This window comes from Plecotus auritus (assembly GCF_963455305.1).
Source record: "Plecotus auritus genome assembly, chromosome: 2".
NCBI classification, from domain to species: domain Eukaryota; kingdom Metazoa; phylum Chordata; class Mammalia; order Chiroptera; family Vespertilionidae; genus Plecotus; species Plecotus auritus.
The window spans coordinates 163,109,044-163,253,222 of record NC_137771.1 but is presented as its reverse complement, the minus strand read 5'-3'; the positions used below and the strand labels follow the sequence as shown (position 1 = coordinate 163,253,222).

General features: G+C 39.8%; 1 protein-coding gene across 1 annotated transcript; it reads right to left on the bottom strand.

The window, feature by feature from the left end:
- Positions 1 to 24,171: 24,171 nt before the first annotated feature.
- Positions 24,172 to 125,843, bottom strand: GAP43 (growth associated protein 43). Its single transcript, XM_080658016.1, has 3 exons — positions 125,634 to 125,843; positions 67,953 to 68,562; positions 24,172 to 24,793 (listed from the first exon to the last, which is right to left on the bottom strand). Exons 1-3 carry the CDS (start codon positions 125,661 to 125,663, stop codon positions 24,705 to 24,707), a joined length of 729 nt encoding a protein of 242 aa, XP_080514142.1. The 5' UTR covers positions 125,664 to 125,843; the 3' UTR covers positions 24,172 to 24,704.
- Between the last annotated feature and the right edge of the window lie 18,336 nt (positions 125,844 to 144,179).

The window sequence follows — 144,179 nt, the reverse complement described above, 5'->3', positions numbered from 1 at the left end:
CTAATATGCAAATTGTCCCCTTGGGAGTTTGATCAGGAGAATGGGAGTTCAATCGCTTGCTATGATGTGTGTGGGAGCAAGGGAAGGAGAAGGCTGGGAGGCAAGGAGGTGGGGAACTTGATTGGCCGTGATCGCCAGCCAGGCCTACAGACCCTACCCATGCACAAATTTTGTGCACTGGGCCTCTAGTATTAGTATATAGACAGGCTGCTGATAAATTATGTCAACTGAGCTACAAGGCTTCCTAAAGAGTAGGTAATTTGGATCATCACAATGATCACACCACAAACACCTGTTGTTTGATTTTTTTTTTCCCCCTTCGTTTTACTGGAAATGGTGCTGCACAGCAAAATTTAGAGCTGTGGTTCTCAATCTTGACTGCACATTAGAACCAGCTGGGGGTGTTTTAAAAATCCCAATGTCCAAGCCATACCATATACTAATTAAACTAGATTTCCTGGGGATTGGACTCAAGCTCAGTAGTTCCTAAGGCTCCCCAGTTGATTCCAATGTTCAATCTAGCTTGAGATTTAGAACCAGGGCCTTGGAACCTTGGCAGCCGACCTTGCCAAAATCTGATGCATGAATTTTTATGTTAAAGGTATGTGTTTGTCAAATATTGCAAAGTTTTTCCTTCCTAATATAATGAAAAGGTACAATATTTTTTAATTTGAAGGTCTATGTTCTACAACCCTAGCTAGCTAGAGATGAATTTATTCAGTGTGGTCAGTGGTCAGCAAACTGCGGCTCACAAGCCACATGCAGCTCACAAGCCACAGTTTGCCGCTCTGTTGACTAATGAGTTTGCCGACCACTGACCTAGACTCTCAATTCCAATAATTACAGGCTGTTGTTGTTCCTTGTGATTAAGCCCCTATCCCAGTGGTCAGCAAACTCATTAGTCAACAGAGCGGCAAACCGTGGCTCGTGAGCCGCATATGGCTCGCAAGCCGCAGTTTGCCGACCACTGGCTTAGATAATTGGCTCTTACTGATAATTAAGAATAAATAAGAGGAGCTTGTGAAACATGCAAATTCCAGGTCCCTTTACTCATAATTTCTGATTTAAGCCTGAAAAAAGTCCCCAGTATGTGCATTTTATAACGTCCCAGCCCAGTTGTGGTGTTGGGACATTATAAAGTTACAGAAATCTGGGCTCCACCCCTGGATCCTCTGGTCCAGAGAATAGAGTTGTAAAGTTTAATGTATCAGTAAGCTCTTGCTTCATAACAAATCCTCCCAAATCTTAATGGCTTGAAACAATTTTATTGTTGCTCAGAAGTCTTTGGGAGCTTCTGGTCTCAACTGGCTTTAATCAGTCATCTAGGGTCTTCTGGGTATTGGCTTTGCTGAAGTTGGCTGGATTCCCTCACAAGTTGGGGGCTGGCTGGCTGTTGGCAGTCTGTTGCTTGGTTTAGGACAGCCTTGGTTCTTCCCATGTTTCTCTTACATCCCTCTAGCAGGCTGGCTCCGGCTTATTCATGGCAAAGGAAGTAGAGCAATAGAGAAAGCAAAAGCCTACAAAACACACCATCTCCTCTGCCACATTCTATTGGTCAAAGCAAGTAAAAGTTCAGTCCAGATTGGGAAATAGATTCTACCTCTTAAGGGGAGAAGCTCCAAAGTCATATTACAAAGGATATGGACACAAGAAGAGGTCAAAAACTGCAGCCATTTTTGCAATAGACTGACCACACCCATGCATCTATTTCTTTAACATTTTAACATGTTTTATTTCCTGTACTTGTCAGGGTAATTGATGCAGTATGTATTATTAGCTACATTTTAATACTGCAGATATCCCAGAGGATGATAAAACAGTTGCAAATGATGAGTAGGGACAGACTTCATGTACAATTTTCAGATATGTATTTTAACTTACATGAGCAACAGAAGATGAAGTCATTATCAGTTTGGCAGTGAGCGTGTATTAAATTGTAAATGTGCTGATTTTGTGAGGTGGATGTATTTTATGAAAGAAGATGGCACCCCAATTCTGATTTACTTCATCTGATTCTGACGCAGTGGGGCATATGTCAGTGATGCCTAATGCTTCTGTTCAGCTCCATCTCAGGCCTTCGAGATGGGGAACTGAAGGATTATATTCATTTGACCTTTGGGGAGAAATTGCTTGGTGATCTAATAATTGAGGTTGCAAGGATGACTATCAAACCTTTATCCCTGGTGGAATGACTGTGTAATATCATTTTGTGATTTAAAGCCTCTGTAAGAAAAGTTAACTTTTGCAAAGGAGAAAAAAAATACATAGCAATGAAAAACAGGAGCTCTGTTTTGGGCCCTGCACCAGCCCCATTTAACCTGCTGTGTCATTTCTCATCCTGCTTTTCTTATCTCTGCAGTTAAAGCCGGAGTCCTTCCCCTCCTTAAGGAACTAAGGGGGAAAGCTCTATTTTTATATGGCCAGGCAGATGTGCCTTTTCAGCATATCATAGCAAGTGAGCCAAATAGTTTCTCAGATAAAATCAGAGCTCATTTTAGACCTAATGCCAGGTTTTGCTTTTCTACCTGAGGAGGTGTGTTATAGGAGAATGGTTTAAAATAATTTAATGCTCTTTTATACTTATTTGACATCTCTTACACAATTAATTCTGTAGTGATTCAACTTTGGTTTCTTATTGGGGAATAAATTTACTTTGTTTCTGACTTCACTGAGATATCAACAGAGCACTGTATATTTGGGGGGCTTGGGTCAGAGGTCATAGGTGGTAGGCCTGATCCCAGGCTTTATTTCCTACCAGACTGAGAGATCCTCAGGAGAGTACAGCACATACCTTCTTCATCTTGCAGCTTAATTTGGTGCCTGACAGTGAGAAGTATCATAGGATTGTGGATCCAAGATTAGGATCTGAAAACAGACTTCCTACACAAGATACATCTGAGCATATGGGGTAAATGTTAGGAGATGTGTCTTTTGTAGTATGGAAATGGACTTTCTGAGTTTGACTTCTGTTTGTGCCATGTGCTGAGTGACCTTGGGCAAATTACATAACTGTTCTGTGCCTTGGTGTTCTCACCAGTAAATGGGAATAAAAATAATGTCTACTTCTTAATATTGTGAAGATTAAGTATGGCAAATATATAAAATAGTTATATCAGGGCCAATTAATACTTAATAAATTAGTTCTTGTTGCTTAATAAATATATGTTCAGTAATATAATGTATGATATTATATTATATTAATATCATATAATCTGACTATAGATTATGTTAAATGGAAGAATTCCTAAGGGAAAGGAGGACTATTTTTAGAACTTAAAGAAACAGAATTAATAAATAATCTATTTATTAACAATCTATTTTCTAGACACTGTTTGGCTATCTTGCTTGTTTATTGTATCTCTGTTTTATCTAGCTTTTCCTTTGAGCACATAAATGCAGTTCCATAGTTCCTTCCCATAGGCATTCTTCCATTTAACATGATTTATAGTCTGATTACATAATCCTATCTAATAAAGAGGGAATATGCTAATTAACCATCACACGGTCACAAAGATGGCTACACCCACAGCTGAGGCCAAGTTCCCATAAGGAGCCTTAACGAGCAATCAGCAGGTACCTGAGGCTATGCCCTCCCCCACCCCTGTGGGCCTTGACAGGGGACCTCAGGTCATGTCCCCCACCCGGCAGGGCTTGACAGGGGACCTCAAGGTGCGCTTCCTATCCTGGTGCTGGGCTAGGGGACCTCAGACTGCACCCCCCGCCTGGCAGGACTTGATAGGGGACCTCAGGCCATGCCTCCCGCCTTGGCACCAGGCTGGGGGACCTGAAGCCACACCCCCCACCTGGCAGGGCTTGATGGGGGACCTCAAGGTGTGCTTCCCGTCCTGGTGATAGGCCAGGGGACCTCAGGCTGCTCCCCCCACCCCAGCGCCAGGCTGGGGACCTCAGGCTGTGCTCCCCACCAGTTGGGGCTTGACAGGGGACTTCAGGCCACACCCCCCACCCCAGCACCCAGCACCGGGCCAGGGGACCTGAGGCTGCGCCCTCCTGCCTGGTGGGGCTTGACAGGGGATCTGAGGCTATGCCCCCCTCCTGATGCCGGGCTGGGGGATCTGAGGCTGCGCAACCTGCCTGGCGGGGCTTCATGAGGGACCTCAGGCCATGGCCCCCACCCAGCGGGGCTTGACAGGGGACCTCAGGCCATATCCCCCACCTGGCAGGGCTTGACGGGAGACCTCAAGGCATGCCCCCCGCCCTGGTCTGGGGAACCTCAGGCCACGCCCACCATTCTGGTGCCAGGCCAGGGAACTTGAGGCTACATCCCCTGCCCGGTGGGGCTTGACAAGGGTGGGAATGTCCGGGTCTGGATCTCACACAATTTTGAGGCACATGTGGGTGAGCGGAGACTTGACTCTGGGTCCCGTGGTGTGCCCCAGACTCTGACAGGAGGAATGTTTTTATATACATTTTACTAATTTTCTTTCATCTCTGACACTTCTATTATAGAGAAAGGGCAAATAGCAATATTAAATTATTTCCTCTAATTAATCCCCTTTTAATGTGCACGAATTTTGTGCACCGGGCCACTAGTCCTATATAATAAAGAGGGAATATGCAAATTGACCATCCCACCATCACATAAGATGGCCGCCCCCATGTGGTCACAAGATGGCTGGCAGGGTAGGGCAGTTGGGAGCGATCGGGCCAGCAGGGGAGCAGTTAGGCTTCTATCGGGCTGGCAGGGGAGTGGTTGGGGGTGATCAGGCTGGCAGGCAGAAGTGGTTAGGGGCAATCAGGCAGGCAGGCAGGTGAGTGGTTAGGAGCCAGCAGTCCCGGATTGTGAGAGGGAGGTCCGACTACTGGTTTAGGCCCTGTGGGATTGGGCCTAAACCAGCAGTCAGACCTCCCCCAAGGGGTCCCAGTTTGGAGAGGGTGCAGGCTGGGCTGAGGGACACCCCCCAGTGCATGAATTTCATGCACCAGGCCTCTAGTATTTATATAAGTTTATAATGAACAATTATTATGGTTTTTATTTAATTTATGCTCTTAATTTATTTTGACATATTCATTTAATTGGGATTATTCATAGATCCCCCAAGCTTAAAATGAGAGTTTCTATATTTTACCTGAAAAACATTTTTGTTGTTTATTTTTAAAAATGATATTAAGTGTATGAAGTCTCAAACTACCATTAGCAAGAGAAAAAGGAAGAAGGCTTGGACTTTGGAATTAGAGTAGGGTTGAAATCTCAGCTCTTCTAAGAGAAGCTTAAAGTTATCTGATTTCCCTGAGACTCAATTTCCTCTCTAAAAGATGATTGTACTTACTGGACAAGATTGTTATGGTGCCTGGCACACAATAGGTACTCTGTGAAGGATAGCTGGTAAAAGAGCTAAACTTGGCTCTAGAAAGGGTTTCATGGTGGATACATAGGCAATAGTTGTTAAATGAAGGCACACAATACACACACAATATATACAGTGTGTGTGTGTGTGTGTGTGTGTGTGTGTGTGTGTGTGTGTATATATATATATATATATATATATATATATATATATATATATATATGAGAGGCCCGGTGCATGAAATTTGTGCATGGGGGAGGGGGGTGTCCCTCAGCCCAGCCTGCACCCTCTCCAATCTGGGACCCCTCGAGGGATGTCTGACTGCCTGTTTAAGCCCGATCCCACTGGGCTTAAACGGGCAGTCAGACATCCCTCTCACAATCCAGGACTGCTGGCTTCCAACTGCTCCCCAGCCTGCCTTCCTGATTGCCCCTAACCACTTCTGCCTGCCAGCCTGATCACCCCCTAACTACTCCCCTGCCAGCCTGATTGATGCCTAACTGCTCCCCTGCCAGCCTGTTTGCCCCTAACTGCCCTCCCCTGCAGGTCTGGTCACCCCTAACTGCCCTCTCCTGCAGGCCTGGTCACCCCTAACTGCCCTCCCCTGCAGGCCTGGTCCTCCCCAACTGCTCTCCTTTGCAGGCCTGGGTCCCCCCCAACTGCCTCCCCTGCAGGCCTGGTCGCCCCCAACTTCCCTCCTCTGCCGGCTTGGTCACCCCCAACTGCCCTCCCTTGCAGGCCTGGTCCCTCCCAACTGCCCTTCCCTGCTGGCCTGACCACCCCCAACTGCCCTCCCTTGCAGGCCTGGCCCCTCCCAACTGCCCTCCCTTGCTGGCCATCTTGTGGTGGCCAGCTTATGTGTTGGAGTGATGGTCAATCTGCATATTACTCTTTTATTAGATAGGATAGAGGCCTGGTCCACGGGTGGGGGCCAGCTGGTTTGCCCTGAAGAGTGTCCTGGATCAGGGTGGGGGTTCCCTTGGGGCGTGAGGCAGCCTGGGTGAGGGGCCTGTGGTGGTTTGCAGGCCGGCCACACTCCCTGGCGACCCAATAGGAGGCCCTGGTATCTGGGGTTTATTTATCTTCTACAATTGAAACTTTGTAGCCTGGAGCGGAGCCAAGCCTTCTGCTTGCTCCATGGCGGCAGCCATTTTATTGGGGATTTATGTATCTTCTATAATTGAAACTTTGTAGCCTTAAGCGGAGGCCTGGGCCGGCCAGGGTGTGTGGAAAGCATGGGTTCCTCCATTACCAGGGGCAACACTAGCCTCCTGCTCTTTCCAGCTCTGTGGCTGCCGCCATTTCTGTTTGGATTTATGTATCTTCTATCATTGAAACTTTGTAGCCTTGAATGGAGGCCTAGGCCGGCAAGGGCAAGCAGAAAGCTTGGCTTCCTCCATTGCCAGGGAAACCCAAGCCTCCCTCCTGCTCTCTGTGGCTGTAGCCATCTTGGTTGGGTTTATTTACATATTCACTCCTGATTGGCTGGTGGGCGTGGCTTGTGGGTATAGTGGAGTAGTGGTTAATTTGCATATTATCCTTTCATTATATAGGATATATATATATATATATATATATATATATATACTAGTAGCCCGTCGTGCAATATTGTGCACAATAGGCTGCCTGCCACTTCCACGGGAGCTGGTGGGAACCACAGCATGCCACCAGGAGCCGTGCTGCTTCCACGGGAGGCAGGAAGGACCCACGTTCATTCTGCGGGAGGTGGGAGGGAGCCACGAGAGGCAGGCCTACCATCTCCTCTCTGGGTCTGTGCTCGGCCTTGGAGGCTGTGGGCCAGCCCCCCTGTCTCTATCTGTGTCCTCTCCAGCTCCAGGGGGCTGGCCTGAGCCAGGTGCGGCAACAAAGCAAGCATTCCGCCAGGCTGCTCACATTGCCTGCTCTCAGTGGCCGCCCCCCAGAACTGGGGGACTCTGGCAGGGCTGAGAGGACTGGGCACTGCCATTTTGTGGTTATGGGTGCCGCCATCTTTGTGATGGAGTGACGGTTAATTTGCAAATTAACCTTTTATTAGATAGGCTATATATATATATATTTTTTTTTTCTCCCCGTGGTTTACTCCAGTAAACCAAGATGAAAATCATGGAGGGGCCCTGCTATACTACTATGTGATTGCAAGTTACTCTTCTGATTGAGCGGGACCAGTGAACGATAGCAGAGAAAGAAGGTGGGTGAGTGGGTCTGAAAGTGGAGAAGGGGCCCAATCACAGCAATGTCAAGATGCTCTTTGAGAAGTGTGTGTCATTTCATGCTTTATTTTATTTGCTGATCCTTCACCAAGCCTTCCATGAAGGGCAATGTCTCACTATTCTTTTGAGCCTTGGTAGACACTTATATAGGGGAGAGGGCAGACATAGGGAGAGAAGTGGCAGGGCCAAACCCCTTTCCCCAGAATGTGATATTTCTACTCTCCTTCCCTTTTAGATCTGGGGAAGGCTGGCTGGCTCCCCAGGGGGATGAGCACTTTCTTTCCCCTCCTGGAGCTGGGAGTGAGCACCTGTCACACACCAACACATCTCTTCCTGCATAGCTTCCTCTCCTTCAGCTCCTCCAAGGCTCTCCTCTAATGGAGGAGAAGGTGAGCATAAAAGGAACTGCTAAAGGCCCATAAATGCTTCAAATGGAAAAGCCAAGGGACTCCATTAAACCCTGTATAGTCTTCTGTCAATGGAGAAAGAGGCTGAATAATGAAATGCTCAGAGATACTAAAGCGATATCAGAGCCAACCAAGCAGATCTAAAATAAAACGCTTCTCACCAAGACAAAATCCCCATTTCCTCTGTAGCCTGCAATCTTGGCCATTTCTTTGTAGACCTCCGACATCCTTGTGCCTATCACTACAAAAAGGCAGAGGAGACCACATAACCCAATGGTTAAGAACAAGCCTTTCTAGTCTAAGAATCCTGGTTGGAATCTGGTTTCTCAGATTGACCATGGAAGGGAAGATTTTTGTCTTTTTTTTTAATGTTTCCACTTTAATATGCTAAATGAGCCAACTTAATGTGGGAAGAAATGAAAAAAGTATAAGTATAGAATATTAATATATATTTATAGGATTCTGGATTTATGCTTTGCTGATTTTCTTAACTATTCAACTTGGTCACACCAATCAGAATATGTTCTTTTCTTTCCCCAGGGGTCAGCATTATAAATGTTATCACTAGCAGGATATCTGGCTATCCTTTCTTTCACTTATGATAAAGTATGAAATTAGGATGAAGCAATTAGAATAATCTGGAAATTTTGTCAGTGACACATAATTCAACTTACTATTACTTTGTGTAACTTGAAAATGCTCTCAGGTAAGGAAGATTTAGCTGGCATGATTCCAAAGGCATGGAAGGAGGTGCCATGTTGAAGGTAGCGTTATATTTACTGAAGTTTTCTAAGCAATTTCATTTTAAGTGAATATAATTATAATAAACCTAAAAGATGGCCTCTAAATTAGATGGGAAGGTTCTCCAGTATGAGACTAGGCCAAGAACAGTAACAATACTGAATCTACATAGAAAATGAGAGGAAAAAAGGTCCTTTCTAATACATTTAAAGAAGATTTATGGAGTAACTGTTGACCAGGGGCTCCCTGATAGGACAGTGACAATCTGGACAACTTGGAAATTGCCAGGGACATCTATAATAATAAAAGCATAATATGCTAATTAGACTGGATATCCTTCCAGATGACCTTCTGGACAAAGCCAGGGCTGCGAGGGAAGCTTGGGTCCCTGGTGCCAGAGGGAAGCTGGTGCCAGCAGCTGGGGAAAGGAAGACCTACTTTTGCATGAATTTCATGCATCAGGCTTCTAGTCTTATATATTTCCTGAATCCCTAAAGGGTGCATTTTTCATGTTAATCTTTCTAAACTGAGATTTATCATCAACAATGTATATACCTAATGTGATAATGGTCCCTTTTTGTAAGTTATTTTTTTTCAATAATAGGCTATTATTTAGAACTATTTTATTTAGAACTATTTTATTGGTTAACATCTTTTGGCCAGTGTTTAATTGGGTCATTTTTTCCTCTAACTATTGAGTTGTAAGAGTTCTTTGATATATTCTGGATATAACTACTTATTAAATTATATATGTGGATTCAAAATATATTAAAGAATTCTTATAACTCAATAGTAAGAGCATATATCTGCATGTATATGTAACATATTTCCTATCAATCTGTAGCTTGTCTATTTATAATGTCCTTAAAAGATCAGAAGTTTATGAATTAGGAGGTCACAGTTCAATTCCCAGTCAAGGCATATGCCTGGTTGCAGGCTTAATCCCCAGTGTGGGGCATAAAGGAGGCAGCTGATCAATGATTCTCTCTCATCATTGATGTTTCTATCTCCTTCTCCATTCCTCTCAGAAATAAATAAAGATATATTTTTAAAACTTACATCCTCTAAAAAAAAAAGATCAGAAGTTTTAGATTTTAATGACATCCATTTCATCAGTTTTTTATAAATTATGTTTTTGTGTTCTATATAAGAAATTTTTCCTATATCAAGATTATAAAGATTTTCTTCTATATTTTTAGAAGTTTTATAGTTTTAGCTTTTACATTTAAATCTATGATCTAGTTTGAATTAATTTGGTATATGATTTGATGTAAGAGTTGAGATTTATTTTATTCCATACAGATATCCATTGTTCTCATGTTTTTATTGAAACAACTATCTTATCCCCATTGATTACCTTGGCTCTTTATAAAAAATCAATTGAGCATATAACTATGGGTCTGTTTCCAAACTCTGTATTTTGTTCCTTTGACATATGGCAATGCCATATTGTCCTGATTACTGTAGCTACATAGTAAGTTTTAAAATCAGGTAGCAAAACATGTTGCCTAGTGGTCTTCTGAATTTCCAAATAATTTCAAATTCAGTTTGTCAATTTTTCCTAAAAAAATCTGGCTGGGATTTTGATCATTAATCATCATTGAAAGGCAACTTAAAAGCACAAGATGCCTCTACGTACACATTAAAATGGCTAAAATTATAAAGACTGACAATATCAGGTATCGGTGAGTGAGGCTTTGCAGCAAGTGGAACTCTGCTACTAATTAAAATGAGATATTGTATAACCACTTTAAAACACAGTTAGTGATCTTCTTCAAAAATTAAATATTCACTCACTACATAATCCAGCAATTTTACTCTCAGTTATTTACCCAAGAGAAATACGAACATGTTAACACAAAAACTTGTACATAAATGTTAATAGCAATTTAATTCACAATAACCTTAAACTGGAAACAACCCAAATATCTAATAGCAGTGAGTGAATAAGCAAATTATAGCATATCTAGACAATAGAATCATATTCAGCAATAGAAACGCATGAGCCACTGGTACATTAAACAACATAAATAAGTCCCAAAAATAAGCTGCTTGAAAGAAACCACACACAAAAAGGTATCCTATATAATAAAAGCCTAGGTGGCGTCACACCCTTGTGCAATGTCATCACAAGATGGCCGCCACAAGATGGGCAGCAGGGGAGGGCAGTTGGGGGCGATCAGGCTGGCAGGGGAGCAGTTAGCTGTCAATCAGGCTGGGAAGGGAGCAGTTAGGGGTAATCAGGCAGGCAGGCAGGCGAATGGTTAGGAGCCAGCAGTCCTGGATTGTGAGAGGGATGTCCCAGATTGGAGAGGGTGCAGGCCAACCTGACGGCCCCCCACCATGTACAAATTTCATGCACCAGGCCTCTAGTGTGTGTGTGTGTGTGTGTGTGTGTGTGTGTGTGTGTGTGTATCCCTAAGCAACTAGTCAACCATTTGCCGTTTGACCTGTCTACTGTTTGGTCACTATGATGCGCACTGACCACAAGGGGCATATGCTTAATGCAGGAGCTGCTCCCTGATGGTCAGTGTACTCCAACAGTGGGAGTGCTACTCAGCTGACCTACAGGCACCAGACACTGGGCTCACGGCTGGTGAACACAGCTGTGGTGGTGCAAGCATCTCTTGCCTCTGGGGCAGCTTTACTGAGTAGTGGCGGCAGGTGCAGCAGGGCTGGGATAAGTGGGAGCGGCGTGGCATCTGGTTGAGGTTGGGCTCCTCCCTGGCCGCCTGCAACTTTGCGTACTACTATATCCTTCAGGGGATGTTGCACTGCTGGTTTCAGCCGATACCCACAGTGGTGGGATCAGGCCAAAACCAGCAGTCTTACATCCCCCGAGGGGTCCCAAATTGCAAGAGGACACAAGCCAGGCTGAGGGACCCCAGTGGTGCATGAATCTATGCACCAGGCCTCTAGTATATCATATGATTTGTTTATATGAATATCTGGAAAAGACAATTAATATATATATATAGTTATTGCAAGAGAACCAGTGATTGCTGGGGAGTCAGGGTAGGTTTGGAAATGGACTGGGAAAGAGCAAAAAAAAAACACAACTTTTTGGGGAAATGGAAATATTCCATATCTTGATTATGATGAGGGTTACAATTTTGAGGTGTGCACGGGTGGGCAGGGACTTGACTCTGGGTCCTGTGGCATGCCCCAGACTCTGACAGGAGGGAGATTTTCATATGCATTTTACTAATTTTCTTTCATCTCTGACACTTCTATTATAGAGAAAAGGCAAGTAGCGATATTAAAATATTTCCTCTAATTAATTCCCTTTTAATGTACACAAATTTCATGCACCGGGCCACTAGTTATCCTATATAATAAAAACCTAATATTCAAATCAACCGAACGGTGGAATGACTGGTCCCTATGATGCGCACTGACCACCAGGGGGCAGACAGTCAACGCTGCAGCTGTCCCCCTGGTGGTCAGTGCACTCCCACAGAGAGAGCGCCACTCAACCAGAAGCCAGGCTTCCAGCTGGCGAGACTGTGAGAGGGATCCGGACTGTGAGAGGGATGTCTGCCTGCCGGGTTAGGCCTGATCTGAATGCCAGGCTGAGGCCTCCCCCCCCAGTGCACAAATTTCATGCACCAGGCCTCTAGCATATCAATAAAGTAGATTTTATATTTAATATAATTGACCCCTATTTCTTTCAGGGCAGACCTTGGGTGTTGGATAATCATCTCTATTTCACATGACACCCTGGCAAAATCTCTACCTCCTAATTCCTTTGGAAAATATCCAGGATAGACACATGTGACAATTGATTCTGTGGGTGTTACAGCTATTTAGGTGAGGCTCCAGTGTTTTTATTTTTATTTTGAATTCAATTCTTTATTTTTTTATCTCATTTTCGACTTCTTATCAAAATACTTTTATCTCATTTCAACTTCTTATCAAAACACACACACACACACATACATATTAAATGCATATAGATAAGTATATATTGTTTTCTTACTCTAGGCAAAAAAGCTTTTCTAATTTTTATTAAATAAACATCCACTCTATTGTAGTATAACAGTAATATACTCAGAGTAAATATTTTTAAATATTTGTTCAACATGGTTTGCTAATAGGAATGGATTCATGTTCATTAAGATGTATAATTACTTTCATACCATATGCTGTTCTGTTGTAAAATAAGGTTCAATTTTTGAAGGAGTCACCTAAGATTTTTAAGATTAAATCATATCCACTGTCTTGTTCATCTAAGCATAAGATGTGTTTTATGACTTCTACTCAGAGCTTGGGATGGGGGCAGTGTCATCAGCATCATTGAACCTCACTTCTAACCTCAGCTATATATCATCATGCTTTCCTTCTCTGTAGACAAAATGGTATTATCTCTAATAATTTTCACTTTGTGCATTAAATCTTGAAAATATCTGATCAACCTGTGGGGCAAAATGATATCCTATCTAATAAAAGAGCAATATGCAAATTGACCATCACTCCAACACACAAGATGGCCACCCTCATGTGGTCAAAGATGGCTGCCCCCATGTGGACACAAGATGGCCACCACAAGATGGCCAGCAGGGGAGGGCAGTTATGGGCAATCAGGCCAGCAGAGGAGGGCAGTTGGGAGGGACCAGGCCTGTAAGGGAGGGCAGTTGGGGGCGATTAGGCCTGCAGGGGAGGGCAGTTGGGGGAGATTAGGCCTGCAGGGGAGGGCAGTTAGGGCAACCAGGCCAGCAAGGAAGGGCAGTTAGGGCAACCAGGCTGGCAAGGGAGGGTAGTTAGGGGTAACCAGGCCAGCAAGGGAGGGCAGTTGGTGGCAACCAGGCTGGCAAGGGAGGGCAATTAGGGGTGACCAGGCCAGCAGGGAAGGGCAGTTGGGGGCGACCAGGCCTGCAGGGGAGGACATTTAGGGCAATCAGGTCAGCAGGGGAGGGCAGTTAGGGCAACCAGGCTGGCAAGGGAGGGCAGTTAAGGGTGACCAGGCCAGCAGGGGAGGACAGTTAGGGGCAATCAGGCAGGCAGGGGAGCAGTTAAGTGTCAGTCAGGCTTGCAGGGGAGTGGTTAGGGGGTGATCAGGCAGAAGCAGTTAGGAGGCAATCAAGCAGGCAGGTAGGTGAGCAGTTGGGAGCCAGCAGTCCTGGATTGTGAGAGGGATGTCCAACCATCCGTTTAGGCCCAATCCCCTAAACAGGAGGTCAGACATCCCTCAAGAAATCCCAGATTGGAGAGGGTGCAGGCTGAGCTGAGGGACACAGCCCCTGTGCATGAATTTCATGCACTGGGCCTCTAGTGTTATATATATATATATATTGGACAACAAATTACCATGCTTATCACAGACACTCTAAAAATGTCCAGGGTCCAGGAAACCAAGACTAACTGGGTGAAACCATCACTCAAGAGGTTATTTATGTGTAGGGGTTACCAGGGCTGGGTTGCATGGAGGATCTAAAATGTCAGGGATCTTTTAAGTTGTACATGGCCAAATTACAATTTAAATAAGCTTATGCAAAAAAGAAAATGGGTATTAACACACATAATTGAAAAGTCCAAGAACAGTACTTGCTTCAGGAATTGTAGAACTAGAAGACCAAATAATGTTATCAGGACTCTGTCTCTTTCCATTTCTTGGGCAGGCTCTCTCCACTGGGTAAGAAAACAGCCATTATCTGTGGAACACTTTCAATCACTTGTCTAGAAATCTTACTAGGAAGAAAATTTTATCCTGCCTGCTTTGGTAGAAAATCCCAGGGGAGGACCTGGCTTTAGTCACATGCCCATGCTTAAGCTAATCACTGCAGCCAGAAGATGTTATGGTCTGATTGGCCAGGCCTGGTTCTTATATACATTCTATGTTGAGCATGAGAGGAAAAGATTATGAGTCAGTTCCATTTAAACTTAAAGGAATAGGTTCAACATAGAAAAGAGGTTGTCTGTTACTAGAGAAATGTAAGAAGATGCTGAGTGGGCAAGAACAATGGATGTCTATTGCTAGGTAATGTTATAGAACAGTGACTCATGGATAAATACTATAGTAGAAGGAACCAGTTTTTAAAACGAGCACTAGATTCAAGGAACAATTAAAAGACTTAAAGTACAATTTGAGTTGTAATTTTGAAAGAAATTAATTTGCCATTTTGAGATCATAGGCAGTATCTTAAGAGCTAGAGACAGAAGCAAAACAGGGAAAGTTCTTGCCTTTATGAAGCTTATATTCTAGTGATAGAAGACATGCAAATAAAATAATTGAGTTAAAGTATTTTAAATAGAGACAAGTTTTATCTCTATTTGAAGTACTTTCACAAGAAAGGGTGATAGGAAATATGGAGTGAGCTGGTCATGGAAGGCTTTGATGAGAAGGTGACATTAATCAAAGAACTGAAAGAGCCATGTGCATACCTGGAAGGAGAGCATTTCAAGCAGAGAGAACCATGAGACCAAAGGTGGCAATAAAGTCTTAGAGATCCACTCGGGCAAAGTCAGAACTGGGGCAAGCAGGGACTATTAGGAGGCCAAGTGGCTGGAATCTTTCAGCTGCCATTTAGTGGTTGACTCAAAACTTGTCAGACTCATGTGGACAATTGGTCCCCCAAGTTCACCATCAGGTATATCTAAGTTCTCAGGAAAATACTTCTCCTTGTTGGATGAGTTGTAACTGATGCTGCTGTGGGAATGTGAAAAGCCAAAGGAAGGGAAAAGGAGGTAGATACTGACAGGCCAGAATTAAAGTCCATTCATTCATTCTCTCACTCATCCATTCATGCATTCATTTATTTAATATCTGTTATATTCAGACACCAAGGAAACAGAGTACAAAATGAAACAGGACAAAAATCCCATGCTTAAGCACTTTATTGTCTAGCAGGAGTTGTCTGCACAGACAGGGTGGGCTACATCCAGTGGAGGAAGGCAGGAGTCATAGGTTTAGGCTGGCAGGTGAGAAAGTCGGTAAGGGCAGCACTGCAGGGCACTGTTGATGACCTCCCATGCTGAGGCAAAGGCTGCCTTTCCCTCCCCAGGTGGAGGGGATGCTTAGAGCCTTCAATGACTCTTGCAGTTGTAGAACCTGGGACACAGGTGTTGCTCCTCCACATCTCCCATGGCTTAATGAACACTCCAGGGTCTCCAGGTTCTTCCCTTACTCTATTTACTGAAGGAAGAAGGGGAAAGACTATGTAGAGAAACAAAGAAAGACAGAAAAGTTCCTCCTTTGGTTTCTACGCTGAATCTCTTTTCCCAAAAAAGAGATGGTAGAAGAGAAATTTAAGCAGTATAATTTTTCCTCCCATGCTTTAAAAACATTTCCAAGAGAGAGCGATAAATTCTTTTTACTCAGTGTATAAAATGAAATATCCATCTTCTTAAATACCGTGTAAACATAAATTTGCATTTAGGATGAGTTAATAAATGAGCACTCAATTCTCACAACATTTAGTAATAATTACAGTCTATAAGAGGCCCTAGTTAATAAGCTTTTCATGAACACAAGTTGATGTTTTATTTTTTTAACTAGAGGCCTAGTGCATGAAATTAGTGCACTCTGGGGGGGAGGGTCCCTCAGCCCGGCCTGCACCCTCTCGCAGTGCGGGAGCCCTCAGGGGATGTCCGACTGCCATGGAGCAGGGAGAGGCTCCCACCACTGCCAATGTGCTCACCAGTTGTGAACCCGGCTTCTGGCTGAGCGGTGCTCCACCCCATGGGAGTGCACTGACCACCAGGGGGCAGCTCATGCAGTGAGCATCTGTCCCCTGATGGTCAGTGCGAGAGGGTGCAGGCTGGGCTGAGGGACACTCCCCCCCAGAGTGCACTAAAAAGTAGAGTGTGGCACTAGTCATTCTGCAGTTAGGTGGATTTGTGTATTAGCCTTTTGCTATATAGGATATATTTTTATTAATTTCAGAGAGGAAGGGGAAGGGAGAGAGATAGAAACATCAATGATGAGAGAATCATTGATCGGCTGCCTCCTGCACACCCCACATTGGATCAAGCCCTAAACCCCGAGCATGTGCCCTGACCTGGAATCAAACTGTGACCTCTTGGTCATAGGTTGACGCTCAACCACTGAGCCATGCTGCGGGCATGAACACGAGTTATCAAGTGATGCAAATCTAGTTTTATAAGTATAATCTTCACAGACAAACACTGCAGTGGAGGATGGTGAAAGCCCACCAGGCATTGCAAACTGGTGATTTGGTTTGGCAGGACCAGTGGTATTCTTGTTTGTTTTTTAATTTATTTTCAGAGTGTTTAGGTAGGTCATGAATTCTTTAGCTCACCATAAACCTGACCGGCTTGGAACCAGTCCATCTATATATATAAAAGCCTAAGCAACCATTCGACCAGTAGCTATGATGTGCACTGACCACCAGGGGGCAGATGCTCCAACCAATAGGTAAGCTTGCTGCTGGGGTCCAGCCTATTAAGACTGGGTGAGATGGGCCAGACACGCCCTGGAGCCCTCCTGCAGTTCCTCCCTGGCCCTGATCATGCATCGGTGGGGTCCTTCAGCCTGGCGTGTGCCCTCTCGCAATCTGGGACCCCTTGGGGGATGTTGGAGAGCAGGTTTCAGCCTGATCCCTGCAGGCCAGGCCAAGGGACCCACAGGTGCACGAATCTAGTGTTTTCTATATGCAGCTATTTCATAGTCTATACCTTCTTTAGAAAGCAAGGAAACTTCTTAAAGTAATTGTATTAGCTTTCTAGGAATATAAGACATTCAATTCCCCAGTTCTCATGGGCCAACCTATGTTCAAGCCTCACAGTTCCTGGATAATCACTAAGACCTCCTATAATCATTGAAAAATTGTCTAGAAAACAAGGACCCTAGCATTCCCTTTGGGAGCCTCAGGGAAAAAGTAGAGTGTGGCACTAGTCTCAAGGGCAAAATTGAAGATCACATCAAAACAATAGTAATCAAGGTAATATTTCAATGCAATATTTTAAAAATCAAAATTAATACAAAAATACCTAGGATAAACAAAATATGAAAATGTCAATTAAAGATAGGTTGCTGATTGCTTGTTTCACCACCCTGCATTATTGCACAATGGTATCTGTCTTTTCCAATCAACCCTCAGTTCCCTGGCCTAGCAAGGCAATGCAGCCCATATCCCTAGCAAGTAGGTTTATGAGGGTTGACAACAGCATGCCAACAGATTGGGCAATGTAGACCTTTCTATGTAGCCATGTTTTTGTTTTTGTTTTTATTGTAGAGCTTTTATTAATCTTTCTACTTGATTCAAAAAATTGGGTATTTTAATAGGTTGTATATAGCATTGCATATTTTTCTTTTTGTCTCAGACTTTAATAAGGCACCCGGAAACAATGAGAATCTTGAGTTGTACAGTCCTTTGTCTCCATTTTGTCAATCTATTTAAAAATACCTGCAATGTGTTAAGCAGTTTTCAATATAATATATAAAGCATGAGCCCATTGATGTCTTAAATATACATATCTACCCGTGTTTCCCCGAAAATAAAACATCCTCCAAAAATAAGACCTACTTACAGGTTTCCTTCTGAGTGAAATATAAGGCATCCCCCGAAAATAAGGCCCCCAGGCTCTGTCTCAGAATGAAAATTAATTTACCGTAAACTGGTCACTGGCGTCTAGCAACCAGTGACGTTACGCGGAGTCCTGACATCACTGCTGTCAGGACGGAGTGAGCGGTGAGCTCGGGGCGGGAGAGAGGAGGAGACTTTTGCAGATGTGTGTAGAAGAACAGGAGGATTAGAGCGGATGGGACGCGGCGAAGGTAGTGAGTGCTGGTCTGTCTCTGGTGACACTACCTGATGCTTGCGGCCACCTTCATGATGACTGAAGGTTCTCAGTCAGTGGCAGACCCTGCTCCAGCCCAGATCCAGGCCCCAGCAAGCCCAGTGACAGTCCCCAGGCAGGCCCCAGGGGGTAAATGTCTGATAAAGGGGTAGGGGAGATACTGGTGAAGGTGTTCAGTGGCACAGGGGTGGGGGGAGGGGGATCACTTAAAATGACACAGGAGGATCAGAGGGGGCAATCAAAATGACACAGGAGGATCAAAAGGGGTTACTAAAATGGTAATCCCCCCTCTGATTCTCCTGTGCCATTTTGATTCCCCCCTCTGATCCCCCCTGTGTCATTTTGAGTGATCCCCCTCCCCCCACCTTGATACCCCAATTCCTTTTTATTTACCCCTAGAAATGAGTGCAAAAAGAAAAAGCTACTCCATGGAGTACAAGAAAGGAATCGTGGAAGACTCTTGGGGCCAAAATCTTACTACTTTCTGCAAAGAGAAGATGTTGAGTATCCGATTGGTCTGAAAATGGCGAGCAGAGTATGGTAACCTCATTGAACAAGTGGACAAGAGAAATGCTAAAAAGCGCAAGTGTGGATCAGGTCAGCAACCATTATTTTCCGAGCTGGAAGACCTGATCTGTGAATGGGTTGTTGACAGGAGAGCAAAGGCTTTGGTTGTGAATAGGGCTCAGATTCAAAAATTTGCCCTTGTAATGGCACCACAGTTTGACATAGCCCCCGAAGACTTCAAAGCATCACAACACTGGCTGGATAATTTCCTTCAGCGAAGTGAACTGTCTTTAAGAAGATCTACAACATTGTTTAGGTTGGAAGATACTCAAGTTATTAAGCGAGCACTTGCATTCAAGTCCTTTATTGATGATGCTGACTTCTCTAAATACAGTCTTTCCAACATGATTGCTATGGATAAAACTGCAGTGTTTATGGGCCAATCATCTCAAACAACAATAGAACAGCGGGGTGCCTCCTTAGCGTACATTCCTTCCACTGCTTACGAAAGTGCACATGTTTCCTGTATTTTGGCAATTCATCTGGATGGCACTGAAATCCCACCTTTAATCATTTCTAAGGGCAAGAAGGAAAAGATTGAACGTGTTTTGGGCATTTTTATTCTTGAAACTGAAAAAGCCTGGGCCACACAAGCAGTTATAAGGAAGTGGGTCGATTTAATGCTGCCACTTGTTATGCGAGGGAGCCAAAGAGGTCTGCTAGTCTGGGATGCAGCCAGCACTCACCGCGCTAAAGACATGAAGACATTTCTTCACGAAAGAAAAATAGATCAGATAATGATTCCCGCAGGAATGATGGCCTATCTCCAGACTCTTGATATTGCAATAAACAAGCCATTCAAAGACAATTTGCGCATGGAAATTAATGATTACATTGAAAATAGAATGGAGAGAAATCAGCGTGGAAACTTTGTGAAACCTAAACTGCAAGAAGTTGTGACTTGGGTGAAGAATTCATGGGAGAAAATCACTGACAGTTGCATTGCAAATGCACTGCGAGCAGGCTACCTTGACAAGAAGTACTCATTTAAAGACAGTGCTATTGCTAAACATGAGAGATTTGGTCCACTGATTCTGAAAGAAATGAAGTCACAAGGAATTCACCAGGAAATTCAGGAATTGGATTGTTATGATGATGTTCCAGAAGATGATGACATGATTGTCATTGAATAAATGAGTAAATTCTTGATACTGTAGGATTCACAGTTTGTCTGGTTTGTGTTGACAACTACCGTACTACTGTACCATATACAGGTAATAAATTTCCTTTATTTTCATTTAACAATAAATGTGTACCGTATTCTTCTTCATGGAAAAATAAGACATCCCCTGAAAATAAGACCTAGCGTGTCTTTGGGGGCAAAAATTAATATAAGACACTGTCTTATTTTCGGGGAAACACAGTATATATGCATGTGATTATAGATAATTAGATAAGTGGATAATATGCAAGAAGAGAGGGAGACAGACAAACAGGCAGACAGACTATGTAACACTACATCTCTAAACGTTAAAATGCTCAAATCTGGGTATAAACTGTGAAATGATTTTATCTTCTTTCTTACTTGTATTTTCTGCCTTTCCAATACTATTATTTGGGTGGTTAAACAATAGAATTATTTTAAGATTCTTATGACAATCCCATGTGCCCTCATAGCTGATTATGTGTGATGCAGGGTTAACCAGGAACATGTTTTTTGTATGGAGGCATCTCACTTCATCAAAAATGTACTTAGTAAGGTACCATCTGTGATACTAAATATGCTGTAATTACCAACAATGACATGTACCTGTAAAGAAAAAAAAATCAGGTAGTCAATTTGCTGGAAGATGTGCATTCAAAATGTCCTTGCCACTTTCTTTAATAGAATTCTCCAAGAGCATTTAATGACTCATCATTCTCATTGCTATAATCTTGTCTTCATTCACAGTGACTGAAGTTCTTTCCAGGAAGAAAGAACAAAAGCACAATTATATAGGAGTAAATATGTGACTAAAAGAGGTTGTTGGTGTGGGTGCAGGCCTTGCCTACCCAATAGACAGGCATGAGTTGTAATCTCTTAAGGGGAAAAAATTGAGTTTTGTTTTTTGTTGTTGTTTGGCTTTTGAAATGAAAAAAAAACCCACATTTCTATGCTCATTAGCTAACATTTAGCTAGAAGCTTCACCAATCATTAAATTAATTTTATAACCAGTTTAGCAGAAGCTGTTTCCATGACAACAGACAATGTATGAGAAGGTTAAAAAAAAGTTAATAGAATTTGTAGCGATCTTAATAATGCTTTATGGAAATCTTTCATTAATTTGATTTTCCTATTTCTCAGGCTTCCATGACAACTGCATAACTGGTTGACATTGGGAATAATGCATTTTGAGAGCCACGAAGTGTTTTTGCCCTAGCATAGGGGATTGAGACAGAGATTTGGCAATCCCTCCCCACTCTCCCCTATGAGGTGAATATGGGAAGGAACCATTGTAAAAGACCCTCAGATTACCTCAGACTGACCAAGGAAAGTCAGCCTTCAGAAGGTTTGGTCAGAGCAGCAGGCACAGTGTATCCTTATTTTCTTCTGGAATCCACATCAATAAATTTGCTCATGAATTAAATGTTATGTGAAATAAAAAGAGGAATCATGCTGCTTCCAAGGTTTCTGAACTAAGCCACAGGGTAGCTGATGGTGAAAAAGATTGAAGGATGAGCAATGGGTAAATAGAGTATGGAAATAAAGGGTTCTATTCTAGAAATACCTTCATCTTCAAAAAAACTCAAATTGTCTTACATCATGATTGAACATTTTAGGCCCAAATAAAACAGTTCAGTCAAGAGACTATTTCATGAAGACATGGCCATGATTTTTGTCAATTGACTATTGGGTCTGTACCCAGAATATGATCTTATTATCATTTGAAAGAACCACTTACCAATGTTGAGGGCTTTTTTTTAAACTTATTCTCAACCTAGTTTTTATTTATTGAAAAGTAAATCAGATGTAGATATTTCATAATCAACAAATTGTGTTGCTCTCTGAACAGATTTGGAATCTATTTGTTTTTGTATTTTGAATGATCTGTTTCCCAGGATCACCTGATTTTGTGTGTATTGTAAACAAGTTTGAATCACATTGTTTTGTATCAGTGTGAGGTTGCAGTTATTCTTGGTACACATTTTAAAATTATTATGAGCCTCCCTGAGGTGTCTTCCCCACCTTTAAAATTCTATTAAAGAGCCAAGACTTTATCAAAGATATTCATAAGTAAAAAACAAAACCCAAAAGCTGAGAAAATTAGTAAGTGCACTAAACAATGAATATTAACATAGACTTAAAAACATATGCTATTGTTTTCAGTATGACTATGGATTCAGTGGAATTTAGAATTAAATTTTGAAGGAAAAGTTAAACTGTTTCAAGTCATAGAAATGTTCCTTTCAAGCATAAACTTGGGGAAGATATTAAATAATTTATTCTACCATAAAAACTTAGAGATAAAATAGAATTCCTAATCCAATATATTGCCAATATGGTTGTATCCCACTGATGACCTTTTCTAAAACCTTATCTCACATCTGATGAAATCCTAACAGGTAACAACTGAGTCCAAGGTACTTGCTTCCTAGTCTTTTTTGAAAATCACACCAAGACCCAACAAATTTAAAAATCTTAAATTATTTTGATATATTATTAATGTTTTCTGACCTTTTTTTCTTTATGATTGCTTCTCTCAATGAAAATTCTACTTAATGTCAGTGACAAGGATTGGTCCCTTGATCTAGGGAGGACTAATCCTTCAAGCAACACTAGCTTTCTTCAAAGCATTAACCAGACATCATCTCCACACAGAGCTGAGTAGAGCTACCAAGGTGTACGTTGTACCTCCTAAGATCACTTATTTACATGATCTTTATTATTTGAAGGTTTTGAAACAATTTTCTTTTCCTTGCTAAAAAATTACATGTGCAGATGAGTGTAGGAAGCTGAAGAGGGTCCATTTTCCATGCTTGTCCATGGGAGGGAACTCAGGATCAGATAGAATATGACTTGTTAGGAATTTGCACCAGGATTGATTTAGGAAATTTAGAGAGAAACAAGAACAGCATCAGATACTTCAAGATTTAGGGACATTGATGTTTCTCATGGGAACTGTTTACTTTCTAATAGAGGGTACGTAGAAAACAGGAACTGGAAGGAAATTTGAAGAGTATGGATATGCGAAATGAACACCATTTCTTTATCTACTACACCACCCACAAGAACAATGATGATAACCTAATCAAGAATTCGACAGTTGCCTTGTGTGGGGATAAGGCCAACAGAAGTTAATTAGCAGCAACATATAGAATGGGCTGTGTCAATAATTGGGTTAAAATAAATCATTTAAACAAAATCCTGGAGGTTTCTAAAAGTAGTGCATGCTTCTATATTTAACTTGGCAAAATCTACAATAACCTTCCATTGGAGACTTCTCCTGAAGGATGAAAGTACCCTATGGTGACTGTAGTAAAAGTAAGTCTTAGGAAGATACCATTTGTGACACTAAATATGTTGTAATTACCAACAATGACACATACCTGTAAATTGTACCCCTTCTTCCCAAATTCATATGCTGAAATCCTAACTTCTAATACCTCTGAGTATGATCTTATTTGGAGATAGGGTTTTGACAGAGGTAATAAAGTTAAGATGAGATCATTACAGTGGGACCTAATCAAATTTGACTGATGTCCTTACAAAAATAGTAATTTAGACATAGAAATACCCATAGAAAATTAGTAGGGTAAAGAGAAGATGGCCATTTATGTGCCAAAGACAGAGGCCTAGAACAGATCCCATCCTCATGGCCCTCAGAAGGAGCCAATACTACCAATACCTTGATTTCAGAATTCAACCTTGCAGAACTATGAGAAAATATTCTGTTGCTTAAGCCACTAAGTCTGTGGCACTTTGCAATAGCAGCCTAGCGAACTAATACAGCCCCCAACCATCCGATTAAGGACCAAAGCCATTGGTCCTGGCCAGAGCCTTATGCTGCATCGTCTTTTCTTTGTCAGGGTTGTTGGTGTAAGGATGGGAAACTAGAAAGAAGATAAAATGTAAGATCCCAGTTAGAGGATGTGTCAAGCCAACTAGTGATAAGGTGGAACAGAAATACACAGCCATTGGAGTTTGATTACTCTCATGGTTTATTAATATTCAGATTGAAAAAGGAGCCTTAGAGCCGCAAGTAATGCTAATTGGCACATTTGCTTTATTTATTTTCAAAACAAACTGGGTTTTTAATTTTTTTTCCTTTTGTTCATTCCATCACATTGAAAAGGAAGAAAAGAAAAATGGTTTTGAATTCACTTGATATTTTGGACTCCTCAGATGAACAGAACATTGCACACACACTTGGAACAGAGAGAGATAGAGAGGAAAGTGGACTCCCACAGGGCCACACGCACCAATTCAAAAAACTTGGATACAGTGCAAGAATTTCCCAAAATGATTGGATCATCATTACCAAAAACTCGCCATAACAACACCAAGAAACAAAAAATGTTTAAGCCACACTGTTTGACTTGGGATCTTTCCTGCTTATTTTTTTTTAAATGTTTGCCACATAGAGAGAAAGAGGGCTAGTGGGTAGGAGAGGACGGACTCACAGATGTGAGCAGGACAGGAAGGGCAACTTCAGAGTGGAGCTGAGAAGAGGGTGGGGAGATACAGGGTCCAGGAGAGGGGAGGGTGGGGACGTGGAAAGCCATTTCTTAAGAGTTCAGGCATGTTCTTGGTCCGCCTCGAGTTCTTCTCCTTTACCCTCATCCTGCCGGGCACTTTCCTTAGGTTTGGTTTCATCTGCAGCTTCTGAGGAAGAAAACAAGATGGGAGGGTTGGGGAGGGGGAGAAGAATTAGTATTTTTTTATCACCTGTTCACATGATAATGCAATCCATTTCTTTTTTCAAACCATTTCACAAGAGCTTTAAGATGAAATGAGATTGCTGTCTTAGTAATATAATTTCCAAGTTCAGAAGAGTTACTTCCAGAAGATTGTTCAGTGACACATATGAAGAGCTCAGGAGCTATGATATTGGGAGCAAGGAGCCCACACAGAAATTACCATTGTCTTCAATCTCTCAGCCTTACAATCAAAGTATTCACGTATAGGCTCTTAACATTGGGAATCAACAATAATCTTGTATATTTTTTCATTAGTGTCAGACTAATTGTGACAAGTACTTTATGTGGATCATTGAACAGTCATCCCAACTCTCTCATCCATTATTTCTAGTATTATAAAAGCTGGAAAATGAAATACTTGAATTTCCAGTTCCCCTTAAAGCTAAAGCTGTCAAAGCACACTTGCCTTATGATTAAGTGTATTCAATGGGAATGTTTGGAGTGTTTGTAGCAGACTGTAAGCTATTTCCTAATTGCAGTCATTTTAGTAAGACTATCTACTACTACTCATAAATATTTTTAAAGGCCAAAATCTTCCAAAATGACCATTATTAACCATTAAAGACCCAACATACCAATCATATTTTCCAGCAAAAATTTTTTGATGAAACTAACTAAATTCTGATCATCATAATACTTTATGTACCAGCAGTATTCCTCATGGATTACAGAAATTTAGTATGCTAATGTATCATTTAATGTTCTGCCAAAAGAAAGTTTCAGATTTATTTTAGTGAGGGCCTTCTATAGCAATTTGAAATATTTTTAGAGAATTTAGTTAGCTCCCAAGACTTGCCCAATGTATTTAGTGCCCTCTTCAAATTACAAAAGAATAGAATATTGATTTGAACTGTTTAGAAGGATTAACTCTAGGAGCAAAATAATACTTCAAAACTCCTTCCTAAAATAAAATCTTAGGAGCTAGTATGTATGATTTGAGGGAGATTAAAACATTCAAAATAAAAGGTGGACATAGGTTTGGTAAGGTGACAAGAATTATATATTTGTGGAATTAAGGGAACAGAATTCAAAAGAGGAAAACAAAACAACAAGGATTTAGGTAACCTGAGAAGCACTCATACTTTCTGTCCCCCACTGGTGTGCAATCAGGTTAATTCTTCCCCAACCCACCCACTTTCTATTGACATTTTTGCCTGGGCCTAGGGGAAAAGGTGACACTTGACATGCATCTGTTAATTGAAGTCACTGTTATTTGCTATTAAAAGAGCTTCAATATCTATATATTCTCTCCTCAAATGCTTCAAAGTATTTTAAATATAATTATTTATTTATTCAATAAGTTTGTATCAATCACCTGCAATGTGCCAAGCATTTTTATAAGTATTGAGAAGAAGCAGTGAAGAAACAATAAATATCCTTGCTCTTGTTTAAGCCTTTCATAATAAACTTTTAATGAACAATGAAATCTATAATCATAATATATCAATACTGAGAAGGACCTTTAAGATCATCCATCAGTCATTAAACCATAACTCTTCAAGGGCAATAAAAATATCTATTTTTGCTTAACTTTGAACAACTAGCTCCTAACCCCCGCCTAGAGCAGGGAAGGCCCTCAATTAATATTTATTGAATGCAAGAATGAATGAACATCCTTATTTCACAGATGATGAAACTAAAGTCCAGTAACAGGAAGAGATCTTCCTTAAATCATAAGATTTGTTCATGACCAGGTTTTCCCATTATATCAGGTTGCCATACTCAACCAGTGGGGGTTCAGCTCAAATCCGTTTTATCAATTTAGCACTGGAAACTAAGTACCTAGGGTTCACAGGTTTTGAGTGACCTACAAAACTTCCATGATTAAAAACAAATTGTTGTTCCAAATGTAAAATAAAAGTCATATAATTAAAATGGATAAAGTTCAGTTAGATGACTACAAAAGGTAACATGTCAGTTAGTTAGCTGGGATTCAAGTCAACTGAACACACACGATAATATATATATATATCTCCTATCTAATAAAAGAGTAATATGCAAATTAACCACCACTCCACTACACCCACAACCCACGCCCACCAGCCAATCAGGAGCGAGTATGCAAATTAATCCAACCAAGATGGCTGCAGCCAAGGAGCAAGCAGGAGGCTTGGGTTTTCCCGGCAATGGAGGAAGCCAAGCTTCCTGCACACCCTGGCCTGCCTTAGCCTCTGCTCAAGGCTACAAAGTTTCAATTAGAGAAGATAAATAAATCCCAGATACCAGGGCCTCCACTTGGGTTGCCAGGGGGCGTGGCTGGCCTGCAAACCACCACAGGCCCCTCGCCCAGGCCACCCCCCAAGGGAACCCCCACCCTGATCTGGGACACCCTTCAGGGCAAACCAGCTGGCCCCCACCTGTGCACCAGGACTCTATCCTATCTAATAAAAGAGTAATATGCAAATTGACCATCACTCCAACACACAAGATGGCTGCCCTTATGTGGTCAAAGATCCTGGCCCCATGTGGACACAAGATGGCCACCACAAGATGGCCAGCAGGGGAGGGACCAGGTCTGCAAGGGAGGGCAGTTGTGGGCAATCAAGCCTGCAGGGGAGGGCAGTTAAGGGTGACCAGGCCAGCAGAGGAGGGAAGTTGGGGGCAACCGGGCCTGCAGGGAAGGGCAGTTGGGGGGGACCCAGGCCTGCAGGGGAGGGCAGTTAGGGGTGACCAGGCCTGCAGGGGAGAACAGTTAGGGGTGACCAGGCCTGCAGGGGAGGGCAGTTAGGAGCAAACAGGCTGGCAGGGGAGCAGTTAGGCATCAATCAGGCTGGCAGAGAGTGGTTAGGGGATGATCAGGCTGGCAGGTAGAAGCAGTTAGGGGCAATCAGGAAGGCAGGCAGGGGAGCAGTTGGGAGCCAGCAGTCCTTGACTGTGAGAGGAATGTCCGACTGCCCATTTAGGCCCAATCCTACTGGGATCGGGCCTAAACAGGCAGTCAGACATCCCTCGAGGGGTCCCAGATTGGAGAGGGTGCAGGTTGGGCTGAGGGACACACACACCCCTGTGCACAAATTTCATGCATCGGGCCTTCAATATATATATATTATATGAGATGAAAGTGATTTTATACTTGTTTGATGTTATTGAATATTAAACAAAGGGGTTATTTTTGTATTAGATTAAGGGACAACTAATTAGTAAAAATAGAATGTGTCAAATCATGGGATTCAATGAAATTCTTATAGGTCACAGGAAATTATGGGGAGAAGAAAATCTAAAATAATAATGTTTTATAACCACAAAAGCGAGGTAAGATAAGAACTCATAGCGATATTTATTTTAAAAAGTAAACCTACATGCAAATGAAGGAAACAGGCAATCAGATGTGAACCATATGCCTGCTCTAGTTAGAACCACTTTAATGGGAGACTGCACATGAGTTTGATAAAGGTTTGAACCTCAGACAAAGGGAAATTTATTGTGAACAGAATCTGAGATATAGATAAATAGGTCCATTTGAGCCTGAATGTCAGCAAGGACTTCTGGAAATTGCTAACTTGCTCTTTCTCTCACTGATGCTAACTCTAGACAAGTCATTGTAGTTAATAAATCATGTTGACCATATGGTTGTATATCTATATTTTCTTACCTGTTCTATTCAGCAGCCTCTCCGCCTAGAAAGAACCGTGACTTATGACTTCCCAGGCTCCTGAAGCACTTAGCTATAGCTAACATATTTGACCCTGACTCTATGCTCAGAACATTCTAAGTATTCCATTCTATGTCATTTTGTTTAATTCTCACAGGTACCTTAATCATCCAATTTTATAGGTGGGAAACTGAGGCACAGTAAGATGAAGTAACTTACCCAAGACCACACTGTTTATGAATGGCAACAAGGAATTCTAACCTAGGACAGAGCCATCTAGGCAGCTTCTACTTTAGATTGCTCTTTCTGCCTTTAACTTTGCCCAAGAAGAGTGGGTTTTCCCAGAGTGGGAGCTAGAGGAGGGAGTCCACAGGTATGTAAGCCTGGGGCCTATAAACTCTAAAAACAGATCTTGGTAAAAGCAGCTCAGAATGGAGGGAAGAATTCTGATTACTTTTGTCTATCTATATAATAAAAGCCTAAGTGACCATTACGGCAGAATGACCAGAAGGACTGGTCGCTATGATGCGCACTGACCACCAGGGTGCAGACGCTCAATGCTGCATCCATTTGCATGGGTGCAGGCAGATCTGGATCTCACGGGATTTTGAGGCACATGCAAGTGGGCAGAGACTTGACTCTGGGTCTCCCAACGCAGGCAGACTTGACACTGTGTCCCTGTGGGAGCCAGCCCAGACTCTGACAGCAGGGAGGAGGGAGTCCCATCCCCCACAAAATCAACCAGAATTAGCCATTGGTCAGGCAGCTCTCAGTGGCCTGACAGCCAGGACTCTCATTCACCTGCATCCCAGACCCTGACAGCAGGGAGGTGGGAATATGTCTAACGTGCAACTATTGACACAACATAGTTCTGCAGCCGAAAGAAGGCGGCAGCAACGACAGAATATGTCTGAAGAACAGCCACCAACAAGTACTACCAATACTGGTAGGAACTGCCTTCTCAGCGAAAATGGAGTACATGAGGATGCAATTCTCGAACATAGTCATGGTGGAATGACTGTTAGATGTCAATTTTGACTATCACTAAATTTCTCTGATGAAAAACCATCTGATGGAAAATTTACTCGATGTTGTAGCAAAGGTAAAGTTTGTCCAAATGATACACATTTTCCAGGATACCATGCATATTTAAAAAGATTAATGACAAACCAAGATTCTGACAGTAAAAATTTCATGGAAAATATTTGTTCCATAAATAGTTCTTTTGCTTTTGCTTCAATGGGTGCAAATATTGCATTGCCATCAGAATATGGGCCACACTGTTTTAGAATACACGGACAAGTTTATCACCGTACTGGGACTTTACATCCTTCGGATGGTGTTTCTCGGAAGTTTGCTCAACTCTATATTTTAGATACAGCCGAAGCGACGAGTAAAAGATTAGCAATGCCAGAAAACCGGGGCTGCTCAGAAAGACTCATGATCAACATCAACAACCTCATGCATGAAATAAATGAGTTAACAAAATCGTACAAGATGCTACATGAGGTAGAAAAGGAAGCCCAATCTGAAGCAGCAGCAAAAAGTATTGCTCCCCTGGAAGTAACAATGGCGATTAAATATGATCGTAACAGTGACCCAGGTAGATATAATTCTCCCCGTGTAACCGAGGTTGCTGTCATATTCAGAAATGAAGATGGAGAACCTCCTTTAGAAAGGGACTTGCTCATTCATTGTAAACCAGATCCCAATAATCTGAATGCCACTAAAATGAAACAAATCAGTATCCTGTTTCCCACATTAGATTCAATGACATGTCCTATTCTTTTTCCACATGGTGAAAAAGGCTGGGGAACAGATATTGCATTAAGACTCAGAGACAACAGTGTACTCAACAATAATACTAGACAAAATGTAAGGACACTAGTCACACAAATGCAGTATTATGGATTTCATCTCTCTGTGCGGGACACGTTCAATCCTATTTTAAATACAGGAAAATTAACTCAACAGTTTATTGTGGACTTGTATTAAAAAATGGAGGCCAATCGGATAAATTTCATTAAAGCAAACCAACCTAAGTTGATAGTTGAAAAATATAGTGGTTTGCTGGATATCTCACATCTAGATCTGAAAATGACAATGTGCCAATTGGTAAAATGATAATACTTCCATCATCTTTTGAGGGTAGTCCCAGAAATATGCAGCAGCAATATCAGGATGCTATGGTGATTGTAACAAAGTATGGCAAGCCTGATTTATTCATTACCATGACATGCAACCCCAAATGGACAGATATTACAAACAATTTACAACACTGGCAAAAAGTTGAAAACAGACCTGACTTGGTAGCCAGAGTTTTTAATATTAAACTGAATGCTCTTTTAAATGATATATGTAAATTCCATTTATTTGGCAAAGTAATAGTTAAAATTTATGTCACAATTTCAGAAATGTGGACTGCCTCACTCTCACATATTATTGATATTAGTGATCCAAATTATGAACAGAAGATGACACTGACTAGTTGTTAAGGCAGAAATTCTGGATGAAAACCAGTGTCTTCGACTTTTTCAAATTGTAAAATCAAATATGGTACATGGACCATGTGGAATACAAAATCCAAATAGTCCATGTAGTCGGATATCCCCCGAGGGGTCCCAGATTGGAGAGGGTGCAGGTCAGGCTGAGCGACACCCCTTCCATGCACAAATTTTGTGCACCAGGCCACTAGTATAATATAAAATCTTGTTTTGGTACATTCTGGTGCTATTGTATAATTTTCAAATGCTAGAAATTAGTTAATATGTACAGTAATCTTTAGTATTTTGTGTAAAAACTATGATCATCATGATGAGTGGCAAAGGAAGATGAATGGCTGAGGCCAGTTGGTCACTCCAATTATCATGATCCAATTAGGGTAATTAGTCACATTTCCCATCTAGAGGATCAGCCTCCCACTGAGATAGTCATTGCTTAAGAAGGGGCTATAGAAGCTAAAATTTACATGACATTTTTAATACCAAGTGACATAGAACAAGTGAGTGAAAGTACAAGGTCTGAAGCTGGCAAATGAGGAAAACCTGCAATTGCTGCTATGACAGCTGAAATCCATCAAGTTCAAGAGTAGAAAACACTTTTTGTTTTTCAGTTTAGCTCTGAATATACTTTTGTTTATATTAAACATAAAAACCTAATGCTAACGAAGTTCAATTAGGTGTTTATCTAATAATGATATTGTAATTTTGGTTAAGACATTACATGAAAAGAGCAAGATTAAATTAATCATAGAACATATCTATCTATCTATCTATCTATCTATCTATCTATCTATCAATCATCTATCATCTATCTACATACCTCCCTATTTATCATCTTAAGTGGCCAGTGAATTTATCCTCTAGAAGAGTCATTAATATTCAACCTAGTGATGGCTTCTCTCCACAATTCAGTCTTCACCAGGGGAAATCAACCCTCAAATCCAGTTTTATTATGAGAAGGAGTATGTCAAAGAAAAAAACAAATGATGATGCATTTTAGTGGTTTGGTCTAAAAGGGGTGAAAAAGTTGTTTTGTGTGTTTTTTTACAGAATTGGACAGTTTGATAATGTTTATATTAAATAATATTTAAATTCTCAAAAATTACGGTCTGTCAGTTTTTACAGACCATGTTAGAATCTGGTAAAGAGCTATAAACTTCTCCAGCCTTGACATTTTAACCCTGACAAAAACATTACTTTTTCCAGGCCCAAAGACCTCTTAGAAATCACCATGTTCTCTAGCAGTCTCCATGTATTCGATAATTTTCTGTGTTAACTTCAAAAGAGAGAGTGCACATCATACACAGTAAAGCCATATATTATTAATGTCTTAGAGTTGAAGGATGCTTCAAAAGAGAAGAAAAATGTGTAAATTTACTTATTTATTCATTTGGTAAAAGGTTCTGGGCCATAGTTACTATGTGCCATGCATTGTTCTAAGCACTGCAAACACAGCGGCGGTGATACAGCAATGAAAACACCAAGCAATGATTTCAGCCTTCTTAGAATTCATATGCTAGTGTTTACTGGCATGTGTATTGCTTGTTGGAGAAGGAGGCATAAAAGAAAACATAGTAGCTAGGTAAGAAGACAGCTCAAAGGGGCATACTTTCTCCTGGGATTTGCAAAGTTGAGTATCTTGAATGAATCTCATAAGTTTTGAAATAGGAAAAACCCTAGTAGGTATCACATTCTGGATTCATAATAACTATTCCTAAAAAAAGATCAAGACCACGTTAAGATGGCAATAAAGATGGAAGTCATTTCTATGCCCCTTGGAAACTGCGGTGGTAGCCTTGAAAGAGTAAGGGGATCCATGGAAGCCTTCACAGTGGTCCTGGAAAAATGTACACCACACTGGCTCTCTGATCCTTGCTGAAATAGATTCTGGAAACTGCTCTTTCCTTTATGCATTCCATTCATTTCCTCAAAAGGGTGAGAATAGCACGTCTGCACATTCTGTTGGTGAACAAATACCAGGAGCATATGCAGCAGCGGCTGCTTGTGCGTCAGCCAGGCAGCCGGCTGCAATGCTGCTGAAGGGATGGCGGTGTTCCCAGCTGCCATCGCCTACACTGAGCTCTAATGGCCCTGTTTACTGGCTCTGGTCCAGGCCCCTCCGCAGCCCTACATTACTGAAATTAGGTTGAGTGGATTTCCTAGTAAAACATTACCTCTTGGGACCTGCCCAGCTCTCCCCAGCCTTGTCAACATTGATTAAATTGAAGCTGCTATCATCTTGGGGCCATGCCCACAATTACTCTACCAGTCACCACTGGGCTGGGGTGTTTGCTCCATTTCCTTTTTTTATTTTTATCATTCTTGAGTATTAAGTATCATCATCTCGAAGTCTCAACGGAAAGCGGTAAAAAAGCATTTTGCAGCTAACTCACATATGTCCCTCTTATTACTTACATGGTCTTCCTCTTGAGCTGTGTACCAGATGTTGATCTGCAGCCTGATCATGGCTTTTGGTGGTTACTGGGATCCACATTTTATGCTTTTCATGACCATATTTTACATTTCAAGTTCCTTTGAAAGCACTGAACCAGTATACACTATTTTGATGTCAACGGAATGGTGCAAATATCACCTATGTCCCCTCCTTGCTCTCTGTGCCTTGGAAAGAGAGTATAACCCTATTGCTTACAATACTATTCACTTTAGGATTTCAAAGAAGAAAAAGGAAGAATTTAACCAAGGAGAAGACTCAGAGGCAACATGGCAGGTCCCCAGTGATACCTGAAATGTACTCCTTCTCTCAGAAGTTGAGGCCTAGGATCAAGCTGACTTATGTTCTAGCCTTAACTATGCAACCAATTAGTCCTGTGACCTTCCTTTCTTTGCCTCAGTTTCCGAATCTATGAAAAAAATATGGATAATAATGCCCACCCCACCTTATTGCAGGTTGCTTGGAGGTCAAAAAAAGGTATTTGAAAGGACTTTATAAAATTTAAAATACAGTATGTAATATGTCAAGATTTTAATCCAACTTGTGGGATTTAGGTAAAAACGAAAACAAAAAAACAAAACAAAACAATACCTATCAAGTTTAACATTTTTATCCCAGGAAATAAAATAGCAATCCCTACCCACAAACCCCCAAAATCTTCTTCCCAGATAAATGGCTAAGATAATTTCTCCCCTAGATTGTTCCTGTAAAGTTTCTACCTCTAATTAGAAAATAAGAATATAAGTGATTTATTAAATAGAGCTGCTCATTATAGAATCTAGGATTTTTAACTGATAGAACAAAAGTTAGTGTTTTTTTTCTGAAAGGAGAAAAGACCCAGAGATTTTAAAAAGTTAAAACAAAACTTAAAGGAAGTACAGCTTGATCTTGAAAACTTCTTAAATGTTCTCTATATAAAATGTCTACCAAGCCATCAAAAATTAGGTGTTTGACCTTCTTTCCCCATTAGATAAGAGAGCTGGTTCTAGAGCCAGACTATATGCATTTAAATTCTTTCTCTGCAGACTGGTGCAGCCATGGTAGAAAACAGTATGGAGTTTCCTCAAAAAATTAAAAATAGAACTGCCTTTTCCCACTTTGTCCACCTCCAACTCCTCCTCACCCCTTTCCCCTCTGGCTATCACCATACTGTTATCTGTGTCTATACACTTTATGGGGTGATCCCCTTCTGGCAATATATCCAAAGAAACCTGAAACACTAATTCAAAATAATATATGCACCCTTGTGTTCATTGCAGTGTAATTTACAATAGCCAATATCTGGAAATAGCCCAAGTGCCCATGGAGAGATGAGTGGATAAAAAAGCTGTGGTACATTTGCACAATGGAATACTATGCAGCTGTAAAAAAGAAGGATCTCTCACCCTTTGCAACAGCATGGAAGGTCCTGGAGAGTATTATGCTAAGTGAAATAAGCCAGCCAGAGAAAGACCAGTATCACATGATCTCAGTTATATATGGAATTTAATGAACAAAATAAACTGATGAACAAAATAGAAACAGAGGCATGGATGCATGGAACAGACTGACAGCTGTCTGTTACATATTTTCATATGTATTTATATTTATAAATATAAATTTTATACATATAGATTTTATATCTATATAATGTATAGAGACAGATAACAGTATGGTGATAGCCAGAGGGGAAAAGGGTGAGGAGGATTTGGAGGTGGACAAAGTGGGGAAAAGGAAGACAGAAAGAGACTTTGCTTGAGGCGATGGGTGTACAATGCAGTGTGAAGATGATGTTTTATTGAGTTGTACAATTGTATGTTTTGTGAACCAATGTTACTCCAATAAAATAAATAAATAAATAAAAATTCTCTCTTTGACATTTGCCATGATTTTGAGTAAGTTATTTAACCTCTTATTGCCTCATTTTCCTTATCTGTAATTTATCTGTAATTGGTGATATTATGGGTACCTGCCTCCTGGGCTTTTTATGATATTTCAATGTGTTAATTATTTAAAGTACTTAATAATGAATGGTGTGTTTCAGTAAGTGCTCAATAAGTGTTGAGTATTATTATGTGACTTAAAGGGAGCTAACATTGGTTTAATTTTTACTATGTGCCAATCATTGTTCTAAGGGGTTTCACACATAAGTATTCAATATACATCTTGCCTGCTTCCCCATTTCTTCATCAGTAAAGTGGGAATAATAATATCTACCTCATAGATTTGTGATGAGCGTTAAATGAGAGAATAAAGAACTTAATACAGTGCCACTACCTTGCTCACCTATGTGCCTAATGAATGAATTATCTTCTTCCTGTCTCCACATTTATGCTCATCTAATTTTAGCCCACAATCAAGAGGAAAGTTTCTTCAAATATCCAAAGAAAGGTGTTAGAAATGCTCTCAACAATGTCGCAGGAATGAGACAAACACTCGAAACTGGGTCGGCAAGGCAAATTTACTTCTGTGCAGAAGGGTGCTCCTGCCAGCTGAAAATCATGGGCACAAGCACACCAAAAGGGAAGTCTGTTCGGGTTTTATTTCCTGACATGGGGTCTGCCCTGCCCCTCACTCTGAACTCTGACCTGATTGGCCAGGGTTCAGAGCTCAGATTCCCATTATTGCACGATTGGCTAATTCAGAGGACAGGGAAGGTAAGGCAGAACTTAAGATGGCAGCCCCCCCTGAGAGCCTGAAGGTCATACCAAGATTGCAGAACCTAAGATGGTGGCCCCCAGAAGAATCGGAAGGTCATATCAAAATGGCGGGACCTAAGATGGTAGCGAGCTCCTTTCTTTGACAGAAAAGATTGCTGGTTCACTCTCCCAATGGGAAAGAAGAGTTTGTGCCTTATGAAGTTTTTGCTTGTAGAATGAAAATGAAATTAAAAACAACAACAAAAAAAGGCTTTGATGTCAATGGTCAAGGTCCAGAAATGACTGCGAGGGTAAAAATGGGCAGGGGTCAAACTTGAAGGGCATGATTTTGTGATGCAAGAATCAAAGCTGCTAAACAATAATGTCTCAAATGCAATCACCTCTGATACTGCCTCTATTAAGAACAGAACAATTTCTCTATTTCATACCTGGAGAATAGCAGCCAATTGATTTTAAAAAGAAACAACTTACCCTCAGCCTTAGCTCTATATGATTCCCTAAATTTTGTAGCAAAAATTTACCATACCGAATGAGCAAGAACCCTGTCTCTGGATATGTAGTAAATCTTGCATCTAGCAGGCAATTTATAGAGGATGACAAATCTCCAGGTTTAAGATACCTATCTAATTTTAAGAAAAATTCCCATACTCAATAATTACCAAATTCAAAACTTGAAAAAGGCCTAAAACTTCTTGTCCCTTAACCTTACAGAAAATAATCAAATACAGTGAAAATTTTCAATTTCATGATGAGAAAGACCTTTTTATTTCCAAGAAGCTTTGTAGTTATCTGGGGACAGGGCATGTGTTGGGGGAGACATTGGTGTTCTGATGGGATAATTCTTTCTACCTATGCACAACTCTTTCTCTTTTCTGGGCCTTCTGAAGGAAGGAACTACAGCAGATTTTGAAGAATAAAGAGAGAACAGATGGAGTAGTAAGAAACCATTCTCTTAAAAGAAATCCAGGCACAGAAATACCCTACTTTTGGGGGAATTTAATAAAAACATGATCCCTCTCCCACTCTACTCCAAGGATAATCTCTAATTCCTCCTGCTGCATTTTGGAGGAAATTAGTAATTTTCAAAAGGTTCAGAACTCAGGTATTTGATGTTAATTATTTAGATCCATACTTAGGAGTTGAGGAAAAATATAACTGTTATCATCATAATTAGCTAGTTAATCTATACTAATAAAAGAGAAACATTCAAATTGACCATACCTCTGCTACACCCACAAGCCAATCAGGAGCGAGTATGCAAATTAACCCAACCAAGATGGCTGGGGCCACGGAGTGAGCAGGAGGTTTGGGTTTCCCTGGCGATGGAGGAAGCCAAGCTTCCTGGCAGGCCCTGGCCTCCTCTCAAGGCTACAAACTTTCAATTATAGGAGCTAAATAAATCCCAGATACCAGGGCCTCCACTTGGGTTGCCGGGGGGCATGGCCAGCCTGCAAACCACCACAAGCCCCTCGCCCAGGCTGCTCCATGCCCCAAGGGAACCCCCACCCTGATCCGGGACACCCTTCAGGGCAAACCAGCTGGCCCCCACCCATGCACCAGGCCTCTATCCTATCTAATAAAAGAGTAATATGCAAATTGGCCATCACTCCAACACACAAGATGGCTGCCCCTATGTGGTCAAAGATCCTGGCCCCATGTGGACACAAGATGGCCACCACAAGATGGCCAGCAGGGGAGGGCAGTTGGGAGGGACCAGGCCTGCAAGGGAGGGCAGTTAGAGGTGACCAGGCTGGCAGGGGAGGGCAGTTAGGGATGACCAGGCTGGCAGGGGAGGGCAGTTAGGGGCAATCAGGCTGACAGGGGAGCAGTTAGGCATCAATCAGGCTGGCAGGGGAGTGGTTAGGGGGTGATCAGGCTGGCAGGCAGAAGCGGTTAGGGGCAACCAAGAAGGCAGGCAGGTGAGCAGTTGGGAGCCAGCAGTCCTGGATTGTGAGAGGGATGTCCTACTGCCCGTTTAGGCCCAATCCTGGTAGGATTGGAGAGGGTGCAGGCTGGGCTGAGGTACACCCCCCCCCCCTGTGCACGAATTTCATGCACCAGGCCTCTAGTAATATTAATAATAGGAAGAGAGCAAAGTGGGGGGAGGGGCAAACATTATAAGCATGGTCATCTGGGCAGCTTCACCAGGAAGCTACAACTTCACACTCCCCAGGGAACCCTGGGTCCATTCCCAGTGATCTGAGGGAAGGAATTAAACAAAGGAGGAGATGGACACATGGGCAATGAAGTCTGGGTAAGTTAGGGAAGGTGCTTGTCTGTCAGTCTAGCCTGAGGAAAAGGATCATTGGCTAGGAGGGTGAAGCCAGGCAGGCATGTGAATTCTTCAAGGGTTAATTGGTTAAGCTCCTGGTTATAATCCCCAAACAAAGAGCTTCCTCTCTCTTAAGCAGCCACATAGCCCATGGCCATGCAGACATCCCACACAATGGACTGCAGCTGGGAACTCAGCTAAGCTAGCCAGATGCTGGACTGGACTGGACTGTGCTTTAATGGGGAACAGAGACACTTGGCAGTGCCCATAATTCTAGCCCTGCTGAAGCAAGATTGGATTTTTTCCATGGCAGAATAGACAGAAATGGGACATTGGAAACCCAGGAGTTTAATTTCTTGGAAATAAAGATTACTCATCCTCCTGTTCAAGTCTCAGTAAATTCCTTTCCTTATGACATCACAAAAACTCCACTTCCACTGGTAATGACTGGGGGTACAGAGGGCACCCCATCTATAACAAAACAGGCTAATCATGTTTCTTTGTCATTGAATTTATTCTTAGTTTTAATTCCTAGCACCTTTTCACATTTATTGAAACCGGCTGCTTAAGCATCATACTAGACATCATACATCATTTGTTTGTTTTTCCTTAGGTATCTCTATTATTCTTATTGTTTTCAATATTGTTTTCAACAATGAGCTACCCTAGATCTTATCTAGTGATCAGTTACAAAAACATAGTCATCATTTGTGTCTGTCAGACCTTGAAAAAGTTAATGAACAATCTGGGTTATACTGGTTTGCATTTTAAAATTCAACTATTTATAATGTTTTAACATATAATGAGTTAATATGCCTTCTTACAAAGTTTGCATTTTTAATATTTGTCTTTAAAAACAAAAACAGATCTAGGTTTTTCAAATTCCACAATCTGATATGTGATTAAATTACTTCTCTGACTCCAAGGTTAAAATACAGAAATCAAAAATAGACATAATTCTAACGCCTTAAGAGTCACTCCAATAGCTATGCAGCTACCTAAAAACTTTTCCTATGTATGAATAACTATTGCTTGGGCAACATTTAAATTTTAAAATAAAAGCACTACATCTGTGAGTTATATTCAGCTCAGGCATTGCTATGACTCACCTTGATGTGTTTGATTGTATTTGCAATACACCAGAAAATTATTTATCTTTGTTGTTTAATTTTCCCTTATGGCTGTATCTACACAGCACAAACAAAACTAAAGACTTGGCAGTTGTCTTGCTAATTTTATCAATGCAAATGGATAAACCACACAATTCAGGATAAAAATTTGAAATCTCTATACATTGTCACAGAGTAGGCTTGTAATTGCTCGTAAAATTACAGAATAGTGGATGCTGAAGGGGATCTTAGAGATTATCTGACTTCAGCCCCTCATTCTCTCTGAAGATGGAGAGTTTCTGTGACTTGTCTAAAGTTACACAGCTAATTACAATTCAGCAAATCCTCCCATAATACTATAACGCCTCTCACAACTTTGGGGGATGAGTGGATTCTACTACTTGATTTTAATTTACCTGTCTCTCCAGTAGTCCTAAATATACTATATACATCTATTCCTCCCCCCCTTTCCTCTTTACTATCCTCCTCCCCTTTTCCCTCTCTCTCTCACTTCACTCTCTACTTTCTTCCTCCCTCCTTCCATTTATTTTCTCTGCTGTGTAAAAGAAGGTAAGTTCAGTATAATTTTGCTATAAGGGCTGCACGAAGTAATTTTATTATTTTTAAAAAATTAATTTTGAGGGAGAGAAACATTGATCTGTTACCTCCTGCACATGGCCTGACCGGAGATCGAACCTGCAACCTGGTTATGTGCCCTGACCAGGAATCGAACCCACCACCCTTTGGTGTACAGGAACCAACTGAGCCACATCGGCCAGGGTCAGAAGCAATGTTAGGCAGCCCGGAGGCTTGCAGAACCACGGGGCTGAGGATTATTGTTGTATCAAACTTCAACATTTTAAGTACAGATTGTGAGAAATGAAGTGGATATTTTATGCAGAGAGGAAAAGAAATGGGGACTTCTAAAACTGTAATTTAGATGGAATAGTCATCATTGCTTTGGGAAAGCTTTATAAATTGAATGACTAAAGAGTTATTAGGCACTGAAAGTCCAGAATTATTGATAATTACTACAAATACTGTCATATCTAGGATTCTATATGAGATCATGATTAGGTCATGAAGAAGAGGAAATAAAAGTGCATATCATTCCCCCATCTACCACTCCCTCCACTTCCCAATGAAAGCTGAGTGTTAAAATACCAACTGAGAAGGTTTAACTCAATTTTGAAATTAATTTAAAGAAACATTATTGTAACAAAAAAGTCCTACAGAAGGTATTTGTGCTCTATGCTTGCACGTAGATAAATAAATGCAATCTACACCTCTTACTGTGAGAATTCATTTTGCACTCATTGTGAGCTTTGGCTTCCTGGGGCCTGTCAAATTGTGGCACTGCCTGTGAGTGAAAAATTGTTTTCAGAATCAATAGCACTTACTGGAATACAACCATAACTATATCAAAAAAGTAATATTTTTATTTGTATTAATTTTTCTCTTTTTAGTCAAAGATGCCAAAGTTCTTTACTTATATTTAGTGGCAAAGAATGTAATAGCTTTGGCTATTTGGGGACATTGAGACAATAGCAGTTAAAGAATAAAGACTTGCCTGGCTGGTGTGGCTCAGTGGTTGAGCATCGCCTCATAAACCAAGGTCACTGGTTTGATTCCTGGTCAGGACACATGCCTGGGTTTCCGGCTTGATCCCCAGTAGGAGGCATGCAGGAGGCAGCCTACCAAGGATGTTTCTCTCTCATGAATGTTTCTATCTCTCTCTCTCCCTCTCACTCCTCTCCCTCTAAACATCAATAAAAACATAGTTTGTTTGTTTGTTTTGAAAAAAGAATAAAGGCTCATGGTGAGTCTTAGCTTATCTGAGATAGAACTCAGGAATCTAGTATGACTGCCCATCATAAAATATTGAAAAATCATTCCATTCTCTCCTTTCTCCACCCATTTTTGTTTTTGGCATCTTCTTAAAATATTCCTTTTTTCTTAATTTCAGTGAAGACTATGTTCTGGATTTTTTTTCCTTCTATTTTCTAGCTTTTATTTTTCCATTCTGTGTCTAGATTTTCGTCCCTGTACCCTAACATGTCCACAAACCAAGATTCAATTATAAATTCTCTTTGTAGACTCTGCATCAGAAAACTCATTTTCTCTAGTGACTTAAACCCTGACCCCATAATCAGGTAACCATCAAATTTATATTATCACTGCCATATTGTGTGATACATCCCTATAAACATATTACTTCCTTTATCAAAAAAACTTTACTGATTCCTGACTACATATACATTAAATTCCAATATTTCTCCACATCCTTGACTCTACTCCTGACTCTAATCTTATATCTCAGTCTGTACTGGACATCACATGATCACTGTCACTGCAAATATCACCAGATTAGCCTTATCATTCTCTCAGTGATCCAAGTTTAAAATTCTCTCTCTCCATATGCATCTATCTTTTGGTTCTTCTTTCTCAATGACAGATCTCTACTTGAGGGCATGAAATGGAAAAAAAAAATAACTGTACTGATGAAAATTATGCCAGACTCAAAGGCAATAGAAACTAATCATACTACTGCTTCGAAACCAGCAGTAAGCAATGGAAGGAAGTGCAAGTGGGTAAAGATAACACAATATCTGAAGTACATGTTTAAGGAAAATAGTCAAATAGGAGGTCAACAGCAGGGAAAGTCAAGTATTAGAGGCTAGAGGAACATAGAACTAGAGAGAGGCCAGTACAAATAGACCATGGACATGTCAGGGAATCTTTCAGCCAGCAATAGGGCCCCCCAATCATGGGAGTAAGAACAAGATTCCTATCTCTAAGGGTATGATGATAATAAGGCAGGACCTTAGTCTCAGAGAGACCATAGTACAAATGAGATGAATGAGACAGGGACTCAGATAAAGCAAACCAAGCAGAAGTCTAGTTAGTGGAACTGTTTAAAGTAAAAGACCAATTACTAGTGTTTAGGTGCAAGCAGACTTGATGCTGAGCCAATTGTGTGTAGGGCCCTTTAAATTTCTCCAGCCTAGGAATGAGAATGACATCAATTTCAGAACCAAGCATAGAATTCAACCTGAAAGAGGAATTGTGAATGACCTCATCAGTGGCACTTACAGGGATAAATGGCAATACCAGACTAGAATTTCAGGGGGTGGTGGAAACACTAAAGTCTGAACCAATGCAGTCATATCCTAATAAATCTTCCTGTTTCCAAGGTAGCCCTCCTGAAGACTTCTCTGTCATGGATAGTAGCAGCTAAAATAGTTATTTAAAGCCAACAGACGATAATGTGAAAAGGGAGAGGAGATGGTTGCTGTCCCAACAAATTCTCTGATACCATTGAGTCAGAAACAAGGGACACCACTTTCCTTGTCATTTAAATTAAAGTGTACTAAAAACATTTTTTTGTCATGATCTCACTATAATTTCCCTTGGACCTGCTTGATGTCAGCTGTCTGTTTGGCCCACACGTCTTTGCCATCACTGCTGACTCAGGTCAGAGAAGTCCCAATGAGGAGCACAATGGCTTTTAAGCTCTTCCAGGGGCCTAGGCCATCTTGTCTAATTGTTGAGATCAAAAATAAGAAAATGCTATAGAAAAAAATAATTAAAAGTTAGTTTTGTTTTTCAAGTTAGATTTTTTATGAGATCTTGGAAGGAGAATTAATGAATTAAAGGAGATGTAGTAATAAATTTAGGGATAAAGATAGTATTGAAAATATTCAGAAGTTGTAGGGGAAAGTAAGAAAAAGATATTTTACTGAAGTTAACTTGAGTATAGATTATAATAGGATGAAAATCTACAGTGTCAACATTTTCTAGCCAAAGACTCTGAGTAACACACCTGTAGTTGAATACAGTGGAGTTTGGTGACATGTAGTAGGGAGAACCCACACTGTGGGGAACCATAAGGCATCAGAGTGTCAGGGGGTTAGAAAGGACTATTTGGGCATGTGCTAGGAGATTTGGATTCAAGGAGGCAGAGTTTTGCTCTGGATTAAATGCTGTCATGAAGCAGGGGTCATTTTATGATTGTAAATCTCAACAAATATTATCTAAAAGGAAGGAGGAATGAGGCAAGTATCATTATCATCCATATTAGGCAGGTTTGGGAAATACTTGGACATTTTATTGTTTAGACCATGGCCATATTTAGGCTGTGCTCAGACATGATTATGGTGGTTTGTTTGTCTTGAACCATCATACAAAATCTGATGTTGGTGTTCTGTGAAATTGTTTGTGTTAGCAGGAGAATTAAGGCCTGTCTATGAGCACCAGACCAGCTCCTGGCTGTTAGGGCCTTCTTTTCTCTTTCTCAGGAGAAATAAGGAAGATTCAACTTGACTTTCCATATCTGACGTGCCATCATTAAGAACTGTCATTACATCTACCTGTGTCCCACTCTGAAGTTTTCCATCTAGTAATAGTAATGGACATGTGATTCCCTTGAGCATCATAAAAGAGAAATGACATTGATTGCACAGAGACAGCAAAAAGATTCCACCTGAACCAGCACCATCAGCTGAAGCCCTATCCTGAAATGCTTTTACTGGCTCTTAAAGATGCTTATGGCTCCCAAGGGACTAGTGGCACTGTTTTCTAATTTAAAATATCTTAATTAAATAAAATCCTTCATGAGGAAGAAAGAACGGGCCAGATTGGGGTCTGTCACCTCAGTTGTTTTCTCATTTCATTGATATGACAAGACAGCATGTTTGGGCTTTTCTGCCTCTCTCTTCCCCTCCTCCCTTTAATGACCTGTCAAAAGGAAATTCCATCCTGTGTTGGCATTAATGCCTGCTGTAAATAAAGAGGAAATGGAGGAAAGAGGAGGAGGAAAAAGAGGGCGTGTGTGGTAGAAGCTAGCTCTGCAGCTCAATTGTAAGGCATCTCTCAGTGTCTAGACACCAGCTGCCTGGTAACCATGGGAACCCACTAACTTTGGCTGATGGGCTGAGGAGTAATGACTCTCAGGAGATCTGGGTGGGAGCATAGTGGTGGGGGCACAGGATGAAAGGTTGGGAGAGATGGCACAGAGAGTATTAGAGCAATATGGGGAAGGGCAAAGACAAAACAAAACTCCCTTTATGAAAGGGCAGCATTAACCTTGTTACCATTTTTTCTCATGCACATTACACACGTGGTGACAATGTACAAACCTGCTATACTCTGCAGGTGTCAGGGCACAGGTTGCTGAAGATGAATAGCAGAGCTGGAATGATTATATTCCCATCAACCTCCTGCCAGTGCCAAATAACATCCTCAGTAAACCAAAGCTTTCCATAGTAAACAGACAGGATCAACAATTGTCTGAAGTCTCTGGCGTAGGCAATTCCGGTCCCTAAGATTGCTGTCACTTTTACAAGCACTCAGCAATGGAGATTAATCACAGCTCTTTATACCTACAGTGTCCTCCCTTCCTGCTGCTCCCATTTCCCCTTGTCATGCAAGGGTTGGGCGCTGTTAAATAAAGGAGGATGGTGGTGGGAATGGTGAGGAAAGGAGTGAGAAATGAAGAGTTACCAGTTCAGGGCCAATTCATCAATCATACAAACATATTTTGTTCTCTTATTCAAATATAGAATTCTATCATCAGAGGTTTCCAATCCATTGATTTTGCAGTTTGACAGTTGCTTGCGGTCACCCTGTCCCCTTCACATCACACGTTCCTTTTCATTGTGATTTTTAGGTAGCACTGGCACCCCTACCTTACCCCTCTCACCACTAATGGTGTGCCGATTTCCACCCCTACCCACATCTCTCCACCCCATTTCCTTGACTAAGTACCATCACATACAAACATACCCCCGTGGACCTCCAGGCTCTTTGGTAATGCCCAAGTTGGTCTACAGCTACAGAGACTAGATTTATTATCTGTCTCAATGTTTTACCTTTACTCAGGCAACCTTATCCACCACAGTTAGGATCCAATAAAAGACCTGCTGGTTTTACTGGAGTTATCTGGGTCACAAAACTGTTTTTCAATTGTGCAAAGCTAACAAATGATACAAACATTAATCCTTGGATTCTGATAAAAGCCAACAGAGATGCCTGAATATAGATATATACAGAGTGGAGCAAAAGTTTTTTACAGTTGTTTGTATGGAACAAATACAATAATTAATATATAATAACACAAGAATGAACTCTGTGTTTTGCTTATTCACAACGGTAAACCTATTTTTGCTCCACTTTGTGTGTGTGTGTGTGTGTGTGTATACTGTTTTATTCAATGGTTCCTCTGAAGAAAATGCTCTTATGTGAAAAAGTGTTGCAGTCATATTGAACTATAATCAACATGTAAGCAAATTTAACATACTAAAAAAGGGCTACTAATAGGTAAATGCTCATTTAACTATAATTTATGATAAGTGGAACATTTTAATGCACCAGAGACTATTAGACATTAAAGCTTGCCTAATTTTGACTTGATGATTTAACATGAAAGAAAGGCAACTTGTTCCTAAGCAAAGGTATGTTTTTGCCATCTATTTCCAGTCAGTGCAGAATCCCCAGTGGCTTTGATTTGCTGAAATGGTTTTCTGCTTTAGAGATGAATCTTTTGCATGGAGAGATGAAACCGATTTTCTCCCTATGACCTGGCTCCCTGCAGGGTGTGACTGAGAAGCTCTGAGACTAGAAGCTCTGGTCCACAGGTGCCAGTGACACAGCCCATTTATAGTCACTGTCAAGTTGCCAACATCTTCTAGTCATTAAGAGGCAGAGTGTAACTTGTGAGAACTCGATAAGTCACCAAAGAATTTTCAGGGGCAAAGGAAGATGGGGGAACATCTGCCCAGGTGGCAAAGGGGGTGAGAGGTAAACCAATGAAATGTGAGGGTGATTTGGGGTCACTGTTGTCACCTATGCATTGACCATAAGAATTGACTCAGCTACTCTGACTAAATAACTATTTTCTTTATCACTTGCTAAATCAACTATATCTATTGAGTATTCACTAACTGTTCTATCTATTTTCAGGAAATACAGCAGTGTACAAAACAATAATAAGACTAAGAACAGCCTGTTCTTGTGGAGCTTATATTGTACTATTAGAGGCCAGCGCACGATTAAATCACGTGTGTGTACAGTCCCCTAGGCCTAGCCTGCCATCAAGGCCATGTCCGCCGCCCTGCAATGCCTGGCACACTCAAGGACGCTGCCAGCGCCCCACTCTGCCTGCCACGAAAGCCGCTGCTTGTTTTGTTGTGACACTGTTACGGCATCATGACCACAGGCTTTTTATGATATAGACTAGTGGCCCGGTGCATGAAATTCGTGCACATTAAAAGGGGATTAATTAGAGGAAATAATTTAATATTGCTATTTGCCCTTTCTCTATAATAGAAGTGTCAGAGATGAAAGAAAATTAGTAAAATGTATATGAAAACCTTCTTCCTGTCAGAGTCTGGGGTGCACCACTGGACCCAGAGTCAAGTCCCCGCCCACCCACATGCGCCTCAAAATCACGTGAGACCCAGACCCAGCCACCCCCACCCCCATTGGCCAGTCCCACCCTTGTCAAGCCCGGCCGGGCAGGGGACATAGCTTCAGGTCCCCTGGCCCGGTGCCAGGACGGGGAGCATGGCCTGAGGTCCCCCAGCCCAGACTGGGGCAGGGGGCATGCCTTGAGGTCCCCCGTCAAGCCCTGCCAGGTGGGGGACATGCCTTGAGATCCCCTGTCAAGCCATGCTGGGTGGGGAGCATGGCCTGAGGTCCCCCGTCAAGCCCTGCCGGGGGGGGGGGGGGCGCAGCCTCAGGTCCCTCGGCCCAGCAACAGGAGGGGGGTGGAGCCTCAGGTCCCCCATCAAGCTCTGCTGGGCGGGGGGAGTGGCCTGAGTTCCCCCGACCCAGCACTGGGGGTGCACCTTGAGGTCCCCCGTCAAGCCCCCCTGGGTGGGGAGCATAGCCTGAGGTCCTCTGTCAAGCCCTGCCAGGCAGGGGGGTGCAGTCTCAGGTCCCCTGGCCTGGTGCTGGGGTGGGGGGTGTGGTCTGAGGTCCCCTGGCCTGGTGCCAGGGTGGGGGGCATGGCCTGAAGTCCCCTGTCAAGTCCCACCTGGTGGGGGGTGCAGCCTGAAGTCCCCCGGCCTGGCGCTGGGGCAGCGGGAGCAGCCTGAGGCCCCCTAGCCCAGCACCAGGATGGGAAGTGCACCTTGAGGTCCCCTGTCAAGCCCCGCACGGCAGGGGGGGGGGGTGGCCTCAGGTCCCCTGGCCTGGTGCCGGGGCGGGGGTCATGGCCTGAAGTCCCCTGGTCTGGTGCCAGGGCAGGGGGCGAGGCCTGAGGTCCCCTGTCAAGCCCTGCATAGCCTCAGGTCCCTGATGATTGCTTGTTAAGGCTCCTTATGGGAACTTGGCTTCAGCTGTGGGTGCAGCCATCTTTGTGACTGAGTGATGGTCAATTAGCATATTCCCTCTTTATTAGATAGGATAATAAAAAAATTAAAATATATAGCATGTTAGGTGGTGGTAAGAGCTATGAAAACAATATTGGAAAGGAGAATGGAGAGTGCTGGGATGAGGGTATAGTGACAGTATTAAACAGAAAGCCTCCTTGAGAGGGGATATGTGGACAGAGAGCTGAAGGTTAGAGAGGGAACTCTTTGAGTATGTAGAAGAGAGAGGTTTCTGGGTGGAGGAAATACTAAATGCAAATGTGAACACACATGATTGTTGGAGATGTAGCAAGGAAATCAATCTTGCTATCATGGAACTAGAAAGGGACAGTAAAGAAAGATGACATCCAAGTGGTGATCTGGTGGGGAGGATGTTAATCATGAAGGAATCTGACCATTTTAAGGAACTGGCTTTTATCCAAGTGAAATAGGTGCTAGAGAGAAAGTGATATGTGCTCAGATTTTACATATATTTTGAAGGTGGAGGAAACAAGATTGCCTGACAGATTTAATGTTGTTAAAGAAAAAAGAGTCGGGGATAATTCCAAGATACACAGCCTGAGCCTCAGGAGAAGACAGACTTGCCATCTTCTGATATTGCGAAAACTTGAGAAGGAGTAGGTTCAGGGAGCAGAGACAGAAGTTTGGTCTTTAAAATCTTTCATTGGAGGTGTCCATTCGATATACAAGTTGAGGTGTAGAGTAAGCAGCTGTTTAAAATGGGGAGAGAGGTTTGAGCTACAGATGGAAAATTAAGATTTATTAGGTCGTAGACAGTATGTGATGCCATGAACTGGAAGCGATCACCAAGGGAGTAAATGTAAATGGAGAAGAGAAAAGAGGAGCTACAAGTTGAAGCCATGTGGGTACTCCAACATAGAAACCAGGAGATGAAGAAGTAAAGCAAAGGAAAGTGAAAGAGAATAGCCACTGTATTAGGAGCAAAATCAGGAACAGTTAATATGCTGGATGAGCAGTAGCAAAAGTATTTCAAAGGGAAGAGAGTGATCAACAATCCAATGCTATTGGTAGGTCAAAGAAATTGAGGTCTTTGACTTGACCATTGGATTTTAGCAACATGGAGTTCACTTATAACTTTGGCAAAAGTTATTTTAGTGTAGGGTGGGAGGGTAGGTGTGAGTGTTGTGGATTCAAGAAAAAATAGAAATGTTAATTGGAGACACTGAGCATAGACAACTCTGGTTAAGATTACAAACTCGGTGGCTATACTGCTTGAGTGTGAATCTGGAGCCCTCCAATTCCCAGATGTGATTCGTTGGGCAAGTTATGTAACTTCCCTGTGCCTTGATTTCTCCACCTATAAAATGGGGACATAGTATTTACCTTACAGGGTTGCTGTAAAGTATGATATATATAAAATGCTTAAGTGATATGCTCAGTAATTGTTAACTAAAACAGTCCTTACTATCACTTCTCTTAATCTGTAAAAAGATAAAGCCTTTGTGAACAAGTTCTATTATCAGTTCTGGAGACTAAAATAACAAAAACTGTTGTTTGAGCAACTATGATGAAAATGCTGCCAACCTTGACCTACTCTCAAATGGCTTTATGACAGATTTGGATTGAACCACCTCAGGGGAGTGTCATGTTTCATTTTCCACATCATGTGAGGTCCTGGTGTAATAAAAACTCTAGTGATCCAGAATACTTAATGAATTTAAGGTTTTCCACACACTAATGTTCTTTAACTCTGAAAGACTGACCCCAAAAGATTTTTTTTTCTGATCCCATTGAGTTTCAATGGTATTCACATAAAGTACTTTGAAATGTATAAATTCAAAGTGTTAAGGCATTGATATTTCTATGCCACAAAACAGTTCGTTCATCTGGCATTCTGTCAAACAGACATCTTTGTCAACTAACATTTCTGCAATACAATAAAAATTGACATTTGAGTAATGGTCTTAAAGCATTTCATGATTATGATTACTATACTTCTAATGTTGTGTATATTTTATTACATCCCATTTGGAAATTCAATAACAACATAGATGGCAATAATTAATCAAAACACTTCATTAAAAGAGTAACCAGAATATTCCACTTCCCAATCACATTGGAGAATATAGACTTTACTGTAAATGTGTTGCTCCTGTTTTTATCTTGAGGACATCCAAGCTAAGTAATAAGAGAAAAATAAAAATAGTTATATAGAGAAAGCAGAAATGAGGTGCTGATATAGTCACACTCACTAGCTATGTGGCCTAAGATAAGTTGTTTGAGTTCTCTTGCTTCTGTTTCCTCATCTGTGAAAAAGGATCATAGGATCATTGTGAGTTTTAAACAAGAAACTCCATGCAGAGAATTTAGCAGAGAGCCTGGTAGAAGACAAGTAAATGTTATACACATTATCATCATTGGTATTATTGCTGCCATTGCATTTATTCTATGGTGAGGACCTAATAAGAGAACACTAGACCAAAGACTGAGTAATTCAAAGCTATCAAATATGCATTAGGTTGGCCTCACGTGTTAATTAAGGCTTGAGTTAATATAGAAATTTGGATTCGCTATTGTCTTTGTGAGGAAGTCTCAATTAATTATAGGAGCTCAACAAACATACATGGCATGTGGTATATTGTTATGGATTTATTCCAGATAGATGGCTTTTGGGGTGGGGCTGGAAAAAACAATCTCCACTTCCATGAAGAGGCTCCTGCACCAGCAGCCACAGCCACTATAGGCTTCCAGAGACATTCACACAGCTTCCTAAATGACTGCACCCTCCTCAAGTGACAGGGGGACAAATGGCTGTATAATCTCACTACACCTCTCCCCTTCCCATCTTCTCCACCCTCCCAGCAGCCCAGCAGGCATGTGCCTGCAATGAGCTGCCTGCCTCACTGGGATCTTCGGCTCCATTAATAAGCCCTGCAAGGCTGATAATTGGGGATTTGTGGAGCCTGCAGTCTTTCAATAAGCCAGGTTGTTATGGAAACCAGAGGCAGACCTCCATGTCTATAGTATTGATCCTAAAAAAATAAAATAAAATAAAATAAAAGTGGGTGTTGGAAAGGATCATTTTAATCCATCCTCTCCACTTCCCCCATCATTTTATTTTAGAAGCTCACCTCCAATTTGCACACATGAGAATTCACAACTCTTCTCTGTCTTGGTTTTCCCACTCAGCACTCCCTTACTCCTTTCTTAATTACAACTGAATGATTTTTCAGCTCCAGCAAAGAAAATGAGTTGAGCAGGGCACTATAGGAACACCAGAGTAGACACTCTAAATCTAATTTAATACCATGGCATTAATTCTGATTATTTGAGCCAAGAATTTAGCAATGAATATCAATGTGTTTTCCCCACCATTAAAATAACAATAATGGAACAGGATTGAAAAAAGGCCTCAGAATCTCTTACCAGCCTCTCAAGAGGTATTGTTCTATAGCAAGATGGCCACCACCCACGATGAGTCACGGTATTGTGTTCAATGAAAGGAGTGTCCAGCTTTCAAACTGGCAGAGTAAAGGGGACAGTTTTCTTGGAGTGCTTTAAAAAATTAAGTGACAACGCCGTCCTTACAATGAAAATCCAATTACTCCATCTGGTTAATAAAGCCAGGCATGAAGGCAGAGCATAGCTGGCTGGGAGGCTTATAAACAGCACTAAATGATTCCAGCCTAGAGGCTCTGTGGGCCCAGAAACACAGGACTGAGCCCCTGCACTGCAGACCAGGACACCATTGTTTCCTGCAAAACTTCCCATCTCTTTCCAGTAGAGGGCACCAGCGTAATTCCATTCCCAGCTGTGGAGCCTGGGTGGAAGGCTAAGTCAGGAAGAAATGACTCCAGGCAAGTGATAAGAGTGGTGACAGGGAAAAAACAACCTATTGTGATGGGGTCCTACTTTCAAGCTTTCCTGAAATTAATTTTTATTTTTCAGGTCTTCCAAAATGACTAAACACTGAGCCACAATACTGTTTATTGAAGCTGCTTTATTGAATAATCTAATACTATTGTAAGTCTTTGAGCTGAATTAGTTAGTGTGGATTGTGCTGTGTATACTCCTTGTAGAGACATCAGAGTCATTCTTGGAGCAAGAATCTATATTAATAAAAGGGTAATATGCTAATTAGACCAGACATCTTCCAGATGACCATCTGAACGTCCTTCCTGACAAAGCCAGGCCTAGGGGGAAGCCGCCCACCCTGCGTTCCCGGTTGCCTGCACCTGCAGCTGCAGCCTGGGTGAAGCCGCCTGCCCACAGTCCTTTGCAGCTGCAGCTGGCCTGGGCGAAGCCAGCTCAGGGCCCCGGGTACCTGCGGCCGGCCAGAGGGAGGGAAGCCTGGGTCCCAGGTGCCTGTGGCCAGCTTGAGGAGGGAATCCTGGGTCCCGGGTGTGGGGCCAAGGCAGAGGCAGTTAGGGGCGATCAGGCCAGCAGGGGAGCAGTTAGGGGCAAACAGGCAGGCAGGCAAGGTAGTTAGGGGTAATCAGGCAGGCAGAGGTGGTTAGGGGCGATCAGGAAGGCAGAGGTGGTTTGGGGCAATCAGGCAGGCAGGTGAGCAGTTAGAAGCCAGCAATCCTGGATTGCAAGAGGCATATCTGACTGCAGGTTTAGGCCCGATCTCTGTGGGCCTAAACTGGCATTTGGACATCCCCCATGGGGTCCCGGATTGGAGAGGGTGCAGGCTGGTCTGAGGGACCCCCCCCCCACACACACACACATGCATGAATTTTGTGCACCAGGCCTCTAGTAATTTAATAAAGTAAAAACTTCAACCTACCTCTATTCACTACTGTAGTAAGAGTGAAGTCCTCTGATCACTTCAAGGCTTTTAGTGAGAGGATCCAGGATATCCCACCTTCCCCACACTAACACCTATTACTAGGGCCAGTCTCCTCACCAACACTCCAATGTGATGCTCATTGCCTTCCTTTGGACCTTACCCTCCATCCATCTGAATTCCTTCTCTGCAATTATAGACTACAGCTTACAAGTAGGCATGCACTTACATTGTTCCTTACTTTACTGGTCCTGGATTTTTTTTTAAAACTTTTGTTTCTTTCCCTCAACTAGATTGTAACTTCCAGGACCTCAGATATTCACTTTTATACTTCTATATCCTTCACAGTGCCTAGTGCAGAATGAAAATGATATATACTAATAAATAAATTAATTGGGTGGCAAGGAAATACAGTGGTTGGGACATTTGGGTTTATCTCCTCTATTCTGATAGTAACTCATTGTGCAACCATGAACAGAACATGCAACCTGAACCTCTGAGTATGTCTCATCTTTCATTAAAACCCACAACTACACAACTCTCCTAGAGATTGTTCGAGTACAGTGGAGCTTATTCTATTTGTGTCACGATCCCAGCTGAGTATCTGATGAAATACAAGGACATGAGAATGTCATCCGTATATACACACAGTATAACACATTGCAAAAGATTTTAGGTACTAAAGGACCCCCCTGAAGCCCACTCAGTGCCCAAGTCTAGGTGATTTTTAAGTTTTGTTTTAGGTTTGAGACTGTAAGATGGAACCACGATAGGACAGTTGATAGCTGATATCTACCTAGAAAGAGCTTATTAGCTATTTTCCTTAGGGAACCCACATATTTTCTACCGAATCCCTAGATCGCAGTTTCTGAGGGACCAATTACCTGGAGCCTAAATTAATCTTACCTTCACTACCTGGTGGCTTTGGCTGACTTCCAGACTCAATCATTACTGATAATGGAAGAACTTGGTAGTCTTGCTGAACTACAAGGTAAGCCAAATAGAATAGTCTCTAACTCCCAGAAGAGACTGTGTATCATTATGTCTTTCTTGCTGACCATAAAGCACATCCTATCTGCACATTAATTTCCTTTATAAAATCAGAAGTAGTATTGCCAAGGGAAAGAAAAATGTTTCCCAAGAGCTTCAGTTGAAAGGAACAAGAAGCAAGGGTGACTTTCTATTAGGCACTTGCTATGTGTTCAATAAAACACAACAGTAGGCACTTTACATGTGACCTAGTTAATCCTAACCCACCACCACCAAGTTCAGCCATAAGGATATTATGTTATGACAAACCTGATAGCATAGAGCTGGTTAAGGAGTGGACCTCTGATTCAAACAAAGGCAGGTTCAGTTCCAACACCTGTGATGCTTCCTTGCACTGCAGGCCTCCAAGGAAGAGAGTTAGCTAAATTGATGGCTGCTGCAATTCTCTGTCTACTGTTGCAGTATCCATTAAGTAATGCACTTTTCTTTTGTAGTACTTTATACTCTTTGAAATACTTCACTTTGGACCACCAAAATTTTAGAAAAACAAAAAGGTTCTCATTATTTACTGGATGGAAGATTCTCTTCCACTATTTTACCTATGGCAAAGTGACAGACTGTCCTTGCTTTAACTATCTCCAATTTTAAGATCTGCCCAGAGGGTCTCCATATCGGGAGAGGACTACTTACTTCAGGTTATCAGAAGAAAAGTAAAGCAAAATGATGTTCATTGAGAACCTACACTGTACCTGGTTGTTTAAATATGTTACATTATTAAATTCTGACAACTGTTTGAGGGTAGCATTATTATTTCCAAATTATGAATGAAGATCTTGGGGGTTCAACAAATCATGAAAGCCACACAGGGAGAAGCCTGAAATTGAACTCAAGGACTGTCCAGTTTCAATACTGCTTCCACATGAGGTGTTCTAATTAAAAAAAAAAAAAAGCTTCTGAACTGTGCCTTGAATTCATAACCTATCTGCATGAAAACAGACCTACATTTAAACTCCTGGGATAATGAAGATCAACTTTTCTTTTTCTGCCTGGAAGCAAGCAGAGGCAGAGTCTCATCTCTTGGTTTGTGGAGGCAGCGCTGACTGAGGATTATGCTGCAGAGGGCTTTAACAATAGTGAGCCTGGTGTGTGTGTGTGTGGAGCGGGGGGGGGGGGGGGGGGGTGTCTCTCCTTGGGGAGCCAGGACCCATCTGCCACTTAGACCTGCTCAGAGACAGAAAATCTATTTGCCAGGGAGCCCTTTAGAGCCTGCTATTTGTGAAGTCAAGAACAGACAGTGCTAGAGATGGAAGACACCTAAAAAACCATATCCTTTTACCAGAGAGGGAGGTAAATTTGTCCTTCCCAGACCACACATTGTGTTAGCAGCGGAGCTGCAGGGAACCCACTTGATGCCCAGCACAGTGCTTTTCCTGTGCTCTGCACGGGTCCCCCAAAGTCCTGCTTCTCCTATGCTTTCTCCTCTAACTCCCTTCTGTCTCTTTTCTACCTTCTTGTCTTTCTCTACTTCCTTCCTTATTCTTTCAGCCTCCTCTATTACTTCCATTTCTGACCCCCTTTTACTTTTCATCTCCCTCTATTTTCTCCCATTTTCTTCCCCACTCTTTTTTTTTCTACTTCCCCTTTCCTCTTCCTTCATTGAAGAGTCCTCACCCACATCCCACCTGATTCTTGCTGGGGGCCCAAACTTCTTTTGACTCTCTGTCTAGTTTTCTTTTGAACCAAACATCCACACCCAGACTCAGAGTGTCTGGGTGCCAGGGTGATTTCAGAAGCAGGTCCTGGAGAAGAGGTTGCTAATTTGTAAAGCCTAGAAGAGTTAGGCTATAAGCAATAAAAATGAACAGTTGCCTGAAAAATTCTTAGCTCCATTTATGGGCTTTAAATTGGAAAAAATAAAATGCTTTTTTCCCTTTATCAAACTGCTTATAAAGAAAAAATCTCTCCATAGGTGAAATTTGTATTATTAGTCAATTAGTGGACGTTCACTGAGGTCTGTGTGATGGGCTCCATTCTGAGCACTGCGTATGTTTGCTGTGCTAAAGGATACCAAGCCTCTACTTAAAAAAAAAAAAAAAATTTCATTTTTAGAGAGAGAAGAAGGGAGAGAGAGAGAGACATTGATGGGTTGCCTCCTGTGTGCCCCCTACTGGGGATCAAGCCTGAAACCTGGGAATGTGCTGTGAACAGGAACCTAATCAGGAACCTCTCAGTGCATGGGATAATGCACAACCACTGAGCATACTGGCAAGGGCCCAAGCCCCTGCTTTTAAGGAGTGGAAAGTCAAGTGAGAAATAAATAAGTCATTTTAGGTAGATAAATACGGTCATTTTAGGCACTGAGAGTGATATAAATAAAAAACATGTCAAACTGATAGGGTTGGGAGGGGCGGCGCCATTCTGCATAATGGTAAGGGAAATCTTCTGTGAGCAAGTGACATCCAAATGGAGATCTAAGTGCTAAGAGGCAGCTGTGGGACAATCAAAGGTGAAAGTAAATGCAAAGGCCCTAAGGTAGGAACAAGCTGAGTGTGTTCAAGAGACTTTAAGAAAGAGTATGGCTAGAGAAGAGTAAAGAAGGTCAGAGCAGAAGGACATAGGATCAGAGAGAAAGCAGAAGTCAGATCAGATGCAGCCTTGTGGCCATGGTAATAATTTCAGATTTCATTGGTGGTAAAAAATAAGCATTGGGAAGTTTAATGTAAGGTATTTATTTGGAGAGACATGACTGTGTAGCTTTGCAAGAGTGGTCTTCAGAGTAGTCGATTAGAAATTAAAAGAATTAGTGGCAGCCTCTTAAACCCTAAGCCTAAGATTACAAATGAGATTATTGGATCTACTTCTTTTACCTCAATGGGCTGCTTCACGTGATATTCATCATTCAAGTGACATTTTAGATGTTAATAACTGGAGTTAAGGAAGACCTGGCCCCATTGCCCATGGGTGTTTTCCTTTCAGGCATCATTTAGACAGGAACAAACAGCTTTCACCCACTGGGGCTGAAGACTGGGAGAAAGAAAGGGGACAGAGTTTTTGGAATTCTTGAGACAGATTTTGGGCATTAACTTTCTAGAAGTCTTTTTTCTGTGGATATTTCAAAATTACATTGATGGAATTGCTTAAGTGGTATCTCATCAGAGAGAATCTTTTGTTTATTCAATTATGTTGCAAATTGGAGTCGAACTAAACAATATTATAGCATTATTAGTGCTTCTTTTTCCTAATGACTCAGAAGCCATAGATGTAGTAATTTTACTTAGCTTTGATTAGTAACCCCAAATGAGTCACTTAACTTCCATTTATTTATAATTTGTATTCTAAGAAAATTCCTTGAATTTGGATAATTCCTATAATATTACTGGGAGGATTATCTCTTTGAAAAGAATAAACAATTCCAGCTAAGTATACAGTGCACACCTGAATGAAAATATGAGTTCTGAGTTATCTTCAGTTAAGTTTTAATCATGCCAAAATTCAAGGATTTTTGAAAATGGCCATAACTTACTTAAGAAAATTACTTAAGAACAGTAATTTTCAATAATTATTCATTAAAATGTCAAAGTTTTACCAAGATTTAGAAATAGTCATGGGGAGAACAGAGGATTGTGTGAGTGTGGAGGACCGGATCTCATCCAGCCTGGCCTCTGCAAACAACCCAATACCCATAAGCCACTTCTGAGGCTCCTGGAATGCCAGGGCTCCAAGGAACATAATTCAAAATTCACTGACTTGGGGGTTTAAAACAAGGCTTTAGAAAGTAAAATGTCCTTGGTAGTCTATATAATAAAAGCCTAATATGCAAATAAACTGAACAGCAGACTGACTGGCAGAATGACCAGTCACTATGACATGCACTGACCACCAGGGGACAGACACTCAACACAGGAGCTGCCCCCAGTCTGCAGGCCTCAGGCCAGCCAAGGCGGGTGTGAAGGGAGGCCCTCGATCGCACTGCTGGTCACCCCACAGATTGGCCCTGATCACCGGCCAGGCCTAGGAACCCTACTTGTGCACAAATTTCATGCACCAGGCCTCTAGTTATAGTTATAAAAGTTTTTCATATAATAAATTTTTCATGTCTTTAATATTGTATGGAACCAAAATAAAATAGAACATTGTTAATGGACCTAACACCATGGTTAGCAGTTACTCAGACCACTATCTGTGACTAAACTACTGGACTATAATATGGGGAGAGGGGGATCTGTCAACCTTTGAAATGATACATATCATCTACTTTAATCAATATGACTGCAGTGAGTTCTCCATACTCACTGTGAAGACCAGCTGCAGTGAATGCAAGGGACAGATTTGGACCTGGCGGTGAGTATTTGCTGGCCATGTGTAGAAAGTCATTAACAGAAAAATTGCTTACATTTTCTTTTCAAACTGTACTTCACAGCCCAGAGTAAGGGAGAGATAGAAACAGAGAAGAGGGAGCTCTGGGCCTCTCTAGTCATCTCCATTTCCCCCTGGCATTCTCAACCAGATCAGCTCTCTTTTGGAGGTTAGTATATATACAGGGGTGAGCAAAAGTAGGTTAAATTACCAGCCATCATTACCTAAAAGATAAACCATAAGTAAGGATGCAAAATAATAGCAACAATAACAATAATAATAAGATAAATAATACTATAATTAATAAATAATAATACAAGAATAAACTTTCACATAGTCACAACTGTAAACCTACTTTTTCCCATCCCTGTCCAAATATTTGAAAGTCATTTTTTGAACAAATGGTACCCAGGCTGAGAATTATAAAAACTTTTTATCCCACCCTCTCTGAATTCACTGTTTCTTGATGCTCCTCCTAGAAACAAAAGCATTATTCTTGCTAAAAATAATTAGGATGAAAGAGTCAGCCCTTCCTCTACATTAGAGGTTTACAAAGTCAGCCATGCTCACAATTCAATCCAACCCTGAATTCATCTCTGAAAAGATAAAAAAGCCTCCTTGAAAAGATGCAGCTCAGATCACACTTTTAAGTACAATATATTCATCCCTTTAGGGGCAATTATTTTCCTAATTGAATAGCAGGTAAAATTCCAAATTTTACCCTTTTCCTTAACTTTTAATAAATGTCTAATGCATAACAGAAATCACTCTACATGTTAAAACTAGTTTTCAAGGTTTCACGTGCATATATCTCTAAGTGAGTGTAATAAATAGATAGCTATGTGCTTCTATACTGATATATTGTTTAGGAGCTGATAATTACTGTTCTAGTATTTTAATTACCAAAAATAAAGTTTATTAGATTATTACACTATATTGATTTGGGGTATGATGAGCTGGCTCCCATTGGCTACTGAGAACAAGTTGTCTGTGTGTTCAGTGACAACTCACAGTTAGTGTGAAATCAGCCATGGAATACCTATACCATAAAGATTGACAAACATTATAAACCAGAGCTTTTTGAGTTTTAGGTTTGTTTTTCTGGAGAGCCAATTTACCAGCACACCATTACAGATATCTGATAAAACCATCAATCATAATGATTTATTATTTTTATATTGTAACATATATCCATGTGCAATCATCATGAACCTCAGAGCAGATGGCCAGACAATTACTAAAATGAATACAGGGAGAGGCTAGGGGCGAGAAATATTATTCTATACTACTTAAAATGTGATAAATGCTCATTCTAACTCATATTTCAAGCTAACTCCTGATGTGATAAACATGAAACCAGAGTCACAGCCTAAACTTGAACATGTAAAATAATTTCTTCATTTGTTGATTGCTACTCTTGCAAAAACTTGTTTCATTGGCATATTAGGAAAATAGGGAAGAGTTTCTCCTCACAGAAGTATAAAAGCAATATGTAATTTGACAACTGCACCAACCTTGTATCCAGATCATAATCAATGTCCTACAAATACAGTGGTACATTTTTATTATTATCATTATTTGTTGTTCCATTTATTTATGCAGTCATTGGTTGATTCTTGTATGTGCCTTGACCAGGGATTGAACCTGCAACCCTGACACATCAGGACGATGCTCCAACCAACCGAGCTACCAGGTCAGGGCTTAAATGTCTGCTTTTCTGCTGGAGTGAAAAGCATAAATGTTGATTAGGAAGTGGCAGGGTTTTGCTTCATTTTTTACTTTCTGTTTTTCCTCTTTATTTTTAAATATTGGCAAGAAAAGGATACTGACTTGTACCTTCCAATGAAAGCCAGGTTCTCCTATCAACCTCCTATTATTAAATCATTCATATTAAAGAAGTAGGAGAAAGAGAAACAGAAATATTTCTCTGCTGCTCTTCTTTCTAAAAGGATCTGATTATAACATGGGGGAGAATGCTGTAGCCACATTGCTGAATTCTGGCTTTCTTAGTCATTACATTGGACTGTAGACAGTTTCACAAAGTGGGGACCTATCTATCTTTTTATCAAATACATGATAAGTTGCTTCAATTTATAGTTTATATGTGGGGAAAATACCTGTTCAACCTCCCACTGCAATGTCCTCTACAGTCTGTAATCTGAATGGCTCACAAACTGTACACAAATTATGTTTCTACCGCCGTGGGAAAGGAGAAAGAGGCAACAGAAACAGGAAAGCCTATTTTCTGGTCTCTGTCCCAACACTGTTGGCCTGGAAACATATTAACAATTCATCCTATAGTTGGGCACAGCAGGTTCAGGAGACTCTTACAACCTTGTAAGGATTACTTAAACATGTCAGATGAGGAAAAAGAGCCAAGGAACCTGGCAGATCCTTCCTTCCCTGGGTGTACCTGTCGCACACTGGCAAGAGCCACACACACAGGTCATTCATGGAGCTGGAATGAAATTAATCACCTGCTTTCAGAAGGGAGCAGCCTTGGTTTCCTCTCGTTTTCAATATGTTTCTCAACATAATGCAAAATGCTCACATTGGTCTATGAGGCTTTAAGTGGTTGGAAATCTGGCTACCTCAAGCATGACAAATACCCCTGAGCAACCACAACACTTTCCAGTGAGCTTCTGTACTCAGCTTCTGAAATAGCAGAAAGGTGGACAGCAGCAAAATTTTCTGTTTGAGCAAGTGTCTGCCTCCCCTCATCATTCAGAATCTGCAATTAAAGGTAGAAGGTGTCATAACATTGGCATTGTTGAGATTCTTTGTCCAGCATTTAACTCAAAGAACTCAAGGGATTTGCCTGTCCAAAGTTTAAAGGCTAGAATCTAATCTCTTGAACTTTCTCTACTGTAATAACATTGTTCATTCTTTCTTAACTCATTTATCAGGTATTTACTATCTCCAATTTCCCACTCATTGCTATAGGTGTAAGGATTCAACAATAAACAAAATATAGCATGGAGCTACTTTTTTTTGAGCGAGGGTTAATCTTCAATGGCTGCTGCTGAATTGTGATTAATTAAGTTATTTGTATATTAATTTGAATTTTTTTATTTTAGTAAGAGGTATTCATTTTCATTAGATACATCTTGTCCTTCAAGACTCAGTTCAGATAATCTCTACACCAAAAATTCTTCCTGTACCATTTTCCATTAATTAGCCTAAGCAGGGTTTTAATTTTTAGACACTGTAAATTTCATCATAGATAACTTTAGTCTCAATTTCTAATGCTCCCCATCTCACTGTAGATTTACAAACAAAGCTGGCCTGAAATCATCATCAGAATCTGAATAAGAGCCTAAGTTTCTTAATTTTAAGTGGTGTTTAGTCTTCTATGCTGAAAATACAGAGCGTTTGCATTATAAGCATCCTGTAAGATGTTGGGTCTATTAAAAGCATGATACTATTCATTATCCTTATGAAAACAATTTATGGGCAATTCTTTTTAAGAAGCCCAGAAGTAAATTATTTGCTTACAGAGCCAAGTTTCATTGCTGTTAGATCAATGACTAGCTAAAGCTTTTTGAAAGAAGGAAGGGATTTACATTTTCTTGATTATATGAACTGGTTTGAGGTTCAACATCTAATTCAGTCATTTTTTTATGGCGCAAAATTTATACATGACTAAGAGAGCTGGCAAAACTTACACATCCTTTCAAACCTTCCTCTCCTGTGCATGCTGTAAAATGTATAATCTTGGGAGCTCTTCAAGGGCTCAGGTCTTGTAGCTTTATTTTTTTATTTTTTTTTTAAATATATTTTATTGATTTTTTACAGAGAGGAAGGGAGAGGGATAGAGAGCTAGAAACATCGATGAGAGAGAAACATCGATCAGCTGCCTCCTGCACACCTCCTACTGGGGATGTGCCCGCAACCACGGTACATGCCCTTGACCGGAATCGAACCCGGGACCCTTCAGTCCGCAGGCCGACGCTCTATCCACTGAGCCAAACCGGTTTCGGCAGGTCTTGTAGCTTTAAACAACATCATTGGCTTCCTTCTTTCCTTCTTATTATGTATGGTTATAGAAAGCTTTTCATTCTTTATTTAATGAAGCTATCATTACCTGAACAAAATAAAAGTGATGACCACTCAATGCTTTTAGTCCATTAGATTGAGTGTTCTGCTTTCTCTCCATGTTTAGCCAAATGGACTGACTGTGTAACAGTTGCTGCTCTTAGTTCTTTCTCCTCCTCCTTTTAATCCTTGTGGGATTGTGTGTGTGTGTACGTGTGTGGAGAGAAAAAAAACATTTTTGATGAGTATGTATTAGTATCTGAAACATATTCTGCATTTTAAGAAATATTGTTTGATTTTCAGTTCTAAATATACTTTTCTCACTTTAAAATTGGAGGGGTTGCTTCCATGTCTTCCTGTTTACTTTCTTCTTTATAAGATAATAGTAGTTATTTAATATGAGCTTTGAAAGAAATGGATCAAAGGCCTCACTATATGATTTCTTAATTCTAAAATACATCTCCTCTAATCTTTTGTCTCCTCACCATTTCTTAATTTGAGACAGAGATTGCTCTTAATCTGCCCTACTAAGTTCATTATATCATTTTAGTTATAAATATAAAGGTGTCAGGGTCATTTGCAAATGCACTTGCAAAGAAGGGAGGAGGGATATGAACAAGAATTTTACAAGATAATAATTCCTTTAAGCCAAATTTAGGGTAGGTATCACCTCAAATACATGAAATTACTTTCAACCAACCGATTGAGACCTAAAAATTTCAATTTCTAGTTTTCAGTTGTCCCAGCATATTTAATGGAGTCAGTAGTACTCTTCTGAAGAACCACGAATTTCAACTGATCTCTACAGCTTTCTCAGGCCTAACAAAATAGTACCTGAAGGATTTCCAAACTAAGAACCCATGACTCAGAACTTGTTTAATAGTCCCAATCATTTTGGGGTGATGGGGCTTTGAGGGCATTATGACCAGGAACTATGTTTAGATATTGTAAATGTGAGTCTTTAGTATCCAATTATACAAATGAGGGAATGTTCTTAGAACACTATGTTGGGGTTCGTAGAGAACTCTTGTCTTTGTTTCTTCCAGAATAGTACTTACGGTATCATAATTCAATGATTGCCTCTGTACTCAGGCTGTCAGGCCTTAGCTCCTGGTTCAGCTACTTGCTAGCTATTGACAATGATTAGGAGCTACCATCTCGCTAAACCTCAGATCCCCCATCTGTGAAAAGTGATGGGGAAATTATAGTACTTATAGTCTTATACCATAGAGTGGTTATGATAGTTAAATGGGATAATCCCCACATAGCACTTAGCACAGGGCCTGACACTTAATAAATGCTCATTAAGGACCACCAATTATAGAAACTTTGTATTTTAAATTAAACCTTGAAAAAAACTTGAAAATCAAACTATTCTAGCCCCTCTTCTTGAAGATGAGACAACTGAGGATCAGACAGAAGCAGTGACTTACCTAAGATCCCACAGCTGGGTGGAAATACTAAGGTCTCCTAATTCTAGTCCAAGGTTTCTTTCCTCTGCATTATCTTACTGTGCATGCAGGACAGAGAATGCCTGAGGAAAGGCCTGATTGATATCTCCCAACAACAAAATGCAGGGATTGAAATGAAAACATAACACCTTAAAAGAGAGGTAAAGAACTGCAGGGCTGAAGTTAAGGAGAGGATTTAGAGGTCTACCAATTTGACCCTTGTTTTGTTTGACTGTGCTTGTGGGCAAAATACCCATTTCATTTGCCCCTATTCTCAGAATGTAAAAATAGAAAGGAAAATATTATCAAAGGCACTGAATTATTGCCAAGAAAAGCCAATAAAAATGATTACTCTAGCAATATAACAGTGTGCCATAAAAGCCTAATAATCAACAGTATTTAAGCACCATGCCACTGAGCATCTGACAGAGTGCCCATGTTTTATAGACAGCATTTATGGACTTTTCACAATCTAGATTTTTGCTCTTTATGAGTGGTGTATAAATTTGGGAAGTGGTTGAAACCACATTTCAAATCAAAACCGCCTATGAGGCACCTTGCCAAATAAGTGTAAATATCTTTGGGAAAGCTAATATCTAACACAGAGCTTGGTGCAAGAGGATCTAGCTTTTGGAGAGATAAAAATATTATCATTGGTTACCTTAGGTCTTAGAAAAACATTCTGGGCAACATAAAGAATTTCCCCAAATACAGAATTATGGGCTGAATATTTCATTTTCTTACAGATAATTATCATTCCAGAAACTATACATTTTGCATTCATTCCTTTGGCTATTAATTTAGCTATAGAGACACATATTATGTAGAAATTTTTATAACATATATCAAACTGCAAGAAGCACCATCTCATTCCTATTATTTCCCACAGTGCCTTGGCATAAAAAGGCACTCCATACCTATTTGCAGAATGTAATTGAGTTGAAATTAGTACTGTAAACATATTCAGCATCGCTCCTTGAACTTTATCCCAACCCCACTACCAAATGAGGACTCTTTAAGATCAGCCCTATCTTACTCATCTTTATGACCCCAAGCCCTAGCACAGTAAAAAGTTAATATACATGGAAGAAAAAAAAAGAAGGAAGAAGGGGAGAGAAAAAGAGAAGGAGGAAGGGAAGGATGAAGAAAGCAAACAAGGAAGGAGAATGAGAGGTAGGAACACACTAAAGTAATTTTTCTATTCAGATAATAGCAAATACCATTGTAAAACTATGCTCTTCTCCAGATAATGATTAGTGATCCCAATTAGAAACAGGTAATGGAAAAAAGAAAGAAAGGGGTAAAGAGATCATGAAAATAAAATACAACCAAGATCAACACAGAAAAGCTAGGACAACTCGGGTTACACTTCCTACCAGAATCAGTCAAGTACCCCTTGGTAGCCACCCAGTCAGCATCTCTGATTTCTGGCCACTGAGATGTGTTATCTTGGTAATACTATGGCACTGAATATGCCACAGCAGAAAATTTGGAATTTTCTACGGGAGAAAGTCAATAGGTTACCATGGTTAGAAGAAACATGACAGAATTCCCTCACTGAGAGCCCAATGGGCACACTGCACTGTTCAGGAGACACCAATGACATAATCACCGAAGGAGGCTTGCTGGTTATCTTCCTCATGGCTGCAGGAGGGCAGTGTCTCTGAGATGCCTTGAACACTCCTCCTCCTACTAAGGAATAATCATCAGGAACACACTGAAACCTTGTGGACATAAGTATGTTGAGAAATGGACAGGCAGAGTACCAAAGCAAAGAGAGGGAGATATAGTTGAAGGATTAAAAGAAACCCAACTCCGAAGGTCCTAATGCAAATGACATCCACCTGTAACAAACTCATAAAAATTTTTTTAAAGGCAGTAAAATAAACTACATATTTATAACTTACAAAGCATTTCCTTATATATTAAAGCAGTGATCAGATTTGGTGTAAAAGTTTTGACCAAATTACTGTCTTGCATTATTTCTTTTTACTTGTTTTGCCCCAACCCCACTCACTTTCTCAGATTATTTCTCTACACCTCTCCAGACAACCCAAAGTAGGCATCCATTTTCAAACAGGAGAGACCAATTGGAAATATTGTTATTTTAACCTAGATTGCAAAACAATCCAAAGGAAGATAGAATAAAATGATGTGCAGGGCCCATGGGAATTTGGGTCCAAGATGCTGTGATAGATCTCCTTGTCACCTCTAGTTTCTGTGATTCCATGAAACTCACTACGTCTGGGTAATCTGTGCTTGTCACATACAGCAGACAAGACTAATAGATACATCAGTCCAAAGAAAACTACAGGCAGCATTTCAGGATCTAATCCAGAGGACACTACTTAGCCGCAGCTCAGAAACAATGATAAATTTGTTTAATTACCCTCAAGTTGAACTTTACCTATACCTTCAATTACTTCTCAATGCACATAATAAAATCAGACCAACTGAGATATTCTTCAGCCAGAACTTATAAAATTTAGGGCAGAGGATGATTTCTATTTGTTTTTTACTGACCAGACTCACTTTTAATCAAATATACATGTAGAATAAGCAAGGTTGCAGGAAGATTATATGGATGAGTGAACTAATTATCTAAAATTTAAGTCTAGTCACTTCTCATTTATTCAATATCTGACATTTACTGAGCATGTACTACATAAAATACTTTACTAATTCATTCGGATTATCATAACTTGAAAAAATAATACATCTAAATATTCTTAAGATATATTATATTTTAGACTTTTCATTGATCCAAGCAGTCATTCTATTAATCCACATCATGATCATATACCTAAAAATCACATCATGTCTTTCTGTCTATGCTCACAATTTTAGAAATCCCTGTTTAAAAATATGGTCTGAGCAATGTCAACTATTTTCTATATTTTAAAAGCATGATTAATTTCTAAAATGTTTGAAAATACATAATAAGCAGTCTGTCATATGCAAAATAATTTCAGCCATCATAACTGAGGCTAAACTCTTCAACCTAAAGAAAAGTAGTTAACATTGGTTTGTTTTTATGGGTAAACTAAAACCAACACCATATTCTTTACCACATGCCTTACCTTGTCCAGGAAAAAAAAAATCCTCATCTTCTTAACCCCAAAGTCTGGCCCCTGGGGCAGGTATGTATTTAGAATAAATATTTAAAATGAATCACTGATAGAAAGAAGCATGTGATATAATAACAATAATAATATAATCTGGCTTCTTACAGAATTTTGGGGCAAGATAAAAGAGGCAGAACTGAAAATATTTAGAATAATCATCTGCCATCCTCCAATATCTAATTTGGAAGAATGGAAATAAAGGCAAATTTCCAATAATTACTTTTTCAATCCAATGGGCAGATGCCAAACATTTCCCAGGGCGTTCTCATGGAGTAGGTCCTTTTCCAAGGGCACAGTGTGGTCCATCTAAATTTGGGTCCTTGGACACACCATGGGTTAAGTCTATGAAGTTCTAAAGGAATAAACCCGATTTTTTAAACTGGCACAGAAACAAGTTAACCTGTAAGGTCTTTGGGGCTGAAAGGTGTTAATGAGTCATACTTGGCTGCAGAAAGACCATGGAGGCTGTTGGCCTCCTTCAGCACTGTGGGTGGGTGGGGTGAGGGACAGGTCTTAGTCTCCAGGGGTGAAAATCTGTTAAATTTATCTTGCTTTGGAAATGCTCTATTTCCATTCTGCACAGTCTCTTTGGCAATAATGGTGAAAACACTCCAATTTTCAAGTAAGAGCTTCAAACCAAGAAAATCCAGAACATCTTTGTAATCACAGTCAACACTCAATTATTTATGCAAATGGCAGAAAGTAGCATCTTCTATACTAAAATGATAATTTATGTTTAACTTCACAACATGTTCTATATTGGGGTTTTTTTCTTTTGTTTTTGGCAACATTAACAGACTTATTTTCCTAATTAGTTTGACCCCGATTACTGTTATAATTAGCATTCTCCTAGCATACGAACACTACTCATCAATTGCTGGTGGCGAGAATGCCCAGTAACATATTGTGGGATAAGGGAAAGGTGGTCTGAGATTATGTTTTTGCTGCCGGCAATTCAGAAACTAGATCATCTGAATCAATAAGGAGTTGGCTGTACTCATAATGGGCACTTCCTAAAGCCAAATAATCACATTAGTTAATTCCTGTCCATAAAATATATGTGGCCTCGGTAATTAATTAAACTAAGTCTATCTTGCACATAGAATGTATATTTTTTAAAACTAAGATTACCTAGCTTTCCTGTTTATGCCAATCCTATTAATAAGGTAATTGCCACATCTTCCTAGTCCTGGCTGCTACCTGCCAGAGTTCTCCCTCATGATTGGAGACATTTGGGAATATAAGTGGCCAGAGTTAGTTCTTAGTCCTGCCTCTTTGGGGAATTAAGCACAGCTTTCCTTAATTTCTTGAAAACACCTTCTAGACATTCCCCTCTCCCTTGATGGCCCAGGTGGCCTGGCTTTCTGAAAGGCCCCGGTGGGCTACCCACCCATGGCCTCTGACCCTCCCAGTAGCTCACCTATCTTGTCCTCGGCTTGGCTGCCCTCCGAAGCCTCCGTGGAAGGCTGGGTTGTTGCCTTGGTGGCAGCATCCTCTGCAGCAGGGGTGGTGGCAGCAGCAGCAGTGACAGCAGCAGGCACATCGGCTTGTTTAGGCTCCTCCTTGGCTGGGGCGTCTTCCGCCTTGGAGGACGGCGAGTTGTCAGTGGAAGCTTTAGTGGCACTTTCTGTCTCAGCAGAGCCGGCCTTCTCCTCTGAGGGGGCAGGAGCCTGAGGGGCTGCCTGCTCGGCTGCAGCATCAGAGGCACCCTCCCCCTTCTTCTCCTCGGAGGGAGCTTCTCCTGCTTTACCGGCCTCCTCAGGCTTGGGGCCAGTGGCCGGGGCCGCTTCAGTGGTAGTGGGACCTTCTCCCTCCTTCTTCTCGGCGCCATCAGCAATAGGGGCGTCATCCTTCTTCTCATTCATTTCGGCCTCAGCAGCTTGAGCATCGCCCTTCTTCTCTCCTTTGAGCTTTTTCCTTGTTATGTGTCCACGGAAGCTAGCCTGAATTTTGGTCGCGGCCTTATGAGCTTTATCTTCTGGTTTGATGCCATCTTGTTCGATCTTTTGGTCTTCATCATTTTTTTCAACCTTTGTGGAGAAAAGGGGCGGGGGGAAAGAGAGATGGAATTATGCTTTTTCCCTTTATATCATGGCATTTAACAAATATTTATTGAATGATTTGTATTGTGCCAAGCACAGACATCAACAATACTGTGGAAATTCAAATTAAGCATCCTCTCTCTTCATGGTGGAGAATTGAGTAGAAAACACATTATTTTATGGGAAAATACATCCTTTTGGCCTTGCAGAATCACTGGCATGGATTTAGATGTATTTCCTTCCCCAGCTCCATGTCTCTGCATTGCCAAACTTCAACCAGCCGTTCCATAGATGTACCTTGGCTGTTCAGATCCCATCCACTCTACGTTTTAATCAAAGAGCTCTGAAACATATTGTTTTTTCAGGGTTTCTGAGAGGAACTCTGTACAAAACTTCACATTTAAAAATATTATGGAAAAGTCTGTGTTGTTGTTTTTTTTCCTCCCAGGATTTCAAGTCTGGTCAAGAAATCAATAGATTCAGGGCAAAGAGTATGGTAAAGGTTTAGACAACAAATTCTCTCAAAACTGCCTGGTACTGGCACAAGAACAGACATATAGATCAGTGGAAAAGAATAGAGAACCCAGAAATTGACCCAAACCACTATGCTCAATTAATATCTGACAAAGGAGGCAAGAGCATACAATGGAGTCAAGACAGTCTCTTCAATAAATGGTGTTGGGAAAATTGGACAGATACATGTAAAAAATGAAACTAGACCACCAACTTATACCATACACAAAAATAAACTCAAAATGGATAAAGGACTTAAACATAAGACAGGAAACCACAAAAATACTAGAGGAATCCACAGGCAGCAAAATCTCAGACATATTCCAAAGCAATTTCTTCACCCGATACAGCTCCTAGAGCAATGGAAACTAAAGAGAAAATAAACAAATGGAACTACATCAAAATAAAAAGCTTTTGCACAGCAGAAGAAACAATCAACAAAACAACAAGAAGGCCCACTGCATGGGAGAACATATTTGCCCATGTTATCACCAATAAGGGTTTAATCTCCAACATTTACAGGGAACTCATACAACTTAACAAAAGGAAGATAAACAATCCAATCAAAAAATGGGCAATGGACTAAATAGACACTTTTCTAAAGAAGACATAAGGAAGACCAAGAGACATATGAAAACATGCTCAAAGTCACTAATTATCCAAGAGATGCAAATCAAAACGACGATGCGTTACCATCTCAACCTGTCAGAATGGCTATCATCAACAAATCAACAGATGACAAGCACTGGTGTGGATACGGAGAAAAAGGAACCCTTGTGCACTGCTGGTGGCTGGTGCAGCCACTGTGGAAGATAGTACAGAGTTTCCTCAAAAAACTAAAAATGGAACTCCCATTTGACCCACTGATCCCACTTCTAGGAATATAGCCCAAGAAATCAGAAACACCAATCAGAAAGGATATATGCACCTCTTTGTTCATAGTGGCACAATTTACCATAGCTAAAATTTGGAAGCTGCCTAAGTGCCCATTGGCAGATGAGTGGATTACAAAACAGTGGTACATCTACACAATGGAATACTACGCTGTGGTAAAAAAGAAGGAATTCTTACCATTTGCAACAGCATGGATGGAACTGGGGAGCATTATGCTAAGCAAAATAAGCCAGTCAGAAAACGAGAAATATCACATGATCTCACTCACTTATGGAAAATAATGAACAACATAAACTGATGAACAAAAACAGATCCAGAGACAGAGAAGCATTGATCAGACCATTAAACCTCAGAGGGAAGGTAGGGGAGGGGGGGTAAGGGGGAGAGATCAACCAAAGGACTTGTATGCATGCATATAAGCCTAACCAATGGACACAGAAAACAGGGGGTGAGGGCATGAGTGGAGGGAGGGGTTGGGGGGCAATGGGGAGATAAGGACACATATGTAATACCTTAATCAATAAAATAAAATAAATTATATCAGGGTTTTGTACAACTGCAAAGGAGTCTAGGGCTTTGGGGCTTTTGCTTAAAATGTGACAATTCAGAATACTGGTAACAAAATGATGTCTAATTTCACCTATGTGTGGTCCAACATTAGTAGTCAACACACTAGATCTTCGCAATTTGAAGACAGAAAGTGGCCGTTATTCTTGTTTAAAAAAAAATGAAAAACACCATTTCCACTTTTGAAAAAGTGGTATATATTCACCAAATCACAATTTCTTTTTTTTTTAAATATATTTTATTGATTTTTTACAGAGAGGAAGGGAGAGGGATAGAGAGTTAGAAACATCGATGAGAGAGAAACATCGACCAGCTGTCTCCTGCACACCTCCCACTGGGGATGTGCCCACAACCAAGGTACATGCCCTTGACCGGAATCGAACCTGGGACCTTTCAGTCCGCAGGCCGACGCTCTATCCACTGAGCCAAACCGGTTTCGGCCAAATCACAATTTCTTATTCCCAAAGCAATTTAAACCTAAAATTAGTTTTATGTTATTACCGATAGTCATTCTAGTACTGAAAGCAAGAGACTAAAACACAAAATTTTTATCATTTGATGCAACATTTACAGTATAATATGCTGCATATAACTTTTTTCCACAAGGAAATTAAATCAGATGATAGGCATAGAAGGTATATTCATGGAAATAAATATACAGTATGGGCAAGTACCCAAATTCCATATAGTTGCATTGCTCACCATGGTGCCCCAATGGGGTTGCTTATAGTCTCCGTGCATTCCTTCCTTTAACTCTGGAGCACTGGGGAAATACAACAGTGAACAATGCAACAGCTTTCCTTAAAAAACCAATAATAGCCCTGGTTTGGCTCAGTGGATTGAGTGGAACGACAGGTCTCAGGTTTGATTCTGGTCAAGGGCATGTACCTCAGTTGCAGGCTCAATCTCCAGCCTGGTTGGGGTGGGTATGGGAGGCAACCAATTGATGTCTTTCTCATATCCATATTTCTCTCTATCTCTCCTCATCGGTTCACTTTCTCTAAAGATCAATGGAAAAAATATACTTGGGTGTGGATTAACAACAACAACAACAACAACAACAAAAAGAGTGCTTATTATGTACTGAGTCCTATGGTTGGCTTCAATCTTGACTTTGGCCTGACCGTGGCCTTTGCTCCAGTTTAAGAGTAAGCTACAGCAGGCCAACACAGTGGTACGTTTTCCACCTGTCGTACCAGCTCTGCCCCAGTGACCTAGATCCAGCTAATCATGACGTAGGCCTGTCTAACATAATTTGGACAAACATATGAGCCTGTTGTTAGGTAAGTTCATCAATGTGCAGTGGCTATACAAAAGTATTTTTTAAAATAAACTATATATAACTGTAAAAGCAGGACTGACAATTTTCTAGTAAAATCCAAGACTACTTCCTCTTCTTCCTCAGGTAACTGTGTGTATATCCACACAAAGAAAGAAGGGCTAACTGAAAAGCACTTTGCACAGGCCCGGCCTGCTCCCTCCTCCAGGGACCATGATGCTGCACTGCTCAGTTCTCTGATGCACTGCCGCCTTCCCACTCTCCTGCTGATCCTGGGACACACGGCACAATCTGGAGCATGGGAGCAGCTGTCCCTGCCAGGCACTCTCTGCTTGGAGATGGAAGCATAACCCTGTTAAATTAACAGTTGTGAATGGAGCATGGAGCCGAGATGCTGTTAATTTATTTTACTCTATCTTGAGTTTTCTGAATGAGGCCCCATCTTATATGACAGGACATCTGCACTTGGGCATTGATGCCAAGTGGTTCTTTAATACAAATACTGCTCCTTGGGAAGTAGACAAACCAATTATCTCAGAGAGGGCAGGTGTGCAGTAAAGACCCTCCAGTGATTCAAGAAAGCTACAGTTTTAGAGCCCTCTCCTTTTTTCAGAACATAAAGTGAAGGAGATTAAATTATTAGAAAGCTGAAAAACAATAAAATAAGGAAGTTGGGTATCTGCATGATATAAAGAAAGAAACTTTATGTGGATAAAGGAAAAGCTCCACTCAATCCTTCTGTTCCCATTTCAATTTTTCTGATCATCTGCCACTTTACCTTTCCAAATTATTAGTGTTTAAGCTTCTGTACACAGCTTCTATATTGAAATGATTGTTTAGAAAGGCACAGAGTAGATTTGGGTGCCAAGATTGTGGGACCAGGTTCACCTGAACAATCCAGGAGTCTAAGAAACACAAGAGTGAAAGGGGTAGGCAGGAAGGAAGAGAATTATAAAGATTGAGTTAGAAGTGAGAGGTAAAGATTATTCTGTAAAAGGTAGGTGTCCAAATGGGTTGATACACCCAAAGAGGTGCTCAAAGTCCTCCATGGGCATGTAGCTCTACCTGGAGGAACAGGCTGGACCATTTGATGTCATTAGAAATTTAGGGAAACTGGATTTTAGAGATTGGTTGGAAAAAGACAACTATAACAAATATTTTAGATAGAGGGAGACAAGGATAGAAAGAGAAGGGGGAAGGAAGGGAGGAGAAGGAAAGGAAGGACAGAAGAGGAGAGAAGAGAGGACAGAAGGAGGAGGGAAATGGAGGGAAGAGATCAGCCGACGAGGTCAGACTTAAGTGATTGAACAGAGGCATCTAGAAACAAAAATATTTTAAATAAAAACTGGGTCATAAGCTAGACAGTGCCAGATTATGTGTGTGTGTTTGTGTGTGTCTTTAAAAAAAAACACTGTAATTGATTCTATTAATATAGCTTAAACTAGAGGTTATTTTCTGGCTTAATTCATTGCACAGTACTAGAAGTATTTGGACTGAGAGCATATTTTGTAGAGAGATGAAGGAAGAAGAGAATCTTTCCTAAGACTAGCTGTGGGGGCAACCCCAAGATGTCAGGCCAAATTGAGCTTTCTCAATAAGAAACAGAAACCCCGGCTAGTGTGGTTCAGTTGTCCTGTGCACCAAAATGTTGCTGGTTCAATTCCTGGTCAGGGCACATGCCAGGTTGTGGACACATGCCAGTACGGGGCATGCAGGAGGCAGCTGATAGATGTTTCATTCTCACATTGATGTTTCCCTCTCTCTCCTCTTCCTTATTCTCTCTCTAAAAATCAATAAAAACATATTTTTAACAAAAGAAACAGAAGACTATATCTAAGACAAAGGACTTTTGAGCCCCGGGAAACCAGAGATCAGTCAGTACATTTAGCACAACCCTTTCAGTTTCTAAAAAAATAAAAATAAAAAAGCCATCCTGGCCCTGAAAAGTTACCTGCCTCAATTCAGAGTATGTGAGTGGCTCAACTCAGGTCCTCTCCTCGCCCACCCAACCCAAATCCAATTTTATTGCTTCAGTGACCTGGAATAGCTTGGTCTTTCTTGTAGCAGACAATCCATTAAGCACCCTTGTAACATTCTCATTTATCTACTTATTTAACAATACCAAGTGCCTATACAAGGCACTATAGACACTCTACTGAGATTAATAGTGTATCTACCCACACAGGAAACATAGGATTCCTTTTTAAATGTTATTTGTTAAAATAAGTTCATAGTTCTTTAACAATTAATAATTTACCAGGAATTCACAGAAGACACCTGATCTTCTAACCATCTTGTGGAGTAAGGCATCCTATATAATAAAAGCCTAATATGCAAATTATACATCCTATATAATAAAAGCCTAATATGCAGGTGGTCGTTCAACCCACAGTTTGACCTGGAAACTGGGAGTTTGACTGCTCGCTATGATGTGTGCTGACTACCAGGGGGTGGTGCAGAACATGGCGGGCAACAGCTATGTGAAGCTGGCAGTGGGTAGCAGTGGAGGCACTGCCAGCCCCGATGGGCCCCGATGAGAGCGGAACCGTGGGGGGATGGTGGAGCAGGTGAGCGGGCAGCACCAGGCCAAGGTGGGTGTGAGCGGGGGCCTGATCGCCCTGCCAATTACCCCATAAAGGGCAACCAGTGGCTGCAGTAGGGGGCAGGGCTACCACCTGACTCCCAAGTGCTGAGGGAGCTGGGTGGGGGGCCCGGCCCTGACCAATTGCCCCTCAAACAGCAACCAACAGCTGGCAGGCCCTGATTGCCCTGGGACAGGGGACTGGGGTGGGTGGCCGCGACTAACCTCCTGTGGCACCCAGGATCTCTCACTGGCTACCTGGGGGCAGGGGTAATGGGGATGGAGGTGCGGTGAGAATACAGGGTGTTCACTGAGCTCGCTCTCACTCCCTCTGCTACCCTCCCCCGGGATGCCAGGGCTCGCACACTGGGGAAGCCCCCATGCTCATGTGACAGGAACCCGTGAGGAGCCCACCCCACACCCGTGCAGCCTCTTCCAGGTGAACCAGGTCACAGGTGCTGGGACTGCAGGGGCCAGTCAGGCTCCCCGTGGCTTCACACAGGAGCCGGTCTGTGAGGCCCACTGGTAGAGACTGTGCTGCCTGCCTAGCTTCCAAGCAGTGCTGCTGGGCGACCCAGAGGCCCATTCTGTGCCCTGGCCTGCAGCATCCAGCTGCACTCACCACATCTCCATGTGGGGACTCAAGCACCGTGCACGAATTTTGTGGACTGAGCCTCTAGTATAGAATAAACATGTGAGTAATAGATGGAGGAGGGCCATAAAAAGAGTATACTGGTATTTAGTGGTTAAAGAGTCAGTTCATAAGTCTCATTAAAATAGGTTTATTTATTTATTTATTTATTTTGTACTCAGCCTTGCCACAAATAAGCTTTGTACTGAGCTCTGATGTCTTCTGAGGGAATTTAAAAATTATTTTGTTTTTACATATAATTGTTGCTGAATGTGAATTCACTGAAGAGGACATTCCAGTGCAGTGTATTACAAGTAGGAAGAGTACCATTATGAGTTGTAATAACTTCTTCAGGAATATTCATGGTTGTAGCTTAGTACTTTTACTAACCAATATATTTGGGAGTTCTGTCATTTATAAAGTCTTAGAGAAAACCATGTTATCTGAAATCTTTACTTTTCAACCAAGACTAAAATCTTGGATGAATGTTGGTATGAAGAAGATGAAGGGTACCATTACACTCATTTGTTGGGTCCTAGTCAAATTTCTACATCCTTTAGATGAAAGGGCAATAATTTTCATAAATATTTAAGAATTACAGATAAGAAAGCAAAAAAAAAAGTAGTAGGTATTTAATATCCAACTTTGTTACTTTAGTTCATAGTTTATTTTCTCTCTGGGGTAAGGAGAAATGGACAACTTAGGATTTATTCTAAGATGTCCAAACATTTGCATTCTTTATGTTACAAAAGAAATTTGGGCAAAAATCCATGAAAGCTGACTTTTAGAACTAAAATAACACCATCCATTTAACTGGGACACCTCAATTCATTTAACGTTTTCCAATTATCATAGGAATGCCTCAACCTTCAGAGCACTGAAAAAAAAAAAAAAAAACTTGGCCCTGTATCTACTGCTGCCAGCTATAAATAATACTTTTATAATACCTCAAAGTTTCTCTTAAGCAGGATTGAATTTAAATGCTTTAGAAAGTCATTGATGTAATACCAATTCTTCTAATAATATTTTTAGTGAACCAAAATATTTTCAACTTGATTGAACAAAAGATATTTCTGAGAAGCAAAATTGAAGGGACATAAATATTCTAAGCAAAGTTTTCTTTAGCACAGTATAGTTTTCATACCTATGAGGATCTTATTAACCCATAGGAAAACAGAATAAAGTGTTGATGGATATATATAAAATCTGGAAGATATTCACTTATGACTCATTCTATTTTTAATTAATAATTTATTGAGGTGACACAAACATAAGAAAATTTCACTATATTTTAAGCGTAGTTGATTTTAAGCATAGTTGATTTTAAGCATAGTTGATAGCACATACTTTAGGGGAAATATCTAAATATTAAAGGAGTTCACAGTGGAGTTTCTGTGCTTTCTTTGAACCCAGTCAAAGTTCAGAAATACAGTGAAATGCCCTTATGGGGGAGGGAAAGGAAGATGGGCCAGTCTCCTCCAGTTATGTAGATAAATTGCCTTCAGGTTTCTGGGCAGTTGTAGAAAAGAAGAAGGTATTTAAAAGATGAATAGGTGCTCCCAGAATACATAGGGTTCCTTCAACAGTCAATCTGGCTTTAAAATCTAACTATGGTGTGAGGAGTTGGGGAGCAGGATGTAGGTAGGAACAATGAAACTGTTGTGATTTTGCCAAGAAATATCACTTTTTGAAACCTCTGGTTTTCAGTCCAGTGAAAAGTCTTTTTTTAGTTCCTGGGCAGGTGAGAGCACAAATATATGATAACTAAGAAATTCTCCAGGGGAATGTGAGATATCAAGAGTGATCTTTCAAATCCTGGGGTGGGTAGTAGTAAGGGAATTTGTTTTTTCCCTTCAATTGAAGGGTGCAGCATACTGTTGCAGCTCCAGATAGTTATGAGTAGACAATAAATGCTCATTGATTGACTCACTATGTAAGAAAACCAAATATCCTATATTGGACATTGGAATAGTAATGTTAGCTTTTCAGATAATAGCTGGTGATCAAGATATAGGTCTTCAGCTCAATTTCATATATTATTTATTCAACTTGTACAGCCCACCTGCTTCCAATAGAATATGAGGTGGCATGTTCAACACAGTATGAGGTAATACTGGAGAACTCAGTGTCCAATCAAAAGAGTTATCTTTTATTTTATTTTGTATATTGGTAATTCTATTTGTCCCACAAAGACAGATAGAGAAGAGGCAAAGGACACATTAAATTAGTGCCTTCTAACAGACAAGCATACTAAAGACATTGTCTGTTTTGTTTAAAGCTAAATCTCCAGTTTCTAAAATAGCATCTGATATATAGTAGATGCTCATTAATATTTGTTGAATAAATCTAAATTTAAACATCGCAGTGCCACTTCAGAAAGATGACGATAGGCAAAGAAGAGCATCTGGCTAAGACAAGTATGTTTCCCCAACACCTAACTGAATAACTGACTTCATATGGTGAAGTTGAACACAAAAACCAATTATAAAAATGAATGTGCAAGGGTCAGACAAGGAGAGAAGTCACAAAACTATAGAAATGACATTATAATAAAAATAATTTTAAAAGCTCCTAGAAATGTCAATAAGTCTAAGATAAAAAATGACATTCATCTTATCTATGGATTGCCTACAGTCATATCAATCAAATTATTTTTAAATATATATTTCTGCTTTTCCATTAGTAAAACAGGTGAAAATATTCATGGGGGATTATTAGAGATGCTCCCCTTCTCTCTATTTATACTTATCAGTATAATGAGCCTCTGGGCCTAAAGTTGTAGGATGGGATGACTATTCCTTGGTCATTTAAGGAAGGAAGGCCCCATTTCTTAAACTGGGAGTGGGAGGAGCCCAGGTTTGAGATGAGGCACTTACTTATGTTGATCTATCAGAGCACATGCTGAGCAGAATAATTTGCCTAAACTCTTTCAGAAAAACCCTTGATATGGCAGACAAAGGTATAAGTAACCTGACTGAATCAAGGTCAAAGTCACTGATGCCCAGGTAAATACCTGCTGAGAGTCAGCTCTGGGAGGAAGGGGCTCCACTCTTGAGCAGCAGGAGAAGATCCTTTGATAAGGATTGCCTGTTTACTATCTCTACCAGTGTCTACTACCTCTATCAGTGTTCACTACCTCTACAAGTGTTCCCTATCTCTATAAGTGTTCGTTACCTCTACAAGTATTTACTACCTCTACGATTGGCATGCTCAAAGAAGGGAAAGGTGGGCAGACACTACACCCTGTTCTTGGAGAGAGGTGTCTGTGCCTATAGAGACCACAACAGATAAGAGTCAGCATACTAAAGACAGCATACTAGAGCTAGGAACAAAAAGGGAGGGACTCCCCCATCAAGCCATTGAAAAGGCTGAAATCACACACCAGGACATAAGAGGGACTGTGAGACTTCTGCTAACAACTGGAGAAAAAGGGAGAACAGCAGGCAGCCAATGCATCTGGAAAAAGACAGAAAAGCAGCCTACTAACAGACAGCCCCTTGTATCACTATCACAGATGAATTCTTCTCAGATGAGAGTTCGTAAGAGTGAGCTACTGGAGAAGGTACTCAGAGCCAACCAGCAGAAAGAGAAGCACGAGCCCAGGAACCTAGCAGAGAACTATCTTCCTTCCAGGAAAGGCACTGTGAAATGACTCCTGCTAAACACTCAGGAATAAAGGACAAGATAAGTACTTATTTAAAAACTAGAGGCCCGGTGCACAGATTTGTGCACTGGTGGGGTCCCTCAGCCTTTCCTGTGCTCTCTCGCAATTCGGGACCTCTTGGGGGGTGTTGGATAGCCAGTTTTGGCCTGATCCCCGCAGGCCCGATCCAGACAGGAGGGAGCCCAATCCCCACAGACACAATCCATAGAGAAGGGATCTTGATCCTGTGCATTGAGAGTCTGTCCCCTAGTGGTCAGTGTGCATCACAGCAACCAGTCGTTCAGTTGTTCGGTCGCCTAGGCTTTTATATATATAGATTACTATATTCTTCCTACTATACCAAATAGTGATTAATTCATTTTTTAATTAAACTTCTTTCATGAATTACATTCTAAGTCAGTAGTCCTTGGTAAGTTTTGTTCCATGAATAAGTGAATGAAAAAGATCTTCCTCATGCACTCTAATATGTATCTTTGCCCCAAAACTATCACTTTTGGTCTACTTACCTTGCTTTTCCTTCTTTGTGCTCAGAATCACTGACATCTATTTTCATTTCATTATTAAGTGAAACTTGCCTTGGACTGTAAATTTTCTGAGAGCAGAACCTTGTCAGTTTTGTACAATTCTCAAAGTCTTGGTAGTTAAGGTAGTGTTGGCACATGGTTGTTGCTCCAAAATATTTATTTGCAGTTAAGTGACTACAAGTCAGACTCTGTTAGTGATCAGAGAGCACATAAATGGGCAGCACCCAGCTCACTGGCTGTGTATCTTTGCTTTGCTCTGGGAACTAATGCTTGGGGGCTTCAACAAGCCACTCTTCTGCAGTCAGATTCCTCTGTCCTCTACGTTTATGACTGTACAGCATATACAGTTAGAATATCAATACAGTCCTCATCAGAACCACATGAAGAACACAACACAATTGAGACCATTTAGAAAACATAAAGGGGTCCAGCTTCTAAATGCCAGAGCCCACCCTCAATCCTACTTCCCATCCAGTGCTTTTTAAAATGGAATGTGGGAAGCCAATATTCCCTGGTGCGTAAGAACATGGGCTGCAGAGTTATAGGTGTGTAGGCTTGAATCTTGATTCTGCCACTTAATTATCAACTCTTAATCTTGGGAAAGTCAGTTTTGGTGTTCTTTTGTGTAAGATCAGAAATATCAGGGCTATCTCCATTGGGTTGTTGTAAGGATTAAATGAGTTAATGTATATAAAGTTCTTAGCAGAGTCCTTGACATATTGTACATACTCAAAAAGGAGTAGCTGCTACTATTTTTTTCATCATAATCATTCCCATCATCATGAGTAATTTCATCTCAGAGTAATTTCTACATTGTCATGAAAATAAGTCAAGACATGTTAATAAGATAAATACCAAAGGAGGTTTGGTTGTGAGATGTATTCATCTCCATGATTGCTGATATTCCCCACCCAGGGAGGATAGAGTCCAGTTCCTTAATGCTGCAGTACTAGTAAGCTATCTATCCTCAAAGAAATAAGCAGGATACAGTCCAAAATGTGCCACAATCCTCAATCCAGTTATTTCCTAGCCTTGGGAAGGAGGCAGATCTTTTTGCATTGTCCATGATAAATCACAATCCTACTCCCGTACCTCCTAATACACACTAATTCTATCTTTATTCATTATATATATAGATTACTATTCATTCCTAAACCTCCATATGGTTCAGCATCTTGATGATAGAAATACACTTAAACTAGAAGTCTATTCATTCTCAGAGTATATGCCCTTCACCTGACAACGCCTCTTCCCCCCAAAAATCTCATTTAGCTCTTATTTTATATATCTATGACACTGACCTAGCCATATCCCTTACACATCCAGAAAAACAATTGCCTGTGCAGGTTCTGAGATGTAGTCTATTTACTCATGTTTGCTAAAAGCTCTGGATGCAGCTGCGAGACATTTTGTGGGGGATTAGCTTAGGAGCATCTGGTCCTGAGGAGAGAGGAGCATCATGATTTGGTATTTCCAACTCTATCCAATGCAGTCCCATTGGATAGTTAGTAAAGCTCTTCTGAATGTCATTGTACCTAATATCTAGTGAGGGTCATAATATGTCATCAGAGTTCATGTCATTATAAAGCCTAGTTCAGTGGTCGGCAAACTGCGGCTCGTGAGCCGCCGCAGTTTGCCGCTCTGTTGACTAATGAGTTTGCCAACCACTGGCCTAGTTGAATGGAAAAGAACTTGGAAATACCATTTGAAAAAAAAAAAGGACAGCAGCTTGAATTTTTTTTTATATTACAGGTTATAAAGTATTCAACTTCATAAAATTGTTCCTCAAGAAATTACAATAAAATAGGCTAAGCACATGTGCTATCCCCTTTATAAAATTAAAAAAACAGATTGGTGGAAAGCCCCCCAGTGATAGAATGGGTCTTAAACATAGGCCTCCAATCTCCTACATTTTAAAAAATCAAACAGAGAATTCAACCTAAGAATTCAACACGTAATACTCAGAAAGTGTCATTGAATAAATAACAATGCTAATATCAGCAGTAAGACAATTTGAAGTACTTTTTAATTAACAGAATTGCTCTACATTTTAGGTCTTATGACGGAGGTGGCTACAGAATTTCTATGTGGGGTGGACTAGGGGCAGGAACATGTTTGGAGGGGGAGCTAGGAGATTTTTCTTGAAGCTGCACTTGCAGAGCAAACATACTGCTCTTTACAGTGTGCTTGTTTATATGATGTAGCGTAGCAAGTGGGATGATTTGCAGGGACACTGCTATCTATCAACATTAAGTTACACATGCCTTAATGACCTATATCAATCATTAGGTATGTGACTGCCCATTTACAATAGTACTTGAAAAAAATCTAAAAATAAGTACAAGTATGTTTTCTCTCTAATTCTAGGAGATATGCTGTATTCTTCCATGTGTGGGAAAAATTAAATTTTTTTTTGTTGGAGGGTAAAGCGGGTGCTGGGTAAAAGACACACAGTTTGAGGACAGACTCCCATTTTAACTGGATTCTTATCCCTGAGCTGCTAAACACTTTAAAGGCAAATACACAAGACACTAGAAAATTCTGTAAATCATAACCGAGTCTACATTTGCTCATGATGTTATTGTCCTATTCATTCTTCCTTTCTTGCCTCTCCTTCGATTTTGGCATCCAGTATTCTCTTGGTCATCAGTCACTGACACTGACACATGATGTTCCCTGGTCTGGTTTGGGGATCAAATGATTTGAGTTCAAATCCTGGCTAAGCTGCTGCTTAAATGTACGACCTGAGGTAAACTACTTAATTTCTTTAGAATTCAGTTTCTTCATCCCTCATATTGTAATACTGTGCAGAACTTTCTTGATGATGAAAAATAGTATTGGTAAAGTGCTTCATGCAGGCGGGCAGGGAGAGGTCAAGGGGGGAAAAGGAGACATATGTAATACTTTAAACAATAAAGAATTTAAATTAAAAAAAGAGAAAGGACTCAATAACTAATTGACTGAAAGAAGACAATATAAATAAATTGAAAATTGCTACTATTTTGGAGACTAGGGATTAGGTGCCTTTTTTTGATAAATATTGTATGATTTTTCTCTCTTTGATAGCTCATGAAAGAATTTTTTAGGGCTTACATACTTCATAAAAATAATAAATGCCCCCTCTCCAAAATAAAAACAAAAATTCTTTAAAAGTAAATACTATAAAATACATTCAGATCCTTGGAGAAAATAATACTAATAATCTTAAAAAACTATTATTATATAGTAGTATGTGCAAATACTCTTCTAAGTACATTATTATGTTATTTTTTAATTTTTTTATTGATTCAGAGAGGAAGGGAGAGGGAAAGAGAGATAGAAACATCAATGATGAGAGATAATCATTGACCAGCTGCCTCCTGCATGCCCCTCACTGGGATTCGAGCCCACAACCCAGGCATGTGCCTCCGACCGGAATTGAACCTGGGACCCTTCAGTCCACAGTTCGACGCTCTATCCACTGAGCCAAACCAACCAGGGCGATTATTATGTTCTTTATGTATACACACAAATATATATTTATTAAATATATTACATATACTGGCATTAACTAATTTAGTTCTGACAAAGCTGTGCAATGGGTACTGTTTTTAAACCTTAGAATATGGGACTAATTAATGGCGGGCAATGGTGGTAGGGGGTGTGCAGGGAACACCTAGACAAAGATTCTCCTTTTATCAAAAGTCTGAAATTCCTCCTTGGAGCATTAGTCCCTTATTCTGAGGTTTAAAAACAGACACATTCAATTTAAATCCATTTTACAGATGAAGGGACTGAGGCACAGGGACATTAACTTGCTCAGAATCACACAGCTAGTAACTGGCTGAGCCAGATTTGAACTCAAAATACTTGTACAAGTTGCACGTGAGATAAAAATCACCCTAGGAAGAGAGGGCCCATCTACTCTCTGCAGGTTTCCCCTCCAGGCTCCCAGGCAAGGTGAAAAGCGGACTGGAGGGTAGAAAAATCCAGAGCCAGACTTTGTCGTGGCCAGTGCCAGTCAATCCTGGGCTAGTTCTCAGTGACTAAAGGTCCAGGCTTCAGACCTGTCACTGAAATTTCATCCTCCCCTTTTCAAAATCTCTGTACAATAGAAAAGTACAAACAAAATTTCAAAGCAAGGGCTTTGGTATCATGACCTCATCCCCAGGTGATGCCAGACTCATTTTCTTTATGAAGATTTTTTTGACAGGGAGGAGTCACACTTGAGATGTTGAGAATAGTTTAGAGACCAGATTTCCTATTAATTCTGAAAGTAGGTGAGAGAATATATCAGAGGGCAGAGAAAGCAATACTGGAGGAAGTGGGAGGAACAGGTCAAGAATTATGGCTATTTAATTAAATGGGAAAAGTCAATGAATAAACTAGAGTCACCCTCATATACATTCTCATCAGAAGGAAGGGGTTGAGCAAGTGGTAAAGAGCAGGCTCTATCATTTATTCCCATGTCTGAGAATTTAAATCCAGCCAGAGTTCCTGAATTGCCTTTTCCTTGAACCAACTATTTCTGTTATTTTCCTGACAATTGTAGTGAGGCAGATAGAGAAATCCATCTAGAACTATTCCATGGACATCATACTTCTTGCTCTGCTTATATTCTCATAAAATGTCATGCCACATAGCTCACTGGAGAAACTTAGGGACAGTGTTCATCATGGCACAGAGAACTAGCCCAGCTCCCACTTTGTGGTTTGAGGGGGGGCGGGGAGGAGAACTGCACCCTCTGTGGCCCTCAAAGAGAAAAACTACCTCTAATCCATTTTTAAAACCAGGCAGGCAAATTCTACAACTTCTGAATCAGTCCATATGAACCTGCCATCCAGTGATTTATTATAACCTAATCTCTGAGCCAGAATATTAAGCTGAATTGAGTCTGATTCTGAGGTCCTGAGATCAATGAAAATTACTTTCTTCCTGATTTCTAGACAGCTATGCATTGTGCCACAACCCTCTCATCAGTGATGTTGCATAGCCCAGAGACATGGCACCAGGTCTGTGCCCGGCACTGGGAAACTGCAGGAAGTGAGGATCTTTTGTGTCATCACAGGGAGACTTGAGTTCAAGACTTCCAGGAAGGTAGGGTGATGTAACCACTCTTCCCACATTTCTGCTTGACTCACCAGAAGTCGATGATGCTCCCTATTCCTGTGTCAGATCAGGACTAGACCCAAGACTCGGAATAAAAGATTCCCGGGGCAATCCAACACCCATCTTTCCCTGCAGTTGGGGTAACTCAACAGCTCCAGGCTAGAATAATTCCCTAGTTTTAAAAGTCACATCAAAGCCCAATGAGCTTAACAAAATGAAACTGCCTGATACCTGTGCAGCCTCTGTGGGTGCACAGCAGTCCAGCTCTGCCATGGTATAGAAGCACCCATAAACATACCACAGAAGATTTAAACCACTGTGTAGAATCAAGGTAATAATGGCGGTGGCTGGCAACAGTGGTAGCGGGTGTGCAGGGAACACCTAGACAAAGATTTTCCTTTTATCAAAAGTCTGAAATTCCTTCTTGGAGCATTAGTCCCTTATTCTAAGGTTTAAAACAGACACTGAAAGTGAACACTATAGAAGCTGTCTTAATTGGTCTGTCTTCCACTCTATGCTACACATTTAATCAGATTGAACTAATTCTATTAAAACTAGAGGCCTGGTGAATGAAATTCGTGCACAGGGAGGGGGTGTCCCTCAGCTCAGCCTGCACCCTCTCCAATCTGGGACCCCTCGAGGGATGTCCAACTGCCAAACAGGCGGTCGGACATCCCTCTCACAATCCAGGACTGCTGGCTCCCAACTGCTCGCCTGCCTCTGCCTAATTGCCCCTAACCACTTCTGCCTGCCAGCCTGATCGCCCCCTAACCACTCTGCTGCCAACCTGATCAACACTTAACTGCTCCCTGGCCAGACCGATTGTCCCTAACTGCCCTCCCCTGCTGGCCTGGTCACTCCCAACTGCCCTCCACTGCAGGCCTGGTTGCCCCCAACTACCCCCCCTACAGGACTGGTCCCCCCCCAACTGCCCTCCCCTGTAGGCCTGGGTTCCCCCCAACTGCCATCCCATGCTGGCCTGGTCTCCCCCAACTTCCCTCCTCTTCTGGCCTGGTCACCCCTAACTGCCCACAACTGCCCTCCCCTGTCAGCCATCTTGTGGTGGCCATCTTGTGTCTACATGGGGGCAGCCATCTTTGGCCACATGGGGCCAGCCATCTTGTGTCTTGGAGTGATGGTCCATTTGCATATTACTCTTTTATTAGATAGGATTATGGTTTTATAACATGCTTATTCCCAACCACTCCAACCCTGCTCTCCCCAAACCCTTTAAATATTCCCATTGCTTATCAAGCTAAGAAGTTACGATTTATTTTAGCATTTGGTCAATTTATGGAATGGTTCCAGTCTGTCCTTCCCACTTCTCTCATGAACATACTCTTTACTTTAGCCGAGTAAATCCACATGCTGCTCATTGAACATGCTCCTCACTTTCTGAGTTCTCTGACTTCATTTAGGATGTGAGCCCCCTCAAACATTTCTCTTTCATACCCTTCACAACTCATCCAATTCTCACCTCCTTGGTTGGAGAGTTTTCTTACATTGTCTTAAATGGACAGTCCAGGGGTCAGCAAACTTTTTCTGCAAAGGGCCAGATAGTAAATATTTAGGTTTTCTAAGCCATATATAGGGTGGGCAAAAGTATATTAATATTAATTTAAAATAATAAGTACAATAAATAATAAATAAATTATAATACAAGACTAAACTGTGTTTTGTGCACTCACAACTGTAAACCTACTTTTGCCAACCCCCTGTATCTGGTCTGTGTTGCAACTACTCAACTCTGTCATTGTCATGGGAAATCACTATAGATGCTACATAAATGAATGAGCATGGTTGTGTTCCATAAAACTTTATTTCGGAATACTAAATTTGAATTTTTTATAATTTTAATGTATCACAAAATAACATTACTCTTGATTTTCTGTCAACCATTTTATGGTTATAAAAACTCAGCCCACAGGCTATAGTGGGCAGGGGCTACCTTTATATTAAGCTGCCATCGCATCTTTGGGGACTTTTTGTTTCTATTTTTTGCACTGTAGTTATTAGTGTACTTATTCCCCAAACTCTTTTTTAAAAATTGTATTTATTTTTTTTATTGTTTAAAGTTTTACATATGTCTTCTTTTTCTCCAATTGAACCCCCTCCCAGACATTCCCACCCCGGGCAAGCCCCACCACCCCAGTGTCCATGTCCATTGGTTATGCTAATATGCAGGCATACAAGTCCTTTGGTTGCTCTCTAACCTCCCCCCACCCCATTTGTCTCTGGATCTATTCTTATTTATCAAATTATGTTGATCATTATATTCCACATATGAGTGAGATCATGTGATATTTGTCTTTCTCCGACTGGCTTATTTCACTTAGCTTGATGGTCTTCAGTTCCATCCATGCTGTTGCAAATGATAAAAGTTCCTTCTTTTTTATAGTGGCATAGTATTCCATAGTGTAGATGTACCACAGGTTTTTAATCCACTCATCTACTGATGGGCACTTAGGCTGTTTCCAAATCTTAGCTATTGTAAATTGTGTTGCTATGAACATAGGGGTGCATATATCCTTTCTGATTGGTGTTTCTGGTTTCTTGGGATATACATGTCGTAGCAACATCTTTATAGACACAGCTCCTAGGGCAATGGAGACTAAGAAGAAAATAAGCAAATGGGACTACATCAAAATAAAAAGCTTCTGCACTGCAAAAGAAACCTTAAAAAAAAAAACAAGAAGAAAGCCCACAGCATGGGAGAACATATTTGCCAATGATATTTCTGATAGGAGTTTAATCTTCAAAATTTACAGAGAACTCCTACAACTTAACAAAAGGAAGATAAATAATCCAATAAAAAATGGGCAAAGGATCTAAATAGACACTTCTCGAAAGAGGACATACAGAAGGCCCAGTGACATTTGAAAACATGCTCAAAGTCAGTAATCATCAGAGAGATGCAAATCAAAATGACAATGCGGTACCACTTCACACCTGTCAGAATGGCTATCATCAACAAATCAACAAATGACAAGTGCTGGTGAGGATGTGGAGAAAAAGGAACCCTCGTGCACTGCTGGTGGGAATGCAGACTAGTGCAGCCACTGTGGAAGACAGTATGGAGTTTCCTCAAAAAGTTAAAAATGGAGCTCCCATTTGACCCAGTGATCCCACTTCTAGGACTATATCCCAAGAAATCAGAAACACCAATCCCCAAACTCTTAATTACTATGTAAACTCTTTGAGGACAGAAATATTGTTTTATTAATAGTAAAATCTGTGCTATTGGCACTTATATTAAGAAAATCATATTTGGTCTTTGTCTCCATTTCTGGCATAAAGGTCCCAAAACGCTAGGAATTTCCAGTGATGATAACTGTAAAGGTATCTTTTGTTATGTTAATAAGATCATTTTTAGACCCCCACCTAAGGAGAATATACCTGGGCTTAGAGGGTTGGAACTTCCACTTTCTCGTTTGACCTCTTGGAAGCAGAGAGGGGCTGAAAGTTTAATCAAATACCAATGGCTAATAATTTAATCAATCGCTCCTATGTAATAAAGCCTTCATAAAATCCCAAAAGGACAGGGTTTGAAGAGCTACCAGCTTGGTGAACAAGTGGGGATGCAGGCAGAGTGGCAGGCTCAGAGAGGGCATGGAAGCTCCTCCCCCAATTCCCATGCCTGGCCCTATGCAGCTCTTTCATCTCATATATATGTATATATATATATATATGTATATATATATATTAAACCAGTAATCTAGTGAGTAAACAGATTAGTTCTGTGAGCTTCTCTAGCAAATTGACTGAACCCAAGAAGTGCATTGTGGGAACCTCTGATTTACAGCCAGTCAGTCAGAATTATAGGTAACAACCTGGACTTGCAATTGGCATTGTGAGTTGGAGGGTGTCATGGGAACCTCCAATTTGTGACTGGTCATCAGAAGCAAAGAGACTTGCTGAGCCCCAGCTGAAAGGCCACCCTATGAGCTAAGCAACATGCCAGCTGCACTCCCAGAAGGCGAGAGGCTGCAGCTGCGAAGCCTCTTGTGTGAGAAAGAAAAGAGACTTTTTTTACCATCAGATTTGAGCAAGTTGCTTATGTGTGAAAGGTTTTGTGGAATCAAGTTAGATGGTGCTAACTCACAAGACAAAAAGATCATACCCTTCAGCTCAAGATACCTGTCTCTAGGGACTGTTTCTAACAGTCTCAGGTCTGGGTGAGGACAGCCAGTGAAAGACATCTAGATTAGCTGAGGAAGCAAAATGACCTGGTAAGAGAAGGAAGCAAAAAAAAAAAAGGGTGGGGGGGCGGACTCTAAATTCCCAGAGCTACTCTCTTAGTGAGAAAGGACAGGCAAAGAGGAAAGGTGATGCTCACAATTTTGCTGTTCAGAATATGGAGCAGCAGCATCTGTACAGCCAAGAGCTGGGTGGCAGTGCACTGTAACCTCGCCCCAGATCTACTCACCAGGAGCTGCATTTTAATAAATCTTTTGCACATCACAATGTGAAATGTACTGACCTATAACACCTGTCCTGGTAAATCCATAGTTCCTCTTGAATGTCTCTCTAAACCAAAATTCAGAGAAATAAGAGCCAGCAGGTAAAGCAGCAAAAGCCCTGGGTTAGAAACCAGAGACCAGGGATGTACATCTGACAGTTTCAACCTGACTACAACCTCATGCAAGTCTCTTCACTTCTCTAGGCCTCAGTTACGGTGTCTGCGCATTGAGGGAGTTCACAAGGAGATTTAAGATGCAAACATTCAAACTACCAAAGTCCTAATTGTATGCAAATTTCAGTTCTGTATGGTTTGTTTTCCAATTTCCCTAAAAAAAAAGAAAGCATCAGAGAAATGACTGTGATCTAATCCTGTTCTGGCGTGGACAGCCCCTCCCCCCACAACACTTTGGCCGCTAATGTCACTTATCTTCTAAAATTAATTATATACATTGAACATGAGATTCAGATCTTTCTAAAATGTGCCACTCCCTGGAGAAGATCACCAATCGATCTAGCACGGAATTTGTCCCAGAATTTGTCCCAGAATCTGCCTGTCAGCCAGCCTCAGCACCCCATGTGCTCAGAGTCCTGACTCTGCACAGTGCAGGATGACTTCTCTCACATGCTTCTGTGGACTAGCAAAGGACCCACCTCATCAGGGAAAAAGACACCACCTTCCTTAGGCACCTAATTCCAACCCTCTTGGCATGCAGAAACACACCATTCATCAGTCAGCAAAAAGCTGCGCCTTCCCCACCTTCTCCAAAGCATTCACAGGAGACAATGAAGCATTCTAAAGGAATGCTTTGCCTCACAATTTTTTAAAGCCAAATCATCAATCTGTGAGAAAAATCTGAATGAAATCTACTGTCCTAGTTGAAGGAAAAAACCAAGACTGCTAAAAATAAGTAAATAAGATGTGCAAATCACTCATCCTCTGACACAGTTGGTTTCAACCTATTTAAGTAAAAAAAAGAGGTCAGAATACAGGGAAAGAAAGCTCGAACTCCCAGCAGCTTCCTACCCTCAGCACTTGCCCATCTGCAGCTCCTTCATTCTCCCAGGTGTCTTCCAAGTCACCCCACCCCAGGGCTGGGGACCCACCCAGGCCCTAAGTAGTTCAATGCCTGACACCTGGGCTCTCTCCCTCTCTTCCTTTCAGCTTTCTTCCCACGTGGACCTGAGGTCATTTTACAGCTGGAAACAAAGTCCATCACAGGGTAAGTGTTCAATACATACTGTGAAAATAAATTTCTAGGCCGCTCCTCCCCAGGGATGCCATGTCAGCAAACCAAAACTTAAATAATTTTTATGTCCTTGTAAGTGCTCCACTTGATCATAAATGCAGTATATCCACTTACGGTCCCCAAATGCCAAGCCAACTCTGGGCTCTACACTTATTTCCTTGTTTCTGTGGACAAAAAAAGAAGCCACATACTAAACCTGACAAGCTCTGGTGGGCCTTACAAACACAGAGACTGAAAGTAACATAGGATAGTTTGAACACAAAATTCCTAACTAAAAGCAGTTCTTGTTGGTAGTCATGTCCCAGGCCTGTAGCTTCCTTGACAAAGGAAGTGAGCCTGCCTGCTGCCTTTTTGCATTTAAGATAACATATTCTTGAAATGTCAGAGTAATCTTTTCCAGACCCCCCAGAGCACAAGTGCTGGCACCAGAGCATGAGACCACAGAACCCCTCATCATTATCTTGTCTTCCTAATATCATCTCTAGGTGCTGTAAATGTTAATATCCTGTACCCACCCACGTAAAAGCAATATGTGTCTCTCCAATTTCTTTTTAGCCACTCCCAGAGATTTCCCTACTCTGTTTTCTCCTGCCCCCATAATCCACTACTAATAAATTTCATGCAACTCTCATTATTGTAATGTATAAAATAAGGTGCAAATCTGCCATCCTCTAGAGCATCTTCTCAGTCCATAAAGATTTTGCTTCCTGGCAATTGTCAGTTTGGTTAGAATAAACACATAAAAATATCTTTATAGGTTTGGATGTTTCTTACCTTGACATTTCCTATTTTTTTTTCTAAATATGTTTTTATTGATTTTTTAGAGACAGATGAGAGAGAGAGACAGAGAGAGAAAGAGAGAGAGAATAACATTGATTGGCTGCTTCCTGCACACCCCCTACTCGAGATCAGCCCACAATCCTGGCATGTGCCCAACCAAATAGAACTGACTACCTCTAGGGATGCAAGGGACCAGGCACAACCAATTGAGCCACACCAGCCAGCGCAGCATTTCCTATTCTTTATCTTATAATAACTTCCTGCCTTCCACCCATTTTGCAGTTCCCTGGGCCCTTGGGAATAGAGACTGCCACTCATGAAGTGTTCAAGTTTGTTTGTATCACCTAAAATGTCTCTTCAATCATTTTTTTAAAAAACAATACTACTGAATGAATGAATATGCACTGGTACCATGTGTTTACAGGCTAAGAGAAATCTCACACCAAGTCTAAATTTGGCCACACTTACATAAGTCATCTCACTTCTTCCCACCTGCTCAATTTACCTACCCCGCCCCCACAAAGAAACTCATTTGCAATGGTCTCTGGAGCCTGAATGTTATCCTGGGAAACACAAAGCTCACATGAAGAAGACTATATATTTTTTATTTTTCCTAATAATGCAGAATCATTGTCTCTGGGCTCCGACCTTAGTTTTCTCATCTCTGCTATATTCTAATGACAAGGAAGCAGGGAGAGGTGCTGGCCCACTACAGGCCAGCGAAGGACTGAGGAGGGAGCCCGCATGGCCCCTATTGCTTCCACATCAAGGCCCGGCCTGGCGCGCGGGCTGGGGCGTTTGTTGTCCCAGCCACTGAAAGAGGCAATTATCTCCCAAATAAGAATCTGTGGCGTTTCCTTAAGATAATATAAAACTCCGCACTCTTCTGGGGAAGAAAGAAGCATCTTCCGAGATTTGGGGGCGTTGGAGGAGGAGCTCCGCTAGTGGCTCTCGGAGCTGCAGGCAGAGGCCACGCCCCGCGCTGGGTCCCAGCCACACCCTGCGGTCCTGCGGTCCCTCTGGCCCCAGAGGCCACGCCCCTCCCGACACCCAGCAGCCGGGCCCCAGCCCGGATAAGGGGGCGCAGGGAGCGGCTGACTGGTGGTAGCAGTGGAGAAACAAAGGGATGAGGTCACCCTGAAGAGAGACCAGAGGGAACGCCTTAAGGAGGCAGAGAAAGAGTGGAGTAGAGAGGCGGTGGGACTGAAACCGAGTCTAAATGAAGGGGGAGGGTGCGGGGAGACAAAGGCAGAGGAAAATGCAGACTTGGGAAGGGAGAACAAGTAGACAGTTGCCTGCGCTAGGAGAGAAACAGTGGGCAGAGACACCTGGCAGAACCAGCCCTGCGTAGGAAAAATTAAAGTTTGCTTAAAGCCTCTCCCCTGCTCCCCATCATGTTCCATACATCTAACCATTTGGGTCGGTACTTTGAATTATACAATTTTAAAAATAGATATATGCGGTGATCTAAGGGTGTCCCTGAATCTGAAACAGTATGTACTGTAGTTCGTTGGTATGTATTATGTTTATATAATTATTTTCCTATAAATTGTCTATAGCTTTTCTAACGTCAGAGCTGTCCATTACCCCAAAAAGGTTAAATGTTACTAGTCTCTGATATGGTGGGGTGACAAACAATACCACCTAAAATGCATATGATACCAGAAGTAAGGATGTAATACCTCTACTTTTTGATTACTCATGTTAATAACAGTCATCTAGACAAGATAAACATTTTATAGGTAAGATGCCAACGATTAGTACATTTTTATTTGAGAGAAGACCGATGGCAGGATTCTGAAAGACCAAGAAGTAGGGTGCAGAGGTGTGGGAAGCACAGCAAAGGAGGTGTAAGCAGGTCCATGGAGAAAACTACTGGGTCTGTCTTTTGGTTTTGTCCGGGCTGACATTGAGGCAAGTCACCAAAGGAACAAACCTGTACCTCATTACTTACGAAGAATGTTTACCAGCATACTAGGGCCACTCTACCCGACTGTAATGTAAGTTCACTGAGGGCAGGGACTTTGTCCCATTGGCCATTTCAATATCAGTTCCTAGCATAGTTCATGGAACATAGTGGGGACTCAATTAATATTTGTGGAGTAAATGAATGAATTGCCAAGTGATACATATATTTTCCCCTCTTTCCTATAAACTGACCAGTTCCCAAGAGGCCTTGGGTTAATTTTGCCATCTGGTGGTAAATTTGGGTAATGGACAAAATCTCTTATCCAGTGTTCCTTTCTTCTGCCTGGAAGTGAACATATAAACACCCAATACCTTTTTTTCCTTAGACCTAAGCAATTCATCTCTCCTACACTTTCACTTCAGAACATCACCTGCTCACATAAACCACTCATTTCCTCTTTAATCCTTTTCCTCTTTCCATATTTTCTCCCTGCCCTGATTTCAAACATCCTTACCCACCCCTCCTTTCCAACTTTTGCCCACTCACCATTGGAAATTTCCTTTTGATCTATTCCTCTTTTCATTTATTTTATTATGACCCAAAGGGACCTAATAAACACAAGTTTTTCTATAATTTTCATTCTCACTAGTATTGAATGGGGTCAGCATACATAACACCTGATCAGAAAAGGGAAGTTGTGTGCATGCACATGTGTGTGTGTGTGTGCATGCTTGTGCATGAGTATTTTTTTTTTCAAATGAAGTTAGATATAAAGAGCTGGTTCTATTACTTTCTAATATCCAATAACATTACTGCTTTCTTCTATGTTTCCATTGCAAATGTACAGAAAATCAGCTATCTGTTGAATCAACTTAAATTTTATAGATAAGTCCAAAAATCTTAAGACTATTTTACATTATTTCTATGGGGAAAGCATTTTAAGTTTCAAGTGTAACAACTGTATTTTTGAAATACAGTTCATTTGTAACTAGGAAATTGCTTGCTTTTCTAAGAAGCTGTTTTCAAAAAGGCTATTCCACTAACACTGGGAAATGAGGAAGGACACATAAGGTTTCCATTATTACAAAAATGAGGTTTAGAGTAGGTTAAATGATTTTTTTCCCCCAACACAATTTTGGACCTGCTGAAAAAGTGCTCTTTCATCTACATTAGTAGTTTCCATGCCTCAGCACATATATTTACTACCAGGGGTGCTGGTGTAAGTCAGGTTCATGGCCTCTCCTCCTATGAGACTGAGTGTGAGAGTTTGGTGTAGAGCGGTAGAGCACTGGAAATGCATTTTAATAAGTACTCTAGTGAGCGTGGACCACAATGAAGCCTGAGCCACACTCCAGTTTGGAAATATCTTCCTTGATTTTATTGAAAATGTCTACATCAAACAACAAAATTTTCTATTTCTAGCCCATTGCCTCCTGATTTTCAAGAACTTGGTGCTATCCCACATATATGACCTACATTTTAAATTTCAGCATGCATAGACTCACTGAACAAAGTCATAAGCCTTAGAAGAGATTGTCAAACCATGTAATTTCATAGCCATGGAAAGCGAGGGTTAGACAGTGAGGCAATCAGTGATAGAGCTGGGGTTAGCCTTCATCTCCTCCTGTGTTTTCCTTTGAGTCCTCTGGCCACAGATAATGGGAGGTTGAATCTGGGACAAAGTAGATAGTTAATTGGACCATTAGCATCAAAAGGCATGCTTTGGCCTAAGGCAATTGGCAGGTTTCTTTATTATCCTTCCATTCTGGCCTGAAAGATCCAGATTAGCAGATTAAATTTTTCTTCTGTTACATTTCAATCATAGAGATGTGGTTTGGTGATGCTGGGTAGTTTGTTTGGAATCATGAAAGCAAGAGAAGCATAGCCTGAAAAAAAGAAGATTATGCTTTTCTGCCCCAGAAGCAAAATTCCCAAGTTAGGCATAATGTCATTGCATATTGTAGTATGCAATGTAAATGCAAATTAACTTCCAATGTTTTATCCCATTTACTAAGTTATAGGATACACATTGGTCTTCTGCACAGTTTGGTGCATGTAAAGGTATAGATAGTCCCGATCCAGGAGAAATCTTATCCTTACGGTACACTAGATCACTGTATAACATTCACACACAATATTTAACATAGTTTAAGAGGACAAGAGAATTCATCCAGAGAGGAGGTAGTGAAGTTTATTGTGATATTCAATTTGTGATAACAAACCTGTCAAGTTATTTGAAGATAATAAGCTTACCTTGTTTGGTTAGTGTTGTTTTTGTTTTAATTTAGAGATAATACTGATTTCCACATAGTCACTTAAATATACATCCTGAGGGAAAGCAAGTAATTTTAATACAATAAATGCATTAGTAGAAATGATTTCACCAAATACTTCTCATTACATCCAAGGTAACATATGTTTTTAAGGTAAGGAACCTTTGAATTCTAGTTTTCAGGAAAGGACCTGGAGCTACCTGATCCCTGCCAGACCATGCAGTGGTCAGTTTAGTGGTCAGGTATTCACATGTCAAAAGTCTGATCACTTTGATACAATCTCGCCTCACTGAAGTATTGTTTATGTCTACAATGCACAGACCTCAGAGGTGTATGAAGCACCAGAGGTTTCCTAATTCAATTCTCTACTCAATACATAATTCTTGCCTGGAAAACCTTAAAATCAGAGATTTGTTATTACCTTCTTTGGATATAAAATTTGTCCAGTAACACTTGGAATTTTTAAATACACCAAACTGAATCATTTTCTAGGAGCCCTTGGACTTGCCTGCTAGGTGGCCTGCTGAACTTCCATATTCTTTCAATGTGACACGTTCAACTATAGACACAAAAGAGACCTTGGCACAGAATGTTACAGCTGCACCGCACTGTGTACATTTCTGGAAAGTGGACTTGGTATTATTTTCCCCCCAAGAAGCCACCAATTTACACATCTGTTCTTTGCAGCAATGGATATAATTACCACTATGCTGTTTGTAGGCACATGACCCTCCGAAGGGGCACTGGTTAAACATCTGTAAACAGGGATAAACATCATATTGTATCTCTTTCTCAAGCAATTTGAACAATTTTTTCCTGGATGAGAAAACAAAAACATCTTTTGTCCAGGCAATGTTCAGCAGTATCTGCCTTTGTAAGACTGTGACTGTGTGAGATTGCTTTTACCCCTAGGAAGGCAGATTTTACTGAAGCACTCTTTTGGCTCAGAACAGGAGTGTTTAGATAAAATAGGGCTTTTTAAAAAGACTGTGAGAGAGGTGTGCTGAAGTTGTATTGGGTTTGCTCACCATTTCCTCAGATCTTCCTGGGAAGAGCTGGGTCCTTCAGTAAAGAGAGTTTGTATTTCCTAAGTCTCTTTCTCCAGAGAAGAACTTTTCAGATAAATTCTTTGAATTTGCTCTTGTATCCAGTATAGGCAGATAATTGGAAAGTATATGACTAGCTTAAGGTCATACTAAAACCAAATATAATAGTCAATGTTTGAATCATTTAGTACTTTGCTCTGAAGCACCAATTCTGTTTCACACATATAGTGACCAACTGTAAATTAAATTGAAAACAATGGAGTAATTGAAATATAGAATATTTTGCACCGGAGAAGAAAACTTCAAACCAATGAAAGTCAATTGAGCTGATTTCTCAAATTGAGTCTGCAATAAGATAATGGCAGAATTATCTTATTGCAGAAGCAGTACTCAGATATATAGTTGATTTGAGGTGGAGGAAGGGATGGACAGAAGAGAGATACAGAGTAATATTTCCTTCCTATTATTGTTCCATATATTTTTGAAAATATTCTTTAGGACTAATTTTTACATTTCAAAGATTAAGTATCTGAAAAATAAGAAAGGTATCCATTTTTCATGGGAAAATCCATTAAACAGGGCAAATATGTTATTTTTAATAAAACAGCAATATTTTCATTTGGATGGAATTACCCAAATTCTAGGGTAAGCGAAGTTGGGGTTTCAGAGATAAGATCTGGAGGAAGCAGGTCACATATCTCAAAACAAGGGGTTTGAAAAATGAAATTGGATTACAGTTTATCCCCATATACAAAAATTAATTCGAAATGGATCAAAGACCTAAATATAAAACATGAAATAATAAGTTACATAGAAGAAAATAGAGGTACCAAACTTATGGACCTCGGTCAGAGAGAACATTTCATGAACTTGACCCCAAAGAAAGGCAAAAATAAATGAATGAGACTATATCAAACTAAAAAGCTTCTGCACAACAAATGAAACTGACAACAAAACAAAGAGGCAGCCAACCAGATGGAAGATGATATTTGCAAACAGTAGTTTCAACAAAGGTTTAATTTCCAAAATATATAAAGAACTCATAAAACTCATTACCAAACAAACAACCCAATCAAAAGTGAGCAGAAGACCTGAAAATACACCTCTCCCAAGAAGACTTATACATATAGCCAATATATATATGAAAAGATGTTCAACCTCACTGGAAATTAGAGAAATGCAAATCAAAACTACAATGAGATACCACCTCACATCTGTTAGAGTGGCCATTATCAACAAGACAGGCAATAACAAGTGTTGAAGAAGCCATGGAAAAAAGGGGAATTCACTGCTGTTAGTAATGTAGACTGATACAACTACTATGAAAAGTAGTCTCGCAATTCCTCAAAAAATTAAGAATAGAGCTATCTTACAAATCAGCAATCCCGCTCCTGGGTATATACCCCAAAACTCAAAATCATGTATTCACAAAGATATATGCCCCCCTATGTTCATTGCAGCATTCATCACAGTGGCCAAGACATGGAAACAACCAAAGTGTCCTGGGATAGAGGACTGGATAAAGAAGATGTGGTACATATACACAACAGAAAACTAGCCATAAGAAAGGATGAAATAGCACCATTTGCAACAACATGGATGGACCTTGAAAATATTATGCTAAGTGAAATAAGTCAGTCAGAAAAACTTAAGAACCATATGATTTCATTCATATGTGGGATATAAAACTGAAACTCGTGAACATAAACAGCAGTGTGATGGTTGCCAGAGGGAAGGAAGTGGGAGGGGGGGCAGGAGAAGATTTGACTCTGGGTGGAGGATACATGGTGCAATGGTGGGGGGGTGGTTAGGGAAGGACAGATTACATCTTTAAGAAAAGCATGAGCCAGATAAAAATGGAGGAAATTACTATATTATTCTGAGTACATTGGCAAATTGGCAAAAGGAAAGTGAGAAACTAAAACCTGCTATTTCTGTGTTGTAAATAAAATGGAATGCAGAAAGAGAGGGAAAAATATAGAATTTACATATGAAATAAGTTTAGGATATGTTTGTTCTTGATGACAAGATCCAATTCAAAGTTGTGGCATTTAATGTTGACTCCTTCTCACCCTAGATAAGCGATTTTCAACCTTTTTCATCTCTTGAAATACAAAAACTAATTAATAAAATTCTGCAGCACACCAAAAAACATATTATTTTTCCCACTCTGACAAAAAAAAATTAAATAAATAATTTTGATTAATTCACATCAGACAGCTATTGTTGTTTTGGCTGTTGTCATTTTTTTATTTGACAACCTAAGGGAAAAAAGTTTGGTGCCCCTGACTAAATAGTCAGGGATTACATATTTTAAAAATTCTTGTGGCACACTAGTTGAAAGTTGCTGCCCTCGATGGCTGGTAGTGAATTGTGTTGTTGTTTTTTTTCAAACAGAATATCTCAATTAACCAACTAAACAAACTAAAAACTAATGAGATAATTTTCAAACACCAAGTCAAACTTTCCAAACAAAATAAATCAACAGCTCTTGTGTCCAGTGTGTGTGTGTATGAGAGAGAGAGAGAGGCCTCGCTTAGCAGGAAACTCATAACGCTACAATGCACAGAACTCCACCTCTAGTGCCTCTGCTTCCCTATAGTGGGCCTGCTGGCAAATGGGTCCCAAATAACAAAAAATATGCCCATGAAGGAAAAGTTGGACCGTATATTTTTTACACACTTTGTCTTCCCTTTACTCTTTATGAGGAGTAAAATTTGATTAAGGAATGGGGCTTTTTAATATACAATAATATATCAAAGTTAAGCTAGAGAAGGGGTCAGGGTTAGCAAGTAAATATATTTTCATCTTCTACACATGCAGCTTTTAAAGCTCTAGTGACCAAATATCTGAAGCTGCTAATGGTGACCCTCTAGGCTAGAACGTGGGCCAGGCACAGAACTGTAAAGATCTAATATCCCACCTCAAGTATTTGATGAAACTGGGTGGGGGAGGAGAAAAGACAAAAGGATAGAAAATGGGATATGAGGAAAGAGAAAAGTAAAGGGAGCCCAGGAAAGAAAGGGAGTCCCCGATGCCTCTGCCTAAAATAAAGTCTTAATGGAGTGAAAGGAAATTCAGTGGAAAAAAATAAATGGTCTATATCATCCTCTAAACTTCATGTGTGTACATAATCAATACTGAGGTTTTCATAAAAATGCTTTCTTGGATCTAACCAAGAGCTCATGACAGTGTAGGCTGGATGAGTTTCATTCTTCCCCATGGAAACACACCTAGTGGAGGGAACACTGAGGGATGGGAGGATTTCAATAAACACAGGATGAGAGACATCGTAGCTTCTTGTTAGTTTCCTAAGTTAGTGTTTCCAAGATGACTTCACTTTCCAGTATGGTGCAGGCTTCTGAATTTTCATGTGTAAGAATTATCTGAGGAGCTTGTAAATGAAGTCTGTCCTCCAAGAAACCCTCATTTAAAAAAGCTTCTCCAGGTGATATGAAGTCAGGGGACCCATAAACCACTTGGGAACATGTTCCTTAACTCGCTCTTCTTGCTTAGTAAACTCCCCTGAAATTTTTCATTTCCTCTTTTCTACTCTGATCATAGTGCTAATCATAGTGCTTCACAGTGAGAGAGAGAGAAAAAAAATGAGGTGGAGGGGTCGGAATTTTGATAGGATTCCCATCCAATCTAACAAATCTCTCATCCTCATCTTTTTCCTTTCCATTCAAAGTAATATCATTTATTCACAAGAAATACTCTTGAAACCTAATATTTGAATCCATCCCTTATTTATGTCACATTTATTTGCTCTTTTAGCCTATTAGTTTCCCTTTCTGTGTTCTTCCTTTTACTTTGACACAGGTCTCTCCCTAGCATGAAAAGTACATCCTTGTACTTGAATCCCATGTGTCTTCCTCTGTTCAGTGCCAAATTTCTCAAATGTGTGGTCTCTGCCAATTGTGTTTCTTCCACCTCAGTCCCCTTCTATGCCCTTACAATCTGGCTTTCATTCTCACCATTCTGTTAAATTGTCCACTTGGAGACCATCAATGGTCCTCCGTTATTCAATGGTCTATTTCCCATTCTCATCCTTCTTGATTTAATGGTGTTGTCCATTCTATTTTGGAGCTTCTCCTTACGGACTTCTCTTATTTTATATGCTAGTTCTTTTGCTCACTCATCTTTCTGTTTCTTTAATGAAGTATCTTCTGCCATTGAAGGGATAGTAAGCCCTTCCCTCAGCTCTTCTCTTTGTAACTCTCTTGAAGATATAAACTTTGAATCACACCTTTGAGTCACTTGCACCTATCTCCTCTTCCTCCACTCCTGAATCTTCAATTAGGCATTTGTTTCTGGATGCCTCACTCCTACTGACCACACTGTAAATCAAAGCCATTGTCTTCCTTATGAAATCAGCTATTCATTTCAAGTTAATCAGTTCTGCCAATAGTATTTCCACTCTGCTATCTAAGCTGAAAATTATATTTTATTTCTCTACTCATCATAGGAAAACTTAGGGGGCCTGGCATGCCTTATAGGGTTCAGTGGGTTTAAAATGGAGTGACAGAGTTCAATGCCATAAATGGTGCCTGAGTGTAGAGAAGAGAGCAGGACTGACAGTCCAGTGGGCAGAGGATCCAAACCTCAGAGCTCAAGAAGAAATGCTTGATAGGGTCCATCTGAAGGGATCAAAAGAAATAAGGGTGGAAGATAGAGCTAGCAATCCAAGAACTAGAGAGATGAAAATGAAAAGCAAATAGGTCTGCTGAAGGGCAGGGAGTTACTACTAAAGGACTGCTTCTAGATTTTCCTTGTCATACTGCCTATACTTCTGTCACGTGGGCAGACAAATAGAAAGGGCATAGACCACATGTACTGACAGAGACTACTTTGTGGCCATAGGCACTGAAAATGGTTCAGTTTTCTCAAAAGTTCTGCAATTAGTTTTACATAACAATTCCAGGGGTGGGGAAACTTTTTCTGCCAAGGGTCATTTGGATATTTATAACATCATTTGCAGGCCATAAAAATTAGCAACTTAAAAATTAGCCTGCTATATTTGGTCAAATATTTAACTAACTCACACCTAATGCCTTGGTAGGGCCAGACCAAATGATTTCTTGGGCCTTATATAGCCTGTGGGTCAGATGTTCTCTACCTCTTTGTAGTCCAAGGTTTTATTTTTTCATTCATCCTTTTTAAACAAAATAATAGCCTCTTCACTTGCCCTCTAATCCCCAGTTTTCCCTATGTAATCCTGCATGTTTATGTACCCTAAATATATATCATATAATACTTTCAACCAAAAGCTGCTAATAGCACAAATTTCTTACCAAAGCAGGCCAAATTATTTGGCTGGGCTTCGTTACACACCTATTTCCCCCCCTAATTTTTACCACCAAACACTATTCTCTTTTTTTAGAAGAAACAAAGGCTCCACATGCACCCCACATAGCTGGAATACAATCTCTTCTCCCTCATTTTGATCATTCTCCTACTTTTTCCACCCTTAAAGCCTTCAGGTTCGCCCGCCTCCTCCAAGGAGCCATCACTGATCTCTCACAGGTCCTGTATCCTTTAATGACAAACTCCTTGTTTGTTATTTTTATGAGTGTCATTCCTTCATTCTTCAGTTTGTACATATTTCTTAAACATCAGTCTTCTTTTGCTTCCTGGATGGTGGGGTTTACTTTCCCCAACCCCATCACAATATGTCCTATAGTACCTATCTCAGCTCCATATAGAGGTTCAGGAAATACAAGTTGGTTGACTAGTTTCCTGGAAAGATATATATATATATATATATATATATATATATATATATATATATATATATATATATATCTTGTATGTATATGGTGAGGAGGTAGTTTCTGACACATAATATGGAATCAAATTGCAAATGAGTCTCAGTGAAGAGGTGTCATGTGGTTGGGGTCTTTCCTGATTATATCTTCTCTATAAGAAATGGCCATCTACTAATTTAGGGCACTGCAAGTATTTCTGAAGGCTTATGTTTAATTTAACTGTTGAGCTTTTCTTCCCTTATGTTGGATTATTTCTACTATTTTCTATTTCTTCTGAATAATTTGAGAGTCTCTCTCTCTCTCTCTCTCTCTCTCTCTCTCTCTCTCTCTCTCTCTCTCCCTCCCTCCCTCCCTCCCTCCCTCCCTCCTTTTCATTAGGGAGATTCCTTTCTGAATCTCCACCTATGGCAACCTGCATCCTTGCTACATCATCAAAGCACAGTGAGCAAAGCCTGAACACTGTAATCTTGAAATCTTCTCCTTTGACTTCTATCCTTGACCAAAAGGCACAGGTTATTAAGCATTTTTTGGATCCAAAAAGTAGGAAAGAAAGAGGGGAAGGAAGGAAGGAAGGAGGGAAGGAAGGAAAGAAGGAAGGAAGGAAGGAAGGAAGGAAGGAAGGAAGGAAAGAAGGAAGGAAGAAAAGAAGGAAGGAAGGAAGGAAGGCCAGCCCAGCACAGTAATAATTGGTTGTATAAGCAAAGCAGACCTGGGAGATGACAGCTTTGGAAGTTTCCACTGTGCATATATAAACAGTTGGCATAAGCAGAGATGCTTGCAGGAATAATCTTTATAGGTCACAAATGTTGGACAGATTGGTGGCCTAGGCCAGACAATCTGTTTATCTAAGGCTGACTTACCCTTGGCCCTGAGTTTCTGGACCCTGACAATTAATCTGAGATCATGATTTAAGAATATTCTTATTATGAGGCATAATCTAATATGCTTTGGTTTTAGTTTTTAAATTTTAAAAGCTAGTCCAATGATTAATTTTTAAAAGTATTTTTATATATTTTTAGATTTCAGAGAGGAAAGGAAAGGGGTTTAATTTTTAAAAATTATTATTAAACCAAAGTTCTGATAAATTTCAATTGACAGGTATATTAGACCCAAATATAAATCTTTAAAATCCCATAGTTAGGTTTTAAATCTCAAATTATTTTTCATTTTGTGGGAGCTTTTGATGCCTTAATTTTGGCCAAGGCCAATGCTGAAAGGCCTCAAGAAATGTTTTTCTTGATATATTCCTTAGCATTTTACAAATGTAGAAATTTCATTTTAACACCTTATATTTATTCCAAAGCTTAATTTTTCTGTGCAAATAAAACTAAACTGAATTAATAACACTTAATTCAGAAAGGAGAAAAAGTTTTCTGAAATATGTTAAGAGGTTTTGGGGATGTTTTTTGTGGCAACAAGAGACTAATACTCATTGGGTTACAGATATCCAAATTTATTATTTATCTCCCATCTCTAGATGAAAATGGAGAATTGTCAATACAGTGAAGTCTGACTAGACCAAGACAAGAATACAAAGTTAAAGAGTTCAGTAAATTAACTGTTTAAAGCTCCAATGATTCTACTTTGATTTCCCTGCATCTGACTTTTTGAATGATGAGAGATAAGCCAAGTTTTGCTTGGGCCTCTCTTCCCTTTTATACAAGGCTAACCTGCTTTTTTTTTTCGTTTGAAGATGGTGTAAATAAATAACAACACACAAAATGTTGGAGATATTCCAGCAAAATCTGAATCCTGCCCTAACAAGGATGTCATGAAAGGGAATTAATGAATCTTATAGAGGAGACGACCTTATCTTATTCATATAATTGGTCTCCTTTAGTTTATAGTAGGCACTCAATAAATATTTCTTGATGAATGAATGAATGAATGACATAGATGAGGTGACTTCTAAAATCTCTTTTAACTCTAAGATACTATGAACACGATAGGTGACCTATTGATAAATCAAAATTCAGCCATATGCTACTTAATGATGTTTCAGTCAAAGGCTGACCACATATATGATGGTGGTCCCATAAGATTTTAATGGAGCTGAAAAATTCCTATTGCCTGGTAATGTCATAGCTGTTTGTAACATCACAGCACAACACATTAGTCACATGTTTGAGGTGATGTTGGTGTAAACAAACATACTGCAGTGACAGTCACTTAGAAGTATAACACATACAATAATGTACAGCTCATAATACTTTATAGCAATAATAACCAACTATCTTACTGGTTTATTTACTAGTAGTTACTATGCAATTAATCATTATTTTCGTATATTTTTCCTACATAGAAAAAATAAAGTTTGCTGTAAAACAGTATGCCATGTTATGCTGGCAGCAGCCTCATATATCTCGTGTCTATCTTGTCTTTTGATTGCATCATTTTCCCTTGTGCTTGATTTAATCTTAAGTTGTTTTGTGTAGTAACATGCTATACAGGCTTGTAGCTTAGGAGCAATAGGCTATGACACAGCCTCGATGTGTAGGCTGTACCATCAAGGTTTATGTAAGTATACTATATGATGTTCCCACAAGGTCAAAATCGCCTAGCAGCATATTTCTTAGAATGTATCCCCATCATTAAGCAGCACATGATAGTAATACAGAGGCCAGTCATATGAGTACCTTAAAGATGTGTTTATCTGCCCTAGGTGGTTTGGCTCAGTGGATGGAGCGACGGCCTGCGGACTAAAAAGTCCCAGGTTTGTTTCCAGTCAAGGGCACATGCCCAGGTTGTAGGCTCGATCCCCAGTAGGGGGCCTCCAGGAGGCAGCTGATCAATGATTCTCATCATTGATGTTTCTATCTCTCTCTCTCCCTCTCCCTTCCTCTCTGAAATCAATAAAAATATATTTTTTAAAAAAAGATGTGTTTATCTGGGGAAAGATAAAAAAACTAAACAATAGCTTCCTTCTTTAGGCTCCCTCCCTCAACATGACTGTCAGATGGATCCAGATGTCCTGAAAATGCCCTATGTAGCTCACTTCTTTCTGGAATAAATGAAGATCGGCTCCAGAATGCCAGGGGGGGTTAGGCTTTGGTTTGAGATCAGGTTTTAACCACAGAATGCAGTGTCTGCTATTGTGCCATTATGCATTTTAATATTCAGTTCCCACAAATCAAATTTTCTCTTAGGATGTCTCAGAATGTCTTTAAAAGCTTTATTTTTTTTTTAATCTCTAAGATACTGATGCTGAGAAAAGGCATACACAGAATACCATTTAAAACCACAACCATGGGGAAACATGACGCATTCAGTAACCAAAAAGGATTTTTCTTTTTTCCTGCTAGGTAAATCTTTTCTAAAAGATCTTGTTTTGTTTATCTTGAAACGTTTTTGCCATGTTGACTCTTTGAAGATTAACCTGAAATGCAAATAGGATCTACAATGGATGCTCTATCTTATTCAGTGTTTAGAATACCTCATGGTATGTGACTTATTGCTACAGGTTTGTTATTCTTTCTCAACCAGTGTTCGAACTCCTCCCACTCTGACCCATCCATCACCCTGATAGTCCTGTCCAAAGACTATCAGGTAAAATACAACAATCAGTCAAAGACAGATGGTGCCAGTGGCAAAAGCAAGCCTTTCCCCTAACAGTGCCTGCAATAAATAAATAAATAACATAGTCACATTTGACAATTTAATGAATATAAATTTACCACAGCAGGAAATTCCTCCCCAAATATTTAACAATTAAAACATAAAAGGAGAAATCAATAAGCATTTTGTAGTGGTAGGCAGGACCAAACTTCTCTTTTATTTATCTTAGGAAATCCACTGTATCACCTATCTTAGGCTGATAGAGGTAAAGAGAAATACATGTGATGCTACTGGTCAAGATTAAGGGAAGGAAAGCAAGAATGACATGGAGGAAGGTAGAATGGATGTATTAGCTATAGCACATTTTTAGCTTATTGCTCTTATTGTATCTGAGCAGAATTTAAATTCATTCATTCAAGAAATAGTAATTGAGCATCCAACATGTGCAGGCACTTTACTAGGTGCCAGGAAATATCAGTAACTGAAAGAGCCAGGAAGCCCTAATGAAGTTTGCATGCTGCTGGTGTGAGCAGTAATTATAATAAATAACTATCTTGGGTGGATATAAATGAAGACTAGAGAGAAAGCTGAAAGAGAATAAAAGGGGACATAAAGGGAGTGTGGGTGGGGTGCTGCTTTATACAGGGTGCTGAGAGAAAGTCTCCTTGGACACCACAGCCACCAGAGCCTAGATGCTCTCACCACTGCAGATAATTTAAACCATCTTTGCATCATTGCCTGAAGGTTCAAAGTGGCTGAGTCTTGATCATAAGAGGCTCATATTCCAGTTGCCTGGAAGTGATGGGCCTCTTCCCTTCTAAGTATAAGGCAGGCTCAGATTTCTATTCCTATTTTATTGGCCACATCTATAAGATAAGCTAATTATAACTCACATTATATTTCAAGAACCGATATATATTAGCCCTAAGGAGCATTTAATGTTATTAAACCTCAGACATTAAGTGCTTTACTGTATGCCAGGTATAGTTCTAAGTAGTTGACATACACAAACACATTTAATCTTTAAAATTGCTTTGGCATTTTGGTACTTAAGTTTTAATACCTACAAACCTACAAATGTTCTCTTATTCATAAAACTTACCCTCTGGTCTTCAAAGACAGGTTGGATAGTCACATCTACATGAATAAAAAGAACACCAGTGTATTCCTATAATAGGAAACATCCCTGAAGAACTAGGAAAATACACCTGAGGTTGATAAAATTCTCTAGGAGTACATTCTAGAATAGATTTCTAAGGAGACAAACATGGGTCTATCATACTATACTGTGAGCTACATGAGGGTAGAGAGTGTTCCTTTAAAAATTATTTCTATATTTTCAGCACTTGGTATAATTTCTGACTAAGTAGATGATGAATAAATGTTCATTGAATAAATAAATGATCTTTATTTAACATTTAAGGAGAATATTGTCTCCAGATGAAAAAGATTAATTGAAGAATGAGTCAAAGGGTGAAAACAGAATAATAACTTCTAGTCTTCCTTTGTAAAAGAACCCTGTCCACTGATGAACCACATAAGTATTCATTTCACAAATTTAGAATATTTAGGGATATGTGCATCCAGAAATTGAATATATGACCTCTTCCATCCCTCTGAAAGACCAATACAGGAGAATCCAGTTCACCTTTTTCTGGAGGGAAAGATCTTGAGCACAAAACTTCCTAACATTTGTACCATGAAGGACTGGATGTAAGTCAGTGTTTCCAACACTCTGCTCCCTAGTCTTCATCAAAAGGTCTTTGAGGAAGAGAGGACAGGGCTGGCAGACAGCTTTTAACCACACAGCAAATTTTACCTGTTGTGTGCATCTGGATTTTGAGAAATATCTAGGACAAAAGTTTCTGTGGCTAAAAAGAAGTCTGAAAAAACTAGGTGATCTCTAAGATGGCCTTAGCTCTACTAATCAATGATAATTAGCACCATCAGGCATATGGTAAAAGAGGATGACAACTTTTCCCTGGGAGACTAAATAAAAAGGTAACTTAAAGTGTACACTAAGGATGTGCAAGCATTGTATAGTGCCTTGTGAAATCTAAAAAGAAGAACTCAGGAATAAAAATTAAACAGTGGGTAGGAAATAAAAAATGACAATGAATGTAAGTATAAAACACAAAAAATGCATACGCATACACACAATGTGAGGGAGAAGGAATTACTAGGGAGGTTACTATAGTGATCACAGTATGAATCCAGATGGGAAATAAGAAAAATGTCTGAAATTATTTTGTAAAGAAGGTGATTTTTTTCAACAATTAAAAAATTTTATTGAATTTATTGGGGTGACATTAAAATTATATAAGTTTCAAGTGTACAGTTCTATAAGACATCACCTGTAGTATATGTTCACCACCCCATCAAGTCTCCTTCCATCACTATTTATCACCCCTTTCTCTCTTCTACCTCTCCCTACCCTCGTTCCCTTTCCCTCTGGTAATCACCATATTATTGTCTGTGTACATGAGTTTTTTTCTTTTTGTTTTAGTCCCTTCACCTTTTTCACCCAGACCCCCATCTCTCCTCCTCCCTGACAGCTGTCAGTCTGTTCTCCGTATCTAAATTTGTTTCTATTTTGTTTGTTTATTTTGTTCATTAGATTTCATGTATAAGTGAAATCATATGGTATTTGTCTTTCTCTGACTGGCTTAGTATAATAACTCTCCAGGACCATCTATGCTGTTGCAAAAAGGATTTCCTTCTTTTTTTATTGCTAAGTAGTATTCCATTATGTAAATGACCACAGCATTTTTATTTATTCATCCACATATGGGCACTTGGGCTGCTCCAAAATTTTGGCTACTGTAAATAATGATGCATGAATATAATTTTTGAAGGCAGGACATAATTTGGCAGAATGGAAGAAAAAGAGTTTCAGGTGGAGATAATAGCACTTACTGTTAGGAGGCAATAAAAGCTAGCATGTAAAAAAATAAAAATAAATAAATAAAAGCTAGCATGTATGTAGAGTGCCTAGAAGATTTTGTTATCCCCTAGTCTAGTCTACTCTAATATTCTTGTATCACATAGGCCTGACCTGTTGACCCTCTACTAGAATCAAAAAAAAAAAAAAAAAAAAAAGTAAGCTCCCTTCTAAGTTCCAGAGAATATGGATGAAATTTGGTTTAATCAGAAAAACCCACATTTGTTGGCTATTCCTGGAGTATGATGAGATTAATGGCAACTTAAAATTTGCAGTGACCTGACACTGCAGTGTCTCTGGGTATATATCAACTGAGAAGTCGAGTCTTGGTGTGAAAATGGTTTTCCACTTTTTAAAGGGTTCTGTTGAAAAAACAGCCTATAGAAAAGTCTGTGGAAAGTAGAAGCAAATGAATATATGGCTAGATCAGTGGAAAGAAAAATGAATTCTTTTCTAGAAATGATTCCAAAGGTTGCAGCCATATCTGGTGGGCCTTCCAAAGTTCCACTATATGTCACTAAACCTACCTCTCCAGTGTTGAATACTTGCTTCTCAGCAACCCAAACTACTCATGCATCTTTTCCACCTCCCACATTACTGAAATAAAAAATGTATAACTGAGAAAAGTGACTCATTTTTTTTTCCAGCTGATGTCTGCTTTATCTTTCCTTCCTTATGGCTCCTCTATTCCCTAAACAGGAAAATTATATTCTTTAGGTGCTTCCCAAATTTGATTTTAGAGTGAACATTACCCCTGCCTATAAATGCGATGTGTTTCCAAAATTTGCTTTGCAAGTTAGCAGTTTGAAACTTAGACTACCATTTCCTGAAGTAATAAATCTATAGAAGTGTTTGAGTTTCCCATCCAAACAAACAAAAAAAGAGCATATTTAATCTCTATGTTGTTTAGCTTAAGTTCAAAGAGATTTAGTTACTTAATGACCATGAATCATTCTCCTCCCTTCTTGATTCTCATATATATTCTTAAAAAAGGAAATAGACTACTTTGAAAAATATTTCTCCCTCTTCAGAATTCCAAGGGAGAGCCCCATTCCTTCTCAGCAACACTACTCAGAAGGAGTCATAGTTTTGTGTGTAAGTTAGGTGTTAAGTTAATGATTACCTGGCCATTTGTTTCTTCAAATCTACTAGTATCTTTTTTTTTTGTTTTGTTTATTATTTGGGAATAGGTACAACAACATCAGACAGATAGATGCTTTCATAGCATGTGTACTGGGACCAGGAAAAACAACAACAATTAAACATCATAGTGTATAAATTTTCTAACTAGAAATTAAAGAGAGTGAAAGGAGCGAGAATGTGTGTACATGAAGCTACAAGTCATATCATTGACAAAGAGGTAGGATATGAAGCCACACCATTATTCCTGTGGGATCAGCACCAGAAAACACAGCTTTAGATGTTAGGAAAGGGCTAAATGTTTAGCACCAGGCTTAGGAGGCAAATTAATGGTTTAAGAAAACTATAGCTATATATTTTAAACTGCTACTCATTCTTAGCCCACATCATAAAAAGTTATTTGTGTTAAATATGGCTATGTTTTTGTTCCTATTAAAGTAACTTTCTATAAAATGGTGACTGTTATTTGTTGAAATAACAACCTGGCACCACTTGGGTGGAAACCAAGTATGTGTGGCCTTAGCTCTGTGTAAGATATCTATTAGGTGCCTAATTATAAACTGTGCCAGAGTGGGCAGGTTTCATGATTGATCAGTGGGAATTGAGAAACCTTTGCGCAAATTTTGCCATCACATACTACTCAGCAGACACTGATATTTGTTCATTTGTTTAGGCTCTGTTTACTCAGCTCCTATTTAATGGGATCTTATTATGTGCAAAGCATTGAACTACAGCTATACATAAGCAATAAATAAAGCATGATTTTCTTTCCTAACGGAGCTCTTAGTATAGCAAAACAGACAGATGTGTAAATGAATACTTATACTGCAGTCTGTTGAATGTTGTAGTAGAGGCATGTACTAGATAAGGAGAGGATGATCGTATCTGACTGGAGGATCAGGGAGTCTCCTCCATAAAGAGGAGAACAACTTCAGCCACATTGTGGAAATAAATTGGAAATGTGTTACTTAGAAAATGAGAGAAAGGACATCCCAGACAAAAGGAACAGTGGTTGGAAAGAGAGAAAAGATGAAAAAATATGGGTTATTCCATGTAATTATACAATTTCAATGGTGTGTGTGATGTGAAGAGGGTGGATTCTGAAGTTTTAAGAGACAGGCAGGGACCAGAAAATTAACAAGTAAACATTCTTTTTTAAAAAGTCAGATTGAGAGCAATTCTAAAAGAAAATAAAAGAAGTAGGGTGATGTATTGGATAGTGATTTGGACACCACACAGATGGATTTGTCACAGAAGGCCTCTCAGAGAGTCAGGGAAAGAGCATTCTGGGTAGAGGAAATAACACATGCAAAATATTTGAAGAAGGAATGTGTGTGGTAAGTTTTAAAAACTGAAAGGAGGCCAGCAGACTTGGTGATCAAGATGGGTATAGTTATAAGAAGCCCAACAAAGAAACCAGGCTTGAATCATGTAGGATTTTACAGGCCATGCTCTAATAAGTTTGGTTTTGGTTCTAAGTGAAGTGAGAGCTATTTAAAGTTTTTAAATGGGGAAGATACATGATTTGACAGACACTTTAAAAAAGCATTCTGAATACTGAGGGGAGACTAATTTAAGGAGTGAGGGTAAAAGAAGGCAGATTAGAAGGGAAGGCTATTGCATTAGTCTCCCTGAGAGACAACTGAGTTAGAGATGACAGTGGAAATGGAAAAAAGTGAACAGAGTGAAGACATAATTGAGGTAGTGAGGGAAAAGAAAGAATAATTTTTTTTTTGTTTTTACTTATAGAAACTAGAAAAAGTAGAATCTATATATATAAAAGCCAAAGCAACTGTCTGACCGTTTTACCATCCAACCCGTAGCTATGATGCACACTGGCCACCAGGGGGCTCAACACAGGAGCTACCAAGCTGCAGTGACTTGGCAGCTGTGGTTCTCGTGTGACACACCCAGAACCAGAGAGGTAGGAGCCCAATTCCAGGGTACGTCACCCGAGAACTGCCCTCTTGAAATCTGGGACCCCTGAGGGGATGTTGGAGCCCTGGTTTTGGCCCGATCCCCCCAGACCAGGCCGAGGGACCCCACCGGTGCACTAATCCATGCACCGGGCCTCTAGTCAAATGGTAAAAGGAAAATACTGTGGAATGAATCAAGGTTCCATTTCCATTTAGATGACTGAATGAGGAAGGGGACGAGATTTGGGAACAAGAGATGATGTCTTATTTTTAAGATATGTTGAGGTTGGGGGTCTTGAGGGTCATCAGAAAAAAAAAAAAAAAGATTTCCAGTAGACCGATATATATAAAGCTTTAGACCCCAGTAATTATGAAGCCTAGAGAATTTGAGACCCATAGTCCACCTGAGAACATAGATTAGATTATCCATGGAACTTCTGTTGAGAAAGAACATACAAGAATAAGGACAAAAGCCTGGGTTACAACTTTTCAGAGATTGGTAAAGAAAAAGGAGCTAAGAAGAAAAAACAAACAAACAGACAAGAAGAATGTGCAACCAAAGATATAGGAGAGAAAAACCAGCAAAAATAGATGTTTATGGATGCCAGGAAAGTAAAGAAATTCAGGAAAGGAGGCATGTGTCATGGTTTCAGATGTCCCAGAAATGTCATTGCTTTACTTGTCTTTCTGAGAGTTTACAGAGACTTCTATTTGTCTTGTATACCCCAAGAGAGTCTAATGCAGAGCTATCTCAGGGTAGATATCAATCAATCAACATATGTTTCTTGAGTCAGGCACTGAACTCAATACCTTACCTTCAAAGGGTTTGCAAACTAGTTGGGTGGAAATTAGGTACATACAAATAGAAAAGGATAATCAAGTAAAGCTTTGCTTAGTGAATGCCAAAGAAACTGAACAGGTAATATATGCTACTGAAGAACTAAGAGAAATATGGTAGTCAGAAAAGCATTCACAGAGGAAAGAACTCTTTATTCAGGCCTCAGGGGTTGAATGAGATTGAGTGAGGCAGAAAGGGGACTTTCCAAGTAGTGGAAATGACAATGAAGAAAGATACAAGGAAACTAATACTTAAATTTATGTTAAGACTGTCTGGGACAGAATGCCAGAGTAGAGGAGCTTTGCTATAGAACATGTTATTTTATAAGTTGGAAAGCCTTAGAGAAAACTCAGTTCAATGTTTTGCTTATATAGGAATGACAAGACAGAGTGATTAAATTTGTTTAAATTTATAAGCCTAGTCAATGGCAGAGCCAGTAGGAGGTAAGGCAGGAATAGGAAATTGGTATCAGATTCAAAGAAGCCTGGGAAAACAATCATAAATAAATACAATTAAACCAGAAAAGCAATTGCAATTTTGAGGAGAAGGAAAGTGCAATGTAAGATTAATCAACAGGCAGTGTGTAAAGGTGATGCCTAAAGCAGGGAATTTTGATGGCTATCCAGTCTCTTTCGCCTGTGGTTTTTTCATCTTACAACAACAGCAAAGATTTGAGTGACCTTTTTCTTCATTTTCACAAGAATGACATGTAGCTAGTACCAGTCTGGTCTAGATGCAGAGGAAAGAGGTTAATTCATGGGCTTTAGGGCCTTAGGATGTTAGGGCTTGGTTCTCTTCTAGGATGCTGGTTGAGAAAGGCTGATAGAAGAAGAAAAGGATGGATGTGAATGACATTGCAAATAGAATTTAGTAACTGATAAGAGCATACATGGCTTTCATATAGGAAGGAAGAGTAATCAGTTATTCTAAGTAATGAGCTGGTAACTGGAAATGTGTTGGTATCTGAAAAAAATATATTATCAAAAGTACGGGACTCAGAGGTCTAATCTAGGGAGAAAATAGTTTCATCTAGGAAGAAAATAGTTTAACATGACACTTTCTGAGGTGACATCAAAGAAAAGAAGGAAAAATAATATTTTTAATATCTGTAAATCTTAAATTATGGGGAAATTATTTTTTCTATGGGATTTCCTATGGTTCTTATAGTTTGGTTCTTTACGGATGGATTTTTACAATATACCCAAGTTCGGTAAAAGTAACAATTTTGATAAGATATACTTAATAAAATAAACTTTAGTCTGTGCACGAGACTATCAATTTCCATGATACTAGAATGATAATATAGGAGAGTTGTAGTGGTCTGGAGGAAAACCCTTAATCACTGAAATATAGTCTCACATAAAATAGAATAATTCCTGTGATGACAAAATTGGCATTGTTTTTTTAACCAAGAATCACTAGATTTTCCCACTTAAGTGAGGATAAAAACTGGTCCTAAGTACCCTTAAGTATAATTTATTACACTAGTCTCCCAAACTTGTTGGATTCTTCCCTGAATAATCTTATTCTTGGGATTATCGTACCTTCCAGATGTTTAGAAGTGAAGTCTGACATTGCAAATAGAATTTAGTAACTGATAAGATTAATATTCCCAAGACAATTTTCACTAGGGGGTTATGGCCCAATTCCAAATTGAGTAAAACTATTTTATAACTCTTCTTCCCTTTTCAATTATAATCTTCATTTCCTCCTTTATACTGGCTTTACCCCAAAAATGTCAAGTATGAAATTGAAGATGGAAGAAAGAATATGCAAGAAACTAAGTTTTGTTGATGTTTTCTATACAGTTCTTCAGTTAACTGTCCATCAGTATGGAGTACAAATATAGCTGAGTTATCCAAAGTTATTACCTTGTATCTTTCAATGAAGGGCAATCAAAGACATGGGGAACACTGAATTTAGATTAGCACGAAAGATGTTCAAATGAATAATAAATACCAACTTGATTTCTCCAGAGTAGTTTTCTCAGGTGATAGAGAAAACAGAATCATCTTCTCTTTCACTGGAGTAAACAATTGCTAGAGGGCAAGGGCAAGATTCTAAAGATCTTACACTTCAGAGAAAAATATATTTTGAGTAAACCAAACCCTCAAATAAGATTTGATTAAAGAAAGGGCCAATATTTTTTAAATGAGATAATACCATTCTCCTTCCTTTTGAAAATCTCAGAAATTTTAAGAAAGATTAATCTAATGAAACAGGAAGAAAACCCTCCAAATACCTGGGTCTTTGAAGAGGAAGTGGATCACGTGTGGAGTCTCAACTATTCCCTTACATCACTCAAATAAAATACAATTTTTTTATTCATTTAAAGAGAAAGAATTTTGAAATGCAATGTCCACTCCCAATATACTAAATGCCTCTTCCTCCTCTCCCATTAGAACCCTGAAGAGAGTAGAGAACTAAAGTGGATTACCTTCAATACAACATGTACTTAGAAATCTAACTGCAAGTTAATTATTTAGAAACTGAGAATTTTCCCTTTAAAGAAATTCTGCCTTGATTTTTTCATTATTATTATTATTATTATTATTATTATTATTATTATTATTTTGGCAAATAATAGAGACAATTGCCTCTACTAGAGTTTGAGTACAACTGTGGAATGCATCTTTTGGAATAACTGTTAAGGATCTAATCTGATGATTAATTTTACTTCTCAGTTTACATGTCAAGCAGGTAAGTTGGTTTAGAATTAAAGCAAGTAGGAGTGGGAAGAGGATTTACATTCTAACAGCTCCTAGTCTAGGCTAGTTCCTAGGCTAGTTGTGCTAAGAGATTCTGAAGTCATTTAGAAAAGCAGCCAGTTATTGAGTTTGCTTAACCTTCGGAGATAATTTTGTTTATTTTTTATTCTTTGCCTCATCTAACTCCTTTATATATTTATAATGGGAAATATTCAGGTCTTTCAAAACATTATTTAAAATAACATTTTTGAATAATTATTGGAACTGGGATTACAAATAATGGATGAAAGGCTAATTACAAAATTCTACTTGTAGAGCAAACTGGTGGATATAGAGACAACAGCTCAATATTTTAGAAAGTGCCAATTTGCAAAAAATAGATAGATATCATGATTATTAATGAACTTAATCCAATGACATTCAAAATGATATGATTAATATCAAAGAGTAGCATTTCTCTGATATAAATCTAAGGGAGATTTTTTACACCTATTATTGCCCAATCCTTTCACAGAAACAGATCCTGCACACTAAAAAAGAAAAGAGAGGAAAGCTCTACTGTGCCAAATTAGCAAGAATATTTGGTAGCTAATATTCCTCTTAGACAGGTGGTACCTGCCTACCTGCCAGAGTTCAGCTTCTGAAAGACAGTGAAAAATTTGTACCTGTCAACTCCAGATGTGGAGATTTGCTCTAACCTTGCTTTTTTAGGTATGAAAGCCCATGATATCAGCAATCTGTGTGGTTACTACTTCTTTTCAGAGAGCCCTATCAATTATAATATGCAATACAAGCTAAAATGAAAATGAAGGGAAAAATTAGTGGACCACCACATTTGAGGTAAGTCCATTCTGATCTGGGTAGCTACCCCATTATGGACATATAAATATATATTCAGGAGAAACTTTCTCACCCATATTATTCTCTCACTAGATTGGGTATAGCCTTTCAGAAATTTTGTCTAAACCATGTGACCTGGCCCTTCCTCTAGTCAGAGATGGTTTGTCTATTGGTAACTAGCTGACCTGAAAAAAAGAACCAATCAGATTCATTCATTTTCATTATTTTGCTCATTCATTCTCTCTCTCTCTCTCTCTCTGTCTCTCCATTTAGAATTTTGAAGAATTTGAATGAAGAAACCAAAAAGCTAGGGTTATTAGTAACTGAGTCCTTTAAAGGCAGGGCTCCAGAAAGAACGTATATGAATTCCTGTTGTTGAGGTTCCCAGTTCTACTCTGGTTCTCCTAAGTTTGGCTATTCAACTTTCTAATTTCTGAGATATCTAGTTTTCTTTCAGTAGATCCCTTATATATACCATTAAAGTTTGTTTCTGTTACTTGTATTCCATTAAAGACAAACAATAGAAGCATACATGAGTGTGTGTAGAGATGAGACAGAGAGAGATAGCATGAGAAACAGAGAGAGTAAGAGACAGAGACAGATGGCTAGAGTGAAGGATTAAAAGGAATATCATTAGCCAACCATAGACATAATAAAAGAAATAACTATTTCCCTCTAGACACTAGTTTATTTTCAAATTTGTAGGTAACATATCTTTCTGTTAAATTAAATATAAGCTCCCTATATAAAAGTATTTTTCAAAATATGCATGATATTAATTGTTCTATTTTAAACTTTTGGTTTCTAGGAAAAACAAAATCTCTTAGACAAACTTGATCCAATTATTATACTTAAAATGTTTTAAAATATTATCCATATACAAGAAATAAGATTATTTAGTTTGCAAAAACTCCATTGCTTATATGAAAATTTGATAAATTTTGTATTATTAAATTGGTCACTTAACCCAATCAACCAGGAATACAGGAGAACTGAAATGTCCTTTGTAGAGATCCTGAGAGCTTTGAAAAATATTTATGGCATTTAGAGTTGAGTTTGAAAAGCTTCAGGATTGTATATCACTTCTGATCAAGATTAATTCCTGATACAATGAGGAGTCCTAAAGTTGTATAAAAACGGTATTCAGGTGATAATCTTCAAATTTCCCTCAACCAGGCTTCATCCCATTTTCAGTCTCCTACCCAGTCCCATACTCCTTCTCTACTTTTCTGCCTGATTGGGCACTCATGTGATGGATGTGAGCACAGCATGCCTGGTAATATTAGTGCTGAGAACCCAATTTAGAAGTGAGGTGGAGAAGCAGCCAATTTAGCAAATGGAGAAGAGAAGTATAGATGTGAAAAGAAAGACTAAAACAGAAAAAGTTAAAATAAATATATTGAATTTTTCTAATTTGGACTGATCCTTGGGGTCTCCCATCCATCTAGCTAATATTTACTCTGTAGTGAATAGGAGAGAAGGAGTGAGAATGGAAGATATATATCTCTATCTCTATCTCTATCTCTATCTCTATCTCTATCTCTATCTCTATATCTCTATCTCTATCAATAATCGATCTACTAGTATATTCCATACAGGAGTAAGGGTACTACTTTGCAAAGAAACATGAATACTTTAGGTTTCAATATGTGGAATTCCTCAATTAATAATATTCTATATTTGAAAAATATATTGCTTATAAAACACTTATTTTTATAACTTAATTTGAACCTCAAACCAGTCTAGTAGAAAAGGAAAGTCAGGATTGGAGTGTTCTTTTTATGTGTCCACTACATAGATGAATAAACTAGGTCTCAGAAAGATTAAGTTACTTACCCAAGGTCACACGACAAGCAATTGTCATAGCCAGGTCTAGAACCCAGGGAAAGGGTTTATTCCACTACAAAGACATGAAACAGACATTAAACAAACAACATTTAAGAAAATAAGATCTGTAAGTAATTAAGGATAGGAAATCTGGAGGGTCAGACTCCCATACTACAATGCAAACTTACAGCAAGTGTACTACTCTCATCTAAGCAGACAGGAGATGGAAGTGTAAATTTGACCACAACTACCTCTGAGAAGGACTGATAGAGTTGAATGTACATTTACACAAAGTCAGCTCTGAATAGGTACATGAGAATAGTCTTCTGACTCAAACATCTCCCATAATGGTCCATCATTATAAACTTTTCCTTCCTACTTTTATTTCTTCAGTAAATATTTTTTGTTGAGAAGTTAATATGTGCCAGACATAGCTTAAGATGCCTATTTTGTCTAAAAATACCCATTTGGAAAGGACACAGTTTTTCTGAAAGTTTTTCTTTTCATAGCCTTACCCATTAAACATTAGTAATCAATAAGGAAAACTATACTTGGACCTGAGAGGAGGAGAAAAAAAAAAGAAAAACTCCAAGAAAGAGATAGAAAGAGATTGAGAGCAATGGCCCAGATAAAGAATAAGAGTATGAAGATACTACACAACTTTAGCAGTTGAAGACAAACTTTACCTATAAATCATTTTGTCTTACTCCCTTCTCAAGACCATGACAATTCAGTCAAAGAAAAATATACTTCCTGGAGTCTGGAGAAAGTATTTTCATGGAAAGCTGTGGTTGCAGTTTGCCTCATATTGGCCACAATATGCCTACTTCAGAATCCAAATCCCTTCAGTCTATTCAAACCTAAGAAAGATAAAGTTGATCTGGTTCTCCCTCCTTTTACATGACATATGAAGAACCACTTACCATCAATCCCCCTTTACTCCCATGGAAGGTTTCTCTTTGAGGAATATTATTATGGGGATATTTCAGTGAAAAGGAAAGAAACCAAATGAAAATAAAATTAATTCTTAAACACAGGTTCCTGAGCACAGATCAACATATTTTGAACTTTATATGATCAATGAAATAAGTCAACTAAGAGTAACAAAAGATTGAGTCAAAGTTTATTTGGAAAAGTTGTGAAGCAAAGCAATTACAGTAAGTACTTGGGGCAAAAAAAAAGGGCATGAAAAGCTTCAAGACTATAGTAAATCATGTGTCTTTCTTGGGACTCTGCTAATCTCAGAGGGCAGGACTATATGCTGGTTGGTGGGGAGTAGGACATCAATGGAAGGCTTTCAGATAGTACCAGTTATGGTAATTTGGAGAAACATGGTATTAATAGGCTCATTTTATGCCTGCTTTCATTAAAAAATGATGGTTATCATCCTACTGGTCAATATCAAAAATCAATGATATCAGCTCCACTTCAAAATTTGATGTCAATGAATTACAAAAAAATACTAGTGATTCCATACATTTAGATGTGCCACAACTTATGGAAAGTCTATAAACCTGGTTCCATATTCATTTAGCAAACAGATCACCTACAGTTGAATCCAATTATTATATTTGGCAAGTCTTGTAGTAGGCACTGAAGATAGAAAAAAATTAACATTACACCATTCCCCTTAAACAGCTCATAGTATGGACACCAATGTGAAAAAAGAAAAGAAAAGAAAAAGAAAGAAGAAAGAAAGAAAGAAAGAAAGAAAGAAAGAAAGAAAGAAAGAAAGAAAGAAAGAAAAGAAAATAAAAATGCTATATGGTACAACAAGTGACATAATAGTGATATTATAAAATACTAGAGGCTCAGTGCACAAAATTCATGCCTGCACCCTCTCACAATATGGGACCCCTGGGGTAGGGTCCCTAGGCCTGGCCAGCAATCAGGGCCTATCAGGGCTTTCCTTCCCCTGGCTGATGGCAACTGGCATGCCCCCATCACTGCCACTGCCACTGCTTGCCATCTGTGCTGTGTTGCCCCTCCCTCCCCACCACCAGTCACCTTCTGTGGGCAACAGGCATGGGGTGCAATCACTTGGCTGGCCTGGGCCTCCCTCTGTGGGGCAATTGTGGGGCGATTGGTTGCTGACTAATTACATCGCACCCACCTTGGCTGGCCTGGCACCAGTGCATGTCATAGCATGGTCGTCCGGAAGGTTGTCTGGATGGTCATTCTGCTGTTCGGTTGTTTGGTCGATTTGCATATTACACTTTTATTATTATAGATAACATAGTCACAAAAAAGGTAGGAAGAAACTTAACTTAGGATGGTCAAGAATGGCTTCCAAGAGCCATTCTTAGAGGGAAAATGTGAATTTTCTAGGTTGAGAAGGAGTGTAATGTGAGCAAAGAGTACAGTATGAGCAAAGACATCAATGCCTGAAAAATGTTGCATCATAAGATGGAAGAATAGGGTGTTTAAAGATAGCGTTGGAAAGGTAGGCAAATCTGGATCATGTCATCCATGCTGAGCAGTTTGTATTTTTGCTTCCAGGTAAGCAGGGACATTAGAGGATTTTAAGGAGAAATATCCGATGACCAGATTTGTGTTAGGTAAAGATAAGTACAGTGTTATGTGTAAGGAGAATTGAAGGAGAGCAAGATGGAGGTAAGGAGTCTATGTGAGAAGCTATTGCCTTTGTCTAGAGAAGATAATGAAAATCTGAACCAGGATATTTGTAGTGGAATTGAAAAGCAGAGGATGGATACAAAATTTTATTAACAAGAATCTAAGAATTTAGTAGCTGAATGTGGGAATTAAAAAAAAAAAAAAGAACTATGTTCAGGATTACTCCTGGTCCCTAGAGCTTGGAAGCTGGCTAGAGGTGGGCATTTGGAGGAAGGCTAAGTGGAAGACTGAGTATGGTTTTGTACATAACAATGTGGTTATCTCTTAAATATTTAAATAGAGATACCTAATGGATCAGGAGCTTAGGAGAGATATCCAGTATACAGATTTGAATTCACACAGGTGGTTAAAACTCCGATATGAATGAGATCACCTAGAATTGGTGTGTAAAGTGAGAAGAGAAGTGGATCAGGATCATGAACCTGGAGATAATCTATATTTGGGGGAGGAGAGAATGAACAAAGATAGCAAAGCATACTGAGATGAACCTATCTGAGAGGGAGGAGAATGAGGAGAGTTATCATGCGGGTCAAATGAGAAGAGAGTTTCAGGAAGAAGGATAGCCAACAATACAAAATGTCAAAGAGATAGCAAATAAGACATAAACTGAAGTTAGTGGATGTGGTGTCTTTTTCAGAACATGTTTCAATGGGATTATGGGAACAGAAACCTTATGAAAGTAGATGGAATAGTGAGTGGGGAGTGATGAAGAGGAGAAAGTGAGTATGGGGAGACTTTTTAGGAACTTTGTCTAACAGGTGTGTGAGACAGAACACTATAGAGATGGGACAGGAGAGTCAGGAAATAGTCCTTTAAGATAGAAGAAACACGAGGATAGTCATAGGCTGTGGGGAAAGGAGTTAATATAGTATAAGATAAAATCTTATAGAGAGTAGGACATGATGGAATGAGATTCTGGAGGAAAAAATAGGAGGAACAAGAGTACAAGCAGAGAAACCAACTGTGACCAGAACCAACTCCTGAACAAAAAAAAGCAGCATAGTAGGTACTGGACAATCTTGAAAAATTGGAGGTTTTAAGTCAACGCCCACATTGCAAAACTTGGATGGAAATTCTTGTTTACATTTGTATTGATCGTTGTTTTCACATTAATTTTGTGTAATGCTACAAAAGCCCTTTAAGGCAAGCAGAGTGGGATGTTTGCTTGCTTGCTTTGGATTTGTTTTTTTAGTCTCCATCTTACAGGAGGAAACAGAAACCCAAGATTATATGATTCATTCAAGATCATAGAATCAGTATATTGCATAGACTAAGGACTCTATCCAGTGCTCTTCCCAATACCTCAGAGAATGTTATGAAGACTTCAGTGCAACGGTACAGAGGCAACCAGACCACACTTCTGAAATTCAGAAAAGAGAATCCCTGCCCACAATCATTTCTTTGATTGACAACAGACATGCTTGGTTGCCTGAAAGTCTCTATGACAACTAATAGGGAAGTCAATGCTATATCTTCTCTTGAGATAACCTGGGCATGTGCATCCTTTGAAATGCTCCTTTAATATTAGAGGATGATTTGAGATTCCTCTTACTTTATCAGTATGAACAAGGAAAATATTTGGTAAATACACATGTTCTACTATTGCCTGAAAGGACCCCTCCCCCTTTCTTATGGGGCCAGGTAAAACTGAAGTATGCGGAATTATCAGCCCCAGGCATATCACTGACAATTTCATTAGGAACAAGGCAAAAGAGACCCCTTGCCACTCTTTCTCTCAGTGAATAGGAGCACTGCCCTTTAGCATAAAACATGAAAGGAGGTTTCTATAGATTTGCCAGCTCAGCAAGAGAAAATATTAACCCTGCATATTCTTATCCCAGTTGTCTCAGCATGGATGGGGTGGGAGGGGCCAGAATTACAGACTGTCAGCATGAGACAGAGCTCATTGTGTATGGGTTAAAAGGAATTAGAGCCACCAGATATGAACACATTGAATTTCTAAGGTTCTCTGCAAGTTCAGATAATTTGGCAGAAAAAGAAATACCTTTAAATGATTTCTTTTTCTGTTTATATTCGGAGATGTGTGGTAGAACTCAGCATTTTAAAAAATGAACAGCTTCAATTATACTAAGTAGAATGTCTCCACTTAATTAATTCACTTAGTCCCTGGGTGACACTGGGTGTGGCTCGGCAAGATTTAGGAGAAATCCAATTTATAACTAGGAGGAATCTAATTTATAACTGGGAGAAATCTTCTGCACCAGGCAGCAAGGCGGCATCCTTCCACACCTTTCCAACACTGCAAGGGAAAGAGGAGGTTGGAATTCTAAAGTACAGATTACACACTCTAAGGACTATCTGTTGTATGAGGGAAAAGGCAGATGTTGGTGGGGTTGAAGGGGCTACTTGCTTGCATTGGTATTCTTTACACTTCAATTAGAGTCCTTAGTTTTAAACAAAGGAAACACCTCACAATTTTCTTGCTTGTGGACTCAGATCCTATCTTGCAAGTTTTTTCATCATCTGCAATTTGCATGGCAATTAAGCTGTTTAAAGTTAACCTCAAGGTATTTGAAAATCATAAACCAATAAAACCTCAGGAATTCTTTCCCTTTATCCCTCCTTTGCCCACTTCTTTATCATTGTCTCATACCCATGCCACTGCCATGCTCTCCTTCTTGCTTTAATAATCTATAGTGGTGGGTAATTAATGGCCAATAAAGATCATTTATGCTTTCGTCTCACCCATTGGCAATGTATTACAACTCAGAAATCCAAGACTGCTTTTTATGCTGCTCAAGTGGAAGAGGAAGGAAGTGCAATCTCTCCAGCCCCCTCCCACGTTTCTGCTGGGTTTTATGGGTGTGGCAGAGTTTAGACCTTTGCAGATTTTTGCCCTTGTTTTATTCCCTGTTAAGGACTAGGATGACTAGATGCCAGAAGGAAGATAAACACAATCCGATTCTGCCATGAGTGACACAGGATCATTACACCCACAAGCAGGAAACCCATGTGAGACAAGTACTCACACATAAATGCCAGTCAGTGTAGTATGGAGCCCACGCCCTGAATACATCATTTCCTTCAGTCTGATTTAATTCTATCCTACATACTGACTTATGTGAATGATACACAACAGTGGTAAACAGGGAACAGGACCACTTCACAGAGAAGCACACATTTTTACAATAGGACAATTTCTATACCTTTTATTTTCTCTCATGCATATAAATTATGCTAAAATGCATTCAGGCATGTGGAAGCTACACAGAGTACATGCATGACTATAGTACATGAAGTGTGTAGATGCTATACACATTTAGTGCAAATTTCTACAACTCCCAAACACAAAATTTCAGCTTCATTACTTTGCACATCCAGTGAACACTTGGGGTTCTCACTGAGAGAGAACCCTACGGAAGGCAACTGCCCCCTTTTGGGGAAGGGAATTCCATTAGCCTCAATTCTTTCTAAAAATCATGCTTGGTTTCTTTTGTCAAAGGGGGGTGTACAAATACTTGTGTGTGTCTACAGAGAGTGGCAGAAAGTTGTAAAGCAGCATATGTTCTTTTCAAAATTAAAGCTTTTTATAAGTGAATAGCATTGGCTTCCTTTGGTTTCCACCTTCCTAGATTTTATTTCCCCAGCTCACCAGTGGGGCAACCTCAGGATGCTTCCTTGACAGGGTGCTTAACCCAGCCACCTGTATCTACTGCATTTATGTGTTAGAATGAACACAAGGAGAAGGGTCCTGATTTAGAAAATAAGCCAATAGAAGCATCAGTCTCTAGAACCATAAAACAGTTTGGGGAAGTCTGGCATGTAAGATTCTCATGCTCTTCCCCAAACACCCCTACACAAACCACCAAACCACACACAACACCCCAGGTGCCCGTTACTTTATTTATTTATTTATTTATGCATGCATGCTATGCCTCTCCATCCACTGCTCTGATATTCTGCTTCTGTCTTCCTTCCCCTTCCTCTTCCTTCTCCTTCATCCTCACTCCCCGCCCCTCCTTTCAGGGCGCTGGCTAAATGTTCTAATCTGGCAGGCTGTTTCTTCTCCACCCCGCCCCCCTTCACCCCCTTCCGATTCAGCGAGTGTATTACAAATTGCCCAGTATCCAATACCTGCACAGGAATAATGCCCAATTCCTATCTCTTGCACTCCACCCCTAAGGCAATCAATCTGCAAAAGGCTTCTTTAACCCAGACTGCCATCCCCTTCCTCCGGGCACGCGCGCGGGCGCGCGGGCGTGCGCGCACAGGAACACCCTCACCCATATCCCACACCCATTTTTCTCCTTAACCTTCGCCAAAATCACTCAAACGTGTTCCAATAAATGTTTGAAAGCTTCATTTGGCGAATGCCAGGGCACTGTCGGTTCCTGCTGAACACCATACTCTTCATTTCTCCCTACCCTCACTCCAATCAAGTTTCTAAAATGCCTTTCAAGAAATAAGTGAGCAATTTGAAATGGAAGAAAAACCTGGGCATTGGGGGAGGGAGGGCGGGGACTCGGATTCTTGCTAATCTTGTGTGTGTCCATCTTCCGGATGAAAATGAGTCACCAAATGCTTATTATCCAGAATGTTAGCCTGACTCTGGTCACTGACAACCCCAGGAAAAACGCAAGGGAAAGGGAGGAAAGACCTGATTTCCAACAGGTAATACTGGGCTCATCTTTCCCATCCCCTCGGAGCTCAAAGCTCCTAGGGGCGTGGTCCACCCTCTTCTCGGATAGCTGGTGGGTGCACAATCGCTACGGGGATTTTCCCCTTTTACGCAGCCAGTTTCTCCCCCAGCCCCAGTTGCCTTCAGATTTTTTTTTTAAGAAAAAGAAAATAAAAAAAGCATTTCCCAAATCAGTTTCATTCATTGACAAATAAATAAATAAATAAATAAATAAATAAATAAATAAATAATAAAACCTTCATATGTTCTTCCATTAATACCTGCGCCCATTTGAGGCTCAGGCATGTAGGAACTAAGGCTTCTCCCGCAGCACATGTGAGAAAATTGTACCACAGAACAAGCTATACTCATTACTAAATATTATTCTTTCAACCTGCTTTTCTCAAAGAATATAAAGAGTTGCTTCCCCATCTTATAGGTAAAACCTACATCTTTCTTCCAGATCCGTTTCTACATCCACACCCGCAAAACCAGACCTGAAATGCTGAACATTAACTAATAGCCAAATAAATAAATAAATAAATAAATCTTATTTCTAGCCAAACAGGCGTATTTTTTCCTATCGTCATCTAAATTAGTAGCAGCAATCCCAAACCAGAGCATGAGAGACAGAATAGAATAAAAGCTGGGATGCAACCATCAGTTACCAGAGGCTAAGGAAACGCGAGCACCATGGCCAGAACAGAAGCAGTTAAAATATTTTTCCTGCCTTTACAGGGAAATACTGTACTCTAGTAATTTCACAACAGCAAGAAGTAAAAATCTTTAGCTCTACCTGTTTGGTTCTTCTCATACAGCACAGCATGGTTGTATCGTCCCTTGCCTTCTTCCTGCCTTCTCTCCTTTCCTCCTCTCTCTTTCTTATTCCCCCCCTCTCCACCTCTTTTCTGCTCGCTTGCTCACTCGCTCTCTCGCGCTAGCGCGCTCTCTCTCCCTCCCTCCCTCTCTCTCCCTCACACACACCAGGGCAGTTAGCAGCAACTGTAAGGTCCACAGCTATTGCTCATCGCACATGCTCTCTCCTCTCTCTCTTCTCTCTCTCTTTTTCTCTCTCTCTCTCTCTCTCCTTTTCCTTTCTCTCTCTTCCCCTCCCCACCTACTCTGTCTTTCTTTTTCTTCCGTCTCTCCATCTCTTTCTCAGAATTGTTCTCTAGCTTTCAATGACTAATCACTTCCCCAGCCCCCACCTCCATTCTAGACAGTCGCCCCCTCCCAGTCCCCTGCCAGCCTCATGAATATTTAAACATCTCCAATCTGGACCCAATTACCCACCGACTTTCTCACTGCATTGAGAGGGTGGGTGGGGTAGGGGCAGAGAAGTATATTCCAGCCGGTTCAGGAGATTGGATGGGATGTGTTTTACATGGAAGAGGGGCTTGAGCAATGCTTGTAATTCTTCGCTAACTCTGTTCTTTTCCCAATATCATAAGAGCAAAGAATAGCTATTCTGAATGAGTAGTCAGACTTATACAACACGTTATATCTGCTATTTAGGATTTATGCAGTTAATAATTGTGAGGGTTAAGTTCTCTCAAAAAAAATAATATTACACATTGTGTATATACTGTACTCAGTATTCATATAACCTAAAATAAATACTAGTACATACATATAAGCTGAGATATGCACAAACGTATCTCATATATGTTCCAATATCCTTGAAAAAATCCACGAATATATTGAATTTTAAACAGTCTAAGCACTTGAGTTTAGAAATAACTAATATTATCCTAGCTGGTTTGGCTCAGTGGGTAGTTTAGCCTGCGGACTAAAAGGTCCCTTGTTCATTTGAGGTCAGGGGCACATGCCTAGGCTGTGGGCTTGATCCCCACTGGGGGGCATGTGGGAGGCAGCAGATCAATGATTCTCTCTCATCATTGATGTTTCTATCTCTCCCACTTCTTTCCTCTTTGAAATCAATAAAAATATTTATTTTTTTAAAAGTGTAAATAATATAATGTTTAGATATATAGTACTGTGCAATTTTAGGACTGTTACTGAACCTCTCTGCACCTAATTTTCTAATCGCTATAATAGGGATAATAATGCCAACCTATTATTGGTGAAGAACAAATAACAAATGTATGCAAAGCACAATGAAGCCATTCTTAATACATAGTAGATTTACCTCACAGACTGTGCTTTTCTGAAATTTTGGTGAATTTCCAAGGGACTATCTCAAAGAACTTTTCATACTATTTCTTGTTGTTCATTAGTGATGCTAAGCATTCCCAATTAAACAGCTCATATTATTTCAGCTCCTAGACATGAGCCTAGTTAATAGATGTTAACCAGACAGTTATTATCACATATATTATCAGGATCACTGAGCTTAATATATGCAAAATGTGTTTTGACAAAATTCGAGGTACACCCATCTCAGAAGGGACTGTCTCAGAGAGATAGATACTCAGGGGTTGATGTTTATAAATTGTCCCCAGAGGTCTTCCTGAGCCTCACCTGCTAGAGATCCAGCTTTACTTGGCCTTTCATTCCTCTCCATTTGCTTCTTAGCTTTCATATGTTAAGATTAAAATATAGAGTTAGGCCCTGGCCAGATGGGTGGCTCACTTGGTTGGAGCTTCATCCCTTAGACCAAAAGGTTTCAGATTCCATCCCCAGTTGGGGGGTGGAGGGGTGTTCCGGAGGCAACCCTCATGTGGATGTCTCTCTCTCTCTCTCTCTCTCTCTCTCTCTCTCTCTCTCTGCCCCCCCCCCTCTCTCAAACAAAATAGTCAATAAAAACATATCCTAGGGTGAGGATTAAAAATAAATAAATAAATAATAAATAAATAAATAAATAAATAAATAAATAAATAAATAAATAAATAAAGTTAGGTTCTGAGTTTAATATTTTTTAATGTTGTAATGAGCCCAGTGAGAGCCAAGCTTTCAAAAACAGCTTTCTATGGGTGTAAGTGATAGAAGAGGGTAAATAATGTAAGAAATGTCTTCATCAGAGACATTCTGTTTATGGATTAGGATCACCCTACCTAGCCTGCTAAGGGGAGAGTGATAAGGGAAGGAAGCAGAGGAGGTGAGAACTGAGGACAAGGGAGAAGAATTGCTTTTTCTGGTGTTTAAACAGACTCATAGATACAATCATTATGTGGTCCAGCATAAGGCAGCTAGTATAAGCTCACATAGTAGGCCATCGAAAGAGGCCAACTCCTTGCCCTTTCAATGCACTCCCCTCAGCCCTCCTATTTATAGCTTCTTTTCCTTTTTATTTATTGGAGGAAAATTTGGAACCTAAGGGACATAATAAAGTCAAACAGAGTCTAGTACTCAAAATCAGTCATAGGCCTAGATGAATTTTAAGATGACACATATGTTAAGCCACCACTCTTGGCATCAGTTTTTTTCAGTAGTCCACATGCAATATTTCATCTAATACTGTAAATGAGGTTGTTATAATCATTAATCCATTTTGATGGTGATTCTAAAGGTAAGTAAATTAAGTACCTAGACTAGGTCCCACAGATAATAAGAGCTACAACTCCAAAACCCTGTAAGCTACTAAAATGCATTGCTCCTCAATGGCTCTCTACACCTCCTTACTTCTTGTCCTTAGGAAATTAGACTATGTAGTGGAAGTTATTCTGTTGAAATGAAATTAGCACTCTGAAAGGTCCACCTATTAGGCCCAGCCCTTACCTCAAGGGCCATGGGGAACAAGCTGATATCATCATCTAGTAGCAAGTCCTCCATGTATTTCTGACCAAATATCAGCAATTTCAAGCACCCTCTGAAGCCTCAGTATTTAAAGCCTGGCCCATCTTGGATGCCTTACTCTGGACATTTTACATTCTGTCAATGAACCTCTGAAAATTACTTCCCGGAAGGGAACTCAGTATTTCAAATTCAGGCCAGCGTGGCTCAGTTGGTAAGAGTGTGGTTCTGTGCACCAAAGGATCCTGCGTTCGATTCCAAGTCAAAGTACATACCCAGGTTGTAGGAGGCAACCAATCAATGTTTCTTTCTCACATCTCTCTCTCTCCCCCTTACCCTTAGTCTCTCTCTAGAATAAATGAAGAACATATCCTCGTGTGAGGATTTAAGAAACAATATTCCAGCCCTAGCTGATTTGGCTCAGTGGATAAAGTGTCAGCCCATAGATTGAAGGGGCCTGGGTTTGATTCTGGTCAAGGGTACATACCTCAGTTGCAGGCTTAATCTCTGGCCCTAGCACATGCAGGAGGCAACCTATCAATGTGTCTCTCTCCCATTGATGTTTATCTCTCTCTGTCTCCCTCCCTTCCACTCTCTCTAAAAAAAAAAAAAAAAAAAAAAAAAAATCAATGGAAAAATATCCTGGGTAAGGATAAAAAAAAAAAAAAAAACAACAACAACAACAAATAAACAAACAAAGAATTCCAAATATAATTTGAATAATATGGAATAAAATCCAATATGACCCCTACCCCCTTCAGCAATGGAAGTTATGGGATGATAGAGGAATGAGGGAAAGAAAAGCACACACTAATGTGACCTTGACAAATATATATATAAAATAAAATAACCAGTGTTGTTTTGATCTCTACCAATAAACCCACTAGTCCATATAGCCAATCCCAGAAAATGCTTAGGTTTATATAATTTTAGATTAGCAGATTAACTCATGAAACTATCAAGAAATTTCCCTACTATAAGTTAGACCAGTGGACCAGTGGTCGGCAAACTGCGGCTTGGTTTGCCGCTCTGTTGACTAATGAGTTTGCCTACCACTGGGTTAGACAATAACATCATTCTAAAAGAAGGTGAAGAGTGGTGAGGCCAGGTCCCAGTTCTATTCTCATATCTTTTTTAATTCCATAGTAAAATGATGTTTTCATAATAAATCTAAAAGTCACTGAGACTACAGGCTCTGTCAGATAGTGTGCCATTTTATGGCTAGCACTTGAGAGAAGCATGTCATCAATTGAGGTAGAAAATACACTTTGTCTTTTTACTCTCCCTTCCAGGAGTTTATTTTTTTTTTAACTTTTAGTCTTAACCTTTTACCTGCTATATTGTTGTACTAGGGCTGTCATAACAAAATACCACAGACTGTGGGGCTTAGATAGTAGACACTTATTTTCTCACAGTTCTGGAGGTTGGAAGACCAAGGTCAAGGTTGGCTTCCTCTGAGGTCCATAAGGGAAAGATCTATTCCAGAGCCCTCTCCTTGCCCTACAGCCACCCTCTCACTGCCTCTTCATATGGTGGTCCCTCTGTGCTTGTGCACCCCTGGTGTCTTTCTATGTCTAAATTTCCTTATTAAAAGACATTAGTCCAATTATATTGAAGCCCACCCATATGACCTCATTTAACCTTAATTATCTCTTTAAAGGACCTATCTCCAAATATAGTCACATTCTGAGGTATTCTGATTAGGGCTTCAACATATGATTTTTCTTGGGGCGGGGGGGGGGGGCGCAATTCAGTCCACAAAACCAGCATTCTTTATCAGTACTTTCTGACTTTATTCACTTATTCAACATTTTCTATGTTGCAAAAACATCCTATTCTTGAGGAGGTACACACATATATGAAAAACAAAACAAATGCTGTTTTAACAAAACAGGATTTGATGTCAAATCTGTGTTATAAGAATTCAGAATAGGAAACAAATCACTGTGGACCAGGATAGGTTTTCATTTCATGATTAGGATTTGAACAGGTGGAGAAAGCACAATGAGTTCTAGAGGAAAAGGTGTTACATTAGAAAAGGCAACGTGCACAAATAATCTCTGAACGACCAAGGGACTATTGATATACAGAAGAGGGGAAGTTGTAAAGGAGAGATGGGAGAACCTTGGAAGGTAGGCTACACACCCAGATTAAGAAGGATCTGAAGGGTCAGGATATTAATGGCGTAGGGCTGCCATAAGAAATTTCCACAAACTTAAAACAACAAAAATTTATTCTCTCATATTTCTCTAAGTCTGAATTCAAAATGTTGGCAGGATTAGTTCCTTCTGGAGGCTCTGAGGGACACTCCATTCCATACCTTTCTCCTAGCTTCTAGTGACTGTGGGCAGTCCTTGCCTTTCCTTGGTTTGTAGATGCATCACTCCAATTTTCCTCCTTCTCAGATGGCCTTCCCCTCTTTTTATAAGAACACTTGTCGTTGAATCTAGAGGCCACTCTAAATCAAGGATGATCTTATCTCCAGACCCATAATTTACATGTATTTGTAAAGACCCTTTTCCCCAAGTAAGGTCACATATACAAGTTATGGAAGTTAGGACTTGGATACAGCTTTTTGAGGAACACAAGGCAATCACTATAGCGGATCAGATATTGGTTTGTGAGGATGAATATTTTAGAGAATACCTATGTGATGTTGTATAGTATGGAATAGAGAGAAAGATAGAAGGGGGCTCAGTGAGAGAAACAGAAAATCATTCTAATGCCTAAATCAGGGAGAGAAGGTGGAAGAGAATGTGAACTGTCACTTATTGAGTGCCTAGCATGTTTCATGTATGACCTATTTTATGATTTACATATCTGTCTCATTTACCTCACAGAGAAAAAGGGACGAACCAAAAATGGTTTGAAGACTGAACTTGGGAAGCTTGAAGAATGAGATTACAAAATTCAGATGTGAGGAGACCCCAAAAGGGACCTGGTATTGTGAGGAAGGTTTGATGGTGTTCATTTTATGGAAGTGCCAACATGTTCAGGTGTAACACAAGATCAGATTGTGAGAGAGAAGACTCCGAAGTTGTCTGTGCCTGCCCAAGTCTTTCAGGCAGACATGGCTGCACCTGTGGTATGATGTCACCATATTAATTAGGCTGACCTTATTTCAGTATGGTCTTACTGCCAGAATTCATCCTGTTTCCCGCAGGCAGATAAGGGTCTGAGGCCAGAACCTGGATGATTTTTAGGACCCTCTAAATCTCCATCTATCTTTCCAGTCTTGCCTCAAATCCTTTCAGAATTTCTCCTTCCAGCACACCCTGGAGGCCATCTGAAACATTTAGCCAACATCCCAGAACAAGGAAATCCCAGCGGGGATGGGGGGAACCAGGTGCTGGTAGAGGAAGAGAAGATGAAAAGCATGAAGCCCACAAAGTAAGACTCAACTTGCCACCAGCTCTCAAGCAAGTTTGTGATTTCCTGAGTGAGGAGCTCTGGAGCTTAAGCTGAATTAGCTTCTTGGGAAATTTTCTCCCGGTTTTTAGTATTGAGTTCAGAGCCATTAAGTCTTGAACAAGTAATTGTTAAAGAAGAATAGGAGGGTGGGAGAAAGAGAGAGAAGAAGGGGAAAAGGGTGGGAGGAAGACTAAACTAAATTTCAAACATTAATTTTCCAGATGCCCAATTGTTTCAATCTGTGATTGTTATTTTGTTCTACATAGACATGGCTATGTTTCTCATCATTCCCACTCATATACTCAAGTTGTCCCATTCTAAACTACTTTCTGGAATGCACATTGCTTGGAGAAATGACAAAACATAGCCTTCCTGGTAGACTCCCAACATGAAGCTCCCACTTGGACTCCATTAAATGCTAACTGTTATCACGTGGGGAAATTAGGGAGGTATCCTTCTTCAAAGACGATATCCCTAAACTCATAATATTTTTTCTTCTCTCATCTTATGACACCTCTTTTACTATTTTCTATAGACTGAGCAGTGTTGGGAGGTTTTCTATACTATACAATTTATAATTGGATAAAAAAAATTTCAGGTATATAGCTTCATATTACATCTCATGTTGGCTTGAAGCATTAATAGATTTCACTTAAACATTATTGATTTCAACCCTCATTTTAAGAGGGCAGCTCATCCTGTCATTCAGTCTTTTGGGTTATTTTCTCCTTGTTCCCTTTCCCCTCACCATGATTTCATCAAGTCTAGAATTGAGCTTTTGTGCTTAACAGCCTTGGTCTTTTAATGTCTAAGTTCCAAGCCTATTCTTCTTTACATTAAAATTCTTCACAGTAGAGCCATCAAAACACACGTAGGGTGTCTAATGTACTCTGCAGAATTTTCTTGAATGGACTTGCTCATTCTCTGTCCTTAAGGCTTTGGGATATACACATATTCCCAATAAACCTCATCAGATTTCTTTTAAATCCTTTCTAGTACCTATAAGATCCTCCAGAATTCCTCTGCTATTTATTTAATTTTATACTTCCCAGTTCTCTATTCCTTCCTTCATCTTAAAATGTCAAACTTCTCTAAAATTCAACAAAAAATTCCACCTTTTATACATCTCAAGATTCTTTGTTGATTAAAATACCCCTCTTTGACAAAATTAGCATGTAATGATTCTACTGCACATCAGGTCACACCATAGCCATATAAATGTTGAGTATTAGATGGTGATATTACATTAGTTTATAAAATTTTTAATATATATATTTTATTGATTTCAGAGAGGAAAGGAGATGAAAAGCAAGATAGAAACATCAATGATGAGAAAGAATCATTGATTGTCTCCTGCATGCCTCCCATCAGGGAGATAGTCCACAACCCAGGCCTGTGCCCTGACCAGGAATTGAACTGTGACCTCCTAGTTCATAGGTCAGCACTCAACCACATAGCCACACTGGCCAGGCAGTTTATATTATATATTTTTAATCCATTATTTTACACTATACAGAATTATGAAGACTGGAGCTCAAAAATGTCATCTTGTCTATCTCCCTGCCACTAACTAATGACTTCAAAGTTCTGTTTACTTTTTTAAGTTGAGGGAATCTCTCATTAAGGTTGTGTCATCCTCATTTCTAATATCTGATGTATTAGGAGTCTCTTTCCCTCACGTTAGCAAATTATCATCCGTGTGGATGTGTTTAATGGTCTAAAGAATAATGAGGATATGAGCTCACTCTTAATAAGTCCTCAAATAATCAGCCTCACAGAAATTGGGCCTGCATGCCTTCAGTCATGCACATTGCATACCCCTGAACTTCAAAGACTCCAGGAGGTTGGATGACAACTATAAGGTCATCTGGCCCATTTCCCCATTTTATGTTACAAAATTTTAAACTATCTTGTGCTTGAAGGAAAGCATGTTACTTCCAAAACTTTTCATTTTTGACTTTGGCAACTGTTAAGATATGCTTTCCAAGAGCAGAGATAATAAATAAAAAAGTAGGAAGTGATACATTTTGAGTATCTATTATCTTTGTTTTAATATAATTTATTTAATTTTGTTTATATTGTTTAACTTTTAATAATGGCTGTGTTTAACAACTGGCTTGCAAAATTCCTGAAAAGTTAACCATTAGTTTGCTAAAGCTCATACAGCCATATCTAGCATACCACTTATTTACTCCAACTAAAATTTTGAAACCTTTATGTGTAATCCTGCTAAACTAAGTACCCTCCACACCTTCCTCAAGTCATATAATTCTATTATTAAATATTTTTTATCTAGATAAAATATTGTATGTGTATTCTTGCTTATTTTCACCTTGTCAAATTCAACCATTCATTCTACCCTGTCAATAACTCTTTAGATCCTGTCATCCAACATTTCTGTCATCTTTATTCCTTCTGGCTTCCTGTCATCCACACATTTGAAAAGCAAGCCTTATATATCTCTATCCAAGACACTGCATTTTTTAAAAAATGCCTAGCAGCCCAGGGCCAAGGACAGAATCCTTGGCCATGCAAATAGAATCCTTCCTGCACACAAGCATCAAACCATTAATCAGCATTGATTCAATGAGATATTTGTCTACTGAATTGCCTTTGCATCCAGTCCAAATTTCTCCACCTTGTCCATAAGACTCGAGAGAGATTATTTATGAAGTGCATGACTGAAGTCCAGAAACCCTCACTTTCTTTCTTCTCATGTCAGAAAAAAATGACACTCCCCTATGCAAAGCTGATCACTTTCTTCAGGATTCATCAATTATGCCTCCTCTCTTTTGTCTTTTCAATCTACCTCTTCTTCCATCTTCACCTTCCTAGAATATAAACTGCATATAAGGAGTGCCCTAAAATTTTTGTTTCTCCACTTTGCTTTTTTCCCCATTTGAAATATTGCATATTTGAATTGTTTCCACTTTCCTTGGGCTTGCAGTTCTATCTTTCCCCTATCCTCAGTGTAGGAAATAACCTGACCTTGTTCTCACTTACAGAGTAGATGTATCCAGGCCAAGGCTTCATTCATTTGCTGCTTTGCCACCTTCAAACTTATCTGCACTTGAACCTGACAAAGTGGAGGTGGTAATTTCCCCTGCATATTTGGAATAACACATGTTTGTAATTTCTCAGAGACCTTGTTCCTCCTCTTCCTTCTCTTATATCATCACTGTCTTCCTCTTCTTTCATTTTTCATAAATAAAATATTCTCCTTCAACCCTAATCTGCATTTATTGTGTCCCTCTGCCAACCATCTTCACTTCTTCACCTCCTCTTCAATTCTCAGTTTTCGGAAATTTGCCTTTTGTGTTCACCAATTCATTGGTTTTAATTAGATCACCAGAAACCTCATAGTTGTCTGCATAAGTACTCTCTCTCCTCTCTTTCTGAAACAACACACACACACACACACACACACACACACACACACACACACACATCACACACCTTTATTTCTTACCTTATAAATCTTCTCTACAGCTTCATGACTAACCACTTCTGGTTTTGTCCTTAAATTCCTTTTATCTTTGTTTCAAGGGCACCTCATTCTCCTAATTTTCTTTCTCCATCTCTGGGTGCCTTCTCTTTCTTAACTGTTAAATTCTCTCCCTTAGTCACCACTTGCCTGGACATTCTCAGCGCTGCCCACAGCTTCTACCACCACCACATTATTCTGCATGACTCTCAATTCTGTATTTTCAGCCCAGACCTTGTTGGAATCCTGTTTCAAATACAGATCTCCATATGCATGATTCACTCTCCCAAAATGAACATCTTATCTTCCCCCTGCATCTTCTCATCAAAATATGTGCCTCCTCCTGTAATCTTTATTCCTTATCAGAGGACTGCCATGTATTCCCTCATCCAGGCCAACAATGTGCTAGAAACCTTTCTTCTTCTTTACCCACACTCAGTGATCCAAAAACCCTTGATATTTCAATACCTTGGGTTCTCATTTCTTGTCTGACTTTTGTGTGATTGGTTTCTAATTACTTCGCTGCCTATAGTCTCTCACTTCCTTAATCTCTCCTCTACCCACAGCCTGAGTCATGTTTCTAACACAGCCCTACCAGAACACAAACCTCCTCTACCTAACATCCCAGAGTAACTCCAGCTAACTGCAGGAAAAAATCCAAATGCCTTGCCATCACACTGCCTACCTACTTCTCCAATGATACCACTAAAGACCGAATTCATTGCATTCCCCAAAGAGGTCTATGCCTTATTTCTCTATGCCTATACTCATACTGACTTAAATTCACAGAATAAATTTTCCTCAGTGTTTAGTGATGAAATTCTCATTCTTCTAACTAATAGCTAAAATAAACTCTCCTCTGTGATATTGCCACACTCTTCATGCAACCATTTCTTATGTTGCTATTCTTTCTGTACAGGTGCCAGTCAAGCATTTATCAGACACTTATTTCCATCATTATATGGAAACTAACAAATGTCTTAAAGGAAGGATTGAATTTTATTTTATCTTTGCATCGCCAGTTTTTAGCACATGACTTAGCACATCCTAGGTAACTCAGTATATGAGTAACTTTTTCTTATTTAGTATTTTACACTTCAATCAAAGAAAGAAAGATAGAAACTAGAATGATTTGTTCTCAATGAATTAATGTTGGATTTTGGGGATCAGTACTTTTTTATCTAAATTCTCAAACCAGAACTTCAATATTCAACTCTAGATAAATGTACCAATATTAAACTTATTAGTTCACTAGACAGATTTTTTCTCCTCACTTTAATTTTTGACAACAGTAATACTTTTATTTTTTCAAATCCAACTCTTCTGCCCCAGGAATGGTACTATAGACATAATTCTGTCATTTACATAAGAGTCATCACTGTTGGGTAAAAGCTTTTGGAGTGTATGTATATGTGTGATGATACAAAACCAGGGACAAAAGGGATGTATCAGAAAGGTTTTAGAGCTTTAAGTAACTAACTAAACTCAATGATGATTTAAAAAATAAGTCATTTTGTATCCTATAACAGGAAAAATGGTGGTAAGTAATTACATTCATTCATCTCCTGGAGAGAATCATTAGGGACCTAGGCTCTTCCTTCTTCTCTGCTATCTTTAACTGTTTTGTTTGTTTGTTTGTTTGTTTGTTTATTTTAAATTCTATTTGTGTTGCTTCTGGTGGTAAAACGGCTGCTGCAGCTCCAGGTATTATGGATACCTCCAGGCAGCTACGAGGAGGGGGAAGAGGCAGCACTGATATCTGTCCCTTTTATAACAAAGTAACAGCTTTACCGGAATCCCCTGGGCAAATTTTGCTCTATGTCATATTGGACAGAACTGAACTGAATAATCATACTGGACAGCAGGGAGCTTGGAAAAGTAAGTACCTTACTTGTTAAAAATAAAAAATAAAAAAAACCTCCAAAGTAAGAAAAAAGTCAGAGAGAAAGGGGTTGAACACCAACTCCTGTCTGCCTTAGGGGATGAAATTAGGTGTCTGATCACTGCTCTATTGTTTTCCAGTCTGTATTGGTTTTTATCTTACATTGTTTCATTGCTTTCTTAGTTTAAAAATTTTACTGAACATGTCTCTGGATAGTTCAGACAATGTTTCTGCTGCTGTTCCCACCTGCACAGCATCTGTTTTGAATAATTTTTCTCCCCTGATATAGTCATTGGCATTTTTGTAGGTAAAAATCTTACTCATCTTTCTAACCTCTTTAGGCTCATTTATATATTTTTGTCTTTACCAGTGCTGATAAATATTTAATATAATTTAACTTGCAAATTACACTCGTGTTCTGCTAACTCCCTTTTCCAGATCATGAATATAATACTAAATGGAACCAAATCAGAATGTATAATCTTGAACTTTGAGTCATCACCCACTGTATATATGCTCATTTTATAATTTCTTCACATTTGTAAACCAAATCCTAAGCCTTTTCATAGAGTTAAAGAAGATCAGAACGTAAATGAGCTTCCAGCATCAAGTGCTCCAGCACCCTTCATTGCTGCATTTAACTGAGACTGAAAAAGTCAAAATGATTAGTTAATGTTTGCGACAATGCTAGAAACCCTAGCTTTCTGGTCCCCAGTTTGGTGTTTTCTCCACTAGGTTGAGGTTTGAGTGGGTTTACATGAGAAACATGTTAGATATCAAAAACAGCAGAAGTCAAGGAGATAGACTATAGCGCTAGTTCCAGAACCAGCAAGGACAAAGCCCAGCCAGGAATCATGGAGTAAGCTCAGGCATGATTCAAGCAATCTTGGGCACAAGGTCCAATGTGGTTGGACAGGGCACAGCAGTGGGTGAGCCCTTGGGAGCCAGGCAGGTGGCAGTCATGATTCTGGGAGTTGTACCCATATGTTGCAGAAATCCCTGCCAGAAGGCGGTGTTTGGGCAAGAGTCCAGTTCCTGGAGTGGAGAGCTGACAGGTGCCAGGGGGGTTCCAGGCCCTGGCCAGATGTACTGCAGTTCAGAATGGGCTCTGGTCACAGGGATCAGATGACTATCTCTGGATGGATGACTATTTTGCAAACCAAGGAGGTGGAAGTTAGGCAGAAGTGAGATAACATGGCCACGGCCAGTATTAGAGGTAGTTCCACGGCATGAGCTACCTGGGAATCCAGGGCTCACTCTGAAACTCTAGTGCTTGGATCTGAGGGGCAGTGAAGAATACTTGTAAGGCATGAACAAAACCAAACAACTGCATTGAATTTTCAGGCCTTAGGTCTAGGAGTCAGGATTTAATTCAAGATCTCTCCAGCCTCAGGCAGTAGTGGCTCACAGGGTCGGAAAGGGCAAAACCTCCAGTGTCTGTAGCAATGGTGAATACAGGCAAGAGATCGAGGCATTACATCCTGCAGTTGCTAGAATCCAATTTACTAGTACACTTAATGTTTCACCTAAAGTTATATCTAGGTGGGGATAGAAGGCATGTTAAGATCTACAAACCTTAACTTGATAAATTCCATAGGAAAAATTTTATCTTGCAGCTTTTCAAAAAAAGCATTTCAGTAGTAGGTGGTGTTCATGAATTCATTATCTACAATATGTTTACAGATTTGTATGTCTTAATATAGTTATGTTATTGGTTTGTGTTAATTTTAGATCTTCTTCAATAGTGCCTTAGTTCTCTGAAACAAAGAGAGAGAGAGAGAGAGAGAGAGAGAGAGAGAGAGAGAGAGAGAGAGAGAGGAAACAGCTTTAAGGACAGTATATGGATTATAAGAGAATATGAGTTGGAGTTGAAAAGAATGCATGGGGGTCAGGTTTCTACACAGTCAATACAACTGGGTCATTAAGGTGACCAAGATCACCAGACCATGAAGCACTTGGTCCCATCATTTCATCCATCTTAATGACCAAATCCAACCAACTGCACAATGATACAATCAATTGCTTAGTAACTATCCATTATGATGGCAGAAAACAAAACAAAACAAATGGGCAATGTTTTGGTCAGTTCAGTAAAGCTGCACAGACAAGGCTGCCAGGCATATGCTGGCTACTGGTTTTTATGCCTTTTGTGGTCCAGACGCATTTCCTCCTCCACTCTGATTACTTAGGAATACTCCACTCCCCAAGCACTTGCTCCTTGCCATTGCTTTATTTTCTTCTATTTTCTTGTTAGTGACAGATTTTTAACGCAATTGATACTTTCTTTTTTGAGTTATCATTCATTTTATACCCCTACTTATTTATTATGCCTTATTAGAAGACCCATTTTTCTGCTACATTTATATGTTTGCCAATTTGCCTTACTTCTCTTTGAAAGTATTAACTCAGGCAGAACACTAGTATAAAGTATATTTTACATAAACAAAAAATAGATAATAGATGCATGTGCTTTTTAAAACATTTATGTAGATATATATTTAGTATATATATATATATATATATATCCCTATCTATGTATTTTTGAATTAGCTATAATCCATACCCAAAAATTTAGACTATCTATTCTAGATACATCATGTTCATATCTTGCAAATGGATTGATCTATTGTTTCTCTCTGTGGTTATTCTTAACTGTATATCTAGCTTTAATTTTCCCATCTTTCTAAAGTGGTCAGATTCTACTAAATTTTAGCATTGTTTTGTACTTCTTAGCTTTTCTAGGCTGGATCTATACAATACTTCATCAAGCAGAATTTAAATATTTAGAAATCTAATAGTTGTGTTTTTTTGTGAGTGCATTTGGCAAAAAAAACAAAACAAACAAAAAAAAAACGAAGAAACAAAACAGGCTAAAACTTTTTTCTTTACTGATTTCTTTAATGAAATGATCAGAATTTACTAAATGCCTTGGTACATTAGGCATTGAAAATAATTTTGTAGAACCTTTATTTCCTGAAAGAACACTTTCAATTAAAGACAAAGTTTTACGTTAAAAAATATAGCTTTAGAAAGGTGGGCAGGGGGAGAATCAGAATCATCTTTATTTTCCAGACATTCTTTCAATAATCTATAAGTTTTGAGTGTTGAGCTATTTGTGTGTGTGTGTATGCATAGTGTATGTTTTGTGTGCATATGCACATGAGTGCATGTGTGTGGATGCATGCTGCTTTTTCTTGGCAGTTATCATAGTTAACTGGTAGTGGTGGGGGACTCAGTACAATAACTGGATTACAGATACAGTGTGCTTGTACCCCAGGCTCCACTTCAGGAACAGATGGTCGTTGAGGTCAGATGAGGTCAGGTCTAACCAACTGAAGCAGGGAACTGATGATAAGGATTAATAGTGGGCAGGTGAGGGTGTGATAGGGGTCAGGGTAGGCAGCTGCTATTGGAGGTACTTGAAGTCACAGAGACAAAGTTCCAAGCAAGGCAGTCAGGTGGGCGGGTGGGCTCTGGGTATGTAAGGAAGGGAGTACTTCAGACAGAAACTAGCCATGGTCTGGGCAGCTCCCATAACAGCTCTACAGTCCAGAAAGGCCTTTTATTTTCAAAGTCTCAGACTCCTGAGGTTGTGTCTTCTAGACAGTAAAAGACAGTTGTCCCATGTATAGATTTCATCTTATTCTTAGTCTGTATGAACCCAATCATCTCCAGAACCTAAAGAGCCGTCGACCTCCATGTCAGATAAATACCAGGCAGCAGGTGCTGGAGTGTAGTGAGCAGCGAGTAGGGAGATACTGAGCTGCTCAGTATCTGATGTTTATAGGCTATATTTTTGTGTGTGTGTGTGTGTGTGTGTGTGTGTGTGTGTGTGTGTGTGTGTGTGTCTAGACTGATATAAAAAAAAAACTCCCTTGGAGGAACTCAAGGAATTTTAGGAGACCAAAAGTCCCCAATGACAAGAACAAAAAACAACTAATTTTCAACTTTGTTTCTTTCACTTCTCACTCCTGTTTTCATTGATTTCCCACTCATAGTCCTTTTTCTTGGGGTCTTGGGGGAAATGAAAGATCTTTGAAGCTCTGAAATGGGTGATCCTGTTCATGGTTGTCAACTGTCAACTGTCAGAGAGGTTGGAAAATGAACTACCCAAAAGAGTCATGGAAATGTTGAAAAAAAGCTTGGTTTTCTCATATTTGAATTTTCTTCTCTTTGACTGGAAGGGGTTTTGTTTAACTAAAACCTCAGCACATAAGGGAGATTTAAAAGGAGCACATAATTTTGTGGGTGGCCAGGAAACGAGATGGGACTTGGGGTTAATTGGTCACTGTCTGGATTTGACTCCAGACATGGCGAACAAGCCTTTGGGGAGTCACTTCTTACACAGTCCTTCCTCCTCACCAAGAGAGGGCCCTTTCTAGGCCTGAATTCCTCGACACTGATTTAGTATTGTGTCTTATCACTCATGTCACAATAGTGAATTGTTAGAAAAGTCTAGACTTTTAGTTGATAGAGAGCCAGTTGAAATATTATTGATAGAATTTTAGTTTTAGGAAAAATTGGTTTGATTTGTATCTTTATTACTATTAGGTATGTGAGCTTTGGGTGAGTCACTTAACCTTTGAGTCTAGTTTTTCTCACAAAATGAGCATATTAGGCTTACTGATTTCTGAGTTTCTACATAGTCCTAGAGTTCTGCAGTTCTACACAGTTGAATTTTTATCATTCTGTTGCCAGGGAATATGACTAACACTTTTGAAGCTACTAATTTTATGCTAAGCTTTAAAGTCCATTAATCATTATCTTCAGAAAATATTATTTGACCTTCAGTACTAGTATGTCCAAATCAAATTAATAAATTCACTTTATATCAGGGGAAGAAAAAGAAAAAAGAAATGCCTTTTTTTTTCCTGCCCTGAACTGAGCTATTCAGAGATGTCAAAGACTCTGAAAGATTTGACAACTGAGGAAGGGTAAATTTTACTCCTTTTAAATGGGTGATCCATCTTTTGAGGAATCCATCTCTCTGAGTAGATTGACCCAGGTTAAGGGCCTTTACACTTTCTGCCATACAAAATATTCTCCATCTTCCTTGAAAAACCTGGACTGTATGGAGAGTTTGTGGTGGAAGTGTCAAACAGCACTGATGAGGCTTTGATCAAATAGGACTCAAGGATTAGCTGCAGAGTTTAAAAAGTGGCTACTATTGCTTCCTCTAACAGGTATAAGAATGGAGATTTTATGAAGCTTATACTCATTAACTGCTTAGAAAAATACTCTATTAAACTTGTATATATCTCATTGTTATGGTAAGCTTAGAAGAAGAAAAAGGAAAGGGATACTAAGAAATATATTGCATTTGGTCTGTTCCCCCCAGTTTCTGGCACAGAAGTCCTAAAACCCCTGGAATTCCTTAAGTGATACATAGTAGTGTGTTTTATTATTCATAAGAAGCCCATTTTGATCACACCTGAGTTTTTGCTAGTGAGGTGTCTTGGGTTGGGCTCTTAGCTAGCCTCAGAATGAAGGCTGGTTACCAGAGAGGCTAAAATTATGATGAGAGGGTGGGAACTTTCAGTCCCAACCCCAAACTTGGAAAGAGGAAGTAGTGTTGGAGATTGGGTTATAAAAACTCTTGAACAATGAGGTTTGAAGAGCTTCTGGGTTGGTGAACACGTCCACTTGCTGGGGGGATGGTATACCCAGAAAGGGCACGGGAGCTCTGTGCCCTTGCTCCCCACACCTTGCTCTATGCATCTTCTCCATTGACTCTTCTGAGTTTTATCCTTTATAATAAATTGTTAAACATAAGTATTTTCCTGAGTTCTATCAGCCATTCTAACAAATTATTGAACCCAAGAAGGAAGTCATGGGAACCCCAATTTGTTGCTGGTTAGTTAATAGTACTGGCAGTCCAGGACTAGTGTCTGAAGTGTGGGCAGTCTTGTGAGACTGAGCCCTTAACCTGTGATGTCTAGACTAACTCTTGATAGCTAATGTCATAATGGAACGAAATTGTTGGACACTCACAAAATGGAGAATTGACTGGTATCAGAAAAAACACTCCAAAGAGGAAGATTAGTTTGAAGGTTATTGCAGAATTCAATCAATCAAGTCATAAGTTTTAAAAAAAAAAGTAAAATAAGCACAAGGTTTTTGGTTTAATGGTATCATAGATCTTTCCACACTAAAACTTAAAAAAAAAATCTTCTACCTTATTAGAAGATTAAAAAATGTGCAATTTAAGGGACATATATGATACATTCGTTTAAGCAGTCTAATATAATTTTGCCAGTAATTAAGTTTAATTTCTATCTATCACTTCCTCAAAGCCAAAATATCAGAAGAATGCATTTATCCTTTATCATTTACAAAATGGTAAGAGTAGGGGCTACTTGATCAATATTAAATTATAGAGCATAAGAAAAAGAGCTGTTCCCATATTATAGTCCAACTCTTCACCCTTCGATCTGCCAACTTTTTGAAGATAGGGCTGGATTCCTAAGAGAAGACAAGGACATAATCTGTATTAGTTATGATTTATTGATGCTGTAAGTAATAGAAACCTGAAAATAATGGCATAAACAGAGAAGGGATTCATTTTTCTCACATAAAAAGTAGGCAGTCCAAGGCTAATTTGAGCATTCAGAGGCGTTCTTCTAGCCATAGGCTCATTTTATCTTCTAGCCTTTTGTGGTTATAAGATAATAGTTACAATTACACAAATCACACCCATGTTCCAGGCAGGAGAATGAGTGAAATACAAAAGAAGAGGGCTAAAGAGAGCAAAGAGCCAGTTTTCTTTACATGCAAAGAGTGATTTCTACTTACATTTCACTGAATCACGTGGTGGTATAGATTGAACATATCTCCTCAAAATTCATATATTGGAAATCTAATGCCAATATAAT

What these genes read in the sequence shown, in the direction of transcription:
- GAP43 (XM_080658016.1), bottom strand. Translation starts at nt 125,663, where the DNA reads ATGCTGTGCTGTATGAGAAGAACCAAACAG. An exon ending in GTATGAGAAGAACCAAACAG is followed by an intron (nt 68,563 to 125,633) that starts GTAGAGCTAAAG and finishes TTCTCCACAAAG; the next exon opens with GTTGAAAAAAATGATGAAGA. An exon ending in CCAAGCCGAGGACAAGATAG is followed by an intron (nt 24,794 to 67,952) that starts GTGAGCTACTGG and finishes TTTCTTCCTCAG; the next exon opens with AAGCTGCAGATGAAACCAAA.